General features: G+C 30.2%; 15 protein-coding genes, 1 long non-coding RNA gene and 2 pseudogenes across 37 annotated transcripts; 6 read left to right on the forward strand and 12 right to left on the reverse strand.

Moving 5' to 3' along the window:
• Positions 1-444: 444 nt before the first annotated feature.
• On the reverse strand, positions 445-2,232 carry LOC111306179 (UDP-glycosyltransferase 74G1-like). The gene is made up of 2 exons (XM_022904088.2): positions 1,446-2,232; positions 445-1,362 (listed from the first exon to the last, which is right to left on the reverse strand). The coding sequence occupies exons 1-2, from the start codon at positions 2,097-2,099 to the stop codon at positions 625-627; spliced, it is 1,392 nt and encodes a 463-aa protein (XP_022759823.1). The 5' UTR covers positions 2,100-2,232; the 3' UTR covers positions 445-624.
• A 1,424-nt stretch (positions 2,233-3,656) lies between these two features.
• On the reverse strand, positions 3,657-5,635 carry LOC111306180 (UDP-glycosyltransferase 74E2-like). Its single transcript, XM_022904089.2, has 2 exons — positions 4,639-5,635; positions 3,657-4,535 (listed from the first exon to the last, which is right to left on the reverse strand). Exons 1-2 carry the CDS (start codon positions 5,293-5,295, stop codon positions 3,792-3,794), a joined length of 1,401 nt encoding a protein of 466 aa, XP_022759824.2. The 5' UTR covers positions 5,296-5,635; the 3' UTR covers positions 3,657-3,791.
• Positions 5,636-9,431: 3,796 nt separating this feature from the next.
• LOC111305496 (acyl-coenzyme A thioesterase 2, chloroplastic-like) lies at positions 9,432-13,177 on the forward strand. The gene is made up of 5 exons (XM_022903095.2): positions 9,432-9,978; positions 10,071-10,248; positions 11,565-12,031; positions 12,553-12,681; positions 12,808-13,177. The coding sequence occupies exons 1-5, from the start codon at positions 9,589-9,591 to the stop codon at positions 12,964-12,966; spliced, it is 1,323 nt and encodes a 440-aa protein (XP_022758830.1). The 5' UTR covers positions 9,432-9,588; the 3' UTR covers positions 12,967-13,177.
• Positions 13,178-13,453: 276 nt separating this feature from the next.
• LOC111305497 (formin-like protein 1) lies at positions 13,454-18,630 on the reverse strand. Its single transcript, XM_022903096.2, has 4 exons — positions 16,265-18,630; positions 15,945-16,144; positions 15,056-15,300; positions 13,454-14,507 (listed from the first exon to the last, which is right to left on the reverse strand). The coding sequence occupies exons 1-4, from the start codon at positions 18,364-18,366 to the stop codon at positions 13,671-13,673; spliced, it is 3,384 nt and encodes a 1,127-aa protein (XP_022758831.2). The 5' UTR covers positions 18,367-18,630; the 3' UTR covers positions 13,454-13,670.
• An 11,420-nt stretch (positions 18,631-30,050) lies between these two features.
• On the reverse strand, positions 30,051-36,617 carry LOC111305498 (mediator of RNA polymerase II transcription subunit 19a-like). 7 transcript variants are annotated; one of them, XM_022903099.2, is made up of 8 exons: positions 36,388-36,617; positions 36,157-36,291; positions 34,399-34,464; positions 32,472-32,761; positions 32,034-32,267; positions 31,580-31,634; positions 31,267-31,398; positions 30,051-30,461 (listed from the first exon to the last, which is right to left on the reverse strand). In XM_022903099.2, the coding sequence occupies exons 3-7, from the start codon at positions 34,427-34,429 to the stop codon at positions 31,394-31,396; spliced, it is 615 nt and encodes a 204-aa protein (XP_022758834.2). In that variant the 5' UTR covers positions 34,430-34,464; positions 36,157-36,291; positions 36,388-36,617; the 3' UTR covers positions 30,051-30,461; positions 31,267-31,393. The 7 variants fall into 7 exon arrangements, with proteins under 7 accessions (XP_022758834.2, XP_089606583.1, XP_089606586.1 ...); XM_089750457.1 differs by having other exon boundaries at positions 31,575-31,634; positions 36,157-36,268; positions 36,388-36,613; XM_089750460.1 differs by having other exon boundaries at positions 31,575-31,634; positions 34,399-34,520; positions 36,157-36,268; positions 36,388-36,613.
• A 3,308-nt stretch (positions 36,618-39,925) lies between these two features.
• Positions 39,926-44,578, forward strand: LOC111305502 (ribonuclease 2-like). The gene is made up of 9 exons (XM_022903106.2): positions 39,926-40,177; positions 40,256-40,284; positions 40,377-40,450; positions 40,986-41,087; positions 41,209-41,212; positions 42,159-42,250; positions 43,449-43,610; positions 44,053-44,122; positions 44,363-44,578. The coding sequence occupies exons 1-9, from the start codon at positions 39,987-39,989 to the stop codon at positions 44,416-44,418; spliced, it is 780 nt and encodes a 259-aa protein (XP_022758841.1). The 5' UTR covers positions 39,926-39,986; the 3' UTR covers positions 44,419-44,578.
• Positions 44,496-48,971, reverse strand: LOC111305499 (uncharacterized). 7 transcript variants are annotated; one of them, XR_016331563.1, is made up of 7 exons: positions 48,835-48,971; positions 48,233-48,590; positions 46,563-47,689; positions 45,740-45,828; positions 45,346-45,658; positions 45,168-45,232; positions 44,496-44,994 (listed from the first exon to the last, which is right to left on the reverse strand). XR_016331563.1 is itself a non-coding variant. In XM_022903100.2 (5 exons), the coding sequence occupies exons 2-5, from the start codon at positions 48,576-48,578 to the stop codon at positions 45,223-45,225; spliced, it is 1,572 nt and encodes a 523-aa protein (XP_022758835.1). In that variant the 5' UTR covers positions 48,579-48,590; positions 48,835-48,971; the 3' UTR covers positions 45,025-45,222. The 7 variants fall into 7 exon arrangements, 5 of the variants coding, with proteins under 5 accessions (XP_022758835.1, XP_022758837.1, XP_022758836.1 ...); XR_002692025.2 differs by lacking the exon at positions 45,346-45,658 and having other exon boundaries at positions 44,496-44,797; XM_022903100.2 differs by lacking the exons at positions 44,496-44,994; positions 45,346-45,658 and having other exon boundaries at positions 45,025-45,232.
• A 75-nt stretch (positions 48,972-49,046) lies between these two features.
• LOC111305500 (GPN-loop GTPase 3-like) lies at positions 49,047-52,878 on the forward strand. 2 transcript variants are annotated; one of them, XM_022903103.2, is made up of 10 exons: positions 49,047-49,154; positions 49,573-49,809; positions 49,995-50,103; positions 50,188-50,269; positions 50,598-50,683; positions 50,889-50,992; positions 51,103-51,233; positions 51,344-51,437; positions 52,019-52,074; positions 52,404-52,878. In XM_022903103.2, exons 2-10 carry the CDS (start codon positions 49,765-49,767, stop codon positions 52,498-52,500), a joined length of 804 nt encoding a protein of 267 aa, XP_022758838.1. In that variant the 5' UTR covers positions 49,047-49,154; positions 49,573-49,764; the 3' UTR covers positions 52,501-52,878. The 2 variants fall into 2 exon arrangements, with proteins under 2 accessions (XP_022758838.1, XP_022758839.1); XM_022903104.2 differs by having other exon boundaries at positions 49,734-49,809.
• Positions 52,879-53,360: 482 nt separating this feature from the next.
• On the reverse strand, positions 53,361-56,441 carry LOC111305503 (large ribosomal subunit protein uL18-like). Its single transcript, XM_022903107.2, has 9 exons — positions 56,380-56,441; positions 55,827-55,896; positions 55,644-55,735; positions 55,211-55,337; positions 55,045-55,124; positions 54,823-54,939; positions 54,321-54,455; positions 53,943-54,112; positions 53,361-53,756 (listed from the first exon to the last, which is right to left on the reverse strand). Exons 1-9 carry the CDS (start codon positions 56,380-56,382, stop codon positions 53,642-53,644), a joined length of 909 nt encoding a protein of 302 aa, XP_022758842.1. The 5' UTR covers positions 56,383-56,441; the 3' UTR covers positions 53,361-53,641.
• Positions 56,442-58,825: 2,384 nt separating this feature from the next.
• Positions 58,826-61,593, forward strand: LOC111283788 (F-box/LRR-repeat protein 12-like). 8 transcript variants are annotated; one of them, XM_089750286.1, is made up of 5 exons: positions 58,826-58,913; positions 59,256-59,333; positions 59,432-59,523; positions 59,656-59,828; positions 60,030-61,593. In XM_089750286.1, exons 4-5 carry the CDS (start codon positions 59,791-59,793, stop codon positions 60,364-60,366), a joined length of 375 nt encoding a protein of 124 aa, XP_089606412.1. In that variant the 5' UTR covers positions 58,826-58,913; positions 59,256-59,333; positions 59,432-59,523; positions 59,656-59,790; the 3' UTR covers positions 60,367-61,593. The 8 variants fall into 8 exon arrangements, with proteins under 8 accessions (XP_089606412.1, XP_089606414.1, XP_089606407.1 ...); XM_089750288.1 differs by having other exon boundaries at positions 59,432-59,567; positions 60,030-61,408; XM_089750283.1 differs by having other exon boundaries at positions 58,836-58,913; positions 59,432-59,567; positions 59,656-59,784; positions 59,880-61,593.
• On the forward strand, positions 58,888-59,780 carry LOC149512860 (uncharacterized protein At4g08330, chloroplastic pseudogene; annotated as a pseudogene).
• A 697-nt stretch (positions 61,594-62,290) lies between the features above and the next one.
• LOC111305504 (peroxisomal membrane protein 13-like) lies at positions 62,291-64,794 on the reverse strand. The gene is made up of 5 exons (XM_022903109.2): positions 64,610-64,794; positions 64,010-64,231; positions 63,626-63,930; positions 62,917-63,009; positions 62,291-62,785 (listed from the first exon to the last, which is right to left on the reverse strand). Exons 1-5 carry the CDS (start codon positions 64,632-64,634, stop codon positions 62,588-62,590), a joined length of 843 nt encoding a protein of 280 aa, XP_022758844.2. The 5' UTR covers positions 64,635-64,794; the 3' UTR covers positions 62,291-62,587.
• Positions 64,795-66,481: 1,687 nt separating this feature from the next.
• On the reverse strand, positions 66,482-67,282 carry LOC111306182 (defensin-like protein 21). Its single transcript, XM_022904090.2, has 2 exons — positions 67,155-67,282; positions 66,482-66,784 (listed from the first exon to the last, which is right to left on the reverse strand). Exons 1-2 carry the CDS (start codon positions 67,210-67,212, stop codon positions 66,594-66,596), a joined length of 249 nt encoding a protein of 82 aa, XP_022759825.1. The 5' UTR covers positions 67,213-67,282; the 3' UTR covers positions 66,482-66,593.
• A 1,328-nt stretch (positions 67,283-68,610) lies between these two features.
• Positions 68,611-69,598, reverse strand: LOC111306183 (uncharacterized). Its single transcript, XR_002692087.2, has 2 exons — positions 69,412-69,598; positions 68,611-69,173 (listed from the first exon to the last, which is right to left on the reverse strand). It is a non-coding gene; the product is annotated as an uncharacterized LOC111306183 (long non-coding RNA).
• A 7,066-nt stretch (positions 69,599-76,664) lies between these two features.
• On the reverse strand, positions 76,665-77,289 carry LOC111306184 (putative defensin-like protein 20). The gene is made up of 2 exons (XM_022904091.2): positions 77,232-77,289; positions 76,665-76,858 (listed from the first exon to the last, which is right to left on the reverse strand). Exons 1-2 carry the CDS (start codon positions 77,287-77,289, stop codon positions 76,665-76,667), a joined length of 252 nt encoding a protein of 83 aa, XP_022759826.2.
• A 6,718-nt stretch (positions 77,290-84,007) lies between these two features.
• Positions 84,008-84,617, reverse strand: LOC149512861 (putative defensin-like protein 20 pseudogene; annotated as a pseudogene).
• Positions 84,618-91,563: 6,946 nt separating this feature from the next.
• Positions 91,564-99,857, forward strand: LOC111305505 (uncharacterized). The gene is made up of 7 exons (XM_022903110.2): positions 91,564-92,054; positions 93,146-93,245; positions 96,408-96,473; positions 97,330-97,444; positions 97,791-97,873; positions 98,799-98,860; positions 99,401-99,857. Exons 1-7 carry the CDS (start codon positions 91,819-91,821, stop codon positions 99,510-99,512), a joined length of 774 nt encoding a protein of 257 aa, XP_022758845.2. The 5' UTR covers positions 91,564-91,818; the 3' UTR covers positions 99,513-99,857.
• Positions 99,858-99,926: 69 nt separating this feature from the next.
• LOC111305506 (fanconi anemia group D2 protein) lies at positions 99,927-101,888 on the reverse strand. 2 transcript variants are annotated; one of them, XM_089750178.1, is made up of 3 exons: positions 101,708-101,888; positions 101,517-101,597; positions 99,927-100,169 (listed from the first exon to the last, which is right to left on the reverse strand). In XM_089750178.1, exons 1-3 carry the CDS (start codon positions 101,819-101,821, stop codon positions 100,059-100,061), a joined length of 306 nt encoding a protein of 101 aa, XP_089606304.1. In that variant the 5' UTR covers positions 101,822-101,888; the 3' UTR covers positions 99,927-100,058. The 2 variants fall into 2 exon arrangements, with proteins under 2 accessions (XP_089606304.1, XP_022758846.2); XM_022903111.2 differs by lacking the exon at positions 99,927-100,169 and adding an exon at positions 100,325-100,439 and having other exon boundaries at positions 101,708-101,886.
• Between the last annotated feature and the right edge of the window lie 834 nt (positions 101,889-102,722).

Genomic DNA, 102,722 nt, shown 5'->3' on the forward strand with positions numbered 1-102,722 from the left:
TTTCTGATTATTTGTTAATTTATGATTGAATCTGAAATCCCTTGAAGTCCTTTTTATTTCATTAAACTGGTAAAGAGAAAAAAAAGTTATATTTTTTTTATCTTTAGCTAGTATAGGCTATAAGGATTAATTGCCAAGTTATTATTATATACCCTTTTGAAGATCAAGGTTATGAATTGAATTTGCATCTTCTAAATAAACAATTGAATAAGCCAAATTAGTAGCTTTAACTTAGGAAACATTATTTGGACTTCAGGGAAAAAAATAAATAAAAAGGTCCAGCCGGCCGTCAATAAAAAATTTTGAAAAAGACAGGTGGGCCTCGTTGTCCCCCAGCGTGGTCTTTGTTTGACAGGGAGTTCAAGGTTGTCAGAATCGGATTGGATCACCCGACCAGATCAATTGGCAATTGTACCCAATTTTACCCAAAATCCATAAGGAAAAAACAAAGAACGCCAATCAGCTGTCTTTTATAGTTTCTCAACTTCTTATCCGGTACTTGATTTTCAACAATAATTCTTATTCATACAAACTCGTTGCAGTTCAGCAAATATCACTATGCAGCAAATTCCATGGCTGCCACGCTATCTTAAATAAATCCTAATTGAGAAAAAAGTTGAAACGCTAAAATTGAAATACTTGATTACTTAATTCAATTACAAATTGATCGATATTTTTGTCTGAACTACCACCTTCATCAATTGCTTCTTTCGCCATATTCTTCCACTTGATTGCATTCTTCTTGGCCTCTATGCCCTTCTCTCCTTCCATTAATTCCCTTATGCAATGGTCTACAATCTCTCTTCTCACAAAACCTTTCTCATCATCAGGCCGAGCTCTCACTCCAAATCCCCATACGTCCTCTACATGCTTTGCATTTGTGCTTTGGTCGGACCATTGAGGCATTGTCACCATCGGAACTCCTAGACACAGTGCTTCTATAACGGAATTTAAGCCGCAGTGGGTGAGAAAGCAACCTATTGACTCATGAGACAGCACCTCCAATTGAGGGCACCAACTCACCACCAAACCCTTCTCCCAAGTCTCCTCTATGAAATCCTTTGGCAGCTTGGCCTCCTCCGATTCCCTCACAACCCACAAGAAGTAGTAATTGCTCCCTTTCAATCCCCAAGCTACCTCTCTCATTTGTTCAACATCTACTTCTGCCATGCTCCCAAATGATACGTAAACAACTGAACCCTTCGGTTTGCCACTCAGCCAACTCATGCAAATGCCAGTCTTTGGCTTGAAGAGATTGATACCATAGTCTTCGTCATTTTCGAGTCTTTTGTCCAAGTACATAGATGGAAGAGTTGGTCCTACTGTCATCACCTTCCAGAATTTTGACATCCAATCCACCACCTAATAAAAATCCACAAGGCCAAAAAACAGCTTTTTAGGATCTATAAATTAATCAGTGTTAAATAAAGAAATAGGCACTATACCTCTTTCTCCAATTCGTAAAAAATGTTAAAAAATACCCAATCAGCTCCATCAACGTTGGAAAACTGATTCACTAACACATCAAACCAAGTCGGATACGATCCATAAAGAGCAACATAAGATGGTAACTCTGAAACTTCAAGTAGAGGCAATCCAGGAAGAGAAACATTAGTTCCAGGCAGTGGCAGCTGAAGAAGTCCCCTGTTAACATGGTAATACACGCTGTTGACAGCACACAATTGAGTAAAAAACACAGCCGAGAGCATCCCAAACTGCTTTGCAAGATCAAGTGCCCAAGGCAAAAACCCATCATATACAAGGGCGTCAACAGGATGACCAGAATCAGCAAGTTTCTTGATTAAACTTTCCAAACTCTTAGAGCCTACGGACCAGAAAGTTCGCACGTAAGCATCAGCGCTGCCAGCCTGATCATAGCCGCCTTCATCGAAGCCATCGGATATGGCTTGGATATCGAAAGAGCTGGTTGGATCGGAAAACGTGGAGGACTTGGAGAGGAAAACAGTGGTTACCAGAGTGACTTTGACGCCTTTGGCGACTAAGCGTTTACCGAATTGGAACATGGGGTTTATGTGACCTTGTGCAGGGTAAGGAACGATTAAAACATGGGCTTTTCTGGCTTTGTTCTCTTGCGCCATTTTCTCTTTATTCAGTATCAGTTTGCTAAGGCGGTCAGTCGTTCACCAATCTTAATTATCTGCCCTGCTCTGCTTCTCTCCTGGAGAAATAACAATTTATAGCGAATAATAAATTTCATGTGCATGTACATCACCTGGCGCAAGTATGACAAATAGTATCAAAGCGGGCCGCTCAAACCTCTAAGGATACTATCATGGGGCTCAAGGACAATAATAGCGCCAAACATCATAAGGTGGGGTTGATTCCCTTAACGGATTGATCAGGACGAGCAGAGTACTTGTCATGTGACGCAAGTGTGTGTTGAATTCCAGTATTCCACGGGCATGGTTTTGACTTTAAACACAAGTATTATCTGCTTCTTTAATAGGCTCTTTTGTTTTTTTAATTATCATTTTGGATTCAGGTCTAAACCCATGTCATGCATGTTCAAATTGTCGATGAATTAAAACTAGTAAGTAGCAACCATTACATAACTTTTTTTTTTTTCAGAAAATGAGAGTCTTGTCAGGCGTTTGAGAAAAAGAAACCTACATTTTCTTTTGGATAAATATACGTTTATCAACATAAGCGGATGCTTTCCGTCCAACTGAGGTTGATTATTACATTTTTCTTTTAAATTTCATCCTCTGTTTTTTTTTTTAGTCAAAAACAAAGGAAAAAGCCAAAGAAAGATATAACTATAGCCAAAAAATCTAGTGCTATTGGCAATCTATTTAATTTTCTCTTATAAAAGTACTAGTCAAAATTTGTTAGCAATTATAGATTTAAGATTTTTTTTAAAATGTTTATTTCTAATATATATACAAATTTATTGGTGAATTTATCAATTTTGTCAACAGATATATGTCTAAAAAATGTTTCGAGAATGCCCAGAGAATTTTTTTTTTCAATTTTTTTATTTTTTTATTTTTGAAGGTATTCATGAACACCATACTTTATGTTTTGGATCCGTCTCTATTTATCAAATTGAAATATGAAATTAGTTTTTACTATTAATTACTATACTTTAATAACTAAATTTATATACTTGATCCAAATTCAGTGAGACCAAAATCATGATATTTCATAAACCATGCAATATTGAGGTAGCTGCTCCCTTGCCCTATTTGTGGATCCACCCGTCATTATTGTAATTTATTAACACAGACATTCCTATCAATTAATACGTCGAGAATTATAATAAACTCTAAAAATAAACTTTTTTCTATACTCGCTCAGTCGCTCTCATTTTTTGTGTCTTAGGTTGTATTATTATTATTATTATTATTTAGCTTTTCTTTTTGATTCATACGCTAAAACAAAAAAAAAGAAAAAAGAAAAAGAAAGAATGATAATGGTTACTAATTAATACTAAATAGAGCATTCCACAAGTCGTGTTGTTGCCCACCCGGAGGGCCAGATCCATGAACCCAGTCAGCCGGACCAATTTGCAAGCCCAACCCCCGAAAATCTTTTATTATAAAATAATTAGTTTTTATTTAATTTTTTTTATATTAATCCATAATAATTTTTTAATATTTTAATAATAAATTTAACTTAAATGAGTTTATCTCGGTTTTATTTTAATACAACCGGAACTGGGATTCTTACAATGGAGCAATCATGGCTGAAATAAAAGCAACTTGAAAGTAATTGAAATGACACAATATTAATCGCAATAGCTGCATTTGCTACAGAAAAAATAAATTTTCCTAAGCTTTTTTAGGAGTGGAACTGGAACATATGACCTTCGCAATGAACTCATCAATGTTTTTATCAGATCTTCCGCCTTCATCCACTGCTTCTCTAGCCAGTTTCTTCCATTTATCAGCGTTTCTTCTCATCGCTTCACCTCTTTCTCCTTCCATTATCTCCCTTATGCAATGTTCTATCGCTTCCCTTCTAACAATCCCTTTCTCATCAGCCGGAGCTTTAAGCCCCATTTCCCACACGTCCATGATGTACTTAGCATTGGTGCTTTGATCAGTCGATTGAGGCACTCCTACCATTGGGACACCCAAACTCAGAGCCTCCAAAGTAGAATTCCACCCGCAATGTGTAACGAAACACCCTGTCGATTCATGTCGTAAAACCTCTAGTTGTGGACACCATGTCACCACCAAGCCTTTCTCAGATGTCTGGTCGACGAAAGTTTTTGGGAGTTTTGCTTCTTCGGATGCTCTAACTACCCATAAAAATTGGCTTTTGCTCCCTTTTAAACCCCATGCAATCTCTTCCATTTGCTCAGCTTCTACAGCTGCCAAGCTCCCAAACGAGACATAAACAACAGATTGTTTTGGTCTGTCATTTAGCCATTTCATGCAAGCATCAATATTTGGCCTGAAGATGCTAAAACCATAGACTTTGTCGTCCTGGAGTCGCTTATCTAAGAACATAGATGGTATGGTTGGCCCAATTGTCCGCAATGGCCAGAGCTTTGCCAAGTAATCAGTCTCCTGCAAGAAAATTCATGACAGAAACAATAAGTTCGTGAAACTAAGACCTTATGAATTCGCCAAAGTCAGTTGTGACAACCAGTCAAACTTATAGTTGACTTACCTCTTTCTCCAACTCATACAATGTGTTAAAAAGCACCAAATCTGCGTTGTCAATATTGGCAAACTGATTCAGAACCATTTCAAGGAAAGCAGGGTATGATCCCCAGTCAGAAATTACAGAAGGCATGTCCTGTTGTTTAAGTGGAGGCAATCCAGGGACCAGAACTTGAGGTTCTGTGAGAGGAAGCTTGACAAAGCCCTTATATATATGGTAGTAAATGCTGCCAACAGCACTAGATTGAGTGAAAAAAACAGCACCAACTAGGCCAAACTTCTTGGCAACATCTAGACCCCAAGGCAAAAAAGCATCATAGACTATGCAATTTAAAGGGCAGCCTGATGCATTCAACTTCTCAACAAGCTGTATAAGAGTTTGAGGGCCAACCTGCCAGAAACGCTCCAGGTAGGCCTCAACACTTTCTGCTTCAATAATACCGCTTTCATCATAGCCATCGGATATGGTCTCAAGCGCAATGGAAATAGATGCTGCAGATCTATGTATGCTCCTGTACATGGACCGAGGAGTAGCCAATGTGACTTTGAGTCCTTTGCTTTCTAAGCGCTTAGAGAATTGGAGCAGAGGGTTTAAGTGGCCTTGGGTTGGGTAGGATAAAACCAAACAGTGAGCTTTGTGGGAGGCTCCTTCTACATTTTCCATTTTTGATCTCTTGCTGCTTGCTAGCTACCTCAAAGATTTACAGGAACTGCGCACAACTCGTAGCCGATGGATTTCAGGTGGCTTTGGCCTGGCCTCAGCGATGCTTTAGCTCACTTTGGTCGAGTCCTATCTCGTAATACTGGCAAAGGAGAGCAGTTCCAGCTGGCTCATATACCTGGGTTTGTACCAAGTATCAAGATCGGCAGGCTGATGGTTGGATCTAAAAATTGTACATATTTATTTACCATTAACCTTCCATTACAGGCTATGCCTTATTGTAATGATATTATGGTTCGTCGACATGATGGAAATAAATAGTTAGCAATTGCTGAAATTTTCTATAGACCACAAATCCAGATGATATTTCTCGACATCATCGACATCGTCATCACTTAGAGCAATATGACAGATAAAAGATCATTCATTATCAAAAGTTACTGATATGACAGAACTGGCGTGAAACGCATGGATTAGCGTAGTATTGTACTATTTTTTTCTGTTCTTATACATTGATTTAGCATGATAACGTTTAAATCTAATCAAATTCGATTTAATTTTTTTTAATAATAAATAATATTATAAAATTTTAAAATTTAATTCAAATTTAAATTAATTTTTTTAAATCGATTCAATTCAAATAAAATTTTATTAATTTTAGTTCATTAATTTTTAAAATTTAATTTTTTATATATTAATTTAATAGAATTTTTAATATATTTTAATAGATTTATATAAGAAATAGTTATTTTTGTTTTATAAAATTTTAAAATATATATAATTAATAAAAATATATACTTTAGTTTGATTTATATTTTTATTTTTTATATCTCAATTTAAAATTCAATCTAAATTTAATATATATTTAATATCCAATTTTAATTTAAATCAAATAAAAAAATCAATTTAAATTGAATCAAATATTATAATTTAGAAATGATTTTTAATTTTTTTAATTTTAATTAAAGAATTTGATAATTTTTAATAGTTTGATTTAATTTTTTCTATGTTTATTTGTAATTATACAATTCTCTTCTGATAATGATTTAAGAAGAAGACACTCTGTATACAAAAAAATTTAGAAAGCAAATTGAAAAGGATATAAAAGTAAAGCTGAATAAATGCACGAGAATTACCAAAAATGATTTCAATATGACATTTTTTGTCAAATTCAAAGCTTCACTCAAAAAATATTTTATTGATTTTATTTTTGGTAATTTTTGAATTACAAATGACATTTTGTATTTCCTTTTTACATTTTAGTGGAGTTTTTTTTTTTTTTTTTTTGCAAGCTTCGCTTGATTTGATGTATTTAATTTTAATATAGCATATTTGCCCTACTAAATTGGATAAATAAATTTTTTAATTATCCAAAATAATATGAATATATGTATTGTTATTTTAGTTTTTATATCAAATAAAATAATATTTTTTATTAAAAGGTGTAAGTATTATAAATTGATTGTTTTTGCTATCGTGGTTGTTTATTAAATTTTATATAATTTTTTTATATAAGTATGTTTTGATGATGTAAGTTTAAATACATTGGATAGTTATAAAATAAGCTTTATTACTTTATATAAATTGTTTGTAATTTTCTACCATTCACCAATTTATTAACTTTTTTTAATACTGTTATTTATTTTATATTTGAAAATTTGTAGGACATTTTGAAAAATTATTTTTTATGCAACATTTGAAATGAACTTATATAATTTAGATAGTTCATGTATTTGAAGAAGTAAACATAATTGTGGTCAATAATACTTATTTCATTTAAAATAAAAGATTATCTATTTGTATGTATATTTAAAAAAATATTTATTCTTATATAAAATTATTACTTATATTATAATTAAAGTTTTTATTTATAATTATATATCTTTATATTATATGAATTTAAAATTAATTTTATTAAAATATTATATAAAACATATATTTATAAATGATAAAATTTTATATATTTTTATAATAATTAAATAAAAATTTTGCTAATTAGTGTTTTAAATATCCTGTTTAAGATTATTATATTAAATAAGATCGATTTTTTATGCATTAAAAATTAATATATTATTTATCAACTATTACGCAAAATAAAAAAAATATTATAAATAAAATATTAAGTAAGTTTAAAGAATACCTATCAATGAATAAAAAATTAGACTGATTGATTCAGGAACGATGGCTTGTCCAATCGAATACCATATATAAGACCAAACTTTTAGTGAACCGGATAAATCGTGATTTAGTTACATCTAGAAATGTAAATGATGTATTAGTATTCGTAAATTATTTAGATTTAATTCGAATAAAATTTAAATTCAATTCAGTTATTATCAAGTCGAACTCAAATTCGAATAGTTTAACTCATCGATCAAGTCGAATTTGAGTATTTTTAGATACAATTCAAGTAGTTCACGAGTCTAATCAAATTTTTATATTTAAATATATTTTTATTATTTTAATTAATAAAATATATCGAATTTGAGTTCAAACTTGAGCACAAATAATTAAACTCTGATTAAGTATACGAATCGAATTTATTTTTATATATTAATTAAATTTAATCGAACGAATTCGAGTAACTCAATTTCAATCATGAATCGAGCTTAAGTTAAAAACATGAAACTCGATCAAATTCAAGTAGAGTATCGAACTGTGAGTTAAGAGTCAAGCTTAAATTTAAATTTTTTATTATATGATTAGACTCAATTACACCTCAATTAAATAAAAAAATATATATGTTAAAATTAAAAATTTGTAAAATTTTCTTATCTTTTAGGATTTTTTTTTCAACGAAAATTAAATGAACTTGGACTTTTCAACCACGGCCTAAGTCAATTCCAAACCTAAATCACTAGACCAATATTTTATTTTTAAACATAAATACATTTTTTAGCAAATTTTATTAAATGACTAACAATCTCTGTGTACTATATTTTTTTGGTTTATTATATATTTTTTGAATATCTCAAAATTATTTTTTTAACACTTAATTATCTTGTTTTGTATATTTTTAAATTATATTTTTTATTTTATATTTTAACAAAAAATTATGATGCATTAATTTTATAAAAAATTAAAAAATTAATATAAAATATTTAAAATCAAATTTTCTCTTAAACTCGTAAAAGTAGAAATGATAAAAAGGAATACCAAGGGAGCATAAAATCCAAGTAAAATACTCTCCTATAAATTTAAATACCACGTCACTGTAAAGAAAGAAAGAATCCAAGCAATGAAATTAAGATGTGATATTCAAGTAAAATATTAAATTTTATATATTTATTTAATATTTTATATAAAATTATATATTATAATTTATATTAATATAAAATATAATATATATTTTTTAATTTTATTAAATTTATATATAATAATTATTAAAATTTTAAATCATATCATTTTAATATTTAATTTTTATATTATATTTAAGTCATCAAATTTAATTTTAATAAAAAAATCATTTTATTTCTCATGTCAATTAATAACATCAATATCAAATGCTTATTCCAAAAGATTGACAAATGTAGGAATCCCATAGTAGAAGGCCTAGGATTACCTGTCAACTCTCATTTCTATTTCAGCCAAAACAGTAGCTGTCATTTTAGCTGATAAAGTCTTCTTTGCCCTTCCATCACTCATAATTTAAGCAGTTATTAGTCAAGACTCAACCATACGTTGACGAAGACGAAATCACAAAATACTGTCAGACATAGCAAAAGCTGATTTTATTTTTTTTCGGAATATTGACCACATCCAATATTTTTAGGCTATTTTATTTCAAGTAATTGATTAATTTATTATTTATTAAATATTTATGTTCTTTAATTTAAATAAAAATAATAATATTTTTAAAAAATAAATATTCATTAAAGATAAATCTGTTTGGGATTTATTTATGAAATAAAATAATTTATTTTATATATTTTATATATTTAATTTTTTATATTTTAGTTAAATGTTTTATTAATTTAATTTTTAAATCAAATTAATAAAAAATTAAATTATTTTTAAAATTATTTTTATTATTAAAATTAATTTAATAACTGATCAGTTAATTAAATTAAATAGATTGAATCCATTAATTCAAATTAAAATCGAATTATAATCACCTAGGTACGGCAATGTTTAAGACCACAAATGGAACAAAACCTTTTTTCCTAGGTTCGACCGTTTCAGTCAAGCTGAAAGAACCCTAAACAAAGCAAAAACAAACCCAAGCCTGAAACTTGTTCAAACCATCAAAATTCTAACCAACCCCACTAGCAAGAATCACCCAGAAATCCCAGTTCCATGGAGTTTAATTGCTCATCTCCTAACACCATCCCTGTAGTTTCAACTTTTGCCTCTCCCTTTAACAATTCTCCTCCACTCAACGGCTCAGATTCCACCTCTACCAGGAAGCCCATAAGCCTATGGCCTGGAATGTACCATTCACCAGTTACCGATGCTTTATTGGAAGCAAGGTCCCAAATATTTGAGAGACTCCTTGACCCACCCAAAGATGCACCCCCTCAGAGTGAGTTGCTCACCAAAACTCCCGCTCAAAGCAGGACCAGCATCCTTTATAACTTTTCATCAGATTATATTTTGAGAGAACAATATAGGGATCCCTGGAATGAAGTCAGAATTGGCAAGTTGCTTGAAGACCTTGATGCTTTAGCTGGGACTATCTCTGTCAAGGTACTGTTTTTTTTACAAAGTTCATTCTAATACATTTTGGAAACTATAAATATGCAACCTAAAGTTGTGCTATTTGTTTGTTTGTAAATTAGCATTGTTCAGATGATGATAGCACAACAAGGCCTCTCTTGCTGGTTACAGCTTCTGTTGACAAGATTGTTTTGAAGAAGCCTATTAGTGTTGACATTGATCTGAAAATAGTTGGTTCTGTCATATGGGTTGGGAGGTCATCAATTGTGACTCAACTAGATGTCATTCAGTCCACAAAAGGTACTTTAATTTCAAATTTATGATTAGCGTTGCAAGTTAAAAACCTTAAGATGCTATTCTGGTACCAGAAAAATGAAATAGATAGTTGGACTACAGTTATATTGTAGCTTCTACTTTATAAAAGGGGGGAAATCATGAATTTGCGATTTCCATCTATCAAATTGAAGATTGATGTATTAGAAATGCAATTAAGATGAAATATGCATTCATTATCTTTTTCGGGTACAAATTCGTTGATTCTTTGTACACATTTCGATCAGTTAACCATAATTCCATGTCATTTATTTCTTTACGTTTGATAATGTTCCAGACATAAATCATTGTTGAAAATTAATTGTAGATTTCCTAAACTTTCTAGCTTTGTCAAGACTGTAGAGCTTAATGGTGTGACTTAATATACGGTATTAATGTGTAGAAACCCATCTGAACTCTCAATTCTTTGTAGTGAATCTCAGTGCTAGTGAAAATTCAAGTCAAAGCATGGAATTGTCTACCTGTCTTTAGTTTTTACGTCTCATTTACTTCATCAATCATGCTAAATCCCTTAAGGATTTCTTTTCATAACTTGTACTTCAATTTTCAAGAATTGACAAGCTACCTTCAAATTGTTGACTGCCTTATTTGCTTTCTTCACAGGATCATTTACATATCAGCTATATAGTTTCTCCTTGACACTTCCTATTATATTTATGTAGTCATCTTCTCTTATTCACGCCATGCTTAAATCCATGTCTTAACAGAAAAATTCTGTAATTTGATATGGATATTTAACAACCCCACCCCCACTCTTTCTCCCTTTTTTTTTCACCCCAAAGGGAAAAAAATTCAAGCATATTCTCTTTCAAAGCCTACCTAGTATGAATATTAATAAACATTGTCTGCACAATTTCACACTCTGTCCTTTAAGAAGAAGCACATTGTCCTTTGACATTTCATGCAACTTTGACTCTTTGATTGATGAAATATCATTTATCTTCCTTTGTGATGGTGAAGTTTTTTACTTAAGTGATAACTTTGCGCATGCTTAAAGATAGTATTCAGAACTGACATCAGATTTAGTCATTTAGGTTGTTGCTTCTCACATAATGGTTATGATCAGCTGATATGTTTTGATATTCTTGGTAATGGCTCTGGGTTTCCATAACCTACAAACAGATCACTATTCTTTGAGTTTGTGAGAAGTAATTTGCAGTTTACCAGACCACACAACTGCTAGCAGTGTAATTCTGTAGACGAGTCTTTCATATAAGGACATATTAGCTTGAAGTTCAACCATAAAGAGTTGGACTTTGATTAGATAATGTTATTTCATGCAGAATACTCAGATGTCACAGATTCGGTAGCCCTTACAGCCAACTTCATCTTTGTGGCCCGTGACTCTAAGACTGGGAAAGCTGCTCCTGTTAACCGGCTTTCACCAGAAACTGAACATGAGAAGTTTCTTTTTGAAGAAGCTGAAGCTAGAAGCAAATTGAGAAAAAGGAAAAGAGTAGATAGAAAAGAATTTGAAAATGGGGTGGTAAATAGACTGGAAGCACTCTTGGCTGAGGGCCGAATCTTCTGTGATATGCCAGCCTTAGCAGACAGAGACAGCATTCTTTTAGGGGATACCCGCCTTGAAAATGCTTTGATCTGCCAACCACAGCAGAGGAACATCCATGGTCGAATTTTTGGAGGTTTCTTAATGCATCGAGCATTCGAGTTAGCTTTCTCAACAGCTTATGCCTTTGCTGGACTAGTGCCTTGCTTTCTAGAAGTTGATCATGTTGATTTCTTAAGGCCTGTGAGTAACTTTCTGCTTTCCATGTAGCTTTTAGCATTAATTTAATGGTGTCTGAGAGATAGAGAGAGATCCTTATCCACGACATGGTAGGGTTGCACAGTTATTCAACTTTATGTGAAATAACGTTTGTGACTTATTTCTTCTTCTTTGCCTTTCATGCTTGATGTCGTTTGAGATCGTTGAGTGTACTGCAATCTTTTCATCCTGCCCTGTTTCTTTGGCCTCCAATCATTATTTTAAGCATATCCTCATGAAATGGAAGGCAAGTAGGAATTTTCAGATGCAATATTGAGTGTCCTTGAATTCTTAATGTGCCAAGTTTCAGCTTCTTTGATCTGCATTCCTGATTTGTTTACATCTTTTTTTTCAGTAAAACTAACTTGCCTTTACCCATAATGTATTTTACCTAATTATTGATATGCTTGGATGAGTGTTAACTTTATATGAAAGGCATAGGGTTATCGATTTATCTTTTAAGGAGATTTTATAACTTGAGCAAAGAATACATGTATTTGGAGCAGGTTGATGTAGGGGATTTCCTCCGTTTGAAATCATGCGTTCTGTACACAGAACTCGAGAATCCAGATCAACCACTAATTAATGTTGAAGTTGTTGCTCATGTTACGAGGCCTGAGATCAGATCTAGTGAGGTAAAACCTTGCAAAATGCACTATTAAAGAACAAAAGGCTACTATGTTCTTGATTCCTCATTCACTAATTTCATTGTTCATTTAGTCAGTATATTATCTCTTTCTGTATCTGTATCCATTATGCAGGTATCAAATACATTTTATTTCACATTCACTGTACGGCCGGAGGCCAAGGCCACGAAGAATGGTTTTAAGATTCGAAATGTCGTTCCTGCAACCGAAGAAGAGGCACGTCGCATTTTAGAGCGCATGGATGCTGAGATGCTGACACATCAAAATCAGTGAAGCAGGAGCAGAACAACACATTTTCTAATACAAGTAATTGATGCTATTGGTCAAAAGTTGAGATAATTTGAAATATTAAGAACATAGATTAATGTGGCCTGTTATAATTTGCTGGCATGAACCGGATGAGTGTCTCATTCCCCTTAAGAATCATATTATTATTATTATTATTAATGAAGCACGGAAAATTCTCAGCTTTGATGTTTATTTAGATGAACTTCAGTTCAGACTCTCGATCCCTTTTGTTATAGCCAAAGAAAAAAAACAACTTCAACTGCTTGGGTGTCGGGACCTGTCATTTGAAGTTTTACATTGTTGCATCTTTCTCTTATTTTTTATTTCTTTTATATATATATATATATATATATATATATATTCAAGGTTGTTGGAGTTGAATCTTGATAGATAGAAATAAGGGCGTCCGGTACTCGTGATCTTTCTTGATTTTTTCCCTAAGACGTCCAACAAATTCAGCAGACTGCCTTAGTTGTTTCCCAAGAAATCTCCTCTCGTATATTATATATATAAAACAAAACCCTTCCCAAAATATTGTACATGGATTTATATAGATACAAAAATAAGAAAAATAAATAAATAAATTACAAAGACCTTGCTGGACCGGCCATACAAGCGCCAAACCCCAAAACCACCCAATTTTGGCAGCTTCTACCTTAAGTTTTTGACCTGTAACATGCTGCAAACAACTAAGGCGATGCAGTCTCATCATCAGAACCATACTGCGGCCTCCCCTGAAATCCAGGAAAAGCTTGCGGCAGCATTGGATTCACGGGAACTGGAAAAACCTGTTGCATCATTGGATTCACTGGAACTGGAAATTTATGGGCAGAACTAACAATAGTTCGTTCATTTATCATGCCAACTTCCTTGCAGACCCGATCAACAACTGTAAGGAAATCCCTCACCACCATAAAGATTCTAAATGGGTGGGCTTCTTCCTTTGCTGAGTTCCCATGGAAGTATTCTGTAATCTCCTTCACTAGAGTTAGTGCCACACTTTCATGGGCTTGAATCCTTATAATTTCCTCCTCGGCCATTTTCATAAACCTGTTCATTGATTCTGAAAATTTCTCGCTGCTCTTATCCGACCCCATTGACTCATTTAATCTTAGAACCTCCCTGATGTTTTCAAGGCCTCTGGAAAGCTTAGAGACATCACTAATAAGTACCTCAGAATCCATTGCAGCAGCTTTCTTCACGTTGCTGAGTTCTGAACTGAGACCAGAAACAACTTGTAAACCAAGCTTCCTACACCGAGCATCTTCGTTTAAGGATGAGCTTGGAGTTTGATTAGTATTTGAAAGACGAGCACCTTCAGTTCGTATGATTTCTTGTACTACAAAATGTAAGAGTGTGGTCTTCCCATCCGCACCCTTGACATCAACAAGCTTAAGGAGTGTATCAAGTTTAAAGGCATGGGCATCACCACGGTTTGTCCCGACATTCATGCGGTTCCCAGTCTTGAGTACAGCCTCTAGAAGCTTCAAAAACATCCTACTGTTTCTCAATTCCTCGCAAGCAGCCTGTGAAAAGGAAAAACCAACGAGACACAGCTAAAGATAATTGTTTATCAAGCAACAACAACAGGTTTTGTTAGTCTATCGTTAAATAATGGGATTTTGCATTGACAGTATTCTGTGGAAAGAAGCATTGCTAGCATGCTCAGGGGAGTGAACACACACACAACATCTTTTAGACTATTGCCATGGTTACTATAGTCAACACATTAAGAAAAAATACGCACTGCATCTTAATATTCTTCTTGTTCAAATGCCTAGGCAAGCTTATGGACTAACCAGGCAGTCAGGCAAGAAGTAACCCAAAGTCTAAGGCACATTCAATTAGTCATTCATATTTTACTTTGGAAAGAAACCAGTGATAAAGGTTTTGAATAGTCAAATAGATAGCTGTCATGTTTGGTGTTGAAATTTTCTAAACCGCAATGAAGGCTATGAAAGTTGGATGAGTATTCACATATTAACGCAAGCAGAAACAAGCAACTTATAAAAGCAGAGGAAGAAAGCAAGAAGATGAGCAAAATGGACAGAGAGAAGGAATTGAGTTAAATTACCTCTAGAGTTTCGAAAGACCTTTTAAGGTATTCAACTTCAGACTCGAAGTTGGCTATGTACAGCATTGCGTCCACCCGTTTAAATGCAAACGGTATGTCAACAACTGCTTTCAAAAATTTCTCAGCAGGACCAAGCTTGACTGGTGAATCATCTTTGTACTCCTTCAGCTTACGTTCCTCTTCTTTTGTTGGAGCCATTTTCAATAAACTTTCAAGAAGTTCAGTGCCAAGTGTATCTGCATTACCTGTATCATCATAGATGTGAATTTTAGTGTCATACATAATAATTCCAGAGATAGGAAACCGTATGGTTTGGCAAGGATATAAAAGTTCAACTAATATCATTTAAAAGCAACGCAAACTCAGAGTATTGGTTCCGAAAAACGTAGTTGTCTGCTTATAGTCTTGTACAATATAAAGTGCCAAATAAGCATCTAAGTCGGAATATTTCTTTAGTCTAATGAAAGCCAAATATTTCACAAATTCCTCTCAAACTTGCCTTCATTTAAAACAGCCAACCACTTAATTCAGGATGCTCAATCAAACAGAACGATGCAAATTATGAAAAACCATTTGGAAATTAAAGCATCAATCGTATTAAGACAGAAAAATGCAATCTGTCTTAAAAGGGAATAAGCTTCTGAACTAGCATCTAAACTTAGACTACACTAACAGCTTTCATTCAATGTCTTGCACCGTGAACCGTTAAACAACAGTCCAAAGTTGTAACAAAACACTAAATTTAGGGACATCTTCAGCAGAAAAAATTCATTAAGTAAAGCTCAAGGAACATGAGGGCAAGTATGTCTTAAAATCAACAAAAATTGAACAATGATTGCAACCAAAGAACCAAAAAGTAATTTGATATTTTTTTAAATGACAATTTTACCTTCTAAAAGGGCTTCACAAACTTCCTCGACAGTCACATTGAGTGCCCTTAACAAAATTGAAATGTTCTGTGCCTTTTTGGGATCCAGCACTCTATTCTCGTGGTTTGGTGATGGAAGAACAGGTTGTGGAGTTATTTGCCTCGGTTTAGAATTTGAAGTGTTTACGACGAATAGTGTTTCAATCATCTCCTCATTCAACCTGCAGAAACCAAACTCTTACACAAATTATTCAAGAAACATCAAAGAACTAAATTCAACTAAAACAAAAGAACCGAAAAAAAAAAAATACTCCACAGTTAAGAGGAGGTTGCAATCATACTTAAATGAGCTTGATCTGAGGTGATCCCACACCATTTCGCGATCAGAGCTGGCTCGTACTTTATCCCAATGCAACGGCTTTAACTTGGGTTTCGAAGCCTCCTCCTCCACCTCCACCTCCTCCACCGCTTCAGGCTCAGACCTCGTTGGCAACTCGACTGGAGAAATCGTTATTGGGGTTTGTATCATAAACGGCATCGAAGGGGGCATAAGAGGAGGCGGCTTGGATATCTGTTGTGCAGAAGATACTGATGGAACTAATTTTTCCCAGAGCCGTCGTTGCTTTGGAGGTGGCGGAGGCGGCGGAGGCGGCGGTGGAGTCAACATAGGCCTCTCTAAAGCCCTACCAATTCTTAAGGGAGATGCGTCAGGACTTTTCTCCACATCTCTTCCTGGTGATGAACAAGCTGAAGATGACAAAGAAGAATCCCTATTATAATGCCAAACAGCAACCATCAATGGAGACATATCTGGGCTTTTCTGGAAAGCTCCGTCTGGTGATAGTGAAGCGGATGATAGTAAAGGAGACTGCTCATTCACAATCAAAGCTCTGTCCGGGGATGTAGAGGCCGCTGACAGTGAAGGAGAGCTGACAATTCGATCCATATCATTAAGCATTCTTGGAAATTCATTCGGATTGTTTACCTCGTTTCTGTCATGTGAAGTAGAAGCTGAACAAACTGACGGAGACATCGTCTCGTTTCGATCCAGATCATTAATTGGAGATTCTTTAGGTGGTGAACAAGTAGCAGCTGGAGCTGAAATCAAAGGAGTCCTCATATTTTGAACCAAATCCTTGAAATTTCTAATCGATGCATCTAGCTTTTCTATCAACGCTCTATTTGGCGAAGTAGTAGCCGAAGACATCGAAGGTGACCCCATATTTTGATTGGGAACAATAGATGAACCTGGGTTCTCGACCAACATCGGAGACAATGAAGGAGATTGCACGCTTCGATCATCTGGTTCTTTTATAAGAACTCTATCTGGCGATGTAGAAGTTAAAGACAGCGAGGGAGACCGTACATTTCCATTGGAGGCATTCGAAACTCTAGGTGATTCAACTAAAATCCTCTCTGGAGACAAAGAAGGTTGAACTTGCACGAGTTCTGGAGAATTCGGGTCGGATCTTCCCGGACTCAAACTAACCGGGGGAGAAATACTAACGGACTGAGACCTGGCGGGTGAACCCAAACTCGAAGATGAACGCGAACAAGTACTGCTAGACTCAATGCTTTTAACAGCAATCGCCGCATATACTCTTCTAGAACCGGATCCGGTTCCACTCAAACTATCTGGACCGCCCAACGATCCTCTCGGCGAATAAAACTCCTCTTCTTCTTCTGTAACCAACTCCACTTCAACGTCTCGAAAGTTCCGATCAGTGTTCTGTCGAGACAGAGGCGGTAACGGCTGGAGCTCCGGGGAGTCCATTTTTCTCGGATCAAACGGAGAATTGCCTGGTGAATTATTGGAACCATCATCGATTCCGCCTTGTGAATTTACCAAAGTGCCCAAATAAAGGAATTCGGAACTGGTCGTGGAAGCTCTTCTCAGCTTACGAGCATCAACATTGTTGTTGGGGTTGTTATTGTTATTGGGGTATAATCTGCTGCTGTTGTCCGATGTTAAGGTCTTGTTATCGTCAAGGAAATTGCGTTTCAGGCGACGGCGCCGGCAGTAGAAAAAGACAAGAATGCCGGCGACAAAGGAGGCGGAAATAACGGCGGCGATAGCGAGGATGAGGAGTTTCTGGGAATTATGCTTGGGAGCGGAAGTGTGAGGGAGGATAAGGGAGGAAATGTTGGCAGGGAAAGAAGCGAAAGTGGAAGGAGAGGGAGGAGGGGGAGCGGAAGGGAAGGACGGGAAAAAAGGAGAATCGGGGGGGTTAGAAGAGGAAGAAGAGAAAGGATATTTGGGAGTGGGAGGAGAAGGAGGATGAGGATGAGAAGAAGGTGGTTCAGATGGAGGGATAGAATTTAATGGCAAGAAAGGTTGATGGAGGATCCTACGGCTAGGAATGTGAAGCGATTCACATGGCAAAAACGACAACCAGGAGAAGAAGGAGAAGCAGCAGCAGGAACAGAAGAAAGAGGCAAGCATTGTGTTTTTTTGCAGGTGTCGGGGGAGGGAGAGAGAAAGAAATGGAAGGAAAATGGAGTTAATGGTGTGAGATTTGTGGGGACTATTCTTTTTTCTTTTCTTTTCTTCCCTCTATGTGAGAGAGATAGATGGAGGAAAAGGGAAGGGATCAGAGAAGAGGCAGGGGAAAAGTTGGGTGAAAGACTGGTAGTAGTAACAGTAGTAGTAGTAGTGTGGAGTAGAAAGATGCGGGAGTGGTAGGTGCATCCAGCTAAGATTCGGCCTGAAAGGGTTGGGGAGAAGCCAGGGCTTTTTTTATTTGTTTTAATTAATCTGTATTATTACTCAATTTTCTATGAAAATTTGTAAGAAAAATAACACCTAGTTTAAAATTTCAATAAAAATTTTATATAAATTTAATAAAATATAAAAATATATTTTATATTTAATATATTAATATAATTATAACATAATAATTTTCGAATTTCACGTAAAAATGAAAACCGAAGATGATTGCTCTAACTTGGTGTCCGGTTTGATAAGATTGGTCTTACGTTTTATAAAAAATCAAGGCCACATCAGAACAAAAAATATCCTATCTGGAGTCATGTGCCCCTGTTTGTATAGCTTTCAGTTAGGATGTTACAGTGTCAAAATCAGTGTTGCTGTGGGAGATTCTGACACCATATGATTGTTGTCAATATTTAAGTTATATGATTTATTCAATTAATTAAAATTATTTTTTTGATAAAAAAATTTTAAATTCGATTATTTTCAGTAATAATTTATTAAAATTATTTTAAATATATAATTTATAATCACTTATTTTAAATTATCAGATACGATATATTTTATTTGATTTAAATGATTAAATAATTTATTTATTTTTAAATTTTTTTAAATATATATATAAGCTACATCCAACGCTTTTTTTTTCTTTCAAATCTCTTGATAAAAAAATCTAACTATGGGATTTTGATTTTCTTTTTTATAATTTGGGTTTACCATTATATTTTCCTGCTGAATCTATCTGTAAAAAGGCACTTTATTTTCAATTATATTCTTTTCAACTGAACTATCTTGGACTTTTTAAATTACTATAATCCTCCACTTTATCTATCTTATTATGTCATTTTATTATTCTCTTTGTTCCAATAAGTTTGTCAAAATTTTCAAATTTTACCTTTATTATTTTAATTAATTAAATTTTACAATTATATCATGAACAAATTTTCACTAGTTAGTAGGGTAAAATTATTTGTGGCTTGATGAAAAGTGAAAAAAAAAAAGCATAACAAAAATGTGAAATCAAATTATCACAAGAGTGAGTTTAAAAAAGGAGAAAAGACTCATTTTTTTTAACCCTTGATTCTTTTTTATATTTTAAAACTATTTTTCGTAATTTTTTTATTTTTTATTAAAAATCATAATATATTATAATATAAAATGTAGTAGAATTAATTTTTTTTACTATATGAAAATCAAATAAAACAAATATAATAATACGAAAAAATAGTATTAAATATAGTAGAAAGGCGGGAAATGGGAATTGGGAGTTCAGACAGTTGGTTTACACTTTACTGCAGTTTACCGACAATTACGTCCCGCGATTTTTGGTCAAAATAAACGGTCGTTTCCGTCCACGTTTTCACTCCAATTTAACTATTTCGACACCTGGGTTGGGCCCTCATAATTTCAATCATCCGTCACTCACCCACACTTTATACATTTTTGCTGACAAAACGGCTACCAATTTTCATCATTTACTACTTTTTTATTGTCCTTTTTAAATTTTTTACATGTAAGATTAAGGGTTGTCACGTAGATTTATTTTTAAAAATTAATAAATTTTATATAAAAAATAATGAAATATGTTACAATATTCTAACATCACTTATAAAATTTAAAAATTATACCAATGTAATATAAAAAAAAATTTATGAAACTGGGAGAATTTGTACTGTCTTCATAGAGAAGCTGCTTGAATGTTTTGTTTATCTCAAATTTAATAAATATTTAAATTTGAACCTTTCACTTGATATTAATTGAATTTAAATTTGATGGTTGACAAAAAAAAAAAAAAAAGACAAAGGAAATGAGACTTTACTACTATATTAGTTTAGGCTATTATCTTTTTATTACTTATTTTAATTATTTTAATCCCATTATGAGGGTCAGTAATGAAAATTTCATTACTTTAATTTTTGAAGAGGGCTGCAGTAATATAAGGTAATTCTTTGTGTTAATTGCAGTGTCGAAAATTTGTAGTAAAAAACCAGTGTTTATTTTTGAGTTCGATTCAAAGAAGTCTTTTCTTTCTTTATTTTCTTTTTCATATCATATAATCAAAATTTATGGCATGTACGAATGCAGAATATAGTAGTACTACAAAACTTGGATTCCACAAGAAAAAGAAAGAAACGCATTTACAGGGAATTGCAGAAAATGAAAACAAAACAAAATTGAAAGCTTCAAAAAATGCGAGATCCTGGAAAGCGAAGCCCATGTGTGAGAGGACTTCCTCTTCACAGCACCGACACTTTCAGTTCCAATTTCCTAATCCTAATACCAATGTTTGATTTGATGCAGTGACCAAACAACAACCCAAATCAAGTAATAAAAGAAAATCCATGGTTTGGACGACCCTTTTTGATTCCTGTCACTTGGGAGTCTGTGACACTTTAAGGGCATTTTGTCTCGTTGTTTATAAAAATATTCATGGATCTGACCTAACGATGCTCATTCTTCTGTTTATATATATATAAATATATATATATATATATTAAATGAAATAATTGTTTAATATTTTTGGAAGTTGATTAGCTGAGGTTGTTTTGCCTGGATACATGGCATTAGCAGCAGCATGGAGCTGATGATATAAATAAAAAATCAGAACATGTGAGTCATACATGACGAACTCAGCCCTAGTTGTTATGTTGAGTTAAAACTGTTCAGTCAATTTTTGCATTGACTCGTTACGTTGTTTAATGTTTATCACAAGTTACTAGGTCAGCTTAGGAAATTGCCACAACAGCAAGACAACATTAAGAATATATTTTATTGAATTTTGAAGTATGAAACTGCAGTTTCGATCGATTTCATATGATGAATGGATGGGTCTTATTGTATACTTAATTTTTACAGAGATGGCTCAGTTGGTAAGTTCATTTTTTCAATAAATAAATGATTACGAGTTTTGATCTATTGCAGTATATAATTTGTATCGTCCTAGCATTTAAAAAGAAAAGTTGTATGGCTGTAAATTTAAGATGATTATTATGATTAAAATATTTAGAAAAATCAATTTACAAAAAGATTATGAGTGATATCCGTGTAACAATCATTGTGGTGCATGCATTTGTGATATATATATATATATATATATCACATATATATTATTTAATTTGTCATGCATTTTCGTGCAATTCAAGTAACACATATGGTAATCTGTAAATAATAAATATGAAGGATAGATTATATAATTATTCACTTAATTTTTGTGATCATTTTAAAATGATCATTAAAATATTAAAAATTTTAATTTACTCATTAATGTTTGAATAAATATTTTTTAAAATTATTATACCATTAAATAATAAAATATATCTGATGTAATTTAACTAATAAAAAATACTTTATTTATATAGTCTATATTTTTTTCACGTCACATACAAATAAAGAGTAAAATATTCTTGAGAGATTTATAGCCTTTTTTTTATATATTTCTTTCCTCCCTCCTCTGTTTCTTTCTCTAATCTTTTTTGTTCGTTCCCTCTTTTCTTTTGCTTCTTCTTCATTTGTTTCTTCTCCTCTGGTTAGGGATGGTAAACCTTAATATGAGTATTTATTTTTGTCATTATAAAATACTAGCTGAATTGAGGACCTTCTGATCAAATAATAATCCTGGAAGAATGTTTTTGGGTTGCAATTTTTAATTGAGATTTGTCTATTTCTTATTGAGAAATGCATTCATTTCAAAATCTTGAATGCATAGAAATCCTAGTGCTTGAAACCTTTTATCTCTGATTCTACTATAACTTATGTTCAATTTCCTCATCCTCTATCCTTATGTTACTTTTTAATCATAAGGCTTCAATTTAGACTTTCAAAGACATAGATATCAAATATCTACATAGAATTAAAGCGTCAAATACAGATATCCTAAAAAATTTAGCATCTAGATAGATTATCTTGCATCATTCAAATTAAATTTTTTTATGATAACTTAACTTTAACAATAAAAGTTACAAATACATATAATTTTTTAGGCTAATTATTTGAGTTAATTAAGGTTCCTAAGGTTTCCTCCAGGATCCCTAAAAATGCTTAAAAGTGAAGGGTTGAGAGATATCTCCTTTGCAATATGTTACTTGAGAGTTGAAAGGCAGATAACAATATTTTTTATCTTTATATCTCAAACCTGGGCAATATTTTGTTTGTTTTTTATATGTTTATAATCTGTAGCTATTAGTTGAAAAGTGTTTATATGTGCTACCACTACATTTTACTGTTGCCATAAATGAAAATTTTATATATTGATTGTTATGTATTGTTACTTTTGGATCATCATTTGATGAAAATTTTTTATGAAGATTTCAACTGGGATTGACAACAATCAACATATATATCAATTAGTGTATATTTGGTACCCTTGGATAATGGCATTTGCTATTGAAAAATGATCTTTTTGTAAACCACAGGACTAATTCCCTTGGCCACTTTTGGATGGGTCATTGCAACTCATTTGTCTCTTTATCCTATTATCCTGATCATTTTGGTACACCTTTCTTTTGCTTTATTTATCTGTATCTCGAGTAAGTGCCTATAGCATACTTTAAGATATTTTTCAAATTTACTTGTTTAGTTTTCTCAATATAAGTCAATCTCCAAGAAGTATAATTATTGTTCTATTTTCTCACATGTGATCTTTTTATTACGATGCGGTCCAGATGCTCCTCCTAGGAAATTATTTCTGTGAAGGCACCAACAAGAAGTGTTAAATCAGTCAAAGCTCCCTCTTAGCTTCTCATGGAGACCAATAATTTATTTTGCATTTTGGGCTCTTCTGTGTTTAGTCTATGTTTTGGTTCTTTGTGGCATTTCTTTGAAACAATTTGGTGGTATATGGGAGATGTTTATAAGGTACTAATTGAAGGCCATATCATTTCGTAGTTTTTGTTTCTTTCTTTTTTATCTGTATTATGCTCAGGTTTAAAATGCAAGAAGAACCCAAGAAATTTTTTAGGTTTAAATCTCTCAAGAATAGTTGACTCTTCATTTTGAGTTTGATGTGAAAAAAATATAAGCCATATAAGCCAAACATTTTTTATCAATTAAATCACATCAAATAAATGTTACTATTTAACGGTACAATAATCTAAAAAAATACTTTTTTCAAATGTTAGTGACTAAATTAAAATTTTTAATATTTTAGTGACAATTTTATAATTTATCCTAATATAAATGTAAGAGGACTAATTATTTGCAATTATGTTATACAACCATATATAATAGATTTTTTTTGTCGTCCTAAAAAGTAGCCAATCCATTATTTAAGTTTATGATCCTTCCTTTGCATTAACTAAAATGGTAAGAGCTAAAGAATTCTTGTAATAACATAGCTTAAAACATGGGAAAGGATCTGTTTAACTAGATGTTAATGTAGAAAACTATGATGCTTCTAACTAAGTTTCGAGGCAATAAAATTATAGCTGGTTCTATTTATTTATATCCAAAGTGCATGTATGACTCAAGCAACACAAGATAAATTAATTTACATGAACAAATGATTGCAAATTAAAGTTATTTATATTTTTACTTTTTCCATTACAAATTTCTGTTGAATGGCTCCCACAAGTAATACAAAATTGTGTCGAATGCTTTTTTTTCTCTTTTTTTTTTAACTTGGTACATGTAAAGCAATAGTGTCTTTAAAGGAGATATGGATTTCAAAAAGTTCTTAGATAAAAGTAACGACAAACAGTCAATTCAACAGACTATATTATATTCATCATTTAGCTATTAAGCTTCATTTAACATCTTTTATTTTAACAGGTTGGATTCAACAAACTATATATATATATATATATATATATATATTATTTATATTATTTATATTTGATGTATTATTAATATATAAATTGCATATATTATCAGTGAATAAGATAATATCATTTCATTAATAAAGTGAATCAGATAATATTATCTCATTATTGAGTAAATTTTTTAAAAAATATTAATTTTTGTATATTTATTTTAAAATTTTATATTTATTTATTAATAAGATAACATTATTTAATTTTTTGATAGTGTATAAAATTTATATACTAATAGTATATTAAATATAAATTCTTATATATATATATATATATATATGCTTTAATTACTACTCCATGATTCACTCAAAAAACCATATATACCAATGATGAGCACTTGCTGATCATCATACACCTATAGCCATGGATATATGCAATAAAATTGTAAAAGATTAATGTTATGAATAATGTTTAAATTATAATAAAATATTTAATGTATTATTTAAATTTAAAATTTTTTTAATATAATGCTTAAATTATAAATATATTTAACTAATGTGATATTCACTTTTAATATAATTAACTTCAAATATTGATATATAGTGAATAAATAATCTTTTAAATATTATCTTAATTAATATATTCATGATTCAAATATCATATTAAAAATTTTTAAAATTCAAAATTTAAACTAAATATTTTATTATAATTTAAAAGTTATTTGTTGATATTAATCCAATTGTAAAAACTTTTTTTTTTTGGGGTATTATGCTTAACGTCAGTAACATATCAATTCCGAGCCCACCTAATGTCAATTTCTTTGAAACTGACAAGGATTTTAGGATCCATTCGTCACAATTAAACAAACAATTAATAGATTATATTTATCAAAAAAAATATTTATATAGGGAAGTCCAATCGAGCCAAATTTTGCAATAATATGGTTGGCCGGATATATTATATCCTTGTGACTTTTGCCCTCTCTTTTTGGCACCAAAATTAGAACTCTTGTTATGATCATTTGCCACTTCTTTCTTTTTTTCCTAATTACATGATTAAGTAGAAATTAAAATTTTAAATTTGAAACAATTTTCTACAGAAGAGATTTAGCTTTCACCCATGAACTTTATTTTTTTTATAATATAATTGAACAAGTTAAAGGAGATGATTTACATTGATTTTATCTTTAATTACCGATATTTATGTGTTTAGAATCCATTCATAATTGCAAAATTATATGAATGGATGTATACATTAAAAAAAAAAAAACGAAAGAAAGTTGAATCCCAACACATAAGATACATATTTTTAGGTTTAGCTTCTTCTTTTTTTATGTGAAACTGTACTATATATATGCATCATGTGAGGTGCTTTTTTTTGCTAATCATGTGAGATATTGCCGTGAATAAAGATCATTACTATTTGTGGTGGCTCCCCCACTTTATATCTAATCAATCTTTTAATTTGCTAGGCATCCACTAGGGTATATGTTATAAGGATTCTGTCACTGCCTAAGATATCACCCTATTTTTTTTTTTTTCTAAAAACCCTTTTGATCCCACATTAGCTTTTATAACACTGATATATTTTTCAAATCTTAGTGACTTTCTCCTCATTCTTTTGGACTTTTAAATTTATATATATATAGGAAATACCAAAAGCTTTTGAAAGTTTATGTTTTCTCTTATTCCCCTAACAAAAGTTGAAATTAGATTTTGAAAAGTCATTAAAGCGTGCAAGGCAATTATTTTAGGGTTTCATATATCAATCTATTTTTATTTAAAAAATTTCCACATATATATGAAATTGATACTATCTCTTCTTTTGGGTGATTAATCAACTACCTGATGGCAAAAGCTAGAGCTGAAACCTGCCAAGATTTTGACCAAAAAGAATCATCCACTAGCCACCATAAAGAATAGTAAATATTCAAACTAAAAGGGTGGATAATATTGTTGTTTTCCAATAAGAGCTAGGGCAGGCTAAAATTTACATTGTTTTATTGCAATTTAGCTGGTGGTTGAGAAAAAAAAAATTCAGAAATTTTGGAGTACTGGTGTTGGTGGGAGCATGCATTATTATGCATATATATATATATATATATATATATGAACATGGCAGCTACCTAACACATTAGGTCAATTCTTTAATACTATTATTATCAAGGTTTTGTCTAAGTAGTTAATAACAAAATTAAGTCACACTGCAATTTAGGCAGACCAACTTTTTGGTTACTAAATTGAAGCTTTCATGCCTTTTTATGTGTTGAATTTTTAGTTTCAATGATTAAAATTCGAATTTTGATAAGTTTAAGTAAAAAAAAAAAAAACAAAGATTAAACAAAAAAACTAAACTTAATAAATTTTTTAGTACATTACATTATATTATATAACACAAACTCTTCATTTTATCCTAATGTACTTGTTTTCGACACTTCTTAGACACTTTAAATTCCATACAATACGGTATGATACTTGGATCATCAAAAAATTAATGCAAGAAATTGTCAAAAACATCATGTGTCCATGTCGAACACAAACAATTGTCTGACACCTCATATATCAATAAAAGAATTTGTTATCTTAAAAAAAAAAAAAATACAGGAAAAGTACTGTATATATAGAGTACTTCAGATGATATATAGTTGTGGCAATGTCTTCAAACTTTGAAGTTTGGGAATTCCATTGTCCTTCTATGAGTAACAGCTATGAAACAAGCATCTTAGATTTTTATGGCAGGACGGTGCTTTTGCGGGGAGAAAACTTTATAGGATGCTTACTAAAAAAGAAAGACAAAGAGAAAGTAAAGGAAAATTAATGAAAGTGGGAAGGAAGTTTGTTGTTGTTCGTACCATATATGCATAGCATAATTCTTAACCATGTAAGAAAAGCAAGGAAATTATATGAGAGGGATATGGAGGTAGCAGTTTTCACTTGCTTTCAAAAAACAAAGGGAACTTTATTTGTCTGGAAAAAGCAAATGAAAAAAACAAAGGGGAATAAAGGGAAAGTTGATGCTGATTTTAGGGGCACCAAGGAAGAGCAATTATAAAAGCAAAAGAATATCCAATATCAAGTTAGACATATCTATCTATCTATCTATCTATCTATCTATATATATATATATATATATATATCATGCATGCTTTTGCTCAATGGTATAACAAAACTGTAATTTGCAACTTTAATTAACATTTTCAAACTAGATTTTTCAACAAATAATTTTTTTTTTGTTAAGCGACAAGAAAATATTTAATTTTATTCAGTACATTTTTTTTTAAAGATTTGTCCTTGTGTTTATGGATATTATATACAAATCGTGATTTAACTTTTATAATAATTTTCTTTTTTTATATAGTTTCTTTTAGATAGAGAGATTAATACTTAAAACACTAACATTACATGCATATTTCCGGGGTGGCATTAGAATAATTTTGATATAGCTTCTCCAATTAAGATTGGAAAAAATGGAAAAAACTTATAAAATTGTTTTGAATATTTGATAAACCCAACACATTAATAATGTATCAAATATAAATTAACTTAAATAATAATTTTTTTGCCTATGTAATTAATTTCTCTTGACCATAATAATAATAATAATAATAATAATAATAATAATAATAGCTCCCAATTATTGTTGGGAGAACTGTTTCTTTTCTTTTTCATCACCATAAATCTGGGTCATTATTGCAACCAAAATAAATAATGATACCTTATTCATAGGGTCTTGAGAACCATGATTTGAGCTTAAGACCGATAAGGAAATTAAGAAGGATCGATGTGAGCAATAATCATTTTATCTCGAACTACCGTTAGGTACTTGTTACTAGTTATATGAAATGAATATCTAAGCCTTTTTTCCTCTTAACTAATTGTTCCAATGATGATTTCTTTACCATTTTACTTTACCACACTATTGATTTTTTTGATGATGGGAGAAGCACCCTTTCCTTCATGACCTAAATTCACTTCACATGGAAACAACTAGACTTCTTTGCATAATAATGGTAATAATAATGCACTAACTATTGTTTTGGATTCCATATTTTGTTTGTCGTTACTTGTATGGTTTCATTTTGTAGTTTGGAGCATATAATGGATTGCTTCCTTTACAACTGGCACTTCCCAAATAATAATTACTAAATTAGTTTTATTTGATAACGCTGTTTTATATACCCTGGGATTTTTTTTTTTTTTTTTTTTTTTGGTTCATAACTTTTAGATACAACTTTCATCATTGTTCAAAAATTAAAAAGGATGTATTGGAAAATAATGAAGGGAAATAAAATCAAAGGCAGTAAAGTGGAGCAAACCTAACAAGCTATCTAGCTATTCTTTCCATTTTTTTATGTATTATATAGCTCACAGCAAGCAAGTTTAAAGGAATATAGTGCAGCGTAATGAGCACTTCCACACACTCCTAATGAATCCATCTCATTAGATTAACATTTACAAAGATTTTAAATGACCTTTAATAAATTCAAAACGTGGCAATGGTTGCTTTAAAAGGTTGGTTATACAATGAAGCCCAAGCAAATTAATAATCTTTTAAGTCCTGGCCCTCCTTGGCAATCTATTCTTAAAGAGAAGAAAATGTTAAAAAGATCTAATATAAGCCAACTCAAAGTTGGAATATTGTTGTACGATTAAGCACCTGAAATAACAACAATTTGCATAACATAAAAAAAAAAATTAATAATCTTTTGGTTGGAAGTTTGGAGTTGCCGTGGACATTTGCACCCTCTCCTCTGGACATTGAGCGATAGCTAACCTTAGGGCTTCTGATTCCCTTTTTAATATGCGAGTCAAAAAATATATGCTACCCTCAATCTAATAAATTGTCTTTTTTTTTTTTTAACTTTTTAAATTTTGATTATTGATATTCTAAATATTTTATCAAACTTACATTTTATATTTAGCCAAAAATCTGGCTTTTTATAAATATATATATATATATAATATCTATTCATTTCGATGTTTTTAAAAAATATATTTTTCATATTTTAATTACTAATGTATTTAAATAAAATGAAGTCAAAATTAAAAATTTTAACCATAACATGTCAAACTAAAACAGTATTTATGGAAAAAATGGAAGTTTTTCTTCTTCATTCTCTTATACTTTTAAAATACGAATTCTCAAAATTGGGAATTACATAAGAAGACTACGTCATTAGGTTTTAAAAGATTAGCTAATCTCTAAGGAAGTTTCTTTCCTTTAAAAAAAAAAAAAAGTGGGTTTTCCTTTATTGGTATTGCAAACATAGGTTAGACCTTGTCCTTCCCTGCATCTACAATCCCAGACCAAAAATATAAGTTCAAGAAAACAGAGGTAAAATAGTTCCCAACTTAAGTTCCATAATATTTGGGAATAAAGCTTTTATAAAACCAGACAGCATAAAAATCGCCCAGCTATGCGCATTGCTCTGTTACACAACCTTGTTCAATCCATTTACACAACAAACATGCACTTGGAGAAAAGAGTTAAAAGTAAGATTTTGTGCAATGTTAGACAGATGCCAATTGGAAAATTATTACAAACAATAATGAAAAAAAAAAAAAAAAAGAACTCCAAACATGCAATATGCTTGTGCATACAAGGGAATGAATTGTCAAGTTAAACCAAAAAAATGCTTGACACGAACAAAGTCGAAGAGAAAAACAGCGGTTAGCAAACAGAACTTGCAATTTCTTTGATGACCTAATGATTTAAAAATTTACCGGCTGATGTTAAGACATTGTTAAGACAAAAAGGGAAGGAGATAATACAAGCCCCATATGCCTATTCTTTCTATAAACAAAAGCTGCAAACCCCAAATCAAAACTGATTTCAGAACTAGGCTTTTAAACTTCTACAACTACAGATGACTACAACAATGTGTACATGCAGAGTCATCCAACGTGTTATAAAAATTATAAAATGAAAGAAGGTCAAAGTTTTTCCATGCTACCAGCAATTATATTAGCTCAATGTTATGATACAAAAAAGTCCATTTTCAGCAACCTATACCTTGCAATAACTATCCATCAATGGGTGAATTCACCTTCTACACATTCTTTAGTCAGTTTACAAGCTACTCTGCACAAAAACAAGAGAGAGCGTGAGTGTAAGAACCTTTAAAACCTGACTGGCATTTAAACACCTTTTCCCAACCCCCCCAAAAAACCCATCTTGTAAATAAATGATAACAGGTGACATAATGAATGTTAGGTAGAGGGATCGAAATTCAATCCTATGAAGAGAATATGCCCCCCGTATATCAATTCAAGTGAGAAGAAAACATTTGTTTTAATAATGCAACTATCTTTCACTTGCTTTGGAATCTTGGTCCTCAAAACTAGAACTGTAAATTCTTCTAATCTGTAACTAATTAACCATGTAACTTCTTCTAAACAGAAGCCAAAAGAATACCATTCCACAGGATTGTGTGGCAACATCCAAAAAATTCTAATTTAGCAGATCTACTACATTAACACCCTTGCCACATAGGTTTGACAGACAAAAAGCTGAGGACAACATTCTATAAAGGCATGTTTCTCAGCTACATGTATACAATTGCTTTGGGAGTTCTATTTTTAGACAATTTTTAAAACTGTACTTAAAAACATTATGCAGCAAACAGACTAGTTCTAATCCACCGTTTAGACAATGAAATATTTAGCGTTCACAATTATTTCTTCTTTGTACCTTGATTGCCTAAGTGAGAGAGAAGAATAAAGCACATAATGTTTGATCAAACAAGGATCAGGGGGTATAGTCATGTATAAGTTTCAGTAAATTTTAGCACTTCAATAATTGTTTATTAGAGGATAACTGGATGCTACTTTGAGGAACAAGAAAAATACAATAAGAAATAAATAAAACAGCAAGAAATGGCATTCACCTCAAGTAATGTACAGAACATTAAGCAAACCCTCCCACAGACAACGATCTGAGACAACAAATGAACTATAAAGCCACCATTTCAGCCTGCTACTTTAATTGCACCAACTTCATCAATTTTTGAGCTTTTATGCTGAAACAAATTAATTGTGTACTTTGATTAGAAAGAAGAAAAAGTGGTTAGAAGACAAGATGTACAGGCACTACTCCAGAAAGAAATGGAGAGTTAATGCTAAGCATATCACAAATATAAAAGATAATCCTCATAATGCAACAAAATAGAGCAAAATCAAAAATGATATGCATTACCTTACTTTTTTTGTGTCTGTGAACATCACTAAGATCTTCATCTCCATCATGCTTCCTTTTCTGAAATTATATGAATTACAAAGAATTTTAAATAGAATTCCATTTAAAAATTAACTTAATTTTAAAATAACAGGGACCATTTTTTTTTTTTTGATAAACTTTCTGATGACAGATGAAAAGGCAAACTTGTGCAGGGACACAGACAACACTACAACAGTAATTCTACTCCTGGCATCAGCAGAATTGCTTTTTTTACTATTCAAAAGAAAATATCTCATGCATCAGTTAAAAGAAACAATGTTGCTGTTGAACAAGGAATGGACAAATTAGCAGATTGGTTTTTATGTCCTTGGGTAAAGCATCATAGCCATGCTAAAAATGACATTAACAATCCTTCCACTATACTCAAGGCCAAACAAGTAATCAAGCAATAGCTGCAACAGGTAACAAACTTCCAACCTTTTCATGGTGCTTTTTCGAGTGATCAGCACCAGAATCATGATGCCCACTTCTATCCTTCTTTTTTTCCTTGTCTTTATCTTTACTTCGATCTTTATCTTTATGACGGTGCTTGTGCTTCTTATGCTCTTTATCCTTGTCCTTATCTCTGTCTTTGTGCTTTTTATGCTTCCTCTCCTTATCTTTGGCTTCACTCTTTGACTTCCCAGCAATTGTAGGAATCCCTTTTTCACTCTATGAAATAAACAAATGATTAAGAACTACAACTGAAATGATGACTATGGAAGAAAAAACTTGTTAAGAATAAGAGTAAACACCATACAACCATTAAATTTTTACAGATTTACTAAACAATGGCATAATGTCTTGGACTGCAATTTAGCTTAAGAAACTTAAGAAACTTAAATAAAGCTAATCTCAAAGCAGTAAATTTCTTACTGCTGGCAATTCAACCGGAGTGGTTTCTCTCAGCTGGAAAGCCTCCTTAAGAATATCAAGGCCAAAAGGCTGTATGCGGGCATTAGTGTCTCTGTTATGGGATGTATTCTGAATAAGCTGGTCCAGCTGCATCCCTTCTCCTTTTCTAATTTCAGTGTCTCCCACGACATTATGAAGATAATGTGTGTCTGAAATGGATAAAGGAAGACACCTCTTGCAGAAGAAGTCATGGTGAGGTAACAACTTATAGTGACTTATAAGATCAACAGCACCACTAAGTTCCCTTGGTCCTAAATTTATTTGTATAAACAGTTTCTTGTCAGTTAAGAACAAAAATAATAAAAGCAACACCAAATAACTTTACATGAAATTATGATTGACTCTGAAATTTTCAATCCAAAAATTTCAAATGTTATACTGAATCAGAACCAATTGTCAGATAGCCTATGGATTCTCTGTGAGTAATACTGTGTATGCAACATGCATCATGTGTGACTTTTGCATCATTTGAGTAACTCAGTTAGCAAGTATTAGATAGCACATGGTCTTATGTTGATGTAGGGTAATTATTTGTTGAGGTAAGTTATAGAAATGAAATGATTTTATTAGTGAAATATTCTAATATTCTTTTATGAGGATGGTTTTAAACCTTAAAAAAATTATAAAATAGATCATTTTAGGTGTAAATAAATGACAGACATGAAATGATGTAACCATGCAAAAAACCCATCATTAGAATGATACAATATAGAACAGGGGATGATAGTGCAACATCATAATGATACCAACTGATATCAAAGCAATATCATTATTTCCTCTTATGGGAAAAACATATAGTCCAGAAACTTTATCAGTAAAACTTGACATATTTTTACTTAAGCTTACAGAAGTATTGGCATACTCTCAGGTCTTAGTCTGTGCCACAGATATGCACATAAATGGTGAAAAGGAAAAAGGAGACTCACAGGAAATAAAAGACTTAAGGCCTAAGCTAAAAAAAACAAATGCACACGCATATAACATTTGAAAGGGCTACAATTAATGCAGGAACTCTAGTATAAATAGTCTTTTAGACAAATCAGGCAACCTTATTATACTTGAATAGGGTTAATGTCACGAATGGCCCCTAAACTATAGTGAAATATTAAATGTGATACTTGAACTTAAAAAATCTCAAATGTGTACCTAAATTATGAATTTACTAACTAATGTGGTACTTGGAGGGTTGGTCGTCTGCCACATGTCATCATTTGAAGCTAGCCACATTAGGAGTGAGTAGCATACTAGTTAACAAATTTATAGTTCATGTACCACATTAGACATTTTTAACGTTCCAACATCACATTGAACATTTCATTATAGTTTAGGGATCATTCATAACATTAACCCTACTTGGATATTATAGTTAGAGGTTCTACAACTCTCAACCCTAGTTTCATTGTTCCAGCTTCAAATTTACATCAATTTTAGTCTCTGTTCTGGGTTTTTTTCATTGTTTTGGTTTTCTTTTTATTGTTTCTACCTCCTCACTACATCACAACAATATGGCTAAGACAAATTCAATTAGTTGTTAGCACCATGAAGGATAGCATTAACCTTAAAAAGCTAGAACTCAACATGGTCAGACATGGCCACCTAGAACATTCAAGATTCTCAATTCCTATCCTTGGATTGGCAGTTTTCTCATTCAGGTAGAAGAGAGGATGACTGTTGGTCTAACTTTTTCAATATCTGCTGATGTATGGCATATGACAGGCTAAACTTAGAAGAAAATTAAGTACAATCATCATAATACAAATGATTCACTAGTGAAGAGTATTATAATCAATAAAAACCTAATAGCAGATCCAAAGCCCTATCTCAGCCAAACAAATGCAATGAGAACAACAAAGTACAATAATAAACCAACATTCTAAACATATAGTACCTCTTCCAAATTTCTTGCCTTCAGGATCCATGAGTTAATGATTCATGAAATATGTATCATCATCAACTGCAATTTCGTTGCCAAAGTCCAGGAAAACATCCATGAATATCAAGTCAAAACATCTATAAGGGTAAACAAAGTTTCAAGTAGATCTTCGGTAAGTTAAAACATAACCATCACAGGCCTGTCATATAGTGTAAAAAGGCCAATTCTAACATTTTATAATTAAAAATGCATAAATACCTATAGTAAGCACACTGTACATCATTTTTTCCAATTTGTTCACCTTTTGTTGCTTATGTGCAAAACTAGCATCTTACAACTTTTAAGTCTCATAGCCAACTTTCACATCAAATATACGACTTCTCCAATGTAGCAATCTATTTCTTTGTCCTCATCTTTCTTACAATTTTATTTATATTCAAACAATTATATCACTAGAACCAAAAGATAAAACAATTTTGTTACAGCATATATATTGTTCTCAATCATAATTTTCTTCAACTGGTACAGATCAAACAAGGAACAAAATCCAAGGAAACGCACATGTGCAGCCAAAGTTTGCTTCAAAATGCAGGATGTAGATTAAAGAGGTCTAGATTCATATAAAGCTTGCAGGATCAAGATTGATTGCTGCAAAGCATCATCAACTCCATCCAAAATCAATATGGAAATATGTATTCTGCATTTATATGGGTATCTGATGAGGATAGAGCAGTTAAGGGAAAGGAATCTTCAAATTGGTCACTGCAAGGTGGAGTCAGGAGAAAGCTGCCTTGGGAAGGCCTATTTAGATAGACACAGTTTGGGTAAGACTAGGAAATCTTCTACCAGACAACTAGTGTCTTGTGAATGAAGAAGGAAGGAGATCCATTCCGTCCTTGTATTTCAATAATTTAATGGTTGACATAATGCACAGTTGGGCAAATGATACATCAAGTAAAACTGATAAAGGCCAACGTGGTAACCAAATAACCCCTTCATTTCAAATTAAAAAAAAAAAGCAAAATGGTTGCTAACCTGGATTAAGATTTACATTAAACTCAAACAGAAAACTAAACACAGGTTTATAGGTGAATTTAGTAGAAGGCACCGACCCACTAACTTCAAAAACTGTATTTCCCCAGTTAAATTTTATGAGAAGACCATAGTATTAATTTCCCAAGTATGCCAATTAATAGCATATTTTACTCTAAAAATAAATTCCAAATTCCTTGCTAATGGTAAATTACAAAGGTTCCCAGGCGATGAATCTTTCATTGCACTGAGAAATTGAAATTAGCCACATATGGAATACTTTATCTCCACATAGTTTCAGTTTATTTTAAATTGTAAAAGGTTTAATTAGTCATCTCTAATTTTGCTACTAAATCCGCTTTAACCACTAAAAGCAAGAACCTTTATCTATGCTTCTTTATTTTCACATAACCAGCTAATATTGTACATGTAACAACACCAAAAATTACAAACTTAAATTAATTTGCTCAAAATTTCTTTTCAATATCTCATTTCCGCTAATTTTCTCCTCGGGATCTTCATATTTATACAAATTTCCGAGAAAATAAAAAATAAACATAAAGAACACTGCCGGAAAAATTACCAATTCTATAAACAAAGAAGAATTAGGGGGAAAACATCATAATTTATCATTAAAATAATTCAACTACAAACAACAAGAAACGTAAAAAGGAATCAAGAATACCTCCGATATGGATTCAACTACAAACAACAACAAACGTAAAAAGGAATCAAGAATACCTCCAATATGGATTCGCACAAAGCCGCTGAGGTACCTTTTCAGATCACTAGAAGGCAAAGCACAAAAAAATTCAAGCTCCTTTCTCTTCTTCTATTCAACTCAGTCCTCACGCTGCACTACAAGTAAAAGAAAACCTAAGAAAAATATAACAAATTCAAAAAAAAATCAAAACCAAGCAAAAAATTAAAACACAACAAATGAAAAAGAAAGGGAATGATGGAGAAATTGACCAGTGAAATAAAGAGAGCGAAAAAGGTTGGAATTGGAGAGTGAGTGAAGAGAGTGGACGGGTAGAGTCGGTGGATCAGAGAAAGTTCGAGAGAGTTCCGTAGCTGGCAGAGGAAGAAAGTTGTACTTTTTTTAGGGTTTGTAAGGGGACGAACAACGAAGACTAACGATTATTCGTTTTTTTTTTTTTTCTTATTTTTACCTCTCCCAGGCTTCGGGTCCGTAGCGTCGCTGGGCCTCGGGGTGTTTATTTACTTTTTTTTTTTTTTTGACCTTTTGGTGGTCGAATAGCGTCGGGTGATTCAACGCCCTTGCCGATGTTTGTCTCAACTCACTCGCACGGACGCGGGACCAAACCAAAAAGTGGGAGGAAAATTTTTTCTTTTTCCTTTTAAATTTTAATCTATACTCCATTTCTTTCGCTTAATTTTTAAAAAAATATATAGTAATATTTTAAATTTAATCCTAATTTGGTGCTGAGTTAATATCAGAATAATCAAGTAATTTTTTATTATATTTATTTTAGTATTTAACATAATTTTATTCAAATACGTTACATCTCCAATTTAGTCAAGTAAAAAAAATGAAAAGATGAAGGACGAAAAAATAGAAAAAAAATTGGATGTACTTGTAAATAAAATTTTAGATGAAAGAAACTAAAAATAATTATTTTTAACCTTTTTTAAAAAAATAAATCATTTTAAATTGAAAATAAATAAAAAATAATGATAAAACGTTGTATATCTATAAAATTATTTATCATATTTTATAATTATAATAATAAAATAATATATTTGTACAGAAGAGTTTATTCATCTACTAACTAACTAACTTAGGAAAACGGGCGTTATTACTATCATTAAACTTTCTATAATCAAAATAAAAAAAAAAAAAAAAAAAAAAGGTTCTGATAGGTTTCTTAGAAGCCTGGTGGCTTATGGACTCCGATAAGAAGCTATCCAATTTGAATGAAATTTTGCTTCACGAAGAACATGGTGACTTTTACAAATCCAATCTCTTTGAATATATTCCGGACAGGGAAAGGATCATCTTTATTATTTAAAAATCAGTTAAAATTTTTACTATTTTATTTAAAGATGGTAAATGAATTTTTAATTAAATTTATGGTTAAAATTTAATAATTCAAAATTAAATATAAAAATAAATAAAATTTAAGTAAAATGATTTTAAAAAATATTTATCATAAATTTAATTGAAAATGCATTTATCACCTTTAGATGAAATAATGAAAATTCTTTGTATAATGAAATTTTAATTGATGAAAAGTAAATATTTAAATACTCAATTAATTATAATAAAATATAAAAAAATTTTATGATTATTTAATTTTAGTTTAAGTTTTTTTTTTCTAATTTAGCCTTGAATATATAATAATAATAATTAAAATGACAACGATTCTTTCGAATTTTCAACATTCTCAATGTCCAATCAAATTCTCAAGTAACAAAACGAAAGCTCTTATCTCAAAATAGCTTAAGATCATAACCGTAATACTAATATCCAAAGTTCAACAGTTAGAGTATCAATCATTCCACCTCCATGCACAAATCTTCCTAGCCAAACACACGTTAAATCGCGAATAATAAAAAAATTTTATTTTTTATTTATATGAGTAATGAATAGAAATTTTATATATAAATTTTTATTTTTTATTTGTTACCAAACATACCAATGAATTTATATTTCATCTTTTTACTTATCATTTCAATTTTTTTTTTATCTTTTTCAATTTATTTTTAAATCTATCATAACAAATGAAGTCTAAATTGAGTGGATAAAAGAGTTGACAAGATAGAAATTTATAAGGAATGAAAAGCTAAAGGTTAAAGTGTAAAAAATACATTTTAATTATAATTCAATAATTATTAAAATTTTTAATATTTTTATTACAATCAATTATATCTATAATATTATATTTTGACTTAATTAAATTTTTAAATTGACAAAATTTAATCAATCAATCTTTAAATTACAATCAATTAAACACTTAGATGATCATAAAATGAGAGAGTAAGAGAAAATAGAGAAAATTTTTTATTTTATTTTATTTTCATACATATTAACTACAAATGTGACAAATATTCATCTATTTTATTAATGTCACTTGAAATTTTATCCTAATTAATAAAAAAAAATTTCACGATGTTAACTTTTAATAAAAACATAATTAGATACAAATAAATATTAAAAATATTTATTGATTACAATAAAAAATAAAAAATTAAATAATTTTTAATTATAATTCAAAAGTTTTTTATATCCTTTAACTAAAGTAAAAATATGGAAAAATAATTTTTTTCTTTTTATTTGTATGCTTGGTGTGAAAGACAAAAAATAAAAAAAAATATTCATTGTTTGATAGAGTTAAAAAAAAGATAAAATAAAATAAAATAATGTTATTTTATCATTATAAGTTAAAATAAAACCATAAAATTTAACAAATGATAGAAAAATTTGTGAACTTACACACTTGATTTACATCTCTTATTTTCTTTTATCTTATTTTTTCAATTTAGAAAATTTTGTTTTCGTTTTGTAAATAAAAATAGAAAATAAAATTTTTAAAATTTTTTCTCTCATTTTGTTTTATCTTACAAAGTACAAAAAATATAATTTTTTTATTTTTCTATCCACCCCTTTCATTCTTTTACGTTTATTCTCTACCAAAAATTGTCTTGTAAGTTATGAAAAAAAGGAAAATGAGGCCAAAAGAAATTATTGGATATTTGTGATTAAATAAATCTTAGTTCATAACCTCCTTTATTTTTTCTTTTTCTTTTGCATTGGCATTCAATCTTTTAATTTATTATTGTTTAATTATTAGTGCCCAAACAATTAAAAAAATAAAATAAAAATAATTCAGCTACTCCATTTTGGAAGATAATTAAAAAAATTACCCCATTGCTATTAATATTATTTGTCCATTTCATTTCTTTGTTCATTTTTTTTTCAAAATGAATATATATTTATTTTAAAGGCCTAATGCTCCTATATTTTTAATATTTTGAGTCAATATTTTATTTTTTATATTTAAACATTAAAAAGTATTGTACATCAATATTATAAAATATAAAATTTTAATATTAAATAGATAAAAATAAAAATAAATTTATAATATTAAAAACAAATGAGTAAAAAATAATAAACATAAATTTTATTTTAGTGAAAAAAGAATTAATTTTTTATGAATTAGTATAATAAATTTATTATTTTTATAAATAATAAATTTATTTTTGTAAATGATTTTTCAGTATAGATGTGCTATATAGAATATCTAAGCAGACAAGCACTAATGTAGTTACAAAAAACATAAAAGAAAATTTTGTAATAAAATTTGTCAAATTCTTATGGGTTACTATTGGCAGAATTTTTGTGTAGCATTGGCCAATGAAAAAAGAGAATTGTCCAAAGCGATACCCAAGCAAAAGCATATCCCTTTCAAGATTCAATTATTGCATCTGGTTTGTCCGTTAAAGCAACAATGGTAAAATGACAAGTCTATCCTTCCCTCAGCAACCCAGTACCCACTTCCTTTCCTTCTATAAAGGCAACTTTCTAGGAACTAAAAAAGCTAAAGACAATGGCGTCACTCTCTGCTCAAATCCTACTCTGCATCACCTTAATGGTGGCTACCTGTTCGATGATTGGCGTCAATGGAAGCGTAGAAGGAGTTCAGAGAGAGTTCGATTACTTCGCTTTGTCTCTTCAATGGCCTGGCACCATCTGCCACCGAACTCGCCATTGCTGCTCCTCAAATGGCTGCTGCCGAGGGTAAATCAGTCAATTTTTTCAAAATTTGTTTGAGGCCAATTTCATGATGTACTTTCTTTTCTTTTTTTTTCCTTACAGCTCGAATTCTCCAACTGAATTTACCATTCGTAAGTGTTTGACTATGAACATAATTACAGTTATTTTGGTATATTGAAGGTATAACTGTATGATTTTGATGTTAACTTTATCTGCTTGGTAGATGGATTATGGCCGGATTATAATGATGGAACCTGGCCCTCCTGTTGTTTCCGATCTCAGTTTGATGTCAAAGAGGTTGCAATTACATCCTTCCGAAACTTGTTTGATTAGTGCATTTGAAGTGGCGTTTATGCCCTTAGAACTTTTGTATTTTGTAAAATCGGCTTACGTATAAAGATGCTTTAAAGCCTGCACAGCAACTTTTTCTTTATTAGCTCTTCTAATGCAGCTTGGAATCTGGCACCCACGTATACCGAGCATGTGCTGATGATATAAGTGACACCTTGTGATACTATGTCATTGGTATAAGTATTCAGTTCAATAGTATAGTTTCTTCTTTTTATTTTTAAGACATCTATAGCTTAGAGATCTCTTAGAAGTTTATAGCACAAGATCCTATCTTGGTTTATTTGCAACTTCAAAAGTTGGCTTGATTTCTGGAAAATGTTGAAGTCAAAATTTTAAAAGCCGTTATATTGGCACATGTTTTCATTCTACCAGTTCCCGACATTAAATATATATTTCTACTTGTTGTTCAGTGTATTTGATTCAGCACATGTGTCACATCAATTGGCTTTGGTGCCTGATCTTTGTTGCTAAATGCCTGTAGATCTCAACATTGATGGACGCGCTTGAGAAGTATTGGCCATCCTTATATTGTAGCAAATCATCAACTTGCTTCAGTGGAAAAGGGTTATTTTGGGCTCATGAGGTGGATATTAGTTCTATATCTCTATATGTTGCTAAATGATCCCCTTCCTCAATGGCACAAAACTAATAATTGCTTCATTCTTGTCTCTTTGATGGCTGACATGGGGGATGCTCGTTGATAGTGGGGTAAGTATCTTCAGCTTTTTTTGTCACATGATATGATTTATATCTCGTGTTCATTTTATAGATGTTCCTCTATTTAAATTGGAAAGGAAGTGTAAGATATTAGTAGTGATAATAACTAATGAGATTATGTGCATGCTGTACATCTGAACCCTCTTTAAAATAGCTTATTTTAGTGCAATTCTAAAGTCACGTGAATGCCAGTACTTATTGACAGTTCTTACCATATAAAATGCATGGCATGTTATATGTCATAGGTTCAAGCCTAAGCAAACCAGATGGGTGAAGGGAAAATATGTTACCGAACATTGAGATGCCAACCATGGACCAAAAATTATGAAAGGAAAATAAAAGGAATGCAGTGCCTAGTAGTTGACCACATTTTTATGACCTAGGTTGCTTCCTTTGCTTTTCATAGGGCTGTTGAGACTGATAATTGGATATGTGAATGAACATGAAGCTTTAATAAAAAGATGAAAGCCAATTACCATGTTTTATGATGAGACATAGTGGATTCTCTTGTGATTTATGATTTGGAGATTGGATTTGGGATATTTTAGATAATAACAAGTGAGATTTATGATACCTTTCATCCTATCACAATAATAATTCCTTATTGGTATCATGTCTACGTATATGATCCTTTAGATAGCTACTGTGATGTAATATATTAAAGGGTTGTGTTCAGTGAATGAATTGCAAGATATTTTTCCTTTGAAACAAGAGTGGAATGTGAAATTCCCTAAGGCATGATGATCTTTTATTTATATATATTTACCTGGCTCCATGCATCAAACTTTGGTGGTAACCTTGCACATGTGCTGCTTTAATAAGGAATACATCAGCCAATAATTTTGATTAAATTTTGTTGAACACGCACTTGCAAGCATAAAATTTAGAGAGAAGAGTGTAAATTTGCTGCTTATAAGTATTGCATTTTCACTCGCAGAGAAGCATGGAACTTGCTCCTTTCCAGTAATTCGAGATGAATACAGCTACTTTTTAACAACCCTTAATGTTTACTTCAAATACAATGTCACAGTAAGTTTTAGAATAGCTTGTTTAATCTTGTACATCCTGAAACAACCCTATGTTTTTCCGTTGTTCAGTTTGTGCCTTAAAAATTCATCATCATGAGTTGGTATGTGCATGTAACTCTTTTTTTAGGAATAAAGTTTTATCCAGAAAGCCAAAATGTATTACCAATTGTTCTTACATTCTTATTGTGGTCAACGCATATTCCCATTAAGTAGCCAAAAGTATGAGATGATGTTGAAGTTCATTAATTTTTCTGAATTCTTGATAATTGAATGCTAACTAAGAAAAAAAAGTTTGTCTTTGCTTTTATGCCCATGTTCTATGTTGCATGTGTTTGGTTTCCAGCCCTAAATGATCTATTGCTGGGATAGTTTTGTTAGTGAAAGAGTAAGCTGCATCTCTGCCACTCTGAGCAAGTTATTTAGCGCTTCAACTGAGGCATGAATCTGTAGATTCTTTTAAAATTCTCCAAGGGGCTGCTTGGTTCTTCTAAAAAGAGTTATTACTTATTTCATACTTCAAAATATAACCTTTATACTACTGGAACATACTTTGTTGTTAAAGTGACTAGGTATTTGCCCAGAATATCAAGTTCAGTTTTGTGAGCAAATTGTTTAATCAGATTTGCCAAAGGAGCATAAATTATTATTGAAAGATCAAGACTAATATGAAGGTGTACTTTTATGAAATTGGCTTTTGTAAGGTTTGCTAGCCTGTATCATGTGGCTCCATCTAAACCACAACTACATTGGGTTTGGAAGACAAGGGAATTGAATATTACTGAGCTGTCTCTAATATGAAAATTATTGAAGTTTAAACTCCAATTAGCCATCTACTTGCATGGAAAATATATCTGCCGACCAATTTTAACAGATTACAAAAATAATTAACTCCATTATTGTGATTGCTGCATATGCCATTCATTTGGTACTCTGTTGCCTTGCCTAGCAGCCCTAGCCTTCTTGGTTTACCTTCTGTTTTGTATCTAAAAGACTAATGAATATATTACTAATTTCTTCTTTCAAAGCCTATGACTTTTGCAGAGTAAAGTTGATTCTGTCATACTTTTTTGTTGTAGTTTGTTAGTAAAAGATTTTATATTGGAATCATATTTCAGATTACTTAATATTGGAAATAATATGTTGTTTTATCTGTTTATCAGTTTGACTGATCATTCTCTTGCACAACCATTTGATGCCAGAAAATACTGAATGAAGCTGGATATGTTCCTTCTAATAGCGAAAGATATCCTCTTGGAGGCATTGTCTCTGCCATTGAGAATTCTTTCCGGGCAACACCAGAGGTTGTTTGTTCAAAAGATTCCGTGGAGGAAATTCGTTTGTGCTTCTATAAGGATTTCAAGGTTAGATTCGGTCCACTCGCTCGTCACAATTTGTGTCATTTGTTTATAAGCTTTATATCCCCATGCAATTCACAGTTGATATACTCAACCGTTTACAGTATTTGATCTTGGCTTGGATTCTACCTTTAGCTAGGAAGAATCTGTCATCCGTCTGCAAGACACTAAATCACAAAAAAAAAAAAAAAAAGTTGTTACTAAAGAAGGCTAGTGTTGATCTCTCAGTTTCCTACTAAAAAACCTCACTTTTATCCAACTGAAAGAGAGCAACTGATTTGATCATCATCAGGACCTTTGATATGGATTAGCAAAAAGCCTATATCTAACACGATTTCTTGAGTATGCAGAAGCATCTTCATCGTCTGATGACATCCATATCTATAGTAAACTTCTCCTTCTATCATAGAATTGATGCTTGTGTTGGACTTATTTATTCCTGTTACAGCCTCGGAACTGTTTGGCTTCCAAGACCTCATGTCCAAAGTATGTTAGCTTGCCAGCATATGTGGCGTTGGGTAAGTTTCTTTGTTACATTACTGCCTATATAGCTTGTTTAAGGCCCAGTAACACTAGAGGAAAACATAAAATTTCGTGGGACTTTGTCGTTCGTTCTGAGGAATACGAATGCAATAGACTGCGACAATGATTTTTTGCTCAAACCTACCATAACAAGATTTATGGCCCTAAAAAAATCGGCTCTTTCCTCGGATGTCATTGGAAGCACTTATCGCCTTTTTTTTTTTCGTTCCTTGCAGGGAGCAATGAATCTGAAACTGATATTGAATGGATTTCTGATGATGAAGCTCTGTAAAATTTGGACTGAAGTTTCTAAATCAATAATGTAACACATTTCAATTAGATAATGATTTGTACAGGGCTAGATTCGGGTTACTCCATTAAAACTCTTCAACTTGTTTTATTTAATCATCGTGTCCATTGCAAAGTTTTAGAAAAGAAAGAGATATTCCCTATTCTAGTTGCTGTGAAAGCACCAGTAGACATTTTCATCCTGTAAAAGAACCAAAGTAGGCATGAAACGACACAGAGAAAACGAGCTCTCCAGATCAAGCTGAAAAAACTTGAATGTTAAAACGGCTTTTATTTCTTGGCTGTTGAAACTTGAAAGCTCAACGGGCATTTTTTGTTTTGCCTAACAAGGATGAAAAGACACTGGTGGGTATTGAAATTCACTGCAGCATACGAAACGTTAACATCAGTAATGGCTTTTGAGCCCTAGCCGAGGAAAAACATCAGAAGGAAATGCAAGTGTTTTTTGATGATCTATAGAAGCACCAACTTCACTGCTCAAGCCAAGTGCTTCAGAAAGCTCCCATAAGATATCATTTGTTCTTCAAATCTCAACTTCCCCAATCCTAGTTATGTTACTCTGCTATCCCGTTCCAACGCACAAGGAAAATACTTTTAACTAAAATGAATAATTTTTATTGTCTTGCAAGCTTGTTTAAGGTCATTCAACCTTGTAAAAATTCTAGGTATTTGCAATCATCAAAAGCCTAGCATGCATAAACTTGAAGGAAGAAATTAAGCTTTATATGATACCTTTCAAGAGAAAATGGCAATAACTAAACCCCACAGTGAGGTTCCATCAGCGATATCAAATTAGCCTGCAAATCAAAATCAATATTAGTCAACAAAAGTTTCCCAATCAGCCAACAAAATAGTCAAATTTCAAAGCTGAGTCCAGGGTAAATTTGTAGCTCAATAAAATGCAACACACCATTGCACAAATCCTTTATCAGTTGAAACCACAAAAATACACCATCAGATGAAGACTTCAATCTTCAAATAAACAAACTTGTCAACCATCTGGAAAATTTGTACATACAGAATATGTTAGGAATAACCATCAACACTAAAACCTGGCTGTGCTTTCCTGCTTTTGTACATATATAAAAGATCACTGTTTTAGTGCCTGTCTGAGAACATGGTATGGGTCCATTGAAAAATCAGAGGACAAGTGAAGTGGGGAGCCCCTCCCATTGCTCGGCTAAGTGCTCTCAATCAGGGCTTTAGACAGGGAATAGTAATATCTGTCTGATTATAAAGGCACACATCTATAAGCTTCACAAATAAAAGACATTACATAACAAAGAAGGGATGTGCTCTCCTACCAAGCATTAGCAACGTTACTCCATTTGGAAAAAAGCCACTTAATCCATGTAGACAAGCAGTAATTTGAAAGGTGCTCTGGTAAATCGACCTACAATCATCGCAATGTTATGATCAAAAAACCACCAGATGAGTCAACAAGGTTCAATAACCAAAAAAAAAAAAAAAAGTAAAGACAAGAATGAAAATGACAGCTTGAAAATACTTCTGTCCCCTACATAATTAAATGTTCTACTTCCCCTTCTTTTAAAAGGATTCTGACAGAGCAATAAACATTCACATTTCCTAGATTTTTATTTCTAACGTAATTTTCTACAAGTTCTTTTATATAATGTGAAAGGAGGAAAGAAATAAGGAATTTTAATTTAACTTGCATCTCAAAAAACCAGTACCAAAGAAGGTGAAACACTAACATAGAATGTGACAGAGAACTTCATAACTAAAATGATTATTCTCTGCGTTAAATAGTAATAACCATTCTCTGGAATCAACTAATTTGGGGAAAAACTAGACATATTATATAGATTTTATCGAAATAAAAAAGTAAAAGAACCCAAGTTCCTTTTTTCTTCCTTGTTATTCATTTTGGGTTCATGCAGTAGGAGTGATAAATGCTTCTTTACGTAGCACTTGTGGTCCAAACTTAATATGTCCTACCAAAAATGGCTTGTTCACTAGATTTATGAGAATATCTCGGCATGTCATGAACATTCCTCACCACATTAACTTAGTAGAACATGTACAATTTCAAAAGCAAAGTTGCAACCACTTCCATTGCAATGAAAAGTTTAACAACACATATAACGATAAGGGTAAAGAACTCACATTAGTCCATGATGTAGAAAAATCATCAATAGATAGCAACCAACTTCCACCGCCAGATTGTAACCCCAACATGCTATCTGAAGTATCAAAATCCAGCAGCCCATTGTCATAGCTATCATCATGATCAAAGTCCCTTTTTCTCTTCTTTTTGCTTTTCTTTTTCTTTCTACGCTTAATTGTCGCTCTATCATCTTCTGCAGAATCACTTTCTTCTACAGAGCCTTCATGATGAAGTATAGAATATTTATCAGATCTGTGGTAACTTATCCCATTACTCACAAATATAGATTCCCAGGATCCCAGCATATGGCATTCCTTTGACAATCTGTAATAAATAACCCAAGAATAGAGCCCTAACAATTTCATTGCTTCTATGGTTTTTGTTTTGAAGCACTCCTTAAGGATTGAAGTCAAAGTATTCGCACTAGTGGAGAGTTTGCACATCTGTGATACAATATCTTTGACCTGCTCATTTTCATCCTGACACTCTTCATCATCTACAAGCCGAAGAAGCTGTCTCCTTTCATTGATAATAGCATTAAACAGAAGTAGCTTCTCAAAAGATTTAGAATCACCACACTTATAAAGTATAAACTCCAGGAGGTAAGATGGATTACCAAAATTCTTAGGTTCCATCCTTGGATTGATATATCTACGAAGCAATTCCAGAAAGATGCAGAATTCACCCTCCTCAAGAGAGATAAGAAGGTGATGGCACAATGATGAGAACGATTCCTCCTTAAGAAACTCACTTATGACTTCCCATAAATCTCTTAAATCCTCCTTATATATTAACTCAACAAAAAGTTCCACAAAGAACTTCGTATCCATGAATAGAATCTCACCATCTTTTAGTGACTCAGCAAACTCACTGGATGACCAAAATTCAGGCACATTTTCAAGGAAATTTTCCACTGTTCGTTGGACATCTAAGTCAAGAAAGTAATGAGGCTTTGTTGCAACCATTGCAGGTGATTGCCCATGCTTTCCCTTCCACTCAAGCTCCTCCCAACAGATATCCCGATTTACAAAAGCAAATTGAGACAATGCCTTTGCACCTTTTTTGTGCTCCAATCCACCTCCATCTCCAAAATTAGCGAACCATTGCATTATTCGCTTTGGGTTCCCTGCATGATTCATTCATTATTAGATTAATAATCAGAAGACCATAAAAATTCACACTAATTTCAACCTGACATGCGTAACTATGGTACTTTAACGTTCTTGAACAAGCTAAATACATGCGTTGATTAACGAATTATGTGGGAGCTACCAATTAGATAGCATTTTATTGAATGAAATCCAATTTCACAAAGGGCATAGGTACAACAAAATCACACAAAACATACTAATTGAACCAACTTAGGGGAAAACCATAATATTCAAAGTAATCTCAACTTCTAAATTTCAGTAGAATGGTTAATAAAAATCATTATGCAATTGAGAAACACAAAATTTCATTCATTGGAGAAAAGAATGCATAAACAGTACTTAAACTAATCTAAAACATGGAGCTTAAGGAAGTTGGCTGTAGCTACTATTACTTTCCATTCTACAGGATGAAATTCACCTTTAAAGAAAATAACAAAGCAACAAAAAATAAACAAAACATACCAAACAAACCATCAAAAAAAAAAAAAAAAAAGAAAAGGAAAGGAAAACCAACTTGCCTTGGAAAAACTTTTCAAGCAAGTAACTTTTGTTGGCCAAGATAGAGCCAGCTTTTCTTGGCCTCTTCTCAAAAACCAATTGCAACAGTTGAGATGCTAAACCCCTTCTTGTTGGCTTGGATGTCAACAGCTTCATAAAAATCTCTCTCTGTTGGTGAGGAGAAATGGAACTTATGCTCGAAACGGCATTGCAAAGCCATAGCCGAGCCTCAGAACGACCTCCAGAGATCATCAGTGACCAAATAACTGAACCCAATTGATTTAAAAGCGATATTATCTGATGGGCAGTTTCATTATCACCAGCTTCATCATCCCAGTTTGGCTCAGATAAAAATAAAGGAACCATTTTTTTCGCTCCCTGCATCCAAAATCAACCAAACAAAATTGAAAATCCTTTATTTTGAAGGAGACTTTGACAGATATTCCAACTTAAAAAAAAAAAAATCACGATGGCATTATTAAGAATCAAAATAAGAAATTGCTTCTAAATTATTATTAAAAAGAAATTCGAACAGAACCCACAAATTGAAAGGGTATTCTTAATATTATCTAATAATTTAGAGCTGCTAAAGAAGAAAATTTTAAGGAAAAAAAAACCTAACCTTTTATCAAGTTAATCAAAAATTTCAATCACCTAAGCTGAAAATTTGGGTTATGCTTTTCGTTCACGAGAAAAAAGGTGTTTATAAAATAAAATTTTAAAAAATGTTTTGGTCGTTTTGACCAAAACGCTGCGTTTTGCGGTTTTGTACGACCGATGAAGGCAAAGCCGGAAAGCCCTAAATATTTATTTATTTGTATTTAAAAATACATTGAGTGCCTTCAAAGCCTCGTCTTCATAGTCTTCTCCTTTACAATAAAAGCAAAAGCTCCCCTTTCAATCCCCATTCTCAAAGCAGAAAATCAGCATTCGGGATTTCAGGTATTCTACTGATTTTCTCCTTAACATTATTCTTCTTTTCGTTTTTATGCTTTTGTGATTCCTTTTTGAGAAGGTATTGAAGTCTTGCTTATTTAAATTATGTTGCTCTTCTTAAACGATTAAATTTTTTTGTGAAGAGATTCAGCTAGCCTATGTTTGTTCTGTTTTTCTTTCTTAATGTTTTGTCAACTGTTTTTGTCCTCTTTTATGGGTTTTCTTTTGCTTAGTTTTAGTACATAGGATTTCTGCCTATATCCAGTTCAGGTTTATATTGTTTTATTAAAATTTTTTATCAGTATTTAAAGCTGAGAATGGGATTTTCTTGTTTACTTGGTGGGATTGCTTTTCTTTTGTTTTAACGCATGATAATGGAATTAAAATGTGATTCCTGTTTTTTCTTTGATATTTGATAAATCAGGTTATCTAATGTTGTGTGTGTCTCTCTCACCACTGGTTTATGGGCCAATCTGATTTCTTGAATTTGTTGTTCGCTGTCGGTGTTTGGTGTATTGCATATGTTACTGTTGCAATTCTTGCATCATTGCGGATCTTCATTTCCATCTGTTCATTCTGAGTTAGTGAAGCAGCTTGATAAGTGCGAAAAGCTATCATGGGCTATGCACAACTAGTAATTGGTCCTGCAGGCAGTGGAAAGGTGAGTTAGTCTATCAAACATTCTATTCAGGGGTTTGAAATGAGGTCAATCATCCCGGGGTTCTCTGGTTCTTTCTAGAAGGAAAAGAAAAAAAAAAGAATGCTACTGTCTTTGGTCTGTTAGGCACCAAGTTTTTATTTTCACCACAATGTATACTAAAGTGGCTATTCTGTTTTTGGAATCAGTCAACCTACTGCTCTAGCTTGTACCAGCATTGTGAAACTCTTGGACGGTCAATACATATTGTGAACCTAGATCCTGCTGCTGAAAATTTTGACTATCCTGTAGCCATGGGTAATCAACCTTTTGCTTGCATTTTTCTTATTGATTTTATCTTTTTCTCTGGTTTTTTTGCATTTGAGTTTTGGTTGTTTGCAGATATAAGCAAGCTTATTAGTTTGGATGATGTTATGGAGGAGCTTGGATTGGGTCCAAATGGTGGCCTTATATACTGCATGGAGTATCCTTTCCCCCTTTTTTATTCTTGTCTTGCTCTATAAAGGGAATTTTCATTTTTTGTATTTTGCCATTATCTTGATTGTTGTTACTGTAAAAGCCTCTATTGCTATTATTATTGTTATTGAATGATGTTATGTTGCATTAATTTGGATTGTTGTTTGTACTGAAGTGTTTAAACGGCTCTGAATGTTTGTGGAGGTTTTTTTGCAGACTAATTTGTTCCACTTGCCTGTGTTCTCAGCTTTCTATTTGTCATATGAAGAGTGCATGTTTATTCCTTTCTTAATTAGATTTTGGGAGCAAAAATGTAAACCTTAACCTACAACTAGACATCTCGAAGAAAACCTGGATGATTGGCTGACTGAAGAATTGGAAAATTACTTGGATGATGACTATCTAGTATTTGATTGCCCTGGTATCTAATCTTGTTTGGATGTGTATGTTAGTATTTTGTAACTAAAAGCTTGAAACTTATTCTTTAAGTTTATTGCTTTTTAACTTCGCAGGGGTCTACTTTTTGGGTATTGTATTACTGAATTAGGTTGTCTGCTATGATGTATTATTTGTTGAACTGTACTGCAAATGAGGATAAATGTTGCTAACTTTCAATTATTTTATAGGCCAGATAGAACTCTTTTCACATGTACCAGTGCTCCGTAACTTTGTGGAGCACTTGAAGCGCAAGAATTTTAATGTGTGTGCTGTGTACTTGCTTGATTCACAGGTTTGTCAGCTCTGCATCTTCCCAAATGCCTGTCTCTTTTTCAAATTTAGTTGGCATGTCTTATTATTGGTTATGCACATTTAACATCTCTAAATTTTTATTTGTGTCAGTTCATCACGGATGTTACCAAGTTCATAAGTGGATGCATGGCATCCCTTTCTGCAATGGTCCAGCTTGAATTACCACATGTTAATATCCTGTCCAAAATGGACCTTGTAACAAACAAGAGGGATGTAGAAAAGTGAGCATTTGCATCTTTCACTTACTCTTCTCCAACCTGCGTTCTATTTATTTTCTTTCATTTTGTTCTTGTTTTTGTTTTTCTTTAACCAATGTCTTTGTTGATCATAGCTACTTGGATCCCGAGCCTCATCTTCTGCTGTCGGAGTTGAATGAACGGATGGCTCCTCAGTTTAAAAAGCTAAATAAATCTTTGATTGAGCTGGTGAGATACTTAGTCATTCAGGATCCAATATCTAACTTTCCGTTGGATATTTGGATTCTTTTTTTAAGGGGGGGTTGATATTAATTAATTAATTCTTTTTTTAATTTCAGCAATATCTTATAGTCTCTTGGAATGCTCAGAAGGTTCTCTTTTCAATTATTTCTATAACCATACCATAGATGTGCCTATTTTGTTTGGTAATTGCCCTTAAAGTTGCATTATTTGGTTTCCAGTTGACTGAATATATGTCAAACATATTTTCTTTGTAGCAAAGTTTTTGTTGTTGAAGTTAAGGGTTATTTTCACCTTTTGGTTGTTTGATCTGTTACTTGATATGGAAGCTACCAGTATTTGCGCGCTTTGCATGGTATTCATTACATTTACATAAGAACTCTTTTGATGTCTTAAGATTTTTTTTAAACACGTATTGTTGAATCAATTGTTGTATCACTGTTTTTGATATTTGGCTCTTCTGGTCGAACTTTTAACAACATTATGACTCTTTTCTCTCTTAGTAGTCGCTGTTTAAAATTGATTGGATTTGTTATATTTATCACATTATTGTTTCTTTTGCATTTTAGGTGGATGAATATAGCATGGTGAGCTTTATTCCACTTGACTTGAGGAAGGAAAGCAGGTGCATTCTCTCTTTCTCTCTCTTTATTTGTCTGTGTGATGGTGGGTGTGCAGGTGGATTAGACTCCTGCACATGAGATTTCATCTGATTGCACTCACCTTAGATGCAACTCATGATCTGTAAGGAACATTAATTTCTTGGGAGTGCTTATGCTTGTGTAACCAGTTGCGACTTTTCTCTTTCTGGGAAACTAATAGTAAAAAACACTTACAAACGCAGAGAGAGAGGAGGTTGTTTAACACATAAATTGTCATTGGATTGAGTGGATCCTCTGTTTTACAATTTATTTTCTAACATGTTTTATCATTGACTTGTTCTGACTTTTACAGCATACAATATGTTTTGGCTCAAATTGACAACTGCATTCAGTATGGTGAAGATGCGGATGTGAAGATTAGAGATTTTGATCCAGACGATGATGAGTAAGGCATTTTAATACTTGGTTGCTGTGAAAATGATACGCATGTTCCAAGTTTTCACTCTCTGTAGATAACGAAAAGATGGTGGAGAATGTTATGGCAATCTTGAATGTGCAATTGGATTATTGGATGATCAAGTATTGAACTGATTTTTACCGAAGGCAAATTATGTTGGTCCTATGATTGCATCATAATTCAGATTTCTTCTTGTGCTAGTTTGATCTCTCTTTTCATCTTGAATGTACCTGACTTAAAAGTAAAGGGAACTTGGTTTCTCAACAGCTGATTGCAAGAAGTGAGCAACTAGGTTTCTCAATAGATGCAGCTGTATTTCCTGATTAGTTGGTTACTAGTATTTTACTTGAATGGATTCATATTTTCGCAATTTTGTGACTTTTTTAACTTTGGACAGTCTTCCACGGCCAAGTTAATAAAAGAGAATTGTTGAAAAGTATTTTTACTGTCAAAGTTAAAACGTGCTTAGTTAGAGTGAAAATATGGATAATTAGATTTTTAATGGTGAAAAAAATGAAAATAAAATATACATTTGGTTAAAGAAAAATAGAAAGTAAGACATTGAAAGGATTATATTTAACCTTTATTTATAAAAATAAATTAAAGATTACCAAAAATAATCAAGTGCTACATAATTATATCATTATTCATATTTTATCTTAATTGAAGGAAGCCATAGTAATAAAATAATATTTTTTAATTTTTATTACAAAAATAAAAATAATATGTATTTTGTTGTTATGATCAGCTGTATCGGTAAAAGATCAAAGAACAATGAATAAAGTATGTAACGAAAATTTCAAATACTTAATAGAAGAAAAGAAAGAAAAAAAAAAAAAAAAGACAATGCTATAGAGTTATAGTCCCCATGGAAGGTTATAAATAGATCAACATTTTAAATTGTCGACAGATATTAAAAGGTAATCGGAATGAAGATTTTGACATGGCAAATAGTGCTTATATAATAAAGGTACCAAATAACTGAAAAAGCAACCCCAAAAAAGAAGAAGTTCCACAGCCAAAAAGTCTAGTTTCTCATCCCTAACAAACAAGCCAAGATTTTGGTTTTTGACGCAAGTAATAGCAGCAAAATAAAAGAGATAGGCGGGCAAAATATGCCCAAAACCATCGGCTTAATCATCATCCTCGTCAGAATCATTTTCAACTGCATCAGCTGAATTAAGAGCTTTCAACCTATCAATCAACTTAGCCTTCCTTTCCTCGTAAGACAGCTTCTTCAGGTTGTACCTATCATGCAGAAGGACATTACATCAGACTTTCAATTCTTAAAAAACCAAAATTTCTTTGAACATGCAGGGAATAATAAAAAATTTTGTTTCAGTCTAAACTAGTTCAGAATGCCTGATTTAATAGGCTGTCTTAACTATGCATACAAATAAATTGCATGAAGAGAGAAAGAGAAAGAATTTATACCTCTTGTGCTCCTTGGGAGGTTCCTTCTCAGATTTCTTACATGTTGGATCTGCACGAATAGCAGCATGAACCTTTTTGTACATTCCCTCCATGTTTTCAGGCTCAATGCCTCTCTTTATGTACTCACCGAAGTGAGACTGGTACTTCTCTGGCTCATCTTCCATCAAAGTCTGTCAACTTGACAAAGTGAGAGACTTACAGACAGACAGATAAGAAATGAAACAGTGTCCAAATTAACACAGCAACAAGCTTCAGCACCTTTCTCAACACCCCCCCCCCCCCAAAAAAAAAAAAAAAAACAAAAAAAAAGAGAGACAGAGAGCTTCAACAACATTATTATTCTCCTCTAACCACCACTTCATAAACTCTAAATCTTACCCTCATATATGCAGCAACATGGCCACCAAAAATGTATTTCCGGTGAACTTCGGGATCAAGTTGCTTACTGTCCTTGTCAAATCCAGCAAACCTCTTCTCACTGTGAGGAATATCAACTCCACCATCCAAAGCTCCCTAAAAGGGAATGGAAAGAATACAAATATGTTAAAGCTGAATAGAAAGACAGTACGGTTAGAAATTTTAAAAGCAATAATATAAAAAAACAAGTACAAAATCTTATCATATAAAATATTTGCCCCAATATGCACAAAGCTGTTCCTCCATAAATAAAGAGCCCAACCTCGACAAAAGACCATGCTTATGCACATAGATACATGTGTTTTTAAATGAACGCTAATGAGAAACATCCAATGCACTGAAAACTTGACTAGCACACATGATCAAAAGAATTCTTAACTTACATAAAAAGATTTAGAAGAAGAAAAACCAATGAATAAAGTTTGACTAAAGGACAAATATATAGAAAATGGTTCCACTATACCTTGAGAACACCAAAAACACGGTTACCAGTGGTTGTTCTGACAAGACCAACATCAAGGAGAGCGCGGAAAGGCCTCCTGCTCTCTGCTGGCTCAACAGTGAAGTCCTCCCCAGTTGCCTGTGAACAAATGACATACATAATTTCAACATATTTATTATACATATACAATTAAAGTAGTAAACTAAACATATTTCATCGAACCTTAAAAAGCATGAGACATACCTCAACATTTCCCTCATACTCATCATCCATCTCCAACTGTTTCAGTACTCGGCGAGCCAAAAGGAGTCCAACACAATAAGCTGTGCTCAAAGCATCAAGAAATTAGATAACATTCTCAACCAGGGGAAAAAGACCATTCTAACATTTACAAAAGTAAATTGCACACCTGCAGCATAATTTGTAAGGCCAACTTCAAGTCCATAGTGAGGAAGCTCATGTGCGTAAGCTGCTGCAAGAACTATATCACCAGCAATACTAGCATGTACAACTTGTGCAATTATATCCTTGTTCGACTAATAAATGTGTTAAGGTTAAAATATTAACTTGCAGCCCAAATATCTTGATATTAATACCCAATAGGAAATATAGAACATATTAGCACATCATGCATGAAAGAAGAATCAAGGTATTTTAGCCGATTTAATTGCCTATAAAAAATCTTGTAATACGTCTTAACCGTATACCCTCGATAAACCGATAGATCAACCAGACAAACAATTCACTAGAAATAACAAAAACAATTGCTTCTTGCAACTCACATCATATACCAAATGACAATAAGGAGAAAAAGTAAGTCAGTCAGTCAGATATTAGGATACAAATCGTGCAACCAATCGATATTTTGGGGTGTTGTACTTATTCTTGTCCTGATTGATAAGACGGGTCCTGGCCCGATAGTCCGTCTTGCCCTCTACAACATTTAAACAATTATTACAAAACCTCAACAAAGCAAGTAATAGATTTGCATATCATCATTCAGTACATAGGCAAAACTATCATACCTCGCCTTCTCTTGAACTTGACTTGATATCTCTTGAAGTAAGACTTACTCTTTTGAGCTTTAACGTAAGGCTGTAAAATAACACTTAACCAACTTAGAAAACTCGTTGCCTAATTTTTTTTTTTTAATAAAAGGAATCCACATCTTTAATTTCTTGCTGATTTGGATTCTCAGATCAGTTTATTTGTTCTTATCAATTCAGCAAAAAGGAACATGAACTAAAAATAGAAAAAAAATCCAAATTAAACTTGAAATTAGTTAAATTACATATAATCTTCGGGTTTCCAACTTAAATATATTACAGGAAACTCATTCAATAGATTCTTAAGCAAAACAGTAACATCCTTAGAAGATGAATCCGAGATTCAGTTCTTTCATGTTTTCATAAGTTTTAAGCAACAAAAACGAAGAACAAAACGACCTTAAAAGCAGAAAGCCAAACATTATGCAAAATGAGATTTAGAATCGAAATGAGCGAAGCTAAATTATCACAAAAATGAGAGCAAATATTAAAAAAAAGAGTAAAAAAACTATGTGAAGAGAATGAGTGTTACCATGGCTTTGAGCTCAGGGTTAGCAGCCGCGCCTAGAGACTGTGTAAAATAAAAAGGGGCTCTATTCTAAAACCCTAGCGAGTACTTTATGGGAGCAAATCAACGGTGACGATTGATTTTTTTAATTAATGGACATGATTACCTATCAATGTAGACTCTGCTGGTGCACCCGGCCTTAAGTTTTGACACGTTTAGGAGGTTACACGGTTGCAATTTTTTCTAACAGGCGTCAGGCAAATAAGTTGGGTATTTAATTTATAATTCATTTTTTTGTACTGTTTATAAAATTTTTTAATTTTACAAGTAACTTAATAAAATGAAACATATTTATTTTTAATTAAAGATTTTATTTTTTTAATATATTTTAAAAATATATGTTATTCTACTAACTTGGAGGTTTAAAACTTTGCTAGCACATGAAATAATTTCTTTATAATTTATAGTTCATTTTTTATACGATATTATTAAAATTTTTTAATTTTGCAAAAGAAATTAAAAATTGACACATATTTTACTTTTAATTAATTTTTTATTTTAATATTTAGTATTTGTTTTATTTATTAATAAAATACCTACATGTTATCTTATGTATATATATTTTATATATGAATATGATGAATGTACCACAAATGAAATATTTATTTAATACATAAATGCTTTAATATTATATTTTAAAAAGTTTCAAAATTACTTGATTAATGTGAAAATTCAATTATCAAAACTTTAACCATTAAGGTATATATATATATATAATAACATCAATTTGAATTAATTGATTCAGATTAGATACTTCTCATTTTTTTTTCTAACTTATTTTTTTTATATTTTAGGTTGGTTTATTATTTGTAACGCAATAAATAACAAAAAAAAAATCAACACTTAGCATATAAATTCTCTTTATTTTTATTAAATGCATTCCCTTTTATTTTGTTACAAGTAACCCATATCTTATAAAGTTTTGATGATCGTAGTTGTAATTTTGTCAGCTAAAAGTAAAATAATATTAAGATTTTGTATGATAATTTGAAAAAGTAACATTCTTTTTTTTTTAAGTTTAACAAATTCAAGTAATTAATTTATACTGTAAAATCGATTCCGTATGTTCTAAAATTTTTAATATTAAATAAATTTTATTAATATTTTATAATTCAATTTTTATAAAAAATATATAATTATAAATTATTTTATATTAACAAAAGTTAAAATTAATTATCACTTACAATATTTTGACCAAAATTAGAGCTTAAAATTTAAGGTATTGTTTGACATGAGATAATTATTTCAAAAATTATAATAATAATATATATGGTGATTAAATCATTTTATTTAATAAGTACTTAAAGATTTTATAGACGGTGGTCTTTGATCATCAAGAGTAATAAAATCACTATATTAAAAGATAATCTAATTTTCAAAAAAAAAAAAATGCTTTTATAACCAAAATTAAGTTATGCGTAAAATTAATAATTATCAATATTATTTATTTAATATATAAATTAAAATTTATTTTTTAATTATAATTATTTTCTATTATAAATATTTATATTTTAAAACTAATATTTATTATAATAAGTTTAAAAATAATTTGTATATTTTTTATATTTTATATATAATATAAATTTTTTTGTTTTTCTTTTGTTATGGATTTAATAAAGTAGTTTTTGTAAATTCAAATATTTTTTACATAATTTATATTATAAAAATTAATTTATCTATCAATAAATATTTTTAATTTAATAATTTAAAAATATTTTATTATAAAATAAATAAAATGTTACTAATATTTAACAAATTTTTCTTTTTAAATAATATTAAAATCATTAAATTATGTAATTATTACAATATTCATAGTTATTTATGTATTTTTAAAGAAAATAATATCTTACTCTTAATAATATCAAATACGTTGATATTTATTTATTAAGATAGTTAAACCAAATAAAATTATTTAAAATCATTTTGTTAATAAAATCACCTCAATAAATATACATTATTATGATGATCTTATAAAAAATACTAAATACTACTTAAGTGATAAACGTGATTGAATTTTTAATATCTTTTATTTTATTTATTATTGTGAAAGTTTTAAAATTTTATTAAAAATTAAAAAATTAAATATCGTTTTATTTGTCATGTTAATTTATAAATTATTTTAGATATATCTCAATACAAAAAGTTGTAATTGAAATTTAAAATCTTCACGTGAGATAATTGTTCTTGAAAAAAAAAAGGTTATTTCTATAATTTTATATAGAGTACTCAATAAAAGTATCTTCAAAGTCAAATACTTGACGCAACTGAAAACTGCTTCTCCAAAGTTGAAAAAGACAAGCCCAAACTCTCCGTCCCTGTATCCGTAGTCTGTACCAACCACAATCTTCCCGATCTGATTGGGCCCCCGACTAATTTTTTAGTACGACAACACCACTTATTAACGATTCTGCCATTGCAAAATCCCCCTCCACTATAATGGGCTCCTTTTTATTTCCCTGATCTTCAAAGAGGATGTTCCAAGCTGACGTGTCTTACAGGTAATTGCGCTTTCAAATCCTCTTCAATATTTTTTTCTCATTGCTCAATTCCAATCTTTTTGTTTCTGGGTTATCTGGGTTTTCAGCTAAAAACCCAGAAATCATGGCATTTTTATCAAGCGCAAGATTTTCTTTCTTGCTTTGAATGTTATTTTGTCATATTCAAGAATCCCATGAAAGCTGCTTCTTTTGAACTCTTCATTTGATGTTTAAGATTGAACTGAAGTAATTGGACTGTAGAGTAAATGAAAAATTATGATAGTTTTATTCATTTAAGTTTATTCATCAATTGGCAATTGTTTTTCCCTCCTGTGATATTGCTTGCTAAATCTCATTATGTAGGTTAATGGTTTCTCGTGATGACATGATTTAAAAGACTTTTGATCGTGCTCATCATCATGACATCATTTGAGATCGAAGGTCGATATTTGACACTTTCCCACATCATTTTGGCTATGTTTTATGGTAGAATTTGTTGATCTTTCTCTCCTGACTTATTTCATGATCATTTCTTGCAGTTGTGGGTCTTGTGGATACCCTTTGAACTTGACATCTTCCAACCGAATCACCTCTGGCATAGGCTCTGAATATCGCAAATCCATAAAGAAAGGTTTCATCTCCTTTCTATCTGTTGATCTTAGTCGATTAACTCAGGTCAATGAAGTGCATTGCTTTCCTTTCAGTTGGGGCTGTTATCATTCAAAAACTAAACTTCATTGTCGTAAATGTGGGGTTCATATAGGCTATGGATATGGAGCTGCACCCGCTTTTTGTGGTTTTGACTCTCCAAACTCATCTGCTGCTGCTGCTGCTTATAAAAAGTTTGCTATAAAGATCCGAGCTATACAGCCTTCAGAGGAGTGCTAACAAGGTTGACATGGGAGAGCCTTTAATGGATGGTGTTTCTTGGATCATGCACGTACCTAATCATTGCCTCTCTGTTATTTTCATTTATCTTGACTGCAGGGCTGACCGTGAATCATTTGGCCTACCTTGCTGGCTTTGTATTCAAAACTTGAATCGTCTATCCCTACAATTTCCATGCTCTTTCAGTATTATTGGCCCTTCCTCGTTATCTCAGAGTTCTATTGACATCTACTCATTCCATCTATACAGGATACTCATCCGTTTTCAGCATTTAGAGTATTTATCTCTTTCTGGTTGCATAGAGCTCCCTGATTCAGGCCTAACCTACTTGAAATCCTATGGTTCAAGATTGCAAACCCTATGTCTGGATTGTTGTTTTGCAATTACCGATTATGGGCTTTCCCTGGTTGGTAATGGTTGTCCCTCCTTGACTATCATTAGTCTTTATGGATGCAACTTTACTGATGCTTGGCTAGAAGCTTTAGCTAACACTTGCTTGGCTTTGAGGCATGTGAATCTTGCTTATTGCCCTCGTATTTCAGACTCTCGGTTGAAACCCCTTTCTCAAGGATGCTGTCAGCTTTGAGCAATTAAGATATCTAACTGCAGGGATTTAAGTGGTTGTTCATCAACTCTGTTTTACATAGATGCTGGATTTTGTAATCTTGAACCAGAGGGACTAACGGCAATTGTTAGTGGAGGTGGGCTTAAGGTTTTAAATGTCGCTGGTTTAAGTTACTTGAACTTCAGAGATGGATTGGCAGCAATTGGGAACGGATTTGCAATGAGGCTTAAAATCCTTTCTCAAGGATGCTGTCAGCTTCGAGCAATTAAGATATCTAACTGCAGGGGTATAAGTGGTGTTGGCTTAAGTGGTTGTTCATCAACTCTGGTTTACATAGATGCTGGATTTTGTAATCTTGAACCAGAGGGACTAACAGCAATTGTTAGTGGAGGTGGGCTTAAGGTTTTAAACGTCACTGGTTTAAGTTACTTGAACTTCAGAGATGGATTGGCAGCAATTGGGAACGGATTTGCAACGAGGCTTAAAATCCTTAGTCTTGGAATGTGTAGAACTGTTAGTGATGCTTCCATTGTTGCAATTGCAAAGGGGTGTCCTCAACTTCAAGAGTGGAACCTGGCATTGTGCCATGAGGTTAGGGTTTCAGGCTAGGCTGCCATTGGGTTAAACTGCCACAATTTAGAGAAACTTCATGTGAATCGCTGCCGAAATTTATGTGATCAAGGGTTGCAGGCTCTGAGAGATGGCTGCAAAGGGCTCTCTGTTTTGTGCATGAATGGAAATTGTAGGATATAAGAGACAGCAGTGGAGCTGTTTAAATTGTATGGAGGTGATGTTGATATTAAGGGTGAACAAGTAATGTGTATTGGGCCTGATTGGGACAGCTTAGAATATGATGAGTATGAGATTGACTGCCATATATGTGAGGAAAAGCTATTGATGCTACATGTGTACCAGTCAACTTGAGGCACTTTTCAGTATTGATTGATAAAGGTCACCTCTAAACATAAGTTATTTACTTGCGTTGATAAATTATATTTGATTATTTGGACGGAATGAACTTTAAAATGATCTAAGGTTTTCAAACAGCATGATACTTTTCTTAGCTTTTATTATTATTATTATTGGGATTGCAATCTCGCATTCAGTTAGGACAAGATTTAAAAAAAAAAAGGAATGCAATATTAAATATCTTTGTGATACCTGACTTGTGTTTAGCCTAAGAGACAGTTACACTTTCATTTTTGTAATACTTCGATCTTTGTGGTTCATGCACGATTGTGTTTGCTAATTCTAGATTCTGCTTGGTTGATACTATTGTTAGTTTTTTTTAGCGTCAATCAATTGGAGTTTTAATTTATTCTCATTTAGTCGGTCCATCTTGATTCCGTTGGATTTTGGAGGATGGAGTTGAGGGCAGGTTGTTGGTCCATTTTTCAACAATTTCAATCCTCAATCCACATTTATGGTGAATCAAAATTCAAGTTTTGAATCTCTGGTGAGGCTAGAGCCTAGAAATAAACAAATTTTCCTGGTTAATGCTGGAAAAGTTTTCATTTGGCTTATTGAGCAAAAAAATCAATATTTCAGCCATTGGAAGCTGGTTAATACTGGAAAAGTTCTAACAACACCATTGGAAGCTGGTGCAATTGCAAATGAGAGAAAAAAGGAAATTCGGCCAATGTAAGTTTCTGCGGAATGCCACTCTTGCACCAAAGCTAAAGCCTTTCTCTTAGAATTGTTACATAGTAATGAAGTGCTTAAAGAGGAAACATTTTTGCCAGTGTAAGTGTGATTTGATGGAATATTTTGTGTAATCTGTTGGTAGAATATTACATAATTTATTGATAGTCTCTTAGTTTCAGTTATAAAGTTCAATCCAGAAAACCTTACCATTGGTATATTTTGATGTTCTGGATCGAGGAGATTCTTCTTTGTTTAGCTTTAAAGGTTATGTATCTTTTCAATTTTATTAAAAAGATCAGGATAATCAAACAATAAACACTTATTCATTCATTCAAGAATCATATTTTCCTTTCATTAGTATCAAGAAGCCTATATGCACATTTAATGGCTATTATCATGTCTCATCTTTTTAACAATATGGGAGTACTAGGTACGTTCAAAACATGCAGAAAAACTTCGACCACAAACATTCTTCAGATGAACACCACCTAGCTTTCATCATGCAAGTAGTTGAATTTGTCTCATCCATGCTCCGACAAGCCTTTTTAAAGCTCTGGTCAATTTACCAGATGTCGTTGGATGGAGATTGAGTAGCAAACTAAGTGCTACCATTTTCTCCCCATAAATTGTCCCATGCGCCACTTGGAGCAGCCTTTGGCCCCTCAATATAGTTCTGATTCCCATGAGGGTTATGGGGTCCTGGTTGATTGACTTTTCGGGGCTTTGTTTTGATTCCCAGCAGTCTTAACACAAATCTAGCTAATTCTCCATACAATAATCCCGTGCGATCAAAAAGCTGCAAATAATAACGCCATGAATCAACATGTTATGAATTTCGGTCACCAATCTTGTGAAAGTCAACTCCAATTTAATGATTCCATATCAGATTTGGACAAATGGGGAGATATATATAAATTAAAACAGCACCTGAAGAAGAGCAGTCATAAACATGTGGAATGCTTGTGTATTCTGGTCTATCAGAATAGATATCCGGCCAAAGAAGTTAACAACACCTTGCATCTGCAATCATTGAAGAAAGCAATTATCACTTTGACACAGTGAAAGAATGCAGCTTGGGAAAGCAAAATTTACACAAAAAGGTTAAATTCATAAAACCATGTCATGCAACAACTTGCCCCAAATCTAAAAGGATAAATTGTCTTTTTTTTTTTTGTAAACACTTCCTTCTCACCCAAATAAGATGTAATCAACTCATAGTAATCTAGCTCTGTATCAAAGATCTAAATTCACTGTGAAAAAGTTTAGAGTTAAATAACAGGTCATAAAGTGTTTCTGATGTTTTAGAGTTAAAGATAAGTCACCATGGATATGTCCTCCATGGATGATCCTAAGCAACCCTCAACAAACCAACCCCAAGCCCCCCAAAACCCAACAGTACCTTCCCCTCCATATTTCATATTTTAGTACTTTAGAAAATGGACAGTGAGATTATGAAATACATTAATATTTCCTGTAGAGCATATTTTGAGCTCAAGAACAAATGAAAAAATGAAACCAATAGCTAATGTGGCAGGCTACCATTCCAGCTAGGATAGGACATTTTAAGTAACAGAAGATATTGTTTACATTTAATCAGATAAAAATTAAATCAATGACAATATGAGAAAGGAATTACCACACGGAGGAAGGAAATCCAAAAGCCTGGCGGGGATGAGGGACCCCCAAAAGGATTATTTGGATCTTGCTCACCATATGGACCCATGCCCATTCCATAACCACCCATTGGACCCCCAACGCCACCTAGGCCACCACCATACATTCCACCACCGTACATTCCAGAGTTCCCATATAGAGCACCATAACCTCCTCTATACATGCCGTTACCATACAATCCACCACCATAAGACCCTAATCCACCATATGATGAACCATACATTCCCGAACCATACCCTGAGTTGTAGTTTAAACCAGATCCATACCCTGCATCAAACAGCAAACTTAGACAAGCTCCACAATAAGTAACCGTTTGAATTGTGTAATAGATGAATTAAACCTTTACCATAATTCTGTTGCTCCCAAGGCCTACTAGGTAAAGGCCTACCAACAGCGTTTCTATTCACAGCTGCAGTTCTATCAGCAGTCGGAACAATTTCACCTGGTCTTGCTGTTCCGGATGCCTCCACCACATCGCTGGTGCTGCCAGGTGATGGTGGCTTAAAGGGTCCGGAACTAGACGAGCCCCCAGCTTGCTCCCATGGTTTAGGCGGAGAGCCACCAGTAGCTGCAGTTGCAAAATATCAATTACAATAAAATTACCAAAAAAAAAACCAATTTCCAATATTTAAAATTTGCAACACCCAATCCAAGTTAATTATCCTTTAATTCCTTGACCTAATTCTATCATAAAAAAAAAATCCCCCAAAAGAAACAAAATCCACAAAAAAAGCCCAAAATTTGGAACATAAACTTGGTTGATTCTTAATCACCTTAACCAAATCACCAACCAAACAGGAACAATTAAAAGAAATTAAAAAAAAGAGCAATAAAAATTAAAGACGCTACAATTCTATATTTGAATCAATCAATCGGTCAAAACATGATCATAAACCCATACAAATTACTAGCTTTTATTACGAAACGAAGAGGAAAAAAAACGAACCTGGTTGCTGGGAATTGGCGTCCATGGCTTCTAGGTCAGATCAATGATTTTGAGGACAGCGTTATCTCTGAGGCTTTGCCTCGGACCGAAATAAAAAAGAAATCAGACAGACAAAGCCGTCAATGCCGACCACTTTCACGTTTTGGTTTTGTTTACTCGTTTTTCTCGGGCCACTATCTTTTCCTTTTTCTTTTTAATTATCACCTTTTGCATTTTAATATTTTTTTATTGCTTTGTCTTTTCTTTTTGCTTATTTTTTAACTATTTATTTTATTTCTATTTTTTGTATTTTCACCTTTGAAAAAAATTGAGCACCTGCAACCAATGACCAAATAATGATTATAAACAATAAATTGGTGCCAATAATATTAATTTCAAATTTTCAATGGACCATGAAAGCAGTTTTTTTCTTTATTTGATTTTTTTTAAAAAAAAAATTGTAAGTTTGAGGTTAATTTAGATTTAATTTGATTTTTTTTTATTGACAAGCGTGATTGAGAATTTGAGATTTAAAATTTCTTTAAAAAAATTGTTAATGTTTGATATTATAATAAAAAATTAACTATAATTGTTTGATCAATTTTTAGAGGGTTGAATATTTAATTTTAATAATTTTAAATATAAAAATGTTATTATGAACAACATATAATATTTTTGTCTCATAATAATCATATTTTTCATTTTTTTTCTAATATTAGAAATTAAAGAAAGCTCAAGTCATCTATATTAATTAAAGAAAATGGGCCTATTATTGAACCAAATATTTGCCAAAGCCTTTTTTTTTTTTTACAGCCTAAAATGCATCCGACATATTTTTCACTTTCAAAATAATAATCATGCCCATTACATGGGTGAGTGAGATTTTTAATTCTTACAACTAATTTATTTATTTATTAAATTAAAAAAAAATATTTGAATTTTTAAAAAATATGTATAAAAATAAAATACTAATTATTGAATCAAACATTTCAATACTACCACTCATTTATTTATAAGATAATCTTGTTTTGATAATAGTAGTAGCATATTTCTTATTACTTAAGCTAAAAATGAAAAAGCATTATCTTTAACTATTCTTATATATTCCATGCATAGATTAGCCGACAATACATGAATAATTAAAGATGGATCTAACGATAACAGTGACATTCTTATGGCCATCGTTCATTTGTTTGCAAAAACATCCTTTCCCAAAGAAAAAAAAATATTTGTTTAGCTCTATTGTTAGGGTTGGCAACCCAACTCGAAATTAGTGAGTTTGATCTGATTCAATTTTATAAGATCAATTTTTTTTTTAAATCAAATTTCAGGTCGGATATTAATAAGTGAAAATCGAATTTAGATTTTAGACAAATTATACCCGACCCGATATTATATAAAAAATTATTTTTTTAATTATTTTTAAATTTTTTATTTATATATATTTATATATTTATATTTTAAAAATAATATTTTATTAATTTCGAATCGGATCGAATCGAATACGATTTATATAATGTCGGATTTTGATCGAATTCGGATTAAAAAAATTCGGATCGAATACGGGTACGAATTTTATAATTATAAAATTAGGTTAGGTTCGAGGTCAATAAAAACCCACCCCGACCCAATCCATTACCATCTCTACTTACTATTAGGCACAATAACGTATTTCGTAAAAAAAAAAAATCTTGATATTTTAAATTAATGAAAAAACAAATTTAAAGTTAAAAGTAGTGTGATTTATCGATAAAAATAAAATATAAAATTTGAATTTCAGTGATAAAAAAATATTAATTTTAGTGATTACCATTAAATTTTGAATATATAAATATACCCTTCAATAATAATCATAAACCCACAATTTCTTCAAAATGGAAAGATAAATAAAGTTAAAGATTGTTTCAATATCATTTTATTCCGCTTAAAATTCAGAAATTATCATCTCAAATTTGTTTATGTGTATTATTTTTTCTATTATTACTCCGACTGCAAACAGTTAAGATCAACAATAACAATGACACTGATGGTGGCCTGCACCAACTTGTTTGCAAAAACCCCCTTTCACACAATCAGTTATACAATACGCCCAGCATTTGCCACTACTCTCAGGATCATCGTCTTTTCCTGGTACACATCCACCAAGGCTTGGATGGTTTTGGCAACATTTTCCTTGACCAACAACTTCCATAACATCTGTAAATTCAGACAAATATTATTTTTTAGTCTAGAGAAGGAAAATGAATCTTACTTTACGAAAAAAGATACATGTATCAATTATTAAATTAAAAACTCGTGTATTATAATAAAAATTAAATAAATATGTACGGATGATGGTAGAAATAAATCATGTTATTACATATATCTTAACTGTTTGATCATTTTAATTTTTTTTGAAACCATGAAAACCATGTTTTATAAAAGAAAGAATGAAATTGATAGAAATTCCAAAGAAAATCTATCTTATATATGCACCCAAAAAACAGTAAACTAAAGCAAAGGAGGATCCTTGACTAAAAAAATTTAACATGTTTATACATTTGGTTTTGAGAATAGTGTCACATACCCACGGATAGGATGAGGACAGTAAGTAGGACGAAGGATAGAACTTTTGTTTGGGCCATTTTTTTTTCTCTTATGATTCTCAAAATTTACTTGATGTAAAAACCCATTTGGAAGTGTAATTTATAGTGTTTGATTTTAATAGGTTTCCTTGTATAAAATATTTTCTTATATGCCAATTTCTGGGTATAATTGCATGTATTTCCTTTTAAGGAAGCAAGGGAGGCCTGTAATTACCAATTTCAGTCCTAGTTAATTTGGAAATGTCAACTGTTTATGTTAAATGCATCAAAGTATATGATTCAATGGTAGATGCATTGAATGATGTTACCATATTGGAAGTTAATGGATTTGAATCTCTTCTTTCCAATTTTAAAAAATAAAATCTTATTTTAAGATATATCCCATATTGCCAATATTTTATTTTTATATCTTTAAGGATGAATTTCAACCTTTCGATTTTGATTAATTAAAAAAATTGATAACAAAACAAAATTGCAGAACAGAAAAATATTGTTTTAAATAAATGATTTTTTTTTCTAAAAATGTATTGCTAAATATGTCTAAATAAATAGAAATTATTAAATAAACCTTTCGTGTTGTACATTATGACATATCATTGTAATTTACCACAAATTTTCACTGAAAAATTACCACAATAAATTTAATTTAAGATATTTTTTTTCTCCGGTAATCCAATTAGAAGGTTAACTTTCTGTGAATTGTGATTTGAAATTTATGTTTAATGCAGCCAATGTAAGTAATTACATGTTTAATGTATGTTCATGCTTTTTACGTGATTGTGTGTTACAAATACTATCCTCTCTTATCTCATAAGATCGATCTTTTTCATTTTTAAGCTAGGAGTAGGAAGTTCTAACTTCTAAATTCGAATGTTGTTCTAGCCGAGTTCACTCGTTAATTTTTTTATTTTTTATGGGTACCATTAGGGGTTAAAGTCATTTTTTATATCTTTTTTATGAGGGGTAATGTCCCTTAACTATTAATTTTTTTTAATGTGATACTTTTTTTTTTTTAATTTGAAACTTAAATTATATTTTTATATATTAAATTACCTCAACTTTCAACACTGATAATAAAAAATATTAACGCGAATATCCAATAAAATATTAATATATATACATATATAATTTAGCAAGTACTATAGTATTAGTGCCATATCAGCATAAAAAGAAAAATTCAAAAAAAAATTTCTTAAAAATTTTTTTAAAAATTTTGAAAATTTCCAAAAAAATTCAACACATTTTTGAAAAATCTAAAATAATTTAAAAATTTTTTGAATAATTCTAAAAAATTAAAAAGCTCGAAAAAATTCTTAAAATTTTAAAAATAAAAACATCTAAAAAAATTTTATAAAATTTTAAAATTTTTTAAAAAATTATAATAGCAATTTGGCACAACAATTTTGCTTCAATTAAACATTGATCAGCAAATTGAGAGACATAAGGAGGCTGGACAATAGCAAATCAAGATCAAACATAAGCCATTACAAGGAAAAAAATTTTGGCAAAGCCTTGCAAGCACACAAAAGGGGTCAAACATGGAAGCAATTGAGGCTGCGACGCCAGCCTCAAGCGATCCCAAATAAAGACTGAGTTCAACATGCAAATTGAATCTCTAGCCAAAGTCAAAGTCCACAGTTAGACCACTTTCAGAAACCAATAAGCGAGAATCAATTCAAAAAGAAGATAGTGAACAATTGACATTAATATGGAGCAAAAATCAAACCCAAAAAACAGTAGAAGCAATCAAGCTCAATGGGGGTGAAAATAGAGCAAGACCAAAATTTGAGTTAAGGCAGCTGATAGAAGCAATTCCTAGTAAGAATACAAGGGAATGATTTTGGTAGCAAATATTTGTAAAAAGGTTTTGGTAAATTAGCAGGAAACAAGAATTCAGCGCATGGATAATCCACAACAATTCCAAGAGGCCAACAATTAAGGAACACATCAATTCTACGATCCACCCATCAGAAAGCAGCTAACCAGAAGTCAATCCAAGCCTGAAATCAGAAACCAAAAAAATCAAACCCAACGGCCATACACTGTAAAACATAGAATTCAAACAGAAAACCTACCAAACTCATACCCAAAATTGAAACCTGTTATCTAAAGAGCAAGCAATTCATCAACAAACGACAAAATCGAGAACTCATCAACAGAAACAAAAAGCGAAAATCGGCCCATAAGCAGATAAACAGGAAAATTGAAGAAGAAAATAATATTGCAAAAAGTCCTTACAAGGTTTTTCTGTAGAATTTCAGTTGAATTTTTGGAAAGAATTAGGAGTTAGGATTTTGGGTTCAATTTGACAGGAACAAGATTGGTGGTGGTGGTGACAGCGATCAGCTGTTGAGGATCTGGGTTAGTTTTGTTGATATTCTTGATCGGTTTGGAAGAAGAAATGAATTAAAGAAAGTATGGAGGTTCGGCTTCTAATAAGCGGTGCACTTTATAATTTTTAAAAATATTTTTAATTTTTTTTAATTTTTTTTGAAATATTTTAAAATATTTATTTTTTTAAAATTTTTCAAGAATTTTTAAAAATTTTCAAAATTTTAAGAATTTTTTATAGAATTTTAAAAAATTTTTTAGACTTTTTTAGAAAATTTTTGAAATTTTTAAAATTTTTAATTTTTTTTATAATTTCAAAAAAAATTTAGAATTTTTCAAAATTTTTTGAATTTTTAAAATTATGTAGAATATTTTTTAGAATTTTTCAAAAATTTTGAAATTGTTTTATACTTTTAAAAAAATTAAAAATTTTAAAAAAAATTTTGAATTTAAAATTTTTTTTTTCTTTTTTTGTGACGTAGTATTGATGACATGACATTGATTAAACTTTTTTTTTATACATATTAGTAACTTATTGAATGTTCATGCTTCGTCAACATTTCTAATTAACAGTGTCAAAGGTTGGGGCTAATTAATTCACAAAAATGTAGTTTAAGTACTTTTTTTTTGTTTAAGTATCACGTTAGAAAAATAAAATAGTTTAGGAGCTAAGTAGGATATTATCCCTTTTTATGATTAACTATAAAGGGTGAGATTATGTTTGGCTAAAGAGAGAAATAGATAGCAATTTTACGGTAAGGAGTTTGAATTAAATAGTTTTAGATTGGGTTATCTCCAAATGAAAAAATTAAGATTATTTTGAATCATTTTAGATTTGAATCATTTCAAGTTTAATTATTTTGGAACTGTTTAATTTTAAAGTTAAATCGATTTAATTTTAGTTTTGTTTTTGGGGTTGCTTAGATTTAAATTATTTTAAATTTAAACCATTTTAAGCTTAAATTATTTTTTATTTGGATTGAACAAGTTTAAGTTGTCAATGTTTATTGGTTAGATCAAGTTGGTTTAAGTTTAAGGTCAGATCAACTTTACTAACTTTAAACTCTAGCATGAAATGCATAATGGAATAACACGATTATTTATATGTGGCTTAATATTCAAATATACCATTAATATTTATATACCCTTTATACAAAATGAACTTAAACCCTCAATGTTTTATTGTATGCAACTTAATCTATGTTCTTTTATTTTTATTTTTATATAAATAAATTCACAAACTTTCAAAATTAATGTAATTAAGTAAATTTTCATTAAATTAGACTAACTTTGATAGCTAGCCTGATGACATGATAAATGATGTCCACGTGAATTGGTGACATGGTATTTTGCAAAAAAACAAAAAAAAATTAAGTCAAAATTTATAATACAACAAAAAAAAAAAGAAATAAATGAGAGAAAAAGAACTAATATCTTTCATTATTCAAACCTACCTGTGTAGTATATAACATAAATAAATTAAAGAGAAAATAAGTAGGGAAAAAAAGTAATATTTTTCACAATTTAGACTTGCTTGTGTATCATACAACAAAAATAAAAGAGAAATAAACAAGAAAAAAATAATACATCTCACCCTCAGACCTATAAATAAAAAAAGAAAAACAAAACCAAAATAAGAAATAAAATAGGTAAAAATTTGAAACAAAAGAATTCATTTTATATACAACACTATTTAACAAAATGCCATAAACTCAAATAAAATATAATAGTAAGCCACATATAACATCATTCAATTAATCTACATTAAATCACGAACTTGCAATTACATTCGTCCAAAGGCAATTAGCAGTTTGGATTGCCATATAACAAATTCAACAAAAAAAAAAACATGAAATAAAAAAAGAAGTTATGGCATTAACTAATATTGAACATAAACATTCATGTTTAGTTTTTCTTCTTGTTAGCATATGTTCTCCCGTTTGTGTTGTTCTCATCAATCAAAGTTTCACTTGGTATTCTGAGCTATATAAAAAAGATAGAGTTAAAAAAGTAAGAGATTAGTTTATTTTTAAAAACATAAAAGTATCTGTCAATTTGAAAATTTCAATATGTTTACATTTAGATTTGACTTTCGAGTATCTAAGTTAGTAAATAAACCAATGCCAAATAGGTGTGGTGGCCTAGTTTGTTGCTTTCTTTTCCCTTTAGCTCTTGCATGTAATGCTTGTTATTGAGTAACACTTTCATCCTGTATCAACACATTCTTGTTTATGTATACATTTATAGATCACACATATACAATTAATAATAGGTTTTATTTATCCTAATCATATTCCATACAATTTCATTCACATTTAATACCAAGAAAAACATTTTTGAATAAGTAAAAGGTTATTTAATAGATATTAGATACATTTAACTTTAAGGCATAAGCTGGGTTACAAAAGTAACACTGAAGCAAAATTGTGAAGGAAAAATAACAGCATTAAAAAGTTGACAAGGTGTGAAGCTATATAGAATTAGACAAGAAAGATCATTTAATAGTCATGTAAGAAGCATAAACCACCACAAAAGCTAAAAATATGCTTAAAGAGATATATGAAATGTCCAAACCATTTATAGAATTTAGCCATCCTAGTTTTTGGTACAGAACAAGAAAACTTTATCTTACTTGAAAAATAAAAATAAATCTAATCTAACCAAATAAAAGACAAATATAATTATAACATTATTCCTATAGTCACATGAACACTACTTAATTCTTTCGGGCTAGTTTTGCAGCTAACATAAATATAAATATAGAGTTTGAAAATACTAAAAGCAAGACAATTTTAGCAACAATTTTACCTCTCTTAAACCAAGATTTGCATAATTTGCTCCTGAACAAGTCGTGGCATTTTCTCTACCGAAATGACGTTTTCCTCTTCTTTTTATTGATTTAGTTGGTCTTGAACCCCTAGCATTTCCCTTTCCTTTATCGTTACCTCTTCATCTTGTTAAACCACTTGACTGTTTCGAAACCTAGGAATAAGTAATTAAAAAAAAACTATAGCAATAATTAGAGAAAAACTAAATTAAGTTTGCAAATGAAAAAATAGAATGTATTAAAACAAAAACATATTCAACTAGATGGACCAACCAAGTTGCTTCTTTAAAGGCAACTAGCTTTGTTGTGTTCTAGTTGTTTGCAAAGCTGGCAAGTCATAGTCATGCCTTTTCTAGACATTTTGTGTTTAGCTTTAGGCTTATCATGTTATGAAATTGTATTCTTTTTTAGTTTGCCTGGCATTCTTCTTATCAAAAGAGGTTACATGAGTTTTAACTCACTTTTAGGCCATTCATTTTCACCATTGATAGGCTGTGAAGTGTGCTCATAAGTCAATAAAAATCTTTTCTTTAAATAGTACCCATGGATGTACTTTTTAAGCTAATCACCATAATAAAAAATTACACAAATAGCATGACAACAAGGTATATCAGTTAGATTCTATTATCTACAAGCACATGTTCTTTTGGCAAGATTGATTATGAATTGCACCCTAGCACACTTAACTTCATATCCATTCATGTTGTAAACATCCATTTTGTATTTAATTTTTTATTACTATTATTATTACTTTTTTTTCTATCTTTTCTGGCATCTTTTCTATTAGCCGTTGGTTGCCCTAATCCTAGGTAGCCAAAGTTTAGCAAAATCCCAAAAAATATAAGATTTTGATCATCATTTGGCTCTATATATAGAGCTAAAAGAGGAAAGTGAAGGGATCCATGAAAAAAACTTTGTTGAAAAAAAACTCAGATTAAAAAAAAGCTATTTGTAAAAATAAAAAATAAAAAATCAAACACATAAACACAAAAAGCAATTCTTTCAATGAGGGGATCCAACGCTGGCCTACAAAAAAATCAATAGAATAAAAAAAAAAATTTTTTGAACAAAGGGTTTCAAGGTAGATTTAAGGAAATTATGAAGCTTTCAGTAAAAAAAAAAGGTTAGATATAAAGAGAGGAGGTTGAAAGGAGTATTTGGTTTTTTTGGACTTTTTCGATGATTAGCACGGTGGCTGGCAAACACTGGTGACGAAAGGCATGGTGGTAGTCACGATGGTCGGTGACCGATCTTGAGGATTGTTGAGAGAAAAGAGGAAAAAGCCTTTTGTTTTTTTTTTTTTTTTAAGAAGAGTGAAAATGAAGTAAAAAAAAGTTTATATATAAGCAATTGGGGATCAAAACACATCGTTTAAGTTTGGGAAAATCCGCACATTAACCTGACGACTCGACCTGAGCTCCACACAATTGACCTGCAACTTGACTCTTCTCTAACCTTTTATCGATCCAGTTAAACTGGCTTAAACAAAAGTTGACCAAACCGATTAGGTAAAATTTTTTTTTTTAATTTTTAAAATTATTTTTGTTATTTTAAATAATATTATTAGTATTTATCTATGTTAAAATATTTAAATTTGCTAGAATAAATTTTTGTTATTTTTATAATAATAATTAATAAAATATAATAAATAAATAATGAAATACATAGTTTAAATTTTTTACAATTTTGTACAAAATAATGACAAAAAAATTAATAATTAATAACTATGACAAAAAAAATGCTTTCTAACCTTTGATAAATTTCTAAAATTAAAAATTAAAAATAATATAAATAATAAAAATTAGTAAAGATGTAAGAAAAAAAAATTTTATCCGACAATGAAATTCAAAGGTACTTCAAATAGTGATACTTATGAAATCTCTAGGTGAAATTTTTTTTTTTAAATATTACTAATGTATTGGAGTATTTATAAAATATTTTCAATACAATAAAAATTTTTCTTTTTTTTGCTATAAAGTAGTAAATAAATATTAACTAATTTGTTAAAAATAAATTGATAAAAAATAAGAAAAAATTTTTATCCAATGATGGGATTCTAAAAGTATTTCGAGTAGTGATGTTTTATGAAATTTCTAAGTAAGAAGATTTTTTTTTAATATTATCAGTATATTAGAATATTTATAGAAAATCTTTAATATGATAAAAAAAATTTCTTCAAAATTTTAAATAAAAATAATAAAATAATAAAATTTCTAAGGAAAAAATAAAATATGTGCATAAACATATTAGCATTTTTCATTGCATGCATGATATAGTTTTTACAAAAAGTAAATCTGAGCCTCCAAATATGAGATTCTAAGGTATTCCAAAAAACGATGCTTAAAAAATCTCTAAGTAAGAAAGTTTTTCTAATGTTACTAACGTATTGAAATATTTTAAAAATTATTTCAATAAAAGAGTTCTAATTTATTTTTCTAGAAAAAAAAATGGAACAATAAATATGGAATAAGGATAAAAGGGAAAACCAAAACTATAGTAAACAAAAGAATTCAAGGAAATTATTTTTTAAACACCGAAATTAAGATTATTTTTGTCAAGATTAATGAATAACATATAATTAATTGGTACTATTCTAAATGGGTGTCGTAGGGGTGCTAATTCTACTCTATGTGTAATGACTCTTATACTCAAACTATTTTGTAGATCCTGAAATTATCTTTTTAATAAATTTTAATTAATTTTAAAATTTTATTAAAATAATACGTTTTAATAATTGACTAATCATACATAACCAAAAAAGATAGGTGACAACTCCATTTTTTTCGTTTATTTTTTTTTTCGTTTTCAAATCCGTCGAATGGTCCCAAAATCGTTACGACATCTACCATTGAAAATAACATGCCACTAAGTTGCTTCTTGCAAATTCTTGCTTTTTTCCTTTTGCTTTCCAAAAATTTTAACTTTTACTTTTAGATTGTTTTTAGACCAAAGCACTTTATTTAATTGAGCACTTTTTTTACCATTTTCTTCTTACTTTAATAAAAATGCCTTGTAATCTATCAATGTAAATTGATTATTATACATCATCATTTGCATTAGATAATATGTATCTAATACTAATGACAATTAGTTTAATTTAACAAAATCTTACTTTATTATACTAATTTGAAAGCTTATAAATTTATTTTTATAAAAATAAAAGGATATAAACTACTTTGCATACAATAAAACATTGAAGGCTTAAATCCATTTTATATAAAAGGTTGAGAATATATTTGAGTATTAAACCTTTATTTTCTTATGAATAATCTATTTTATGAGTTTAAATTAAATATAAAATTCTAATCAAACAAACTACTAGTCAACATATATTACAAAATTATTACTGTAAAAAAAATGTTGAGAATATTGATTATGTAACTGTCAAGTTAAATGTAGCAAAATTTTAAAATTTTATGATTTCCAAACCCTAGAATCACATTATCTACATAATCATGTAAGCAATCAGGCAAGACAGATTTTGCAAACCTCTAATAGTCGTAAGCACCGACCAAAGAGAAACGCCAAGCCTTTTCACAAAAGCTTTTACTTGTCAAAGAGATTCTTTCCTTTATACTTTACTCTTAAATGTTTTTATTAAGAAGTCCCAAAGACAGAAGTCTTGCTTTCGCCCTACTACCATGCACGTGCACTACCATATCTCATCCAAAAAAAAAAGAGTTAATCATGATATTTGAGTTAATAAAAAAATTCAAGTTACTCGTGATATTTTAAGTTAATCATATAATTTATTGAAAAAATAATAATTTTAATTTTAATAATTATTTTTTTAAATTTCAATGATCATATTAATTTTGAATATATATAAAAATAAATATATAAACTTAATAATAATCATAAACCTGTTCTCACAACCCGAGATACAATATTTGTAGCATTTGCCATCTTTTTTATTATATTTTACTCTTATATGCTGTTTTTATTATGAAGTTCCAAAGGCAAAAATCTTGCTTTAGCCCTACTGTTAGGCACAGTAACGTGTTGTGTTAAAAAAAAAAAAAACACAGTTAATCTTAATATTTTAAGTTAATTAGAAAACAAATTTCAAGTCAACATTAATGGTGTGATTTGTTGATAAAATATTAAATTTTAATTTCAATGATCTAATTTAATTCAAATAAATATACATTTCAATAATAATCATAAACCCACAATTCCTTCCAAATGAAAAAATAGTTAAATAAGAACAGAGAAATAAGACTGTTATAATATCATTTAGTATTGCATTTAAAATTGCGAATTTATCATCTCATTTTTGTTTATGTATATTTTTTTTTCTCTTTCTTATTTATCCGATAGCAAACAATTAAGATCAGCAATAACAATGACACACAAAGTGACCTGCACTATCAATTTGTTCGCAAAAACCCCCTTTCACACAATCTTTTATACAAAACGCCCAGCATTTGCCATTATTCTCAGGATCATCGTCTACTCCCGGTATACATTCCCCAAGGCTAGGATGGTCTTTGCAACATTTGTCTCCACCAACAACTTCCATAACATCTGTGAATTCAAATACAACATATATTATTTTTTTAATCAATAGAAGGATATATGCATCAATTGTTGAATTAAATATTTGTATATTACAATGTAAAGTAAATATACATGTACAAATGATGTTAGAAATAAATAAATAATTATATATATATCTTAATTATTTGATCATTTTAAAATTTTTTTAGAACCATGAAACCCATGTTTTATGAAAATACGATGAAACTGAAAGAAATGCAAATGAAAATATATCTTAAATATGCACACACACACAAAAAAAAAAAAAAAAAAAACAGTAAACTAAAGCAAAGGAGGATCCTTAATTAAAAAAAAAATTTAACATGTTTATACATTTTGTTTTGAGAAGAGTGTGACATACCTATGGATAGGATGAGGACAGCAAGGAGGACAAAGGATAGAACTTTTGTTTGGGCCATTTTTTTTTTCTCTTATGATACCCAAAATTTGCTTGATGTAAAAAACCATTTGGAAGTGTAATTTATAGTGTTTGATTTTAATAGGTTTCCTTGTATACAATATTTACTTATATGCCAATTTCTGGGTATAATTGCATGTATTTCTATTTTAGGAAGCAAGGGAGGCCTGTAATTACCAATTTCAGTCCTAGTTAATTTGGAAATGTTAACTGTTTATGTTAAATGCATCAAAACATATGATTCAATGGTAGGTGCATTGAATGATGTTACCACATTGGAAGTTAATGGATTTGAATCTCTTCTTTCCAATTAAAAAAAAAGTCTTATTTTAAGATATATCAGAATCATTTGTAAAAATTTCATTCTAGGGTGCAATATGCCGATATTTTATTTCTATATTTAAGGATGAATTTCAACCTTTTGATTTTGACTAATTAAAAAAATTGATAACAAAACAAAATTGGAAAACAGAAAAATATTTCTTAAAATAAAATTTTTTTTCTAAAAATGTATTGCCAAATATGTCTAAATAAATAGAAATAATTAAATAAACCTTTCATGTCATGCATTATGACATATCCTTATAATTTACCACAAAATTTTACTAAAATACTACCACAATGAATTTAATAAAAGATAACTTTTTTTCTCTAGCAATCAAAATTAAAAAGTTAATTTTCTCTGATTTTTGAAATGGAAATTATGTTTAATGTAGCAAATGCAAGTAATTACATGTTTAATTACTAAAATTTTTTTAAAAAAATTATTTTGATCACTCAATTATTAGAAACTAATCGCTTGCTAACGTGGTTTCCACGTCATTTGTTACATAGTATTACTATATCATTTTATATACCACTTGGTATTATAAATTTTATTTAAAAAATTAAATTTTGAATATTAAAAAAAGACATCAAATCTAAAGTAAAAAACCGTTTTTGAAATGAATAAATGCTGATCATAGCACTAGAATGAATAATTGCAAGTTGCTGCATGAAGTATGAAATCATGCTCATATTGTTCATATAAGCTTATATTCCTTAATTAACATCCTCTATTTTTTTTTTCTTTTTTCCTTCAGGAAAAGAGAGATTTGATTTCGTTATATATACTTATTATTGAATTAAATATTTAGATGTAAATTTCTTTCATATATAAAAATATATAAATTATGTTCATGTTTTTTACATGATTTTGTATTTCAAAACTATCATCTCTTATCTCATAAAATTTATCTTTTTCATTTTTAGTTAATCTTTTACTTTTTCTTTTGTACGATTAGGTGGTAAAATCACTGGTTTTTTTTTTTTTTTTAAAGATTAACTATAGAAGTTGAAGTTAAGATGGAAAAAGGTAGCAATTCGACCTGGAAGGAGTTTGAATTGTGTCGCTTTAGATTGGGTTATTTCATACTGAAAAAAAAAAAAAGAATTATTTTAGATTTAAATTATTTAAAATTTTATCATTTTAAAATTATTGAGTTTTAAAGTTAAATTAATTTAATTTTGATTTTATATTTTCGGTTGTTTGAATTTAAATCATTTTAAATTTAAATTATTTCTAACTGGAATTATTTTCAATTTGGATTAAACTCTAGCATGGAAGGCAGAATGGAATAATTAACATGATTATTTGTTTTTCTTATAAATAATTTATTTTATGAGATTAAATTAAATATAAAATTCTAATCAAACGAACTATTACTCAACATATATTACAAGATTATTACAGTCAAGAAAAATGTTGAAAATAATTTTAAAAGTCTTGTAACTTACATTTTTAAAATCTTGCTTTCGCCCTACTATTAAACACGTACACTATTACAATTTATTAAAAAAAGAAAGAAAGTTAATCATGATATTTGAAGTTAATCATGGAATTTGTTAGAAAAATAATAATTTTGATTTTAATAAAATTTTTAATTTCAATTATCAAAGTTTAATTATAAATATATATATATACTTAATAGTAATCATAAACCTCTTGTTCTCACAATCCGAGATACAATATTTGTAGCATTTGCCATTTTTTATTATATTTTTCCTTTTATATGCTGTTTTTATTATGAAGCTCCAAAGACAAAAGTTTTGCTTTTGCCCTACTGTTAGGCACACTAACACATTTCGTCAAAAATATAAAAAAAAATTAATCTTAATATTTCAAGTTTAATTAAAAAACAAATTTCAAATACATATTAATGGCGCGATTTATTAGTAGAGTATTAATTTTTAATTTCAATGATGAAAAATTTTAATTTTAATGATCTAGTTTAATTCTAAATAAATATTTCAAAAATAATCATAAAACCACAATTCCTTCAAAATGAAAAAATAAACTGGTTAAAGATAAATAAAAACAAGGAAATAAGATTGTTTCATTATCATTTTATTCCATTTAAAATTGAGAAAATATCATCTCAATTTTGTTTATTTGTTATTTTTTTCTATTATTTCTCCGATTGCAAACAATTAAGATCAACAATAACAATGACACACATGGTGACCTGCACTAACTTGTTTGCAAAAACCCCCTTTCACACAATCAGTTATACAAAACGCCCAGCATTTGCCATTACTCTCAGGATCATCGTCTTTTCCTGGTATACATCCACCAAGGCTTGGATGGTTTTGGCAACATTTTCCTTGACTAACAACTTCCATAACATCTGTAAATTCAGACAAAATATTAGTTTTTAGTCGAGACAAGGAAAATGAATCTTACTTTACGAATAAAGATACATGTATCGATTATTAAATTAAAAATACATATATTATAATAAAAATAAATATATACGTAGAAATGATGTTAGAAATAAACCGTGTAATTACATATATCTTAATTATTTGATCATTTTAATTTTTTTTTGAAACCATGAAAATTAACCATATTTTATGAAAAAGGATGAAATTGAAAGAAATTCCAATGAAAATATATCTTATATATGCACTCAAAAAAAAAAAAAAAACCAGTAAACTAAAGCAAAGGAGGATCCTTAACTAAAAAAATTTAACATGTTTATACATTTTGTTTTTGAGAAGAGTGTGGCATACCTATGGATAGGATGAGGACAGCAAGCAGGACAAAGGATAGAACTTTTGTTTGGGCCATTTTTTTTTCCCTTATGATACTCAAAATTTACTTGATGTAAAAAATCATTTGGATGTGTAATTTATAATGTTTGATTTTAACAGGTTTCCTTGTATAAAATATTTACTTATATGCCAATTCAAGGGCATAATTGCATGTACTTCTTGTTTAGGAAGCAAGGGTGGCCCGTAATTACCAATTTCAATCCTAGTTAATTTGGAAATGTCAACTGTCTATGTAAAATGCATCAAAATATATGATTCAATGGTAGGTGAATTGAGTGATGTATCCCATATTGGCAGTTAATGGATTTGAATCTGTTCTTTCCAATTAAAAAAAAAAAGTTTTATTTTAAGAAATATCAGAATCATCTGTAAAAATTTCATTCTAGGGTGCGATATGCCAATATTTTATTTCTATCTTTAAGGATGAATTTCAACCATTTGATTTTGATTAATTAAAAAAAATTGACAACAAAACAAAATTGCAAAACGGACAAATATTTCTTTAAATAATTTTTTTTTCTAAAAATGTATTGCTAAATATGTCTAAATAAACAAAAATTATTAAGTAAAACTTTCGTGTCATACATTATGACATATCATTATAATTTGCCACAAAATTTTACAAAAAAATTACCACAATAAATTTAATTTAAGATTTTTTTTTCTCTAATGATCAAAATTATAAAGTTATTTTTTGTGAATTGTGAAGCGAAAATTATATTTAATGCAGCCAATTCAAGTAAATTACATGTTTAATTACTAAAGTTTTAGTAAATTTTTATTTTGATCACTCAATCATTAAAAACTAACAGCTTATTAATGTGGTTTCCACATCATATAACATTCATCACGTGATATTACTATGCCATTTTACATATCACTTGGTATTATAAATTTTGTTTAAAAATTAAATTTTAAATATTAAAAAAAAATATCAAATCTAAAGTAAAAAAAAAACACACATTTCATATTTTTGTATCGATACAAATTTTGTCATGTAAATTTTATATAAAATACGGCACAAATACACAAAATTTAATATTTTACATGATACAAACATATGAATCATCAAGTTTTTTTTTTGTTAAATGAATTAATGCTAATCATAGCACTAGAATGAATAATTGCAAGCTGCAGAATGAAATATGACATCATGTTCATATCGTTCTTATAAACTCATATCCCTTAAAATACTCTACTTTTTTTTTTCTTTTTTCTTTTAAGAGAAGGGAGATTCGATTTCGCCCTTTTAAACGTTTTTTTTTTTTTTTTAATGAAATGGACTTTCATTAATCAATAACCAGGTTACAATCAGTTTGAATAATAGGTAAAAGAAAATCAGGGTTATCTTCTACCTATTAGGTATCCTCATCAAAACTTAATCCATACTTGGCCATGGCATGGGCTGCTTGATTCCCTCCTCTTCTAATATGGACTGCATGACCTGACTAGAACAGATTCATCACTACCTGCGTTTCCTCAATTGTAACGCCGATCGCAGACAGGTCTTGGTCCAGGCTGTTTAGTTGTTGTATAACCTCTAAGGCATCTCCTTCTAATACTATCCTTGTGAGTCCCAGATATCCAGCAAACTTGAGAGCTTCCAGTGTTGCTTTTCCTTCAATCATCCATGGATCTGCTATCTCTATTCTTTTCATGGCCTATGCTCCAAGAATCATTTCCTTCAACATCCCCGACCCCGACAACCACCCCAATCCCCCCTTTTCTGGTATCCCTATTGTAGGAACCATCAAAGTTTACTTTGGCCGAGCTGCTGGGTAGTGGTCTCCATATCGCTAGTCCTCCCTGCACGTCCGTCTCTCGTTTCTCTTGTGCACTCATGAACTCTTCCCTTTATGATCCTATGAAGGTGGCTGTTTGGGCCGCGCTTCACTTTTTTCCCCCATGAAGCTCCTCATTCCTCCCCGTCCAAATCGCCCATGCAGCTATCAAGAAAATCTCAAATCTGTCTTGGGAGAAGTTGTCCACCCCTTTGTCAAACCATGCGGCTGAAGGCAATGATGAATGTATTTCCTCATCCCATTTAAACCCTAGTATATGCAGTACCTTCATAGCGTTGTTACAGTCACTGATTGCATGAAGGAGAGATTCTTCCGCTGTGCTACGTCTCGGGCAGTTTCCTTCAAAAGCGACTCTCCTTCGAACTAGATTTTGCATGGTTGGCAGTATGTTGTGTTTCAGGCTCCACGCAAAAACCTTGATCTTACTGGGTATGTTGGCCCCCCATATCCGACTCCATCGGTATTTGCTTAGATTCTCTCCTGGTCCCGCCTCTTCCTCGACAGCTCTTTAGTTGGTCAGAACGTGGTAGCCACTTTTAACCGTATAGGTGCCTTTCCTTGTGTGTTTCCATATATTGTGTCAGGGCTCCCTATCTTGCTTATGGAGGTTGCACGAATGGCAGCAACGTCCTCAGGATTGAGCGTCCTATTATTGAATTAAATATTTAGATGTAAATTTATTTCATATATAAACATATATAATTTATGCTCATGCTTTTTACATGATTTTGTATTACAAATACTATACTCTCTTATCTCATAAAATTTATCTTTTTCATTTTTAAGCTAAGAGTATGAAGTTCTAACTTCTAAATTCTAATATTGTTCTAGCCGAGTTCACTCGTTATCATGTTTTAGTTTATCTTTTACTTTTTCTTTTGGACGAGTAGGTTGCAAAGTACCTTTTATATTTTTCTTATGATTAACTATAGAAGGTGAAGTTTTGTTTGGCTAAAGATGGAAAGAGGTAGCAATTCCAAGGATAAGGAGTTTGAATTGAGTTGCTTTAGATTGGGTTATTTCAGAATGAAGAAATTTTGATTTATTTGAAGTATTTTAGATTCTAATCATATTGGATGTACCATTTTGGAACTGTTGAGTTTTAAAATTAAATCAATTTAATTTCAATTTTGTTATTTGAGTTGTTTGAATTTGGATCATTTTAAATTTAAATTGTTTTGAGTTTAAAATATTTTCAAATTTAAATTGAACGAGTTCAAGTTATTCACATTTATTTGTCAAATTAAGTTGGTTTAGTTTTAATTTAGGATCAACTTTACCAACTTTAAACTCTAGCATGGAAGACATAATTGAATAACATGATTATTTATTTTTCTTATGAATAATTTATTTTATGAGATTAAATTAAATATAAACTTCTAATCAAACAAACTAGTACTGATCAACAAATATTACGAAATTATTACGGTCAAGAAAAATGTTGAGAATATTAATCATATAACTGGCAAGTTAAATGCAGTGAAATTTTAAAATTTTACAACTTCCAAACCCTAAAATCACATTATTTACATAATCATTAAGCAATCAGGCAATGCAGATTTTGCAAATCTCAAATAATTTTAAGCAACGACCAAAGGGGAACACCAAGCTTTTTCACAAAAGCTTTTACTTATCAAAGAGATTCTTTTCATTATATTTTGCTTCCTTCAAAATAAAAAAATAAATAAAGTTAAAAATAAATAAGAATAAAGAAATAAGACTGTTTCAATATCATTTTATTCCATTTAAAATTGAGAAAATATCATCTCAATTTTGTTTATGTGTATTTTTTTTTTTTATTTCTCCGATTGCAAACAATTAAAATCAACAATAACAATGACACTCATGGTGACCTGCACTAACTTGTTTGCAAAAACCCCCTTTCTCACAATCAGTTATACAAAACGCCCTGCATTTGCCATTATTCTTAGGATCATCGTCTTTTCCTATACACATCTACCAAGGCTAGGATGGTTTTTGCAACATTTTCCTTATCCGACAACTTCCATAACATCTTTTAATTCAAATACGACAGATTTTATTTTTTTCAGTCAGAGAGAAAATGAATCTTACTTTACGAGTAAAAATACATGTATCGATTATTGAATTAAAAACTCATGTATTATAACAAAAATTAAATAAATATGTGCGAATTATGGTAGAAATAAATCATGTAATTATATGTATTTTAATTATTTAATTTTTTTGAAATTATGAAACCATGTTTTATGAAAAACGATGAAACTTGAAAGAAATTCCAATGAAAATATATCTTATACATGCACCCAAAAAGACAGTAAACTAAAGCACAGGAGGATCCTTACCTAAAAAAATTTAACATGTTTGTATATTTGTTTTGAGAAGAGTGTGACATACCTAAGGATAGGAGGAGGACAGCAAGCAGGACAAAGGATAGAACTTTTGTCCGGGCCATTTTTTTTTCTCTTATGATACTTAAAATTTACTTGATGTAAAAAACCATTTGGATACGTAATTTATAGTGCATGATTTTGATAGGTTTGTTTGTATAAAATACTTACTTGTATCCCAATTCAAGGGCATAAGTGCATGTATCTTCTTGTTTAGGAAGAAATAAGGGAGCCCGTGATTACCGATTTCAATCCTAGTTAATTTGAATCTCTTTTTTCGAATTAAAAAAAAGTCTATATTAAGCTCGATAAGAATCATTTGTAAAATTTTCATTCTAGGATGCGATTATTTTATTTTATTTTCCATCCACATAGTGTGTATGTCATAAGCTAGTATGAAATAATTATTTTTAGCTCTTAAGCAATTTGATTCAATGATATTTACATATATTGCGAGCTCAATGATCACGTTCAATCCCTCTTCTTTCAAAATAAATAAATAAATATATATATATATAATTATGGTTGAGTGAAAAGGTTAATTACACACTTTACACTTATTTTAATTAAATATAAATTATTTTAATTATAAATTTTATGACGATAAAAAAAATTAAATAAAACTTACTCATAATGAAAAGACATACTATTTTTTAATTAGTTCTTTCAACTTCCTTTATATACTTCAGATATCAATATTTTTTAAAATTTATTTTAGTTTTCCCTTGAATTTGCTTTGTCTGTTTTATTTTTTTCTTTGTTTCTTCATATAAATACTTCATATATTTATCAGGAGTATATGTTTTTATACAGTAACTAGGGCTTGGTATGTCAACTATTTTGCTGAAATATATATAGAGGGTTAAAGGGTGAATTTATCATTTTATTATGAGTGAATACTGATATTTCTCATTATACTTTAGTTTTATTGATATTTTCCATTGTATTTTTATTTATTGATGATTTTTGGATCACATTTACTGGAAATGAAATATTCGATTAATATATTTAAAATTAATTTTAAACAAAATAAAATATAATGTGGATATTCAAGCGTAAAAATGTACACATGATATGTTACACTAAAAATTATTATTTATTTTTATGAAATTTATATTAAAATAAATACTTTTAAATGTTAAATTTAAAATATTTTTTAAAAATTAATTATAATTTTTCAAGGAAATCTATAGAATTCCAATTTTTACGTTCTTGGCAAAAAACCTAATTTTTACATTTGAAAATTAGATAAGATTCTTAGCAGTTATAGACTCATAGCAGCTAAAAGAGGAAATGTAAAAGAAATAGTCTCTCGGTTTTAGCAACAAAAGCGACCTTTTTTTTTTTAACTTTCGAATGATGTCTATTTATTTTAACTAAAAATAATATTGTACGTTTAAATTATTTTAAATGTGTAACTTTAAGAATCTAATTAAATGCATACTATATGAATTAATATTTAATTAATTTATAAATAAAAATCTAGATATAAAAAAATAACAAAGTTTTTTGTGAGACAAGTATTTTTTTATTTATATTTGGTTGTCATGTAAAAAAAAAAAAATAGAAGCCAATTTATATTCCGTCAATGAGGTCTAAAAATATTAATAAATAAAATCTTATATGATTATATAAAAATAAAATTTTTTAGAAAAAAAATTAATGTGGATGGTTTATTTTTTTTAACACATGGATTGCCTAACTTGGTTTCGATACCATGTACTTATTAATTAATGCAAATTTAATTATTAATTTTAAAATACTTAATATGTAACAAAATCAATTAATTATATATATTATATTACAACATACATAATTACCTGATAAAATTTATTGACATGAACGTTTACGTGGACAATTTTATTTTTTGACACGTAAAAAATTTTTTAAAATTTCTCTTTAAAATAACACATAAGATATTTACTAATTTTAAATTATTTATCAAAAATATATATTTTAAAAATTATTGAATTATCTAAAATTTTAAATTATAAATAAAAAATAAATTTAAATTTTAATAAAATTCTTTTCCCTATATCACCTTATCTCAATTTAAAACTAATTTTTAAGTAATTTAAAACCAAATCCAAATGGAAAGTAATTTAAGTAATTTAAATAATTCTTCCATGGAAGTATCATTTTTCCTCATCCTTTAAACCCATAAGCCTCTTACTATTCTTCAACCGAAAGCTTTCAATGGCATGCTGTGTTTCTTTAAGCTTTTCAATTCCTCTTTGTTCTTTTCAAAATTCATTTAAGATAACTTTCTCTCGAAACCTCAAACCCCTTTATTTTTTCAAAATTATTTTCCTTGAAGAATTGTTATAAAAAATAAAAGTTTCATTTGTTTTGTTAAATGCCTGCAGCATATGTAGCTGACCATCATATCCTATAATAAAAAAAGGTGGACTGAGAATATAATAAGTCCCATATGACATATAACCATAAGTTTGCTGGTACATGTAAAAGTCATTATCATTATAAAAATATTGTCAATAGACATTAAACTTATCAAATATATATTCAGTCTAACATGCAAGTGATGTAAATTATAAAGCAGACCAGCACAAAAATTTCAAATCCAAAATCCTTCAAAATGAAAATGTTAGCAAGATCATTCGGTTAACCTATAGTCACCAAACAGAACATCAACAACACATTGGCCTTCAGTCCTTAGAAGTCAAGCAGCTACAAGTGCAACAATTGATGAAAGATAGAGTTGCATAACAACCGCTGGCCAGAGATGACTACAACAACACATTTTAATTTAAGTCTACATTGATCAAGTGGTTGATGATCTTACTGTTCTTAATGGAAAGACTCCAATTTAAGTTTACCAAGATTTCTGTAAGAGCTTTAAATCTGCATTCTTACTTTTCATTGGTTCTACAATCACGATAAAAGGTTTTGCCTTGAAATAACTTAATCAAATAAGCCAATATCTTAGACCCTTTTTTGGTGTACCGATGCTAATGGCTTCTATATTGTGGTTTTTTAGGTAATCTCAATAGGTCTAGGACCAGATGGCGATCTCTGTTATCCCTCTCGTCACAAGCTTGTCAAAAGTGGCATAGTTACTGGAGTTAGTGAGTTCCAATGTTACGGCCTCAACATGCTTAATCTTTTTAAGCAAGGTGCTGAAACAAATGGAAATCCATTATGGGGACTACATGGTCCACATGATGCACCCACTTATAATCAGTCATCTAACTCAAATAGCTTCTTAAAAGATCACGGTGGATCATAAAAAAGTCCTTATGGTGACTTCTTTCTTTTTAAGTACTCAAGCTAATTTATATCTCATGGAGATCGTTTCCTATCTCTTGAAAATTTATAAAAGTATAAACTTCTTTTATATAAACAATATCATTAATAATATATTATATATATTATCATTTAATTGTAACTTAACATTTATAAATATATGATTATATATTAGATCAATAATTAAAAATAAATTTAAAATTATGAAAATTTTAATAAAAAATCCCATACATTGTACGGGTTAAAAAAACTAGTTTTCTTTATAAAATTGGTTAGCAAAATTTTTGGAATCATATTATTACTATTTTTGCAAAATTTAAACTTAAATTAATTTCATGGTCTAATTCCAAGATTGAATAATATCCTTTATTATTGATAACATTAATGAAAAATATATGATAATTTAATTACATGTTTAAAATTTCAAAACATAAAGTAGTAAATAGTGTATATATTTAATATATATATTATCATCAAAAAATTAATGCAAATCATATAAACTTGATTTTATACAGATTATAATTTAAGTTTAGTTTACGTCACAAATTTAAAAGAAACTTTAAATACTATTTATTACTTGTCTTATATAAATAAGTTTAAATCAATTCATAATCAAAATATATTCTCTTATTATTATTTATCTTAAATCACTTTTAATTAAATTAAATTCTTAATTTTAATATCCAACTTCATTATAAATGGGAATAGCTTTTGTGTGTTAGAGTATTGATCTGAAGATCTGTTTCAATACTAGTATTTTGTTTTGCTTTTATTTTTATTTGTTCCATTTTTTTCATTTGTTTTTATATTTAATTTTTATTCTTTTGAATGAATTATTTTTAATTTTTACACATAGATGGTAGGTATGTATTAGTTTTCAAAATTATCTCAATTACAAGCAGAATTCTCACATTATTTTACATTTAAAATGAAGATTGGTATTATTCTAATTATCAATGAAGCCCAAGCATTGAAAAATCACTGCTAAAATGATCATGAATATTGTAAAAACCATATCAAGTTTTCAAAAAGCAACTAATTCTTTGCTTTCTTTGCATCTTCTACTCCTTTCTGGATTGCATATATCGAATGCACCCGCAACAATAAGTAAGAAGAAAAACATTATGTTTGAGGGCAAATATGTAAATAATTAACAAATTAATTAGTCTATAATTTTGATGGATAGATATATGTATGCTTTTAGTTTGAATATTTGTTACAAAAAGGTTATTGTCGTTTTGATTGTTTAATTAATTTTGTTCAATATATATAAATTTTATACATTTTGTTATATATTAAGATATGAAGAGAAAATGTATCATTTTTTGGGTAAATACATTTGAAGTTAACAAAAAATATTGAAAAAAATAAAAACATAAACTCATGAAAAATAGAAATTTTTGTTATAAAAATGGTTTTTGATTAGTAATAGAATTTCAAAAGCATCTAAGATTGTCTTATAAATAAATTTCTATTATTTCTTTTCTTTTATAAATATGTTATTAGATCAATATTATTTCATTTTTTAAGAAATAATATTATTTATTCTTTTTAATTGTAAATACATTACTTTTACTTCTTTTTATGTCTTTTTACTTTCTATTGCTCTATACATTCATAGTTAGAAAGCATTCTTTCTATTTGATGTGTAATAATTTTTTTTTTGTCATTTATAAATTGATTTAATCTAAAAATTAAAATTTTATTATTTATTTATCATTTATAAATTGATTTGGTCCAATAATTAAAATTTCTTGTTAAATTCAAACCTAAAATTATAATATTTTATACAAGTATTAATGATAAAAATTGAAGTTTTATTACTTTTTATATTAATTTAATTAAGAGTGATTTAATATTAATAAAAATAAATAAATACATTTAATTAATTTATATTATTTTTAAAATTTATTTTTTTATATGAATTCAATTGAAAGTGATTTAATATAAATAAAAATAAATAAATGCAATTAATTTAATTGTTTTGTATTATTTTTTAGATGTTTGCCCTAACAACTACTTATGAAAGAATCTTTAATGAAAAAAGTTTGTACAAAAAATTAATTTTTAGACGACAAAATTTTCAATTCCTTGAAATTAAAGACATAATTGATTTTTACTTAGAAATTACTTAGATTTAATAAATTATAATTTGAGTTTCTAAATTTTTTTATAATTGCATAACTATATCCAATATATAATTTGCTTATTTGACTATATTGAAATATACAAAATCCAAATTAAAAAAGAGAATATTTCACAAACAATCATTGTATTACAATTAATCAATTATAATTTAGAATTGAGTGAAATTCATTAAAATTTTATATGAAACTTACATTTGTAAGTGTTGGACTCTATATAATTTTGAATTGTGATTTGATAATTATAAAATTGTAGTAAAATGAATTGTAAATGAAATACTCAATAAAAATGTAAAACTTGAGTTGTTCATAAACTTAAAAATTTATATTATCATTTTAGAAAAAAAATTATATATAAATTTGTTGATCAATGAATATATCCAATGTATCGTACGGATTTAAAGCTAGGAACAAAATAAAAACAATGATAAATTTTAGTATCTACCAGTGGCAAATTTAGATTTTAACGTTCTATATATATTTATATCAAAAGAAACATCTTAAACAGCTTAAAAAATGAGACATATGGGTTAAATACAAAAATGGCATATGTATTATATATTTTTTTTATCAATTTGGTACTTAAAAAATAAAATTCACAATTAAATAATTTTACTTTCATTTTATCATTTCGAGCTAAGCTATTGACATGTATCAAAAAGTTTAGTTAATGTGATATTATCAATTGTTACGTTAATAATAAAAGAATATTTAAAAAAAATAAAAAAATTTAGAAAATTTAGAAAAATAAAAAATTTGAAACATTTTTAAAAAATTATAAAAATTTTAATAAAAATTAAAAAATATAAAATACAAAAAATAAAAGTGAAAATTTTAATAAAAATAAATTTTCATAAAATTCAAAAAAATTCACAAAAACGTAAAAAATCTCAAAATTTGAAAATATAATCTAAAACAAAAAAATCTAAAAATTTTTTAATAAATAAAAAAATGAAAAATAAAAAAAATCTAAAAAATAAAAAAATAAAAAATTTATATAAAATTGAAAAATTGCCCTCAATACAAAAATTTTTTAAAAAGAAAAAATTCAAAATTTTTAAAAAGAGAAAAATATAAAACCATAAAAAATTCAAAAAAATTAGTCAAAATAAAAATAATCATAAAAATTAAAAAATATCTTGAAAAAAAATTGTAAAAATTTCAAAAAAAATGTGAAATTCAATTTTTCCCAAAAGATTAAAAAGCTCATATTTGGAATTTTCAGTTTTTTTTTTCAAAATTTCAGGATTTTTTTTAAGTTTCCTTTTTTTTTTTAATTTTTAAAAAATTGTCAGATTTTTTAATATTTTTACATTTTCTATTTTTTTTTTGAGTTTTTTTAATTTTTTAAAATTTTGAGATATTTTAAATTTTTTTCTTATAATTTTTTTATTTTTAATTTTTTAAAAGATTTTTATTTTATTTTTTTTTAAATTTAGATTTTTAGATTTTTTAAGAGAATTTTTTATTTTTTATTTTTTAAAAATTCTTTCAAAACTTTTTTTTCAATTCTTTTAAATTTTTGCTTTTTTTTTTTTCAATTTTGGATTTTGAAAAGGTTGACTAATTGTCAATTTTATGGTTTTTTTTTTAACCAATCGGCAGAAAATATAGGGCCAAATGAATCTGTTACTCTCTCAGGAAAAGGCGAAAACAAATCAAGAATATTTTGCTTTCAATCCAAAAAGACTGCTCTCCTTCCTTTCTAATCCTTTTGCAAGAATCCATCCCCTCCTGATTAATTAACTTTGTCCGAATACGTTTAATTTCATAATTACTTCAGATAAGAAATAAATTTCCAATTCCAAACCTCCAACGTTAGAATTCGAGCTGTTTTCTTTTCTTTTGTTTTTTATTAATGGCTGCGAGTGCGAATCCCACGGGGAATAATCAGGAAGGTTCCTCGAACCGGAAGGTAACGGCTTCTCCTCCACCAGCCAATGGCGTTTCCGTCAATTCGAATAGCAGCGGGGCCCATACGTCCGCCGCCGCCGCTGTCTCGACTGATACGCAGTCCGCGTTGAGGCACAACCCTGGCATCTCCGTCGACTGGGCTCCCGATGAACAATCGATTCTCGACGATTTGCTCGCCAAGTAACCCTCTCCGTCTTTCTCCCTTTAATTTTTTACTTATTTTATCTTTTGGTTTCTTTCATCTCTGCTACTTTTCTGTAACTTTTACTCACCAATTTTTTTCAATTTGTGCTAATTTAATTAGCTTATATATATATATATGTTGTTTTCAGGTTTCTTAGGATAGTAAAATTAGTTGAGGTTGGTAAAAACATCGAAGGCCATATTAATGATATCAATTTTCAACTCTTATACTTGATGCTAAGATGTAAAGTAAATTATTTTCTTTGTTGATGTAAATACTTTGGGTAGGTTTGAGGAAAATGAAGAGATACTTTTGTTCTTTCTTTATTTCTTTGTTACTCAGATGTATTTCATTGTATCTATCTAGGTAGCTGTTAATAAACCAGTCTTGTTACATACTTTTAAAACGGGGAGTTCTTGGTACAGAAGAACATTGTGCAAACTATGATATGACATTTCTTTCTAATTACCGTGTAATATCATGGATTCTCCATTTAAGTGACTAGTTACTCTTATTAGTTATGAGTTATAAGATGGACCGATAAAACGTTGTTCCAGAAAATTTGGCAAGGCTGGAATGGAAATATGGTTGGTTAGGACAACTGGGTTGCACTAGCATGAGTAGTTATGAATTATATTTCCGATGTTCTAAACCTCAAGTTGAAGCTTTCTGTCGAACAGGATGTGTTAATTTCTGGCATTGTTATAACAATAAATGCATGGACAGGCTTCCTTTTTACCATGTTGCTGTATAGTTCAAAGAAATTTCTTTTTGTTGTAGACAGAAAGCTTTGACGAGTAATATTTCCAACATGTAACTATTTGTGTCCTGATTCTAGTTAAATCGGCCTGCGTGCTGGAGAAATAGTAGTTTCTGTTTCCATTCATGTTTATTGTTTTCACTAAATTAATGTGCCAGCAATTAATAATGTATTTTCTCCTGGTTGATTTTTGGGCATAAAAGATTTTCTCCAGATCATTATTTTGTGCCCCTTATTGTTTTCCTTGTTTATTTCTTCACTTGCCTTTGATAAATGAAGGCTGCACAATTAATAGATATATATGTATGGTGATATCGCTGTTTGCAGGTATGCCTCTGATTCAACAATAGTTCGCTATGCTAAGATCGCAAAGCAGTTGAAGGACAAAACAGTTAGGGACGTTGCACTGCGTTGTAGATGGATGACTGTAAGTTGGTCACTTAAAATTGTATGTTATTGAAGCTTTGGGACCGATGAGGGTTTTTTTTTGGGTGAAAACAGCATGAAGGATTTCATGATAAGTATAACTCCATAAGTTGTCCAGCTCCTTCAAAGCAGTTTATCTGGTTATAACTTTAATGATTTGATTATCTTGGATCAAACATTTCATTACTTGGACCTCTAGAGTTTCTGTTTAAAACTCTCGGTTAAAGAATTGCATTTGTTCAAGTTTACTAAAATTTTGCTCCCTTCTGTTCATTCATAATTTTAAATCTTGTGACTTGTATGGGCGCTAGCCTTGCAGCCAACCAAGGAATCAAGAAAAGTCATGCTTAAATGTCAAGAAAATCAAGAATCATATTAGATGCCTAAGTTCTTACATAGGCCAAAGTAGTTGTATTAGGTTTCAATTTTCTTTTATAACTATTAGGAACTAGCAGGTTTTATTTTTAGTGAATTTTCTTTCTTTTGTTTTGGTACCAAGGAGGCCACAACCTGGGGATAGGGGAAGAGGTTGCAGGTAGTAAAATTTTCTTTATTTGTATGAGTCATCAATATTCTGTACTTTCACAATTTTTAGATTTTGCAGTTTCTGTAGTTCAGGAATATCTTTTTATTTTCTTTTGGTGTCCTTTTTTAATATTGTTTGGTCTTCTAGCTATGGTTTCTTGTTTAAAGTTAAATATTTTTGTTTTCTGTTTTCCATATTGGATCTTGAGTCCTTGTAGGATTAGGTTTACAAGAATTCTATATATATGCATGTAACCTTCTTAATTGATGGAAAACATGTTTATCAAATTCCAGTAAACTTGTATGTTTTTTGTTTGGATATTGTGAAGTGATCCTAACAAAAGGTGTTTTTCTCTGGTACTAATCTTAAAATCATTAGCAATTACATAAATCTTAAATATTCAGCCAAAAAACACCTTAATTTTGGAAGCATTTTTCACATTACTGTACTAGTCAGCATTCACTTTGATAATTAATTTAGAAATTGTTAGAAACATGGGAACAGTTATAAAAATCCCTGGAAACTATATTGCTTACCCCAAAACCTCATTGCATACCCTTGTTATTCTCATTGTTCCCTACCTTGTTGTCATTACTAACCTTAAATTTTGGCTTCCAGAATCATTCTTCCTTGAGGGATTCAACTTAAGTATTGTTCTTTAAGTATTAGACTAATTTCTTAACTTTAATATTAAAAATTATTATTATATCCTTCAATCAGAGGTTCAAACCCCAAAACTCTTGTCATGAAGGGATTTAGAGGTAATCTCATCAACATGGTTATCACTTCGTGTTTGAAATGTTTAATCGATCAAATCTTATAAGTGCACAAATTATCACTTATTCTGAATGAATTCCTTGTGCATGGTGAGTCATCCTGTAAAAGAGCTATATTTATAACCAACTTTCTATGAGTTGATTAATATTAAAAATTAAGATCCACTGACCAATACATGCATGCATGTTCTGCATGTGCATGTGTATATAAGCTAAGCTTACCCTTTGAATGAAATTGAGATGGTTCAAATTAGATCCATAAAACGGTATATTTACAAAGAAGTTTTTAGACCTTTTTTGAACATAATAAATGAATGTAAGAGATGTTGAGGATGAATAATCAGGTATCTGTAGATATGCCACAGTAAGATGCAACTCCTTTGACGCTAAGAGGTGAACTTGAGATCTTGTGTTTGCATAGCATCTCCAATGAACTGTCTATATTTGCATGTATGTTCATTTGAGATTTAATGCAGATAGGTGAACAAGCACTTAACTATACTTGGGCTTTGCAGCTTATTGGTGTTATCACTTATGTTCAAAGCTTACCAATTTGAAAATAAATGGCATAAGTTTTATGCAACATAGAGAAAGATTTATTTTTTTGCTGCTGCAGGAGAAAGATTAAGAAGCCTCTAATTCTTTGGTGGTCATAGAGTTATATCTTTATTAATCTTTTTTCTTAAATGATCTATATTGAGAGCATAATATTTTTTCATTTGGCCAAATTAAAATTTTCATTTGTGAGTATTAATGGTTGCAGTTAGTTGGAGCATGCCTAAATGTCTTGGGTTTAGTTTTTCTCATTTGATGCGGAACTGGTGTGAATAAATGGAAATGTCATATGTTTGCAGCAGTGTGGTGTTCTTTAGAAATAAAAGGCCCAAATGTGATTGGCAAAAAAAGAGAGAATAACTCTATTTGGAAATTGGTCAAAACTGTCTTCCTTTGGGTTTCGGTTTATAAAATTACAAGGGTTTCCTATTTTCTCTTGTTGCCAGGGATGTGTGGCTTATGACTCTATTATCATTGCAATGAATCTTATGTGCAGGAAATGTCCAGATGGTAATTATTAAAATTGATATTGGTGGTTCTTGGGGATCCATATCCTGTTTTATTGGAGGCAAAACCAAAAGCTGATATGTTTGACATGTACTCTTTACCATGGGATAGAGAAGGGGCTATTAAAATGAGGTTGGGACTACCTATAAGCTTATTTAATGTCTAATTGATATTTATAAAATGCCGCAAACTGCATTTTCATTAACCTAAATACCAGTTTTAATATTTGTCGTAGACATTTGTTAGAAATGAATTTTAGACTATATTCATATAATATTATAAAAAGAAAAATCTAATTACATTGAGTTGTAAGATTCTACTGAAAATTCAGTGTATGATAGCAGTGAACATTAAGATGCCCAATGCTCTTCAATGCCTTTACATAGACCGTGGATCATTAGTCATGTATAAATAACTTAACTAATAATTGGGTTTGTGACTGACTTTGCTGGATTCCTTGTTTAGCTGATTGGAAGGTTGACTCCATATAACTAGGGTATGATTGAGGTTTTCAACAAATTCTTCTTTTTCCTCCTTATTGATGGATGCTTTTTCCTTTTCTATATTCTTTTCTAAGTTCTTTGTCATCTTGCAAAAGTTCTATAGCGAGTTTGGCTTTTAGCATCTCTATCTTTAAAAAGGAAAAATAATGATTTGTAGTTTTATGGTGGAATTATATATGGCATAATGTGTGCAAAATGTGTCATAATCATTTTGATTGTAATTGTGTAGCAAATATGTGTATAAATGTACCTTGTATTTGTATGCTAAATAATCACCTAGTTGAATCTGTTTGCAGAAAAAGGAAAATGGCAAACGGAGGAAAGAGGATCATAATTCAGCAAGGAAAAATAAAGAGAGAAGGGTATGTTTGTCAAAAATTTTACGCCAGTACATTTGATTTGAGCAATGTATTTTGACACTGCTTTATGTTTCATAATTGGTTTGGTTCCTTGAAATATGTCTTCAGAAGAAAGTTCATTCCATATGGTTGTTTCTTGAACAAAATTGCCTGGCCTGTGGTAACTTTAGTGGTTTCTTATTCTATATATGAATTTTGGATCTGTTTTCTGTGGTCAAAGAATTTTTTCTACCTATGATTGAAGATGGCGTGTTTTGGCATTCTTGACTTGACAGTTGCTTGAAATGCATAAATATCTAACACATGCACTCCTGTGTTTGTCATATTCTCATCCTTCTCTATTACATAATACATATGCATGTTGGTCTTGAAATAAGGTGTGCCAGAAAATAGTCAAGAGGCAGGATGGTAACTAGATAATAAATCAAGGTTACATAAGTAGGCCATATATGTAACATGATTATGGAATTTCCACTGTGTCTCTGTTGCATGATTAACTGACTATCAGATAAATTAAGCATTAAGTCTCGGGCATAACTAGATATAGCTGAAAGTTGAAACCTGCCCTATCTCAGGGAAGGGCTACTTCCTAGTATGTTCAACCCTGACAGATGCATGAGTGTCCAAATTAATTCTCTGGGTCCTTTTGAGAAATTTCTGGATGGTTTTAGGTGTTTTTCTCTAGGTTCTAGCCCTTTTTGTTTAAGCTCAGATAGGTGATGAAACTGCTTCACCTTCCCATTAAAAGTTTCCTAAGCTCTCATATTTATGCAGTTCATATCTTTGTATCTTGGTTATTTTCTTAGATTCTCTGCTTCAATTCTTGAAAGCTCAATTTAATAAGGACATTGTTTCACAGGAAAAGGGTACAGACTCTTTGGCAAAGTCTACATCTCATTTAACCAGGCCTAATGGTCCTTCATATGCTCCACCAATTATCCCTATGGACAATGATGATGGCATCCCATACAAAGGTTTGGTTAAGACATATATAGTGAGGACTCTTACCTTTTTACCTATATAAAAATTACCGCTGAAGAGAAACTTTCAGTTGTAATTTTTATGCTCAATCAGAGTAAAGACAATTGGTTATGTTTTTTTCTTTTTAAATTTATTAAATTTGATCAAGCTTAGAGCTTGAAGTAGTGTACATTCTTTGGAGCTAACAACCTTGTGAAGCATGAACCTTAGATTGGGTTTAAGATTTACCAACAGAAAAATGATAAAAGAGAAGATTCATGATTAGTGTGAAATGTTTTTGAGATTTCAATATAGTAATTTTGCTTTTTGTACATTTTTTTAATTTGAATGTCTTTTCAGCCATTGGTGGTGTGACGGGAGAGCTGCTTGAACAAAATGCTCAAATGTTTAATCAGATTTCTGCAAATTTTGCAGCTTTCCAGGTATAATATATGGTTTCAATAAATTTTCTGCTCATGTACATCTGCTCTGGCATTCTTATGAGCTGTTATTTTCTAATTTTGCATTCATTAGTGCTACTGCTACTGCTGCAGTTTGCTTTAAGTGATCATCTCTCTCTCTCTCTCTCTCAAGACTTATGTCTAATCAAATAAGTCCTTTGTATTTAATAGGAGTTGAATTCTTTCTATTATGTTTCTTTAAAGCTTATTCTAAAGAGGCAAGTAGTGTAAAACTTTTAAGTTTTACACCTTTTTCTAACCATTGATTTCAATAAATCCAAGGAATGAGAAAGACAAGTCAAAAAAAAAAAGAAAAAATGGTTTAGTATCATGTCTTGTATTTATTGAAATCAATAGTTAGAAAAATGTGTTAAAAGGTATAAAACTTTTTTGGTGTAACTGGATCTCTCCCCTATTTTATATATATATATATATATATATATATATATATGTATTCATGCACTTGTTTATATACTGTCATTGTGGTTTTGAATGAAAGTGGCAACATGGTAAAATAATAGAATGAAAAAGAATTTTCAACTTAATGAAATGAACTAATTTGATTTTATGAGAAGGCACCAACACTCTCTGGTTCATGGAACTAATAATTAGTTGTTATGCAATTCTTATGCAGAAAACTGGCAGATGTCCCATTATTACAAATTACTTTTCTTTTATTATTTAGAATCTTGAATAGTTAATATGTAACTCTTATTTTTTGGCACCTGGTAAGATAATGTCAATTTTCTTTCTAAATGCACTTTATGACATTGGAAGTTTTTTATTGATTGCAGCCATCTGATTGGTTGACCTTGTTACCACTGTAGCTTTGACAGTTGCTGTCTCCCTATTAGCTAATGACATATGCCTTCTTTATTGATAGTTATTATTATTTTTTTCCTTGCAGATACATGATAATGTAAATCTCCTATGTAAAGCCTGGGACAACATCCTCACAATCTTGAATGAGTATGTTATTACCTCTATGCTTTCTTTGTTATCTCCAAAATAGAGATTTTTCATTGTTAATTAGAGGACATTATTTTTCACTGTTGCATTTTTTATTTCATGACTGCAAGTTTATGAATGTTCATTGTCTTGTACTGTAAGACAGTACATTTAAGGTGATAATGGAATCTTTTACTTTTCTGCAATACCATTAATAGTATTCTTGCTGTCATCATCACTATGGTTTCAGGTTTGTTAACTTAATCAGTTTCCTTCATAGGAAATTATGAACATGAAAAAGCAGCTTAAACGCAATACTTTTGAAATAGTTTCACTTAATTAGTAGGAAATTTCATTACTTAATAATTGATGAAGTGAATAGGTTTAAGACGCCTCCTATTTGCACAGACAGATATATATATATATATATATATATATATCTTCTAATCTGGGAATAATATAGTACATTGTAATTGGACATAGAACAATGTGTACTGTACATCTTCCGTACATTCTTCAATGTTTAATGAGTTCTTGTTTTTTTTTGTTTTTTTCTGGCAGCATGAATGACCTGCCAGAGGTAATGAAACAAATGCCCCCACTTCCAGTCAAGGTAAATGAAGAACTGGCCAACAACATCCTTCCTCGATCATCCCATCAGATAAAATCATGATTCAAGGCTTACTGATGATACTTCTGAGCATTTAGCTCGAGCTAGGAATTCTCAATTCAAATCTGGAAAGAAGGAAAAAGAAAGGGAATAAACCAGTTACTTGCGGTGGAGTCGTTTTGTCAAATTAAAAATGTTTTCTAAGTGTGTTATTTCTGATAAATTAGAATGCAACATGTTCCATTTCATGTTTCATATCATTTTTAATTTGATTGGTTCTAGGAACTATTAATCCGTGTAGCCTGTTGGTTCTAGGAACTATTAATCCGTGTAGCCCATGAATATTTAGTCATGTGGATGAAAATTCTGTTCTGTATAATGGTTGAACAAGAGTCAATCCTAGTCGCATTTCAATTGTTGAAAATAATTGCAGTAGATATAGATTATTCAGATACCGTTGAGTGACGACCACTCCCAAAAACTGTGGTTGCATCAGCTTGCGTAGCAAGAAAGTTTGCTACTGATTCTAGCATAAAATGTATTCTTGGAAGAAGGGGACGGGTTGAACTGAGATTTGATGGTAGGGAGCATTTTGCCTGAGGAGATGGCTCAACTGATAGAGATGGAAATAGGCAGCCATCTCACTTGTTTGCTGGACTCACACAAAATGGATGGCCAATGATGTTTCTCAGAGATGCAACAGGCAGAGTAATTAATACCCTGAAAATAGCTCCAGTTGAGTAATTTCATGAATTTGTAACCAAAATTGGATGGTTTGGTGACAATATTACTATATCATAAAAATGTGTGAAGGAATTACCAAAATACAACATTATTCACACTGCATAACGTTGCTCAAAATATCAAAATGAATGTAAGTAAATTATTCCTTTTACTTTGATTCATTGTTTTAAAACCAAATACATTGAGTAATAAAGTCAGACTCAAACCAAAAACTATCCGAGCTTCATATAAAACCTAACCTTCAACCTGCAACGAAGAAAACTAATAAGATGAGATCAAACAGCTTATAGACATCAATGAATTTGGAAGAGCATAGAACAAAACCATTCTGAAAGAACAAATAATCATTTTCTCTCATGCCAAACCACCACAAAAGATTTAATTAATTTGGGGAACAGAACAAATAAGAAACGTATTGAGCTGCATAAAAATCCCACATTAGCCCGATCAATGCTCCTCAACCATTTTCAGGTGAAAATTTGTCCTGCTCTCCCTAAACTTCATTCTAAATTTATAGCTAAAGAGTAAGTTCCCTATCCTACGCAGAATATGCCAGCAAGCTTAGCTGTTAAGATCATTTCACATCAAAATAAAGGACCCACGCAGAGATTCATGAAAGGCAATACTGCTGTTTTACCCAGCCAATGGACCAGCAATAACAAAAAAAAAAAAAAAAAGGGATAGAAAACAAGAGTGAACTCTAATCCCAAGTTGAGATAAAACTTGGGCTCAAGCTCGATGCACGGCACTTTTCAAATGTTATTAGTACTAATCTATGCAGAAAAACGTCGTTTTTCATGACTGGACATGATACAGCGCATGCAATTCCGGGAATCCTAACATCTTTATGTTTTGGTATTTACAGAAGTTTATCGGTTTTTAAGCTACACAAAGAAAGGTATCTTATGGATCATGAATCCACACTTGCAAAAGGATTTTCAGTTATCAAAATAATGAAACATTCTAATATCCATAGCGTGGCGTCTAATTCACAAATTACGGTTAATAAAATTTCTGGACACAAGCAATTTACCTATAGCCACCTCATTTTGATCAATCATCAACATATTGAATTGAAATAATGTCCAAAACAATGAAGAGAAGTTGCATGGAAATTTTACCAAATTTCGTTCACCTTCTTAGAATTAAATTATTTTTAATTCATAATGTCATAACTCATAAATAAATTTGCAAAAGGTATAGCAAATTTGGATATAATAGGAATATATAAAAATATATTCTTGAAAGAAAACGCTCTAATTAACTAATTAATCAATTATAAAATCCACAAAAAATTAAAATACTAACAAAAAAAGAAAGTACCTGAGCAGGATTAGGGTTCTCCGGAGGAAGCGATTCCAGATTCGACACTCTAGTTTCTAGTGCATCAAACTTCTGCTTCATCTGAAAATATTTTAAAAAAGAAACAAATAACTTGAATCAGATTGTACTGAAACAATTACCGAATACTCAGAGAATCCAAATTCCGAAGGGGAAAGAATAAAAGTTAGTACATCAGATTTAAGGGCATAACGATCAGTCCAGAGGTCTTTATAGATGAATTGAGAGATTGAAGCTGCTGTCACCGAAAACCCCAAGGTGAACCAAAGCAATCGGCTTCGAATCATTCTTCTCCTTTTAATTTCCTTTATTTACCCAACGTCCCAAAGCAAGCAACCAGAGTCGTGAATCCAGAGGAGGAAGAGCAAGGTTTTTATAGCTTGTTTTTGGGCATAAGTTAAGCCCAAGACCATTATCAGTAATTGGGCTCAACTCAAACGATGTGTTTACACTACCACAATTTTTTATTTTGGCCTAAAGTTTTTAGTTATAATTAAGAAAAAAGATTGATATATATATTTTAAAAATATATTTTTAAAAAATAAAAAATAAAATGATAAATTTATATATGAATATTTTTTAAGTTTGTTTTGAAGTTTAAATTTTATATGAAATGATAATTTATTAATTAATTTCATAAAAACTTTCAAAAATGAAGAAAAATTTCTTGAGTCGAAATGTTAATTATCATGTTAAAAAGTATATTTTAAACAATAATCATAATAATTTATTTTGTTTCTGACTTTTCCATAACTAATAAAAAAATAAAATTATTGATAATAAAAATTAAAATAACTCGATTTCTACGCTAATTAAAGTGTTAAAAGAGATTGCCTCACATGGTGGGTGCAAATAGTGGATCATTCAATTAGAAATTCGTTTGCCAACGGTGATGTGATCGGTTGGTAGTTAATAAAATATTAAAATTTTAATTTCAATGCTTAAAAAAAAAAAAAAACTTTAAATTTAAAAAAAATAATTTTCAGGTCAAGTCAACAAAGTATTATTTAATTTTGTTAAGAAACACTTAAATTTTGGACGGTTTGATTATTCATAACAAATAAATGTTCATAAATTTATTATTTATTATGACGATATTAACATGCAAAGTCGGCATAATTGTTATATGGATTTATATGATTGAAAAAGAAAAATCATGCATACTGCTTTCAGATCAGCAGCGGTAAT

The sequence above is a fragment of the Durio zibethinus genome, chromosome 21 (assembly GCF_047325235.1).
Source record: "Durio zibethinus cultivar Kanyao isolate XHJ-2024 chromosome 21, ASM4732523v1, whole genome shotgun sequence".
NCBI classification, from domain to species: domain Eukaryota; kingdom Viridiplantae; phylum Streptophyta; class Magnoliopsida; order Malvales; family Malvaceae; genus Durio; species Durio zibethinus.

Coding starts and splice junctions, on each gene's coding strand:
- LOC111306179 (XM_022904088.2), bottom strand. CDS start 2,099: ATGGCGCAAGAGAACAAAGCCAGAAAAGCCCATGTTTTAATCGTTCCT. Junction 1,363..1,445: donor TTTACGAATTGGAGAAAGAG/GTATAGTGCCTA, acceptor GATTTTTATTAG/GTGGTGGATTGGATGTCAAA.
- LOC111306180 (XM_022904089.2), bottom strand. CDS start 5,295: ATGGAAAATGTAGAAGGAGCCTCCCACAAAGCTCACTGTTTGGTTTTA. Junction 4,536..4,638: donor TGTATGAGTTGGAGAAAGAG/GTAAGTCAACTA, acceptor ATTTTCTTGCAG/GAGACTGATTACTTGGCAAA.
- LOC111305496 (XM_022903095.2), top strand. CDS start 9,589: ATGGAGTTTAATTGCTCATCTCCTAACACCATCCCTGTAGTTTCAACT. Junction 9,979..10,070: donor CTGGGACTATCTCTGTCAAG/GTACTGTTTTTT, acceptor TTTGTAAATTAG/CATTGTTCAGATGATGATAG. Junction 10,249..11,564: donor TGTCATTCAGTCCACAAAAG/GTACTTTAATTT, acceptor TATTTCATGCAG/AATACTCAGATGTCACAGAT.
- LOC111305497 (XM_022903096.2), bottom strand. CDS start 18,366: ATGCTTGCCTCTTTCTTCTGTTCCTGCTGCTGCTTCTCCTTCTTCTCC. Junction 15,301..15,944: donor TTGTGAAGCCCTTTTAGAAG/GTAAAATTGTCA, acceptor ATGATGATACAG/GTAATGCAGATACACTTGGC. Junction 14,508..15,055: donor GGTCTTTCGAAACTCTAGAG/GTAATTTAACTC, acceptor TCCTTTTCACAG/GCTGCTTGCGAGGAATTGAG.
- LOC111305498 (XM_089750457.1), bottom strand. CDS start 34,429: ATGGATCCTGAAGGCAAGAAATTTGGAAGAG. Junction 32,762..34,398: donor AGGCAAGAAATTTGGAAGAG/GTACTATATGTT, acceptor AAATAAATTTAG/GACCAAGGGAACTTAGTGGT. Junction 32,268..32,471: donor CTCCGGTTGAATTGCCAGCA/GTAAGAAATTTA, acceptor TTTATTTCATAG/AGTGAAAAAGGGATTCCTAC.
- LOC111305502 (XM_022903106.2), top strand. CDS start 39,987: ATGGCGTCACTCTCTGCTCAAATCCTACTCTGCATCACCTTAATGGTG. Junction 40,285..40,376: donor TCCAACTGAATTTACCATTC/GTAAGTGTTTGA, acceptor TCTGCTTGGTAG/ATGGATTATGGCCGGATTAT. Junction 42,251..43,448: donor ACTTCAAATACAATGTCACA/GTAAGTTTTAGA, acceptor ATTTGATGCCAG/AAAATACTGAATGAAGCTGG.
- LOC111305499 (XM_022903100.2), bottom strand. CDS start 48,578: ATGGTTCCTTTATTTTTATCTGAGCCAAACTGGGATGATGAAGCTGGT. Junction 47,690..48,232: donor GCTTGAAAAGTTTTTCCAAG/GCAAGTTGGTTT, acceptor TGAATCATGCAG/GGAACCCAAAGCGAATAATG. Junction 45,829..46,562: donor TTTCTACATCATGGACTAAT/GTGAGTTCTTTA, acceptor CGATGATTGTAG/GTCGATTTACCAGAGCACCT.
- LOC111305500 (XM_022903103.2), top strand. CDS start 49,765: ATGGGCTATGCACAACTAGTAATTGGTCCTGCAGGCAGTGGAAAG. Junction 50,993..51,102: donor TGTACTTGCTTGATTCACAG/GTTTGTCAGCTC, acceptor TATTTGTGTCAG/TTCATCACGGATGTTACCAA. Junction 51,438..52,018: donor ATAAATCTTTGATTGAGCTG/GTGAGATACTTA, acceptor TTTGCATTTTAG/GTGGATGAATATAGCATGGT.
- LOC111305503 (XM_022903107.2), bottom strand. Junction 54,456..54,822: donor GTGTTTTTGGTGTTCTCAAG/GTATAGTGGAAC, acceptor ATTCCCTTTTAG/GGAGCTTTGGATGGTGGAGT. Junction 53,757..53,942: donor CCTCCCAAGGAGCACAAGAG/GTATAAATTCTT, acceptor TCTGCATGATAG/GTACAACCTGAAGAAGCTGT.
- LOC111283788 (XM_089750281.1), top strand. CDS start 59,791: ATGGGAGAGCCTTTAATGGATGGTGTTTCTTGGATCATGCACGTACCT.
- LOC111305504 (XM_022903109.2), bottom strand. CDS start 64,634: ATGGACGCCAATTCCCAGCAACCAG. Junction 63,010..63,625: donor GGATTTCCTTCCTCCGTGTG/GTAATTCCTTTC, acceptor CAATGATTGCAG/ATGCAAGGTGTTGTTAACTT. Junction 62,786..62,916: donor TTATGACTGCTCTTCTTCAG/GTGCTGTTTTAA, acceptor TATTATTTGCAG/CTTTTTGATCGCACGGGATT.
- LOC111306182 (XM_022904090.2), bottom strand. CDS start 67,212: ATGGCCCAAACAAAAGTTCTATCCTTCGTCCTACTTACTGTCCTCATC. Junction 66,785..67,154: donor TGTCCTCATCCTATCCGTGG/GTATGTGACACT, acceptor CTGAATTTACAG/ATGTTATGGAAGTTGTTGGT.
- LOC111306184 (XM_022904091.2), bottom strand. CDS start 77,289: ATGGCCCAAACAAAAGTTCTATCCTTTGTCCTCCTTGCTGTCCTCATC. Junction 76,859..77,231: donor TGTCCTCATCCTATCCATAG/GTATGTCACACT, acceptor TTGAATTCACAG/ATGTTATGGAAGTTGTTGGT.
- LOC111305505 (XM_022903110.2), top strand. CDS start 91,819: ATGGCTGCGAGTGCGAATCCCACGGGGAATAATCAGGAAGGTTCCTCG. Junction 97,874..98,798: donor CAAATTTTGCAGCTTTCCAG/GTATAATATATG, acceptor TTTTCCTTGCAG/ATACATGATAATGTAAATCT. Junction 98,861..99,400: donor ATCCTCACAATCTTGAATGA/GTATGTTATTAC, acceptor TTTTTCTGGCAG/CATGAATGACCTGCCAGAGG.
- LOC111305506 (XM_089750178.1), bottom strand. CDS start 101,821: ATGATTCGAAGCCGATTGCTTTGGTTCACCTTGGGGTTTTCGGTGACA. Junction 101,598..101,707: donor GTTATGCCCTTAAATCTGAT/GTACTAACTTTT, acceptor AAATATTTTCAG/ATGAAGCAGAAGTTTGATGC. Junction 100,170..101,516: donor AGAACCCTAATCCTGCTCAG/GTACTTTCTTTT, acceptor AGCTATTTTCAG/GGTATTAATTACTCTGCCTG.